Source organism: Pinus tabuliformis, chromosome 7, assembly GCF_031772625.1.
Source record: "Pinus tabuliformis cultivar Carrire ecotype Pingquan chromosome 7, CPIR1, whole genome shotgun sequence".
Taxonomy (NCBI): Eukaryota; Viridiplantae; Streptophyta; class Pinopsida; order Pinales; family Pinaceae; genus Pinus; species Pinus tabuliformis.
Genome location: NC_142293.1, coordinates 1,908,955,927 through 1,909,092,260, shown reverse-complemented (window position 1 = coordinate 1,909,092,260; position 136,334 = coordinate 1,908,955,927). Strand labels below are relative to the sequence as shown.

Sequence of the window (136,334 nt, the reverse complement as noted above, 5' to 3'; positions counted from 1 at the left end):
CGGGTATAATTAACTGAAGTAGCATATATGAATCTGAGTATGAAGTGAAAAAGTTGTATTGATTAGATAATACTGATTCACCCTCCCTCAGTATTATTTCCAACAAAGTTGTCTGACTGACATGTCCTGTCCTTGCTTCCTTCGCATTCACTTTACGCAACATTAACATACTTCAAGGGTTTCCCATAGGGATGATTAACCTGGTGGCATCTACCAAGCACCTTTTCATTTGTTGTTTCTCATTCACTGCCATTATGTCCCAGTGCCTTGAAATCTAGTGCATTTTCTTTGTGCCTAAATATAAACCATCAACATCATACTTTTAATATAACTTCACTCCTAACACTGTTGACCTATGACTGGTGACATGTGTCACCCAAATAAGGGCCATTCAAGTGCCCAAAAATGCTAAATCCACTTACCATATTTCCAAGTTGAAGTCATTCTATCATGTTATCTGGGATGAACAATTTCTTCCACATGTCCTCTCCGAGGAGAGAGAAATGATCCTCTGAGGCCTTGTTTTGGATCCAACCTACATTATAATAAAAAATCACCAGGTTCCAAAATTCGGCTCTGCCACCACTCTTGAGAGGATTGTGCTTTTGGGAGGGGTGGCCTCGAAGTAGCTCTTCTTCACTGATTTTCATAATCCACTATACAGGAAACCACTTTCAGGACCTCGAGGCCTGACAAGACTTCTCTCTATTGGGATTCTAGAATGCCACTACATGTCTCATGCCTATCTCGTGATGATTCCAATGTGTTCCCCTTTGAAATTTTCAAGTTCGCCCTTAGTGGGTTGATTTGTTGAAGTGGGGACCTCCCACTCGAATCCTCATTAGTCTTCACTCTACTATCATGTCCCGACATCAACCACTCAACTTTATCCATTTTTTCTCCCTTTACACTCCTCTGGGAAAGCCTTTGCGAGATTTGTTGTCACTATGGGGACCTCGTAGTGACTTTATCATTGGTTGTCACTACCAGCCTTACTTCCACTATCATCATGCTCTCTTAGACTTGGCACTAAAATAATTTTACCAGGGTGAACCCTCCTAGGTAAGCTCACCCGGCCAACCCGTAATGTGGGATCATGCGACCCAATCAATTACTACTACATCTAACCAATTCTCTCGCTTAGAGAATCTACAAGACTTTCTGCTTAGTTTTGCATTTATGCCAACTTCGAATGCATGCCAAAGGCTGACCAACAAATTTTACCTATACTATGGAGACCTTGGGGTCACCAAATGTTGAGTGGCTCTATCTATTCATACAAGAGGCCATTCACAGACTTCCAGAGACCATTGGAAATATCTTTATGATCACTACCAAAATTTGCAATTTCTAAAGTTATCTAAGTTGATATCTTGAGGAAGAATCACCTCCAAATAATGGGATTCCAAATCATCATATTCATAATATTATGGATTCTCCAATAATCCTACCACTATGATGATTCTATACATGAGACTCCCTGAGCTTGATACATCAAGCACATCAATAGTAGCCCACATACCATCACAACTAGGCTAGCGGACATGAAGGCCAACGTATTCTATCACACAAATCCATTCTAGTATGGTTGACATCAATTCCAACACACTTGCTGCCACTAACCATCTAGACAATGCCAACTATCCAACAATATACCCCTTTCGCATTAATAGGAACATCTTATTACATCTCCACTTTGATGGCTAATCCTCATGCTACTTCCAGACTTATCTGCATGAGCCACCAATGGATTTCTCTTTTCTTCGTTCACCATCACAACTTCTACAATAATTCTATCATCCTTTGACATTAATGGAAAAGGGATACAAGCTATTTTTTATCCCCCATGCAATCACTGACTGTCAATAACTGAGGGTCTAGCTGCCAATGCACATTCTTCTCTACAAAGTTTTGCTCAAGGGTTGATAGTTGTTGCTATTCTAAAAAATGAGCATATGTGATATTCTCCCCCTAAATATATTCTTCCTCCTCCCTGATAATTCTATGGATGCCTTAGGCTACTGGATGAATTCTCTCTCTGCCAATGCATATTTTGTACTAGTTAAAGGAAATAAATACCAATTTAAAATTGTGCATGATATTGTTGCTATAAATACTAATAATTAATGATGCATTTCAATTCACTGTTGTTGTTGCTGCTAAGACTTCACTCACTTCATTGGGAATCTCCTTTAACTAGCTTTTCTAACCATGAGATCATACCCATGCATATAGGGACTACTACATAAATTATACCAATCACACCAAGAAATTGATACAAATTGGATGTTATAGCAGAGAAACCTCAGATAACTATTTCTCAAAAAGAGGTGTCCACTTACACAAAAAAGGGTACTCCATAAAAACCTAAACGCTAATTGACATAGAGATACTAATTTGAAGATAAGGGACATTCAAATCTTATACTCATTATGCTTTATGAACACAAGATTAGTAGAAAAATCAACTTCACAACTTAAATGAAATAGGGTTATTTCACCCACGATGCAAACATTTTATCTACTAAGCAATATTTCTTCCTAAGACTAAAAATGCTAATTTCCTGCTATTTCTACTAAGGAAGCTCCCCCTAAACCAAATATCTTTGATCTCTTCCTGCTTCTTTATTTCTTCTGCATGGGGACTGATCCTATGGACGTAACTTAGCTTTGGGACTCTTTTTCATTCCACACTTTAGTTGCAGCTCATCATCTTCCTTGCAATGCTGATCTATTTAAAATAAAAAAAATTCATTACTTTAATCAGCAAGGGAACACAACCATAGATTCAACAGTCAAATGCACTTCTCTGTCTATTCCTTCTAGCTTCCTGCATTTGACTTAATTTCCCTCCTTTCAGGCCATTATTTTCCTTTAATGAAGAGAAACTAAGGATATACTCCCCCTGAGCAGAGCATCCTTCTTATTCTTCCATACCTTCTTTTTTTGAATCCTTTTAGAAACACTTCTTTCCACCTTCCCATTTACCCATGTTAGGGAATTTTCGTGGTTGTGTATGGCTAGAGGGAACTTCTCATTCAACTCCACTTTCTTCACCCAAACCCACTTGTTGCTTTTTTTCTTTATTTGCAAGTGAATGGTAATTGGGTTATTGTTGCTACCTTTCCTTATCTTAAGCTTTCTCTCATTATGGCTTGCAATTAGAGATGGATTTCTTCCTCCTTTACTCTGAAAGTTTTTTTACTACTGATTGTTGAATACAAACTTATAATGCTTTTCTCTTTTGTTCCTTTTTGTCTTAAAATCCCAAGTTGCAATATTTGCATTCATATGTTGAGAAGAATGATTTTTCTTCTCATCTTTGCAACTTTCTCTCTTGTGCCACATATTTCCACAGATGTATCGTTCAAGAGGTTTTAGGAATGGAGCCAAAATATTGCTATGTGTGGCAACATCCCTATCAAAACATCCTTCATATCGAACATGCTTTCAAATGGAAACTTTGGGTATTCTTAGCTTGATCCCACCCAACACATTTTTTTTCTTTCATGCCATCTATAGTGTATGGATTTATGTCAAAAATTATTGAAAGAAAAGAAATATCCATAAACGAGATTTTGAGGGCTAAAGATGTCTTTTCTTTGAGGGCCTTTTCCTTGAGGAGGAAAGGACCTTCGTTGCTTCTTCATATGAATTCCATGACAGTTGCATTACTACCTTCAATGCTTTCTTGTTGATGCTTGGCTCTCTCTTGCTACTCTCCCCATTGTTGGCTAACATTTTTCTGCTCCTTCTTCTTCTCTTATTTTTGCTCCTTTTATTGTTGTTATTGTCTTCCAACAACATATTTTCCCTTGTTTTTTTTCCAACCACTGTTACTTGGATAGCTAACTATTTATCCTTTCCCTTTTGGGAACTTGATTCTTCTTTGAAACCCAAACCAACCTTGATGAGTGGGGATATATGCTTAAAAAGCATCTAACTCAAATCCTTTCTTATCTCCTCAAGATTTTGGTATTGAGACAACATTTTATTTTAATTTTCTAAGTCATGTCTCAATGAGAATACTTCTACTTTGAATATCTCACAAAGGACTTCCCTTTCATTTAGTTGATTTGTTAACATGCCATTCAACATGCTATCCTCTACTTGTTGATAATTTAAATCTACAATTTTTTTTCTCAACTTCTCATTCATAAACTCATATTCTTGAAAATGATACTTATGCTTGACATTTGGTTTTGGTAACTCTTATGTCTCTTGTAGAGAGGATATCGATTTCTTTCTAACGCATATTCTTTCATTTTGATAATTTTTATTAGAGGTGTTGGTTGAACTACCACAAATATATAAATTTGTGTCTATGTCCATGGAACCTTCCATGGGCCTAAAGAGTATTCCACATTCCTCACTACCATGGATACTCATATTATCTTCTTCTTCATAGGATCCCTCAGTTTCTATTTCTACTAAAGTGGGTATATCTTCATTATTATTATTAGATGCATTACTATCTTTATCTTCAAGTGGTTCACATGAGCATCTAGATAATGAATGACCTATTTCTTTAGATTTATCACAAAGAAATAGCTTACCCTCTAGGTAGCATGGCCTCTCATCCAGGTCTTCTTCTTCACAATCCTTGGAGTGAATATCAACAGGTTGCTCACAGGAATAAATATCTTCAATTTTTTTATCACCTTTCCTTTTAGATTCCTTCTTCTTTTTTCTTCCTTTTCTTCTTATCACCAGTAACTAGATGTTCTAGTTCACTACTCGAGCAACAAGGTTCTTCGACCTTCTCTTGAGCCACATTGAAATATTCTCCAAACAAACATTGCAATCTTATAGCATTTCCTTTGTTGATTCACAATGCCTCACTTTATCAACATCTGGATTTGATAGCCCTTTCATGGTAATCTCCTTGGCTTCTGTATTGAATTCATTCATCTCTCCATATATAACAAAAAACCAAATGTTTTCCTTGATTATCATCAAATAGACTTCCATTGTAATCTTCCAGAGCTCGTAGTCTGATCCATTTAGAAATGTAACTCCTTATGTTGTTAGCGAAAGTTGATTATCCATTATTTCCCTCAGATCTACCTTCTAGTGATTAAGATATTCCAAAAGGAACATGTCTCTTATACTAATTATTGGAAAAAATGTTAATATTGATTCAAGGGGTGAATCAGTTTTAAGGCTAATTTAAAATTTTTATGCGAATTTGTCTTTAACCTTCAAACTTGGAAACCATATATACTATCGTTAACAACATATCATGTGGTAACAACAGAAAATAAACACATGAACACATACACCATGGGTATCATACAGATGAACACCGAGGCTTAACGTGGAAACCCATCCTAGATAAAAACCACCAAAGATTGTTTTGTTATTAATGTAAAAATAAGAGCACCTACTATATTACATCAATTTGTTTGTGAGGCACCACTCATAGGAAGCACCAAATCTCCTTTCACTATTCGCTATCACCCACTAGTAGGAAGATCCAACTCCTTCCTTTTATAGACACTTGATCAATTTACCATAAGTACCTTCTGAAGCGCAAAATTCATGGATTTGTTGCAAGCACCAACTTGTAGCTCCTTTGATTTATGCAAGCACCAACTTGTAGGAGGCACCAACCCCCAAGTCCTCTTAGAAACCCAATAGAGATGGAAGCACCAAATTCTTGTATGTAGGGTCCAACCCACACCCAATAAGGAAACTAATTTTCACTGTATTTCGTATTTTCTTCTTGTTCTCAAATGATTTCTCCTTTTTACCCTTTCTTCTACTGAACCCACACAACACTTTGTCCTTTGCTCACTCTTTAGCAACCCACTACTCCCAGCCCTCTACATGCAACAACATAAAACCATCTCTTGGCCTCTTATTTATAGCACAAGCTCACTTAGCCTTTGTTTCAACACATGAACACTTGGCCTATACTCAACATCAATAATGAACAAATTCCTTCCTCACAACTCCCTCAACTATCCTACATAACCCAAGTTGCTCAATTTTAATCATGATTTTTGTTCCACTATTGCAATTTGGTTGATGTTGTCTATGTTGTCATCCACACTTCTCGAGAGTGTACTCCTAGCACGGATCTCCATTCTTCTATTGCATCTAAAAATTATCCATTTCAACTGAATTAATTCAAGGAATGGGCTTCTGATCAATCTCCCATACTAAGAATTAAATCTCAGTCAAACTACAGATTCAAGGATTTATTCCATTCAAATTGGATTTCATGGATAACATGGCTCTCCATTCCAATTATGCTTCTCATTTTAACACTGGGAATGGGATCATAAGAATTTCTCCATACTAAGAATTATTTTTTAGTCAAACTGCATAGAGATCAAAATGTACTATATCATGGCTTCTCTCAGCTTAGTCACATCTTAATTCAATTTCATGGTGTGTAGGGTATATGAGTCGACTGCCACCTTTGTAAAGCATGGTTATCTTTGTCTTAGTCTCATGCCTTCGATACTGATCATTGAGGCCATTGCAACATTTGTGTAATCATGGTCCTGTTGGAAATAATACTGAGAGGGGGGGTGAATCAATATTAGTCAAGTCAATAATATTTTTTCTTTCCATACTCAAATTTTTATACACTACTTCCATGTGGGTAACCCACGTGTACACGCAACTGTGATTAAGGAAACAAGCGTATATCCAGCAAACTAATGATTCAGTTAATTCATCATGTGTTGATCTTTAATCTGTGCATCAGTACTTTATTAAACATTAAACGGTAACCATATTCAGTTAATAATAGAGTGAACCATCACATATAAGAAACACACATGAACACCAAGATTTAAGGTGGAAACCCAATGTGGGTGAAAACCACCTTCCACTGTCATCTATGTCTTCTTTTAATAATAAGAAAATCTATTTACAACATTGTACTGGCCTAGACTCATACTAGTACACATGATTCTACCTGCAGAATGCTACAACCTTCTCTCATTCTCCAGCTTCTACTGGAAGGGAGCTACAACCCCCTAGCTCTTGTACTAGTCGATATGTTTACTAGTACGTAGGCCCCGACCTACAGAAGGCTACAATGTTATATCTCCCTCCAGGGACCTCATTTAAATTTTCAGACTAGATACTCCTGGAACACAACACCATAATCTGAAGGCCACATTTCATCCAATTTTCATATTGGACCCATCAAAAACATTGAAGCACAAAATCAATCACCACTGCAATACAACCATCAACTATATCTCCATCAACCAATCACTGAAACTCAATCATTACTTTCTGAATCAGCCAAACTCAATCAATCACTGACAACCTCTTAAGCTCTAACACAACTGAATCAACCATTCATTCATACTTTAATCAACTTCAAAAAATCAACTGGAACAGAGATATCATTGTAACCAGTACACTAATTTGTACCCAAAACACCACATCATCATTCAGAACTAGCTGTAACCTCAAAACCATGCATCAGAGTGTATACGCAACTTGGAAGAGCCAAACTAGTGTGTATACGCAACTTCATCAAAGTGAACTAGTGTATAGATCTGCAAATACTTACTTATAACTTTGCTGCACTTCCCGCCTTCAGATATACCTAGATCATCACATATAAAGGATAATACATGTGTTATCAACTTATCAACCAGATATAGCCAATTAGATCACATAATGATAAGTCATTATGATCCTGATCCATTATTATATCTCATACATCATCACTGAAGCAAATCACAATCAATCAATCTGAACATTGTTACCAGAAAGTACTCACCAGAACATAAAGCAATAACTAGAACTCTGTATCAACAACCAAAACCAACTGTAACTTCAAGCATCATAGTTCACAAGGTATATGCTACTTTGATGTATTGAACCTGTGTGTATACACGCTTTTACCAATGTCAACCAGTGTATACATCTGTAAATATTCAGTCATAATTTTGCAGCTATTCCAGACTTCAGTTATACCCACATCATAATATTTACAGAAAAACACATCCATCAGTATATAGATCTAGAATAAGCATGATCAAACCATATAAAGATAATTCATTCCATCAACTGCTAAGATTCCATCAACTGCTAAGATTCCTCCTTGGCTCAGATCAAGCAGAGCATCATAAACCCATAACCTGCATACTGGATCTCACACTTTATCAAATATTCGATGCTTGTCTACCTTGGCCTAATGATCTTCTCCTCCTTATATAGTTTTAGGCCTTTCTCAATACCATGGACCAAAACCACTTAGGACCAATATATTGGATCAAATACCTAGGTTCAATACCTTAGACCAAATACGTCGGACCAAAAACTTAGTTTTCCAAGGTATACACACTTTTCCTTCTGTGAAAGTGTATGTGTACGTATACACGACTTGTATACAGTGAACCTGCATGTATATGTAGCTTGGTTAATGGTGAACCTACATATACCTCTCTTTCTTCATTCTGTGAAGATCGATCTATAATTCTTTGTTTTTTAACTGTTATACTATGATATTTCCTCTGAGTGACTTGCCTTCTGAAATGATTCATTGAAGCTGCCCTACATTTCATCACATCTATCAATACCACTGCCATGCATTCTGTCACATCTGATATCTCTTTTGTAGATTCTTCTAGTTACCATGTACAAGTGAGTTGTTCTGCTAAAACTAGGTTGCCATCAAGTACAACACATGCGTCATAATGCCAACAATGCCCCCCTTTGGACTTGATGGAAACAAAAACACCAAATCACTCTTCACCTTTGACATTAAGGGCAAAGGGTGGACCAATATATTCTTCCCCTTTGATATAACTTAGTATTAATCATGGCCCTCCTATTCACATGATGAATTCTCTAATTAAACTCCCCCTTTGTTCAGGCTGAGATGTACTATATCATCCATGCTCCCCGTGAGCACATGCAAAGTCTATAGATATTTTCAAGAAAAATAACATGACTCTATAACTAAACTATGTGAGTTTTACCTTCCAATACTCATACATACATTCATTCTCCCAACCAAGTGGGGATATACCAAACTTGACTCATCCACCCAACCAAGTGGGGATATACCAATTGTTTATACATGACTGAAGTATTACATCATCCTTCCCATGCACAGTGGGGGTACAAATTACATCATATGACCAAAAGGGACTTATCAAAAGAGTACAACAGACAGAGACAAACTATTACATCATGGGTCTTGATATGACCTTTACAATGAATGATATACATGACATTTATAACAAAGACCAAATATCTAAACAAGACCATGACAGTCATCAACAACAATCATACACCATGTATGATTTGCTCCATAAGCATCCGTCAATAGCATCCATACCAACAACCTGTATATGTCCATGTCAGTGTAAATATCATCAACCTATGACAATCCTCAACCGTATGAGAGCCAAGATCTATATGAATCCTATATCATTACTGCACCATATGAACTTTACGCATCTTTGAAGGCATGATGACAACAACATAGAAGAAATGAGTGGCTCATCATCAATTAATGAAGTTGTGTACTCAATGTTTGTACTTCTCCTTGTTCTTATGAAGATCACCATGTAATCAACAAAAGTCATCCATAATCATCCATAAATCTGAATTGAATAAAAATTATGTAATCCCAATCAATACAAGTATCGCCTGAGATTTCATCATGGGAAACTTATAACCATCAAATAGCAAGATGTATCACTTTAAACACTTTAGCCACATAAGCATCATCATCATTGAAAAGACTTCTAAACATAATGCCAACTCCACAGAACTCAACCACATGAGTTCTAACTGATATCCTACATGCAATAGCTCAACTGACCCACAAAGAAATCGTATTTCCTTCTGGCAACTGCATGCGCCACATCTGTAGCTCAAACTGAAGTGCTCCAAGAGGATATGATAAAGTTTATAGTCTAAATATTATTATGAGACAATAATATTTGACTTTTCTATTTCTGACTAGTAGCCTGAAAATAGATTCTGATCACTCCTGCTGTGATCCAAAAATAGAAGTCCATCTATTTTTTCCAACATGACCAATCATCCATAAACAGCATCCTGCAACTCATAGACCATGATCCATATGTCTAAAAATAGACTTTGCGCCAAAACTTGCCTGCGGGACCACTTAGTGAAGGCGACTCCTTTCCACTAAGCTCCATCATCTTGTTGCATTCTCAATAAGCATTTCTTGTTGCACACTTTTCAACACTCCCTCTCAACAAGAAATGCTTCCTCTCAAACTTGATCCTGTAACTCTGGAATGTTCTACATGCAACACATCTGCCCGATCCACTTTGCTCCAACAACACTTGGAACAAAAACACTCCCAACTAAACACTCTGTTGGGCTAGGAACATACTCTGATGCTGAAGCTCTACCTGGTGCTGAAAAGTGCTCCCTCTTTGACATCTGTGCTACTGAAACATCTCCATGCATCTCGCACCATTGCACACCTCTCTATGCCACCTAGCACTGTGAAAAACACTTGTGCCTCTCGCATTAATGCAGCCTGCATGCTATGCGCTGCCTTGGGATTCCCTACACTATCGTTCTCTCCGCCACTCCATCCTCATCTGTCTCTACCCAATCAGTCAGTTCATGCTACTACAAATTGGGGCTCCTGTAGCAAGGTCTCATCCAAGAGGTTGGGTACCTCAAGGATCATGTCCCTCCTCCTTGGAACGATCACTCTATATTGCCCCACCTCCTACCTGGAGGTATGGCTGCATGTGATCCCTCAACCCACCTGGCTCGAAGTTTCCCCCTACTGGAGGTCTCTGCATGAGTAGATGTCTCTACTTTACCTCCTCTCAACTCCCCCTATTGTGGCTACTCCACAACCTCCTGAAGCTGCTGCACCAATCATGCCTCCTCCACAATTGTTTGAGACTTCTTCTGGCTCTGCATGTTGAGAGGTAATATACACTCCCTCTCAACCACTAAGTCTCCATCAGTTGCCTCGCTACTCAAGGCTTTGCATGCATCTTGAACCTCAAGAGCATACAGGTTATTGACCCATGAACCAATCTGCTTCACCTATCTAGTGATGATGTGTCTAAGGAAAACCTTTCCCTTACTGAAGACTACATCATAGCCTCTGTCTTCCAGCATCGCGATCGACACCAAGTTTCTCTTCAGTCCTGGTACATACTTGACATCGGTCAAGGTAAGGAAAGCTACATGCTCCCTCTGAAAAATAACTGTGCCTACACCTGAGACACTATACTTCTCATCATTACCCATCGCTATGAGTATCTGGAGATCTTTCTCCTCCAAAGTACTGAACAAAATTTTGTCACCAGTCATGTGGAAAGAAGCTCCACTGTCAAGAAACCAACCACTTCCCATCATGGATGAGACCATGCATGCGAAGAGTGTGAAATCCAACTCAAACTATGAAGCAAGTGCCTCACCTTTAGATCCTTCCCCGGATCCCTTCTTGGACTTCTTCTTTGGGCAATGAGTAGCATAATGGTCCAACTCATGATAACGAAAGCATCGCACCTTCGACTTGTCAACCTTCTTCCCATCATTTGAAGAACTGGATTCGGGAAGAGAAACCTTCCCCTTCCCCTGCTTCACCTTACTTTCTAAGGCACATTTCTCCTCATCATGCATAGATGAAGAACTGTCTCTGGTGCGCCGTCTAATCTCCTCTTGCACAAGATCCGACCAAAGTCTCTCCCATCCTGGAAATTTCTCCCTTCCATTCATCGAGTCATGGTAGCTATGCCAACTCTTAGGAAGGCCAAGGAGTTCTAGACTCACCATATCCTCATCCTCAATAGTTACCCCGACACTTCCCAGCTTATCCCGGCATTGGGTGAACTTCGTGAGATACTGGGGCATATTGTCTCCATTCTCACACCTAATGTTTCTGAGTTTATCCTTGAGCACCAACTTGCTCTGGTCTCTCTTGCTTTGGAATAATTCTATCAACATTTTCCACTTCAAATATGGAGAAGCCTTTCCATGGAGGTTAGACATAATGTGATCCCTCACACCCTCCAACAGAATCCTTCAACACTTTTCTGACTTCTTTTGCCAATCCCTGACTTGAGCAGCATCAATAGGTTTTGGGACATCCGAACCTATGAACTCCTTCAACCCATTATCATCTAACACCGCCTCCATCCTGTCCTTCCACGCAATATAGTTCGAGCTGCCCTCAAGGGTATACTACGATCGCAATCTGTTGAAATCCATTTCAACTTTGACACCAAGAAAACACTGCTGCAAATTCGAATTCCACCAGCTCAAAAAACTCAACCGCTTTTGATCTAAAATTCATGAGAACAAAGTATTTCTCGTACAAAGATCGACTGTATGGGAATTCAATGGATATCTCACCTCCCAAAAGAAGGATGAATCTAGAGGCTAGCTGGCCCGATCACAGACTCTGCCTGAAGAAATAAAATGTAAACACTTTCTGAATAATAGATCTGATGATCAGTACAACACTAATATCATGTAGAACTTCTTCTACAAATCAACTCCCTCTGATACCATGTATAAATTTTGAATAATATGACACTTATTCGTAGATATTATCCCGATTATACACTATTGCGGAATACATGCATAATACATAACCTCCTCTATGATGATCATCAATTTAGCAGCATTAAAAACAATGAAACATCAATCACATGCACACATTAACACAGTATGTAACCTGGAGAAAGCTTACAGCTGAAAACCCCACACTATCTATATATTAATGATTGAGAACATGTAACATTACATAGTACAATACTCCTCACAAGTATCCAGCACTATCTCCACCTGTTACACACAATACAGCTCAAATCTGATCTCCAAATCTCCTTCGCTGCTTTCCTGCCTCCATTGCACAATCCTGCAAGAGAATGAATGAATCCAAACTCATTCCAAGTTCTATTTACCTTGGAGAATCACTCACACTAGAAATCACGTGAGCACAGGCTATATCACTGGGCATATGCAATTCTCATGGGCATACTCAATCCTTTGATTGTGCAAAGTCTCATGCACAACTATAGTCACAACTGATAGCAATCTCAACCTCTAACACTTGTCTCCACTGAACTGTACATGCACTGAGCTAACTGATGTATTCTTCAGTTGCATTATGAGTTAATAATTAGTTAATTAATTAATAACTAATTCACACAACTCATCACTTAGTCTATTGGCCAGTTAGACTAAATACAACTAGTTCAACTAAGTCAAACTGAACACAACTCCATTAACTGCTCATCCAACTCCACAGAACTCAACCACATGAGTTCTAACTGATGTCCTGCATGCAATAGCTCAACTGACCCACAAAGAAAGCATATTTCCTTCTGATAACTGCATGTGCCACATCTGTAGCTCAAACTGAAGTGCTCCAAGAGGATAAGATAAAGTTTATAGTCTAAATATTATTATGAGACAATAATATTTGACTTTTCTATTTTTGACTAGGATTCTAAAAATAGACTTTGATCACTCTTGCTGTGATCCAAAAATAGAAGTCCATATTTTTTTTCCAACATGACCAATCATCCATAAACAACATCCTGCAACTCATAGACCATTATCCATATGTCTAAAAATAGACATAGTCTAAAAATAGACTTTGCGCCAAAACTTGCCTGCGGGACCACTTAGTGAAGGCAACTCCTTTCCACTAAGCACCATCATCTTGTTGCATTCTCAACAAGCATTTCTTGTTGCACACTTTTAAACAGTATATACGTGACTTGTCTTCATGAAACTTGCGTATGAGATTTAGAACATTGAATTTTCACACTTTCAGCTCCTCCTGAGTCTGTTATGTCTGTACACTATGCCATGCCACATTTTTCTGGCTGTACTTCCTTCTTCTTCCATATCTTCGAGCGTGATGATGTTTTCTCCTTTTGGTATGGTGCCCAAAATTTTTTCTTGCATTCCTTTGCTATATGTCCAAACTTGTTACATGCATAACATCTTACATGTTTCATATTTCTTCTATAGCAGCCAATGACTTTGTGACCAAACATATTGCAAGAAAAATAATATCCCTTAAAGTACCTGGAAGCTAATGATTTTTTTGTGTGATGGTCTTGAACCATTCTACTTCTGAATCTTGCTACAACATGTCCAAGATTATGACATATAAAACATTTAACATTATTCATTTGAGGAAATAACCGACCATCACTTCCACATCTAGGAGTAAAATATCTTCTTTGAAGAATTTTTATCCTTGGTTGTTGATGGGGTTGACCTCTAATCTCCTTGTTGAGCATTTCAGGTTTTACATTAGAGTTCCTTGCATTAGCTTGTGAGCTAGATTCACCTTCAATAGATATATGGAAACCAGATCTAGCCCATCAGATCACAAAATGATAAGTCATTATGATCCTGATCCATTATTAGATCTCATCCATCATCATTGTAGCAAATCACAATCAATCAATCTGAACACTGTTACTAGAATGCAGTCACAAAAACATAAAGGAAAACCCAGAACTCTACATCAACAACTAGAACCAATTGTAACTTCAAGCATCATAGTTCACAAGGTATACGCTACTTTGATGTATCAAACTTGAGTGTATACACGCTTTTACCAAAGTCAACCAACGTATACATCTGTAAATATTCCTTCATAATTTTGCAGCTATTCCAGACTTCAGTTATACCTAGATCATAATATTTACAGAGTGACACACACATCAGTATACAGATCTAGAATAAACATGATCAAACAATATAAAGATAATTCATTCCAAGCCTTAAGATCCCGATCCATCATTAGATCTTGTCCTCCATCAACCGCTAAGGTTCCTCCTTGGCTCAGATCAAGCAGAGCATCATAAACCCATAACCTACATACTGGATCTCACACTTTATCAAATATTCGATGCTTGTCTACCTTGGCCTAATGATCTTCTCCTCCTTATATAGTTTTAGGCCTTTCTCAATACCATGGACCAAAACCACTTAGGACCAATACCTTGGATCAAATACCTAGGGTCAATACCTCAGACCAGATACCTTGGACCAATACCATGGATCAAAATACCATGGACCAAATTCCTCAGACCAAAAACTTAGTTTTCCAAGGTATATGCACTTTTCCTTCCCTGAAAGTGCGTGTGTACATATATGCGACTTGTATACAGTGAACCTGCATGTATACGCAACTTGGTTAATGGTGAACCTATGTATACCTATATTTCTTCATTCTATGAAGACTGATCTGTAATTCTTTGTTCTTTACCTGCTATATTGTGATCTTTCATCTGAGTGAGTTTCCTTCTAAAATGATTCATTGAAGCTACCCTGCATTTCATCAATCTATAAATACCACTGCCATGCATTCTGTCACATCTGATATCTCTTCTGTAGATTCTTCTAGTTACCATGTACAAGTGAGTTGTTCTGGTACAAGTGGGTTGCCATCAAGTACACCACATGCATCATAATGCCAATAGGTCCTCGTTTCCTTCACTTAGTGCTCTATGTAATTTCCATTACTCAAGATGTTGACTCATCCATTCCTACATAACCATCTATATAGGTCCTCCAAATATGGCACAATTCCAAGCTTCGCCCAAGGAACTAAGGCACTACCAAATATAACTTTGCAGCCCGATTTTTATTAGAGCCCCTATAATTCTTGTGCTTAGCCTTTTTTCCACCAAAGGAACACTTCCTATGATCTCTCACTAATCCTTTAAGCACTAAGCCACTGTACCCCCTGCATGGGATAATTTCATTTGTTAATGGCTCCATGTCGTTGGTCATGCCTCTAAGTGAGGCAACCACCAATTAGCCCAAAGTTCGAAGCTCCTTTTTTTCTACATGAAACAATCAAAAGGGGGTTAGGATTACCTATTTCGAGAGCCTCCACAACTATTTATATCCACTCTGGACTTGGTTTCTACCTATAGCATAGGACCATGTGTGAGTGCTCAACTTGTAGTGTCCTTTCTCTCGACATATTGATTTTGGTCATGTTTTTGAACCTACCAGGTTCATGTCACTGGGTTGACATGTCCTTTGGGGACTGCCTGACCTAATTCTCATTTTCTTCCACTCTGCCACAAGGTTTCCTATCAATCCTCCATGTCCCAATTCTTACTACGCGAAGCATTCAATTTTCACACCATTGACAAACTTTCGGGCTTGTCCTAGTGGGATGATTTTTCATGTTGGGGACCACTCAATGCCTTTTTCATTGGTTTTCACCATGTTTGCTGCCATTGTGTCCTAATGCCCTACAATCTAGTGCATTTTCTTTGTGCCTGTTATTAACTATCAGGGTCATACCTCCGAGATTATTTCACTCCTGACATGTGTTGACCTATTAGTGGTGACATATGTCACCCAGGAAAGGGTCCATTCAGGTGCCCAAAAATGTTGAATCTACTTACCACGTGTCCATGATGACATCATATTCTGACGTCATCCGGGGCAATCAATTTCTTCCACCTGTCCTCTTAGAGGAGAGAGAAAGGGTCCTCTGAGGCCTTGTTTTTCATCCAACCTCCATTATAATAAAAAATAACGAGGTTCCAAAATACGGCTCTGACACTGCTCTTAAGCAGATTATGGCTTTGGGAGAGATTCCCCAAGAGTATCTCTTTTTCGTTCATCTAAACGATCAACTATGTGGGAAGCCACTTCTAGGACCTTGAGGCCTGACAATAATTCCCCTTATCAGGATGTCAGAATTCTGTCACACAAACCAATGCCTATCTCCTGATGCTTCCATTATATTCCCCTTTGCAATTTTTGGGATTGCCCTTAGCGGGCTGAGCTACTGAAGTGGGGACCTCCCGCTCGACTCCTGATTGATTTACGCTCTATTTTTGTATCACGATGTACACCACTAGACGTTATCGCCTTGTGCTCTCAACACACTCCTCTTCGAAAGCCTTTATGGGCTTTTCTATCACTATGGGAACCTCCCAATAAATTTATCATTTTTTGTCACCACCAGCCTTACTACCATTGTTATCTCTCTCGCTTAGACATGGACACTAAAATAGTTCAATTAGAGTGAAACTTCTGGGGTAAGATTATCGGGTGAAATTCTAATTTGGGATCCTTCGACTAATCCGTTACTGCTATGTTTTCCTGGTACTCTCACTTATAGGCTTCACCATACTTTCCACTGACTTTGGCATTTATGCCAAATTTGGCTATGTGCTAATATTCCAACAGTGTTAAAGGAATAAAATGTCTAGTAGTGGAATTTTTCTCTTAATTTTTCAAAGAGACAAAGTTGACATCTGAATTTTGATGGAATAATCAACCAAAAGGGAGCCAAGGCATTTAGTAGGTATATAACTCCTTTTGTATTTGAATACTCTAGAGATATGACACTGAATCATAATATGGGCATTGAAAAATATAATTTCAGATTTAACCACGTTCATTGAGGTTCCATATGCAATAATAAAATCAACCAACACTTTATTAACATCCATGTATTCTTGGATAATAGGTATACCCATAAGAATAGTATCATAAAAAATATTGATGTGACACATGAAGGGCCTACCCAAAGAGGTGAAAGTCCTTAATTTTACACTCAAATAAAATATCATTTGAAGAGTGACCACACCCTGTAGTGGAAAAAAATGGGGGGAGAGGGGGATATCCTTCTCTAATGTTCCTCAAAGGATTAAGACATAGAACCATTTACCAACATAGGGACAAAGGATTATTAGCATAGAGAAACCACAAAATTACACCAGATATCTAAGAAACAAAGAGCCTTTAACACATGATACATATAGACCAACTTAATTTATCAAAACCCTTTGAAATTTATAATTTGATGACTATACTTACATTTCTAGTATTCTTTAGGGACTAAATGGCTTCATGGGTGACCCTGATACCATCGAAATTTGGTTTCATTCCACATAACCTATTTGTTATGTTTAGATGAATGAGGGGAGCATGGGATTGATCTTATGTGAAGGTTTTCTTACATATCACAATACATAAGGGAATAGGTTGAAAGTAATTTTCTTCATTGGCTTGGTAAAAGTTTGGCACTACAATTAAAAAGAGTGACATTAAGAGTAGGTAGCACTGGCGCAAATACCATATACTCATCCAACGCTTCTAGGATATCATCCGCCAAGAATGACAATTAGGCTTGGAAAAAGATCCACTGCAAACCAATTGTGCTTGTTCATTTATTATTTAGCATGCTCATCACATCCTCTTCTACATATAATAAGGATACTTTTCTCATTAGAGCTTCACTTTGTGGACCTTTTTCTAGTTTATGGATGTAGTTGGTTATCTATCCCGTTTTTTCCAATGATCAAGTTGTATCTATGATATTATATTTTCATAATAAAATGTTAGTTCAACCTATAAATACTTGTTATTTGTGATAATTTACCCATTAATATCTATGAGAGAAGAGATATGTTTGCGATTGTGATGCTTTATCATTTCAAACATACATAGAAGCTTGGTATTTTTCTCCCCTGGTTGCACAAAATTAGCCTTGGAGTTTTGTCTCCATAAGATCTCTTCTTGAATTCATATTTCTTCTGATTTAGTAAGTATGTCTACCTCTTCTGAAGTTAGCTCTTCCATCCACCCTTCCATGATTATTCTTTGTTATAATTTCTACATTTGACTTTCAAAATCATACATGCCTTGGAATATATTTCAAAACTCCTATTTGTTCCATTTTCAAATTTCTTCTTTAAGGACCTATAGCTTTTGTTGAAACTTGCATATCATTATGTCGTCCATGAAGTTCTCCTCCCTCCAATAGCTTCTTGCTTTTCCAAGAAAAAGGGATCTTGCAACGAAAAATTTCAAATTGAAATGGTTCATTATTTTAGGTGGCCTTCATATAACTAAGGATATCAACCAATGGCTTAATATTTTATAGAGAAATATGGATGCCTCTAGATATATTTATTTTTCAAGTAAATATTCCAAGATGTGGAAACATTCTAATGGAGTGGCGATTTTTTGATTGTCTCCTTTTTTGTTATTCTAAGTTAAAGTTCCATTCATGGTATCCACATTAGTCACTTTAAAATTTTCCATGTGCTTAAAATGTTTTACTTCTACATCCAAGCATCATATCTCTTATAGGCCATGTTTTCGAATCTAGTCAATAGGCCTACAAACTGGATCAATCAACATCCATGAACACCTTGTCGTCATCCCTACACAAATCGCTAAGTGTGAATCTCTCAAATCCCTACATTTCTGAGCTTGACTGCCTTATTTTAGTACTCTTAAGGCCAAGCACACCCTGACCCTTTAGGGACCTACGTTCAATAGTAGGTTCCTCGCTTCTGCACTTGCTCTGATCAACAATAGGTTGTCCCTTTATTGGGTGCGTTGATTCTATAAATTCAGAAAAAATAAAAATAATATCGAAACTTCCCCTTATAGAAGCTTCTAGGATTTGTTACAACCCTTTACCTTGGATAAGAACTTCAAATCTGATCTTATCTTGGATATTTCGCCTTTTATCCGTTCAGATCATCCTCCCCTTTTAAGTGGACCTCAAGCATAGATTGGTAAATGGATAAGAATTCCTAAACTACCACACTCTCCTATAAATCTATAGCCATCTACAACATTAAGGTTGAATTTTGGAGACTAATCATACCCTCATGTTTCTTCTTTGGTCATAAGAGAGTTATCATTTCCACGCATTAGGGTGAACTTGAGGTGTGCATTGTGACAAGGAAGGATAAGTCAACTTAGGGACATCGCTACAAGATCATCTTCCACTTTTGGTTGTAAACTCTCTCTCTCTTTCATATTAATACAAAAAGTATACCATTTTCCTATATGTGTTATCTTATGTTTACATTCATATATTTCAATGCTATGGTGATTCGTTAAATAGAGTGATTTCATAATGTTGCATAGATGTCATAGATATTTGGCTTTCGCTGATTATTTTTGCATGTTCTAATTATAGCGATTATGGTTGGAGCTTACAAGATGAGAGAAGAGTGAATATTGCGACAGATCCCACGTGAGAATATTTCCATTCTCCAATTTCTCTAAGGGGAAGTTTATCTTCTTTGGTTTCTACTGTTCTAGACCAAATCACTAGGTATAGGGAAGATACTTTTGTCCGTAGTCGTAGTTTCTATATAACAAATTGGCAACTCCACGAGGGATCGATTCATTCCCTTAGTGGTTTCCTTGACTTTATAAATTGTTACACTTCTTGAAAAGACCTCTTGTTGGGACAGGGTCCCCTACGGTCAATTTTTCGGAAAAAGCCCAAGTTTTGGGGCAGAAAGCCCAAGATTTTGTTATGTAAAGCATAAAGTCTCCGCAAGTTGCGGTCGCGGAGCACGTAGATAGTAAGTTTCATAAAGGGGTTTTCCCTTCTTTTATGTAATTTTTTTCTGCATGTATAGACCTACCCATGGTCCGTAGACCATGGGATTGTATAAAAGGGAGAGTCATAGAGAGTCTAAGGGAGTTAATGAGTGAAGAATGAATGTAATGGGTTATTAAGAAGTTAAGAACGAAAAGTATTAGAGTAGAATAGAGGCTCTGCAGCTGTGTGCGCAAAGGCCTAGGCTAGAGTCTGCAACTGAGTACGTAGGCCCCTGCAGCTGAGTGTGCATGGTTGTCTTGAGTCTGTAAGCAAATCTGAAGTATCAGTAAAGAGTCTATTATGGAAATATTTGTGTTTTGTCCATTTACTTCTGTTATGAATGAATACATTTATGTTATGATGAATACTGGGTTTATGACTTAATATTGTATTGATGTGCGATTCTGCATATTTTACATTGTTATAAGAATGCAGGTAATAATATCTATCTACATGAGGAATATCTTAATGCATGGTAAAGTTATCAGACACTTAAGTCAATCTGGGTAAATACATAAGTAAGAGTGATTATAAAGTTGCCTAAGTTGTTTATTCACTTGTTTAGGGTCTGTGAAAGATAGTCATAGACCTTTGCGAAGGTCTAGAGGCTGGTGAGAGGAAGTTATATCGATAAGCCTTAAGGGCTTATCGATCTATGTGAAGGTAGGATTAGGGGTATAAAATGACATCACAATCATCTCTGGGTGTATAAACTTAGTTCCAGCATCCCACAAACTGCTTCGGGTGAGACTTTAGTTTGCGCTCCGCGAGTTGATTGTGAAAGGGCCAATAGTTTAGAGATTTATTTGGAAAACTTAGCTATGAACTTGGGTCAGGACCCACTAAGCCAACAAATGGTTCCGTTTCTGGGACCATGATCTGCATAAAGAGATGTGTGATGTCGCATCACTGGAATCCAACAAAGAAAGAATTTTAAGTCTCGTTGGACAGGAAGATCCACAAATTCGGGATGCAAGAAAACATAAATCCATGATTGATGAAAGAATAGTGGTTGGAAAGGTATTTGTACATAGAGATACACAAATTTTTCTTACGTTCCTTCCGAGTCAAATTATACAAGTGGATCACTAAATTGGCAGATGTCCAGGGAAGGTGGAGGCTTGACTGTCCAATAGTTTGGACCTCGGAGCTAGTGCGAAGACTAGAAGACTCTTAAGGTAAGATCGTGTGAATTCTCGATCACTAGCTTAATCACGTCTTAGGAGGATTTGTGGCAGAGTTTGCAGTCAATACCTCAGTCACCTATAGTGAAGAAAAGTGATGCTTCTTCAAGGGACCGTGAGGTAAGTATTTAAGATCTTTGAATACTTGGATTAAAATGCTCTTGTGTGAAAATAAGGTTATGCAACTACCTTGATGTTTGGAGCTATGAGAAGTGGAAAGTTATTCAAGGATAGAAGGAGAAAAGGTCTTGAATATAGCCCGCTGATTGAGCCTCCTCTGAGTGATGATGAAGAAGCGACATAGGCTTCTCCACAGAGCATTGTCTAGTTAATAAGGCAAGGGTTCCTATGAATACCCCATCCACCCACACCACCTCCATCTTGACCTCTACTGCATACACCTTCACCCACACCACCACCACCTCCACCAGTATTCAATATGGCAAATACAGTGAAGTTTCCCATTTTCAAGGGCTTGGGAAATGAGGACCCAAACTAGTTTTGGTTTGTTGCAAAGGTTGTGTGGCAAGCCCAGAACATTATGGATGATCAGATGAATAAAGAAACATTGGTTACTTCTTTACAGGATCGTGCACTAATGTGGTACATTAAGTATTGTACCGATAAATCAATAGCTACATTAGCAGACATTGACATTGCGCTGAATAAGGAATTCAATAGGCCCAAGTCTATAGCACAATCAATTGTTGGATTCAAGGAAATCATGATGAAGCCGGGCGAGACACCTTGGGAGCTGGATCAGAGACTGAAATGTTAGATCTGTGAAGCTAACATGAATCTTATGGATGGGCAGCACTGCGAATGGTTTGCGTCCTTGCTCTTGGCTCATTTAAGGGTTGATTTATCACAACAAAAGATTGGGACCCAAGCGGAAACCCTGGAGATTGTGATGAGATTGCACGAGACACCAATTCAAGATGTTACTTTGGGAGTTCAATAGATTCACGTGGAGTTCCACAACTTTTCCCTAGAATTCCAAAGTCTGAAGAAGGATAGAGTGGCTCGGCTAGAAGTGTGTGAAGAAGTTTGGTATTTGAAATGTATGAGTCAGGGACATGATAAATATCGTTTCTGTGTCTTCGCGAATTATGCTGCAGGAGGAGGGTCAATGCCTCTGAGGCTGAAAGCTCAAGTAGGGACAAGTACAGGTCCCACATTGTGGTGTGATATCTATTAGGTACCTATAAAACATGTGACTAACAATTGTCACTTGCTCCAGAAATTTGTACAGACACCGCAACAACTCTTCTGCTACTTCTGCAAATTAGTGGGTCACGATGAGCGAACTACTGTAGTCATGAGATGATGATGGATATAACAAACATGTATCGGATGCAAACTGAAACTTGGCCTCCAAACCAAGGCGTTGGGGGAGCATGAGGAGGATATGAGGGGCGCAAACGAGGACAAGGTGGAGGAGGACCTATGAGAGATCGGGGACAAGTTATTTTCTACAATTGTGGAGGGCCAGGACACTATGCACGAGAATGTATGAACCCAACATGCTTTTGTGCTGATATTGTACTCAGTTTGACCACGTGATAGAAGACTGCCCTGTATTAACAGCTAAGATGCGTGAAAAAGGGACGCAACCAACCCAAAACCTACATATGGTGAGGGATGAGCCCCGCGAAGAGGATCCTACTGTGAATATTGTGCTGCGTAGCGAAATGACGACTAGTGAAGATAAGGGAAAGAAACTAGAAGAAAGTGAATGGGCCTGTAAAGGTCTAGAGAAGGAGGTTTCCTTTGATTTAGAGTGTGCAAAAGAAACCTTAATGGAAGTGAAGAAAAGCTTCGCCGAGGCTTCTACCTCAGGAAGCTAGGATAAGTAGTCTAAAGATATGGACCCATCCATGCTTACAACCTTTTTGGAGATCTATATGAAGCTTTTGCACGATAACAAGGCCGTGAAAGGATTACAGGAGTTGATCACTAAACGTGTTGGTGAAGAAAATTCTCCTAAGGGATCACACATGTTTAGGAAAATTGGTAAGCATAAGGAAAGAACAGGGCGTGAGATGAGACTGACTATGCAAATAGGCGAATATGAAATGGACCAAGTTATTTTGGATCCTGGGTCAAATGCAAATGTTTTACCTAAACAAATATGGGATAGAATGGGGAGACCTGCGCTGTAGTGGTCTCCGATTCAATTAAGGATGGTGAATCAACAAACGGTTATCCCCATGGGAAGGTTGCAGGGAGTGATAGTAGATATTGAGGGCGCGAGCGCGTTGGCGGATTCGGAAGTGATAGAGATTGTCGATGAAAACAATGCCTACCCCGCACTCCTTAGGATCGATTGGGCTATTGACATGAATGGGGTGATCAATTTGAAGAAGTGGATGATGTCATTTGAAAGAAAATCACTCCATGTAGTAGTACCTTTGGACCTTGTAGAAGGACAACGCTATACTGAACTAGTTCACGATTATGAAAGCGATCACGATTTGGACCATATTTAGAAGATAAGCACGTGCAATCAAGATTGGGTGAATCTGATAGTTGATGGACGTATTGCATCGAACTGTGGAATCTCCTTCACATCAGATTTTGATGAGGAATTAGAACACTAGCAGAATCAATTGCAAAAAGTATCTACACTATGCTCTAACATGAGGACTAAATCACTACGTTGTGTATCATCAGAGGTAAGAAGTTTGCTTTATTATGATGGTTTAACTGATCTTGATAAATTTTTGGATGCATTTGAAAGGGAAGTGACTAAGAAGCATCGCTTCCAAGCACTAGATTTAGCACTGGGCACTACACCCACAAGATGGTGGGCTACACATAAAGACAATTTTTATGGGTGGCGCAAATACAGAAGAATGATTAGCGTGCGGTTTGGTCACCCAAAGGTCTGATTGACAGAGGAATATGATGGGAGGAGTGGTCCACGTGATCACTTAGCAAAATGGACTGATGCTTATGGATCAGAACCACAACTAGAGTGGGTTCATTTGTTCTATCACTATTTAGATGTAATACCAATGAATTAGTACTTGGAGACAAAACTTTGCCACGATGTAGATGAATGGGATATTTTGATACAAGGATTCTTGATGACATTCAACTTTGAGGACGGATTCGAGTGCATTGATGAAGCACTACAGGAGTTCAACGCAGTGATCTTCTCAATCCTACAAGATCCCTTGGATTTGATTCAACTTGATTGGACCACACCCAGATGCGTCATGCGCTGGAGTGCTACAACGTGACTGCTGAAGAAGAAGAGGAGGATCTAAGGAAAATTAATATCCTAGAGGTGGAAGGTCACCGAAAAGTTGAGGGGCCAGGAATAGACAACCCATATATCACTGTGCCACTGAGAAAGAGAGAAGTGAACATTGGAACAGAGGGAAAGCCGAAGTTTGCGAAGATAGGGGACTACTGGGATGATGCTGTGGTGGATAAGGTCACTGAGTTTCTCTGCGAATGCCAAGATTTTTTACCTACAAAGTTTTCATACCTAAAGGGGATAATAGGAGATTTAGGAGTGAAAAAAATAATGTTGAAACCAGACGCGAAGCCTATGAAGCAGAGGCCATATCGCCTTAATCCAAAGTATAAAGGAAATGTTCGCTTAGAGTTGGATAAAATGTTTGCAGTAGGTATTATTGAACGATGGAGGATTCTGATTGGGTAAACCCCATGGTAGTTCAGGAAAAGAAGTAGAAGGATGAGTTAAGGATCTGCGTAGAACTCAGGAAACTAAATGATGATTGCATTCATGATCCCTTTCCAACTTCATTCATGGATGAGGTATTGGACAATGTTGGTGGACAAGAAGCATATTCGTTTACAAATGGGTTCTCTGGATAGCATCAGATAAAGATCATGCTAGAAGACAGGAGTAAGACTACCTTTGCTATTGAGTGGTGATGTTTTCAGTATACAATAATGCCTTTTGGACTTAAGAATGTGCTGACAATCGTTTTGCGCGTAGTCATAGCAGCACTCAAAGAGTTTATTCACAATTTTTTGGAGCTATACTTTGATGATTGGACGGTGTTTGCATTGGTCAAACTCCATGTAGCTAGTCTGCACTTGATGCTGGATATATGTCGAATGTATCAGATCGAGCTAAACTTGAAAAAGTGTTTATTTTGCGTCCCTTTCGAAATCTTGCTAGGTCATGTAGTTTGTAGACAAGGATTAATAGTGGACCTCACTAAGATCATGGTCATAATTAGTTTGGAGGCACCAAGAAGTGTTAAATAGCTGCGTGCAACACTGGTTCATATTGGTTATTACTGAAAGTTCATCAAGACTTATGCTCAAATTACTGTGCGATGGGAAAGTTGTTGAAGAAAGACATTACATTCTGTTGGAATGAGGAATGTCAGTAGATCCTGGATGTATTAAAAGAGAAAGTGGTCACCGTGTGGATCCTTGTGTTCCCAGATTGGAAGAAGGAGTTTCATGTGCATGTAGGTGCATCATGTATCCCATTGGGAGTAGTACTGACGCAGTTTGGTGAAGGAGAATTTGATCACCCGATCACCTTTGCAAGAAGGAAGTTGTCAAAGGTTGAAAATCACTATTCAAAAACGAAGCATGAAGGGTTGGCTATGGTGTATGTGCTCCTGAAGTTAAGGAATTACTTGCTAGGCGGACACTTTAAGATGTACACAGACCATTCTGCATTAAGGTACCTAGTCAACAAGCCTGTGTTGGGGGGGGGGGGAATATGTAGATGGTTGTCATTGTTCCAGGAGTATGATTTCAAAGTAATTATGAGGCTAGGGAGATTGAATGCTGAACCAGATCATCTGTCACGAATTGAAACAGGAGAGGAGCCTATCAATTTGGAGGAAAGACTGCCTCACGTGCAACTCTTTGCGGTAAGTGCGGAAGACAACCATATTGTAGACATCATGCACTTCCTAACTATGGGAACAGCTCCAGAAGGATACACAAGTCAATAGAAGAAGGAATTGGTGGTGTGCATGATATATTTTACTGTTATTGTAGGTCACTTATACAAAATGGGATCGGACGAAATATTACGACGATATGTGCCTGATTTTGAATGAAGGAGTATCCTAGTTGAAGCTCATGCAAGAGTTACAGGAGGCCACTTTGGAGGAAAAGCGACAGCACAAAAGATTTTAGGCGTTGGGTTGTGGTGGCCGACCTTGCATAAGGATTCCAAATAATACTCTAGAGTGTGTGATGCATGCCAGAGGATAGCCAAACCATCATGGAGGGATGAGCTGCCTTTGAATCTACAAGTGTCATTGTAGCCATTTGATAAATGGGAAATTGATTTTGTAGGATTGATTTAGCCTACAAGGAAGAAGACAAATGCACGATATATCATCACGTGACTGAGTATTTGATCAGGTGGGCAGAGGCAGATCCCATGAAAGATTGTACAGGGCCAAAAACAGTGAAGTTACTCTTTGAATATGTGCTAACCAGGTTTGGTTGGCAGAAGGCTTTGATGAGTGATCATGGTACGCACTTAATGAAATGATCAACGCATTGACAAAAGAGTTCTAAGGGCATCATCAAAAGAGAATGCCATATCATCCTCAGGCCAATGGGATGGTTGAAGCATTTAATAAGATATTGGAGAATGTGCTGAAAAAAGTCTAAAATGCATAGAGGAATGATTTGGAAGTGCGCATACCCACTGTGCTATGGGCTTGTAGAACTACATGTAAGAAGCTAACTGGATAAAGACCTTTCAGGTTAGTCTATGGCATATAGGATGTGATGCCGATGGAATACATTGTGCCTAGTCTATGCATAGCAGCGTTAACAGGAATGGCGGACTGTGGAGCCCTAGAAGATTTTCTCGTGCAACTGATAGTGCTGGAGGAAGATAGATTCTTGGCTAGATTCCATCAACGAGTTCAGAAGGAGCATGAAAAGGCATGGCACGATCAACACATCAAACTGCACATATTTAAGTTAAAAAATTTAGTTTTATTATATGACAAAAAGTTTGATAAGTTTCCAGGAAAATTTTAGATGCATTGGCTGCGGCCATATGTGATCAAGGAGATTACCGATGGTGGAGCAGTTCAACTTGAGAAATTGAATGGAGACCTATTTCCCGGAAAGGTAAATGGTAGCCAGTTGAAGCCATACACTGGGGATCTGGCCAGATCACTATATGACAATATCACAGTATTAACGCTTCAGGTAGCTGTAAGGTAGCGCGAGACTATAAATTACAATGCCCGGTTTGTAGAGCTGCATGACGAAGCGTCTGCGTGGAATATGAGGGTGTCACATTATCAACAGACATGTGAAGGGATCTGCGCTACAAGATGAGAGACCACGCAATGTAGCTAGAAAGTGACCGTTATTGTCACTGTTCATGATTTGATTGCCAGAAGATGGTTAAGAGGAGCGGGCAGCTCATATTTAAGGCATTTAAGGCTGAAATCAAGTGTGAAATATTTGGAAGTCTACTGCCAATCTTGCATTTATGAATGGATTTTGGGGGGAACAGTCGAATTTGAATTCAAATTTTCCCATCAATTATAGATTGTCATCCAACAAGAAACACTTTGTATTTTGAGAATTTATGAGTCTTGCTATATTTTATGTGAGCTCTTTGAGAATTTTCTTCCAGGCCTCATGTATAAGAAGTATCCTGAATCCGATCTGAACCTCATTAATTGTGTAATGTCTGCACAAGCTGAGACTGGTAGTACGGGGGGCATTGTTGCCTCTAAGGGAGCTGCCCCTGAGGTCATAAGTATGGAGGTTCTCGCAACAGTGCCTAAGGCACTGAGGTCACCTAGGCCAAAGCCTACGCTGCTGAGAGAGGCTCCCAAGCTGAAGAAGGATAAACAGAAGAAGACACTGATGGTGCATGTATCACCATGGAAACATGCAGCTAGACAGGCGCAGTGGAAATAAAAGCCAACCACATAGGATAAAGGCAAAGTGGTAGACTTGGAGGCCGAGGAGGGTGCATAGGACATTGATATTGATGGGGTAGACCCTATTTTGAAGTTGCTAGAATATATCCCCCCATTCCAGATCAAGGTGAAGGTCCGAAAGGACCAAGATGAGGGACAATTCCTCTTGAACACACCCTTTCTTCTAGAAAAAATCACTTTTGAAGTCCCATGCTTGGTGCATGTCCCACATATGAAACTTGAAGATTGCGATTTGGGAGATGTTGAGTAGTTTCCCAACCTAGCTATCGATACCGTCATGAGGCGAGTGTTCTACAAGGAGTCTGGTATCACTACGCTAGATCTAATAGAATGGATTTGTGGGGTAAACAAGGCAGGCTTGTTGAACATGCTATGGGTGCCTCACTACCACTGCGCCCCGATAAATTTGACAGTAATTAAGTAGTTATTGTGCCTTGTGCATGACTGGTGCTTGTGGTTGAGTGAGACGACACAAATCACTAACATGTTGATTGATCAGATCACGTTGTTACCTCACTTTGGATTGTATCCGACAAAGGCCTTTGGTGGAAATACGGGCGAGCATGACCTCACTGAGAAGATGAAGGACAAGTTCAAACTTGTCAAGAAAGTGCGTGGTTATTCTATTTCCAGTATTACTGACCCTGAGATGAAGGTGGCCACCCAGATTTTGGCTGGCAAAGTGATGAGGAAGTTTCATGTGGATGAGGTTTCGACACGAGTGGTCTCGTTAGTGGTTCAGTGTGTGGACGGCGTACAGTTTAATTGGGCATGCTACTTGTGTAAAGAGTTCCTCGCGAATTGCTATGAGGCACAGGACCAAAGCAAGACATTCCATTATTCCTAGCTATTACTGTTAATTGTTTTGGTCGCATGGGAGTCACTAGAGGACAACCAGTTTCCTCCAATTCAAACAGATTTAGCAGAAGCAGCGAAGTTTTCTTCGCTATGGGCCACAAATGATGCCGCACAGGTTCGAGAAAGTAATTTTCTTGGGTATTGATCGAGATGAGAATTCATATGGCCATCAACCAAAAGTCACAGTTGTCACCAACCATTTTTGAGCAGTTGTCTAGGTATGCAGAGTTCAAGAAAACTTCCACTGCGTTTACATCTGGGTGCTAAACGATCTATATCAGAAGTGGTATGATCTTCCATACTTGGCTACGAATGATGCCTGGCCAGTAGATTGGCACACACCATCGAATTTGGCCACTGGGAATAACAAGTCGACAGAGAAGAGGACAAAGGAGGTGTCCCAACTAAAGGTGCAGTAGTTGGAAAAAAAGAGAAAGAAGGAGACTGAGGAGAAGGCCCATGCAGAAGTGGACCGTGTCACCAAGGATCAAGTGAAGCAGGAAGAGTGCAGCTCTAAGAGAAGTTAGAAATCTCCTTTGCCCCAAATGGAAGATGAAGAATAGTCAAAACAGGGTAGCGGAGATCTGGAGAGCACTCATTTCCATATAAAGTGACATAGGGAACATGAAAATGATGGGCAAGGAAAGAAGACCAAAGCCTCTGAATCATCGCTAGATCCAATCACCTTGATGGAGGGTGACTTGGACGATATTGGAGGCAAGGTAAGGGACACAATAGCGAAACTGCTGCAAGATTTTGAGAAGAATAAGAAGTAAGCACTGGTTGCCATATAGATGGGTATGCATGAGCTACATATCCAAACAACTAGACTACACATAGGTGTAGGGCAGAGAAGTGCGACATCAGCTAGTTTGGCGTTAGGGGCCACCCAAGTGGCAGAGTTTGTCCAATCCTTCGATCTTCGGGTAGTCATGCTACTTGATGGTGCTCTGTGCATAGAATGAGATGTTGACAAGGCTAATGTCATAACTTTGAGCAATGTTGGCGTCAACTTGGCTATGCTCCCTATTGAATTACATCACACACTGCAAGTAGGCGTGATTACAGAAATTAGGGCCCAAAAGTAGCGTGCACTTAGTATGATTAGTGAGTTAAATGTCAATAATGAACATATGTTTGTTGAGAAGATAGTACTGATAGAGTCATGGAAGAAGGTTCAGGAGAAGAACAGGTGTACCGTAGCTGTGGTAACTGAAGCATGCAAAATTGTTCCGGAACTGCACATACTAGAAGAAGTGTCATTGGAAGCCAAGATTCGAAAGTTGGCTATAGGTGTGCATGATGCAAGGATAGAGATGGCAAAGTTTTAGTTTGAACTAAACCTTAGAATCATAGAGCTTGAGTTGAAGTCGCAACCTTGAACTCCACTAGAGGTTAGAGAATAGTGCGAGGCAGCTGTAAAGGATGCAGTTGCAATAATAGATGTCATGGTGGCAATTGCACAACACTCTTTGAGCAGTCTATGGAGGTCATTACCACTCTATAGGAGGATCCTAACCTATAGAGGTTGAACACAGAGGCTTAGGAATTTCGGCAACAATACGACGAAGCAAGAGTGAAAATGTTCACCATCGCTATATCACAACGACTGGCTAACCTGCATGAGGCAAAGCAGTTGCTCGAACAGGTGGTCCTCAAGGCCATATTAGGGCCTCGACTGGATGAGGCCTATGATATCTCTACCACAATTGAGGAGAATCTAGCGAGCCTATAGAGGACATAGAAGAACGTAAAGGAAGACAAGAGAGGACCAACAACTGAGAAACTAGTTGAGAAGATCAAGCAGGCAGCCACGCAGAGCGCGACTGAAGTAGCAGTGGGACAGGTCAAGCTAGGAGGTCTCCACAGTAAGATCTCCATGCCAGAAAAGTGACTCAGGGGTGAGTCATGATATTTGTGTTGGGGGCCTGTTGGCACAGGGTCCCCTGTGGTCAATTTTGGGGCAAAATCCCAATTTTTGTGGAAGAAAGCCCGAGTTTTTGTTATGTAAAGCGTAAATTCTCTACAAGTTTTGGTCGTAGAGCAAGTAGATAGTAATTGTCATAAAGGGATTGTCCCTTATGTAAGCTTTGTCGGTTGGGATAGACCTACCCATGGTTCGCAGACGATGGGATTGTATAAAAACGAGATTCTTAGAGAGTCTAAGGTAGTTAATGAGTGAAGAATGAATGTAATGGGTCATTAATAAGCGAAGAGAGAAAATTCTTAGAGTTGAATAGAGGCTTTGCAGCTGTGTGCGTAGAGGCCTAGAGTAGAGTCCACGACTGAGTGCGCGTGCCCCTGCAACTGAGTGTGCAAGGTAGTCTTGAGTCTGTAAGCAAATCTGAAGTATCAATAAAGAGACTATTATGGAAATATCTGTGTTTTGTCCATTTACATATGTTATGAATGATTGTGTTTATTCTATGATGAATAATGGGTTTATGTTTTAATATTGTACTAATGCGTGATTATGCATATTTTACATTTCTATAAGAACGCAAGTAAATACAGATGTAGGAGTGATTACAAATGCGTGTAAGTGATTGATTCACATGCCTAGGGCCCACAAAAGATAGTCATAGACCTTCATGAAGGTTTATAGGCCAGTGAGAGGAAGTTATATCAATAATACTTAAGGGCTTATCGACCTATGCGAAGGTAGGATTAGGGGTATAAAAAAACATCACAATCATCTCTGGGTGTGGAAACTTGGTTCCATCATCCCCCCATACTGATTTGGGTGAGACTTCAGTCCACACTATGCGGGTCGATGCTGAAAGGGCTAGTAGTGTAGGGATTTGTTTTGAAAACGTAACTCTGAATCTACGTGAGAACCCATTAAGCCAACACCTCTAGTGAATAAATCGGTTTGAATTGACATTAGGAATACCTTTAATTGAGTTGCATTCGATTTTTTTGTTGAAAATTGGCTTTTCCTTGATCACGCACCCCCTAGTCTGCTAACAGAGCATTGCAGATTACTTTGTCCTTATTTGTACCCGCGTTGTAGACAAATGGTAGCCTATTTGTACCTCTGCTGACCATTACTCCATGCAAAACATTTCCTTTTTAGTCTTTTCTCTCTCACCAAGTTGGTTCTAATTGATCCTCCTTGTCTCCCTGAGTGTGTTTATCTCTCTCAGAAGCCTACATCTTGTGTGATTTTGGTTTTCAGTGCCTTTGATAAGAATATGTTTACATTTTTATTTGTTCTTGTGATTAGGTCACTAGCAAATTGATTTCTTGATAATTGGGTTGCTTCAAAGAATTGGTGTTCTAGTCATCGTTCTCACTAGTTTCTTTTACCATTGATTAGGTGAATATCTTAGTTTTCATCTGAAAATTAATTGATGTTGAGCATGGAATCCCCCCAAGGCATGATTTGGGGCTTAAAGCCCAAGTTTTGAGAAATTATTTTGTAAAAGCTCCACGAATTGTCGGTGCGGAGCGCGAAGTCATAATAGAGTCACAGGGTTGTCCACCCTAGTTTTGTAATGTAATGTCGGCTATATAGACCTACCCATGGTCTGTGGACCATGTGATTGTATAAATAGAGTGAGTGTCTAAGTGTAGAAAAGAAGAAATAGCTAAGAGGGATGAGAGGAGGAGAAGTCTAAGTGATTGATTCAAAGCGTAAAGTGTGTCTGTGGGTTGAAGAGTTGGAGAAGGATTTGCAGCTGTGTGTGAAGAGGCCTAGTAGTCCACAGTTGAGTGCTCAAACCCCTGCAACCGAGTGCACAGGGCAGGTTGAGTCTATAATCATTGGAAAAATCAATAAAGAGAAGTTTTACTATATTTCAGTGTATCTTTTCTAGGGTTAATGCATGATTGAATATAATTTGCAGGTATAATGTCTCTTTATTGTGCAGAACTATATGAATATTTTGTATAACTAATTATTACGTAAAGCATTCAAGTAGTTGAAGATAATTAACTAATATTGGAATATAAGCAAGATTTTAGGTAATAGCATAGAGTTCGGTACACAACCCCTGGGTAGGATTGTGGGTATCAGGCCGCAAGGAATGGGAAAGTGCATGAAGAAACCTGCACTTAGGGACAAATAGTGGACCAGTCAAACTCATCAGTCATCTCGAGGGTGTGGAAACCTAGTGCTAGCACCCTCCCATACTACTTCGGGTGAGACCTCAGTCCACGCTCCATGGAATATTGCCAAAAGGGCCAGCAGTATCGGGATTCTTTTGGCTAATTAACTCTCAACCTAGGTTAGGCCCCAAGAAGCCAACAAATGGTTTCGTTGCCAAGAACGAGATCTACATAGGGATGTCTGATATCGTATCACTGGAATCCGACAAAGAAAGGAATTGAAGATTGGTTGGAAAAAAATAATTCACGAGTTCGTGACGCAGGAAAGTAGGAATCTGTGACTATCAAAGGAAGAGTGGTTAGACTTCTACTTATATACAAATATCCATGAAATTTTCTTTGCATTCTTCCCCACTAAGTTGTACGAGTGGATCGCGAAGCTAGCAGACAGTTAAGGAAGGTGTAACCTCGACATAACTATTGTTTGGACTCTAGAATTGGTGCGCAGACTCGAAGCATTAGAGGATAAGATTGCATGCACTGTTGATCACTGGCTCAATTGAATTATTAGAGGATTCATCACTAAGTTCGCGGTAGATACTTTAGTCAACTATAGAGAGGTAGAACGATGCTTCCTCAAAGGACCGCGAGGTAAGTACGTTAAATCTTTGAACACTTGGATTAAAATGCTACTATGTGAAAACTGGGTTATGTGAATAAATTGATGTTTGGTGCTACGTGGAGTGGGAGAATCTACAGAAACGAAGCTAGCGTAGAACTAGAAACTAGACTCTTGATTTCACCTTTGTGCGGGAGCGAGGAAGAGGTTGCGAAGGTCTCACCAAGAAGTGTGGTCGGTTTGATAGGGTAGAGAATTCCACGCATACCACCCCCGCCCACACCACCACCAGTTTCACCATCTTCAACCCCATATTTTCCCATACCACCTCCGCCACCACCACAATTCAATATCGCTAGCGCGATAAAGTTGTCAGTGTTCAAGGGAGTAGGGAATGAAGATCGAGACCAATTTTGGTTTTTGATCAGGGTTGTATGAGAAGCGCAGGGAGTCACAGATGGAAATATAAAGAAGGTGATGTTGGTCAACGCTCTGCAGGATTGCGCGCTGACTTGGTACATTAAGCATTCCAATGAAAATCCAAAGCAGGTATCATGGATATCCAAGCTGCATTGAATAAAGAATTTAGTAGGCCAAAGTCAGATATGCAGTTGATCATTGGATTCAAGGAAATTGCGATGCTTCCAGGTGAGACCCCTTGAGAGTTGGATCAGAGATTGAAGTGTACAATTTGTGAAGTGAATATGACCTTGACGGATGGGCAACATCATGCATGGTTTGTAGCATCGCTAATGCCTCATCTAAGGAACACATTGTCAAAACAGAGGCTAACCACTCAGGCTGAGGCCTTGGAGATCACGATGAGGCTGCATGAGACCCCGATACAAGATCCTAACCTAGGAGTTTAGCAAATCCACGTGAAATTGAAAAACTTCTGCCTTGAGATGTAGAGTTTGAATCAAGATAGGACAACTCGGCGAGAAGTGTGCAAGGAGGTATGGTGCGTAAAGTGCAAAGGTCAGGGACAAGACAAGGACCATCGCCTAGTGTTCGCGAATTAACTTGCGGGAGGAGGATTAATGCCATTAAGACCAGAGGCACAAGCAGGACCAAGCATTGTGCCTACATTATGGTGTGCGATTTGTCAAATATGAGGAGAAAATGCTACGGATAACTTCCATCTACTACAAAAGTATACGTAGAATTTACAACAGTTGTTCTGTAATTTATGTAGGTCAGTAGGACGTGATGAGTGCACCTATAGAAGTTATGAACTGATTATGGATCAAAATGCAGGAATGGCACACACTGGATTTTAGGGGCGGGGACGAGGCCGAGGTGGAGGGGGACGAGGAAGAGGTCATGGACAACTGATATGTTACAATTGTGGAGGGTTTGAGCATTATTCCTGCGATTGTACAAATCCAACGAGACCATCATGCTTATATTGTACATAGTGTGATCATGAGATGGAGGATTGTCCCACACTGATAGTGAGGTTGCATGATAAAGGAGCACTCCGTCCTCCCCCGACACAGAACCTACAACTGATGAGGTCTGAGATGTGCGAGGAAGACCCTAATGCAAATATCGTGCTTCGGAGTGGTATTACGATAGGGGATGACAAAGGCAAGTAACCTGGAGAAAGTACCTGGGTTTGCAAGGCTCCAACGAAGGAACCAAAATTTGATTTGGAGTGCACTAAGGAGACCTTCATGGAAGCTAAGAGGAGCTTCACAGATGCCTCTACTTCAGGAAGTAAAGACAAACTAGAGCTGGAAATGGACCCATCGATGCTCACGATGTTCTTAGGGACATGCATGAAGCTATGGCACCATAGCAAGGCTATAAAGGAGCTACAAGAAATCATAACTAGATCCGTTAGGACTGTGCTAGGATAACCGCGTGTAGTCTGGAAGCTTGGGAAGCACACGACATGAACAGGAAGGGAGATGAGATTGAACACATAGATCAGGATATATGAGATAGATCAAGTTATTCTAGATCTAGGATCGGACATGAACATCCTGCCAAAATAGACATGGGAGCACATGGGCAGACCTGTGTTGCAATGGTTTCCTATCCAACTACGAATGGAAAACCAACAAAAAATCCTACCTATGACGAGACTGTAGGGAATCATAGTAGATATCGAACGAGAAAGCGCGCTACCAGATTTCAAAGTGATAGAGATTGTTGATGACAACAATCCCTACCCCGTGCTAATGGGAATAGATTGGGCCACTGTCATGAATGGAGTGATAAATCTAAAGAAGCGCAAGATGATTTTTGAGAAAAGATAACTACACGTAGTGGTGCCTTTAGACCCTTCGGAAGTATTGTGCTACACAGAGCCAGTGAGCGACTACGACAGCGGCGACGATCTAGACTACCTCTACAAGATAACTCTGCGTGAGCAAGACTGGGTAAATCTAACCACGGATGGCCGAATCTCATGGGAGCATGAAAGCTCTTGTACATGAGATTCTGATGAAGAGGTAGAACGATGCCAGAATCAGTTACATGAGGTAACCACGTTCAACTATAACATGATGACGAGATCATTGTGTTGTGTAATAATAGAGATAAGATATCTGCCTATATATGATGGGTTAAGTGAAGTGGAGGAGTTCCTGAACAAATTTGAAAGAGAAGTGTTGGAAAAATAGTGTTTCGATGCTTTGAAATGGGTACTGCACGCTATGCCCACAAGATGGTGGGGTATGCATCAAAAGAGTTTTGAGGACTGGCGTGACTGCCAAAGGATGATGCATCTACGATTTGGGAAGCCTTAGATGCGGTTAAAAGACAAGTATGATGGACGAAATGGCCCGCGTGCCCACATTTCTAGGTGGATACAAGCATATGGTGCGAAACTTGCCAAAATGCACACAATACTCATGGTAGGATACATGATCGGTAAGCAGGTGTGGGCAAGACAATGGCACGGATGACCCCTCCGTCTGGGACTATGAAGTATGGAAAGACTGGGTTCGCAGAAGGATATCCACACGGAAGCCTTTAACCAAGTATGCGTAGCGATGAACAAGGTCCAAAATACGAAGCGAACTGACTGGGACTTGTGTGTACCAGTGGTTCTATGGGCTTACAGGACTGCGTGCAAGCACTTGACCCCGTAGACACCCCCAAGGCTCAAGTATCAAGGAGCCACTGTAAATCCTATAATACAAGGAAATGTTGGACCGTGCACACTAGCACCGGTAGATACGAAGGTTCATGGAACCTTGGAAGAAGAAATCCAATTGGAAACTCTAGGCTCCAGGAACATGAAAAAGAAAAGGTACGATTAAGAAAGAAAAGCGCTCTAGTGGACGTGGAAATCAAGAAGCTAGTGGAAGAAATAAGGGAAGATTTCCTCGATAAAAAGACCAGGACGATAAGTTAGGGTGCGCATGATCATGCTCACAAGTTTGAGGACTATTATTGCAGATTGATCAGTGTGATGCCTTGGCTTGGACTGCATATTACTAAGAAAAGTAACCAAGGTGGCGCATTGCAGATGATAAGGTATGCGATGCCGCTAATAATGGAGAAAGTTGGTTATTTCCCAGGGAGAATGATGGATGACCTGAGGAAACCATACTTGGGTGGTGCAGCCACCTGAATAGCTGAGAGAAGTAAAATCTTAGCACTCCAAGCAGTTGAAAGGATGTGCGGGACTATAAACTACTCTGCCTCGGAGTTGCGCGATGTTGGAGATGCGCACAGAAGAAAAAAGTCACAAGGTTTGCGACCGCACACAAGGGGTGGCGCTACCGCGTGGGTTGGCCAAAAAGTGACCGTTTATGTCACTATTCACGATTGGATGCTCGACTTGAGGCTAGATGGAGTGGGTGACAGGCATTTAAGACGCAATTTATGGGCACGATTTGCAAAAATCTGCCGCTAAGGGAGCATTAATGAACTGGATTTGGGGGGAACAATCAAATTCGAATTCAAAAAGTGCTATAAATTACAAAGGGATGCCAAACAAACAACACTTGGTCATTTATGAATTGAGCCATTGAGCAGAGCCTGGATTTTTGTGAGTCAAGCATTGATTGAGCCCTTGAGTTCGAGAGTGATAAATTCCTAGACAAACGTGATGGTAACAACTGCAGACATTATGGACATAATAGAAATGGCCGCCTAAGATGCTGCACAGGCCCTGAACGTGGGGGATGCCCCAAAAGGCACCGGGATTGGGGCATAAATCCCAAAATCACTGTGCACACCAAGACCCAAGAAGGAAAAGCAAGCAATGGTCCCCGTACGTGTGTCCCCACAAAAACCACTACGCACCAAGCTCACAAGGAGGACAAGGGTAAAGTTATCACCATCGAAACCGATGAAGAAGAAGAAAACCTGGAGAACCTACTCATTGGAGAAGATGAGGATGGAGACATGGAGGCAGAATCTGAGCTTGTGCACGCTAACCCCGACAAAGTTGCCCGCCTATGTCCCCCCACGGAAAGGAAAAGCTAGAGTACCCAAGTACTTTGACAAGACCAAGAGCTCATTCCAAACGCTGCTCCTCCCAGACAACATTATCTTTGAGGGAACGCACCTAAGATGGGTGCCAAGCTTAAAATTCGAAGATTGGGATCTCGTTGACCACGCAAAGTTCCATCACCTTGAGACTTCGCACCTCATGAAGCCCAAGTAGAACATCGTGGTGAGGGTGACATAATTAGAGCCACAGAAGTGGTTGTACAGAGTGGAAAAGGCTGGGCTACTGAATCTGCTCTGGGTGCTGCACTTCCACTACGCACCAATAACCATTTTGCATGATGGGTGTTTGTGGCTATAGGAACCCATCCCCATCACGGTAGACTTGATTCACCACATTTCTCAGCTTCCATGTAAAGAAGAAGACCCCATGGTCATATCGGAAGGGAAGATCAGTGACTTGGTCATCGCGAAGGCCATGAAGAAAAAGTAAAAGCTGGAAAAGAAGAAGAGGGGCTATGCCATCTCCAGCATTAAGGGCAAAGAAGTACGCATGGCAACCCAAATCCTAGTAGGAAAGGTTATGCGCAAGTGTCGAGCAGATGAAGTACTCACACCGGTGGTAGCATTGGCTGAGAAATGCGTGGAGGTAGTCCAGTTTAACTGGTCTACCTTCCTGTGTAGGGAATTCTTGGAGAATTTCCATGAAGCCCATGAACAAGAAAAAATGTTCCACTATGCATGGCTTCTCCTGTCCATAGTGCTCGTGGCTAGCGAATTATCGGAGGATAGTCAATTCCCCATTATTGACAGGGATTTACTGGAGACCGCGAAGTATGCTTCGCTCTAGGCCACAAAGGGTGCCACTAGGATCTGCGACAACAAAATATTCTGGGTGTTAATGGAGATGAACCTTAGAATGGGGATAAACTGAAAGCTGTGGTTGTCACTCACTGTCTACAATAGTTTGTATAGTTTTGCAGAATTCAAAGCGAACATGCATAACATATATATGAGAGCACGCAAGGACACGACTAAACAATTGAGGAAGCTACCATTTGTAGCCACAAGCGATGTCACCTTTAATGTCTTTGAGACATGGTCGCCAGAGTGGCATGCCCCAGACATCAGGGACATAGAGAAGTCGATAGCACAGAGGAAGAAAGAAGAGGCCAAGATGCACATCACTTAGTTGGCAGAAAAGAGAAGGGAGGCAGCAACAGTAGCAGAAGTGTAGGTGACACGGGACATTGCACAAAAAGAAGCTGAGTAGGAAAAGCCTGCGGCAGCAGTAGTACCACAGGAGGTAGCCACGAAGGCAGGTGAGGGCCAAATGACACCTTCGGAGGAGTTGGAAGGAGAGCAAGTAGAGACAGAAGAGGGAGGTGCAAACCCACAAACCGCGTCAACAAAGTTGAAGAGCAACACCCAACAGAGCAAGCAGGGTCGTGTAAGAAGGTCAAGGCATCGAACTTGTCTATTGACCTGATCACCCTAACCGAGGGTGATTTACAAGACATTGGCGAGACAGTGCACGATGTCACCTCTGAGGCTCTCCAAGATTTCATGTAGGAGAACCAGATTGTGTTAGGGTCCCTCAGAGTGCAGTTGCAGGAATTACAAGCGCACCCTCCACAGGTTGGTACCCTTTCGACCAACCTCACAATCGGAACAATGCGAGTGGAACAGATGTTGCACACGCAGATGAAAATTAGCATAGTGCTAGGGGTAAGGGGCACTCATGACAACAAATGAGGCCTACAGGCCTACAGTGAGCACGTCGAAGGGTCTCAGTATCTACATGGTTGCACTCCCGCGAGAGACCTTATATGTTTTGTAGGATGGGATAACTGTAGAGTTGCGAGCTAGGGAGAGCCGCACACTGCAAGTTCTGAGCGAGCAGAAAATCAATATGGAACAATTGAGATTGCATTGCGACAAATTGGTGTCGCAGAATCAACAGTTGGTACAGGTAATCGATGAAGCCTGCTTAAGCATCCCAGAGCTACCATCCCAGCAGACATAACAACATAGGCGTGCATCCACAGATTAGTAGTAGGGGTGCTTGAGGCAAAAGAGGAAATGACAATGGTTCAGCTAGAGCTAAACCTTCAAATCATCGAGCTATGGTTAAAGGCATAGCCATCCACCCCTATGGAAATCAGAGAATAAAACGCTAGGGCTATCACAGTGGGATTAGATGAGATTGGCGGTGTAGTGCAAGGCTGCACCAATATGTTGCAAGAATCACTTTAGGTCCTCACAAATCTGCAGGAGGACCCCAACATCCAGCATTTAGAGACAAAGGCGCGAGAACTCCAATAGAAATATGACAACGTCCAAGGAACTATGTAGAAAGTCGTCCTCACTCAAAGGCTCACACAAATGCAACAAGCTAAAGCATTGAAAGAGTAGGTGGATGTGGCATGATACAAGGAAGAAGTCCTGAAGGTGCGCATTCAGCCTTGGATCGACGAGGCCTTCACCATCATAGCAAAAATTGAAGGCAAACTTGCACATAGGTAGGGGATGCATGTATTGATGCAGAGAAGCACTCCTAACATAGAGGTCTCAGAACAACATATGCAGCAAATCGAGCAAGCAACAGCTCAGTGCACTGCTGACCTTGCCGTAGTTGAATTTCAGTTGAAGGGACTCCAGGCAAAGATCTCCGAACCAACAGAGTGACTTCAGGGCGAGTCACGATGTTTGTGTTGGGGGCCTATTAGGCATGGAATCCCCCAAGGCATTTTTTGGGGATTAAAGCCCAATTTTTGAGCAATTCTTTTGTAAAATCTCCGCGAATTGCGGGCATAGAGCGTGAAGTCATAATAGAGTCACAGGGTTGTCCGCCCTAGTTTTGTAATGTAATGTCGACTAGATAGACCTACCCATGGTCTGTGGACCATGGGACTGTATAAATATAGAGAGGCCCTAAGTGTAGAAAAGAATAATAACTAAGAGGGATGAGAGGAGGAGAAGTCTAAGTGATTGAGTCGAAGTGTAAAGTGTGTCTATGGGTCGTAGAGTAGGAAAAGGCTTTGCAGATGTGTGTGCAGAGGCCTACTGGTCCGCAGCTGAATGCGTAGACCCCTACAACTGAGTGTGTAGGGTAGGTCGAGTCTGTAATCATTGGAAAAATCAATAAAGAGAAGTTTTACTACATTTCTAGGTATCTTTTCAGGGGCTAATGCATGATTGAATATAATATGCAAGTATACTGTTTCTTTACTGCACGGACCTGTATGAATATTTTGTATCACTAATTATTACTTAAGGCATTCAAGTAGGTGAAGATAATTAACTAATATTGGAATATAAGCAAGATCTTGGGTAATACCACAGAGCGCGACAGATATCCCCTGTGTAGGGTTGCACGAAGGTAGTGTATCACGCCGTGACGAACGAGAAAGTGTGCGAAGCAACCTGCGCGCAGGGACAAACAGTTGACCAACCAAACTCATCAAACATCTCCAGGGTGTGGAAACCTGGTTCTAGCACCCTTCCATACTACTTCGGGTGAGACCTCAGTTCACGCTCCACGGACTATTTCCGAAAGGGTCAGTAATGCCGTGATTTGTTTGGCTAATTAACTCTAAACCTCTGTCAGGCCCAACAAGCCAACAATTGAAATCAAAAAGTAAAATATTATGCATCATTAACTGCATGTAGGGATTTGATTTTTATTGGAATAGTGAAGTTGAGGAAATTGACTATGTCATGACATGTTTGTTGCATTTTTGTTCGATTTATTTTTCTCCTACTTAGTTAGGCCTTTCGTTATTAAAAATAAAATGAAAAGGGTTATTTTCGTCATATTAGTTGCATGATAGGCGTGTTCAAGTGACATCGCATTTTGAGCCTTGAAAATTGAAACATAATTCAAGACAAACTCTAAAATTCACACAATTAACCTAAGGAGCATTTGAAACTTAACAACGCACATAGAGGTATAAGCTAGAGATATGTTATGATGTCTTTAAATGTAGGAGTTGTTGTTTTTTTCTAGTGTTGCATTTCGAGGGTGATATCTCGTTCCACGTACATAAGTGTATAGACCATTCTCCACATACAGATGGATATATTCTATGACACTCAATGCATGAAAAGTATATGTGAATGCTCTCATCATATGGTTACGCATTAGAAACACTAATACAAATTTCACTTCCATGTATCGTCGAGTATATTTTGGAAGTCCATCATAGGTTGTTATCCTCACCATAGATAACTAAGTCTGCTGCATTATATACTATGATACACCAAACACAACATTCAGGGACATTTCCTTCGTGTGTGTAAATCCTTGGTTCTCCAAGGTGATATATTGGAATTCACAGTTTCTTTTTAGACCCTTTTTCCTAGATACCCCTTTCTTTTTATTTTTTGTCTTTAATTTCTAAAATCAATTAATTGATTTGCGGAACAACAACCTCCCCGTGGTAAAATCCTTAGTACGTATCAGGTTGAGACTAATGGTGATAGTTACCGAGTCTACAAATTAAGGAAACCCCTCTAATGGGAATCCTGGACATTTTCCTTCATTTTTGAAATATTGGTGCTCCTTAAATGGCAATGTTGTTCCTTCCCAAATTTACCATTGGTTTTCTAGTTTGGTTTTTTTCAACCACTATGGTTCTGAATGTCCAAACTGATCCTCAACCAAGTTCTCCTCCACCTAAAACATTTCAACCTCAAATTCATCCTAAAGTTGTCCCTTTTCCTTCTTCGCTTGTTGTTTCTTCATCCCTTTCTTCCTTCTTGCCTGGTGAAATTCTTGATTCTAGTAACTATGAGGCTAAGAAAAATACGAAAACAATGATGAAGAAGAAGCAAAATAACCAAGGAGCCATTACTGCAAAGTATGGAAAAATATTCCAATTAGCCTTGCAAAGTTAAATTTCCTTGCAATTTATGTAAGGGTGATTACCTTCTTAGATATTGTCCTAGTATTCAAAAGGTCTTAGAAGTGTGGTCCACTGATGTAACACCCTCATCCCACATTTACCCAAGATAATCTGTCCACTACAGTAAACATGTGATGAGAGGCTACTATGATGTGATTCAACTCCCCAAGTATAGTTAAGGAAGCGGAAGTGAAAAACATAACCAAACTAGCCTCCCACACATGCTATAGAACCTTCAGGAGCCACCCAACCCTTCTAGGTAACCAACCCCTAAGACTACTTGACATTTTACTATCCTAGATCCTTAGTTGCTCCCGTGACAAGACATGTAGGAAAATGGGACTCTCTATTCACTCCCACAACAATGCATCCATGCAACCAAGAATGTTTTTAGCTAGTTTTGAGCCAACAACTCAAAATTTTGTGCCACTCTTTCAATGGCAAGACTCAAGCCACTACCTGAAAGTTCATGAAAACATAAGAGAATATTAAGAACATTGAGACAAGGTTACTAATGCAAATATTTAATCAATTACTTGATTGTACCCCTACTAGCCATGAAAGGCATTTGGTAAAACATGTCACAAATATGCATTCTACAAGTCATGATAATAGATTTGAGCATAGGGGTCTCATACTTATCTGAGATTTGTAAAGAAGAATTGTTAGTTTATCAAAAGAGATGCATTATCATCTATTAGGTCATATATTCATTGTAATTCATTTCTAAACAAAAACATGATGATGTACATACATCAATTTTTTCACAAAACATACTCATAACCAAAAAATATAACATGGATATAAGAGCCTTCAAATCCACATATAAGCTAGTACATTTAAACATGAAATACCAAAGAGAAGAATCTATTATTAATGAATGCAAGATCCAACGAATTATGGGACTTCCATGAACCACCTGACCAGAGATAGGCTGAAAAAAATATTTCTTTCATCCAATCACCCCCGTGCCATATTCCAAGAATGAATGTGGGACTCAAATCCATCCCCACCGGATCACTATGCCCTAAACAAGTATGGATTCCATTGGATTTCTCCACCAACACCATGAGGAGTTTTACTGTCTCCTAGTCTCTAGGCTTTACCATATATCTTGCCATACAATGGTCGAGGATTCTTAGGCCTAATCAAGGCTCCACCCTCCAGGATTTACCATATATCCTGCAATTTACCTGTCAACGATTCCTAGGACTAATCGAGGGCACATAACTCTAGGATTTACCATACATCTCACCATATAATGGTATATTTTTTCTACGCCCAATGAGACACACAAAAATCTAGCTTCAGCACAACCCCTCTCTGGTTAAGGGATTCCTAGGCCTTGTGTTCTTTCTTTGAGAGACCACCTCACTCAGTTTCAAAACCATCCAAAAATCCAGGTCAACCAAATACAAGAGAACCCATCACACCATGGCTATAAGGAAATGGCAAGGCAAGGCTGAAGAACACTATCAAACCTTGAAAAACCTATGCCAATGACAAAAAGAGAACCAAATACAAACACACATTTACCATGCATGCCCAAAGCTAGCAAGGAAATCAGACAAGCTGTTATAGACATTTTTGTGCCTTACAGCATGAAGCATGAAATGTCAATAATCTAAGGGATCCAAAGTCCCTAAACATGTTGTTCCTACCCCTAGATGAACAAGGTCAAAAAACCACAACACTAAATATCAGTTCTCCACCTGAAAACACTCAAAAACAAGCTAATTCTGATCATGTCAACTGCTCCACTGAGCATCTGCGCTGAATGTCAACTGCTCCACTGTGTACCTGCGTTGAATGTCAACTGCAAAGAAGGCTACCTGCGCTGGGCGAGTTTGGCCAAGTGGCACAGTCATTCCTCAAGGTGTCAATGCCCAGGAAGCTTCCAAAATGACACTTGGATCAGAGAATTCGACTGGTGATGAGTAAGAGGGTCTAGATCTCCAAGTGGAAATAAGAACCTCCAAGTGGACTCAAGAACTGAAGAATAACTGAAGTGGGAGAGGACACTAGTCAGCTTCATGCCAGCTACAAGCTGACTCATCCTTTCTCCAAAACTCCTATATATAGAGCTCTCTCATGAGGTCTAGGGAGGCTGGAATCTTGTGAATGTAAGGAAGTGTTGTTGGTTTGAGTATAGAACTATTGGGTGATTTGCTTGAAGGAGGTGAAGAGGAGATTTCTTTCTGCTAGGAGGTGATGCTGGATTGGGCCTTTTATGGTTGTATCACTTCCTGAACTTTACTTCTTCCATTAATAAAGCATTTGAGGTTCTTCTATATGCATGTGTCTCAATGATGTGTTGTTATACTTGTGTATTTGATTTATTCTAATCCTTGAATCAATTATGAATGTATGCTTCTTGTAGTTTCCCTCTCTTGTTATTTTGCAGGATCTTGGTGTAGCTGGGCGAGTAAAAGAGCAAGGAGCTGGGAGCAAGCAGCAAAGAGAGAGGGTTGGATCAATCATTAGCGGAAGACATCGGTTAGTGGATCTCTTTCTCCCCTCTCTTACATCTCATAAAGAAGTAATCTCGAATAGCTTTGCTTTGATTGTTGCTGAGGTACTATCACCCTTAGAGTGGGATAGGGTCATTCCGTATTGGATACTTTTCCCAACAAAAAATTGGCGACTCCGCTGGGGATCGTATCTTGTTGGTTGTTTGTGTTTTTTCTATTCATTTCATAAACACAGGGAGTACCGAATCGAACTGCATTTGGATCTTTCAAATGCAAAGTAGAGGGCAGCTACTCTAGCTCAGTTGCTGGGCATGTTTATGATTTGAAGAGCTGATCCACAAGGACTCTAAATAGCTCTTAGTGATAGCTTTTCATCCTCCTTTTTCATCCCTTAGTGTGTACTTGATTGATAGCTTCTGATTTGGCCAAAAACTGTGAATTTTTGAGCAATCTGTGACCCGGAAACTGAGAAAAACGAAAGTTTGTCTCTTTAGTGCAGGCACTGTGAAGGCAGTCTGCATTTCAGCACAGTTCCCGAAGGGACTACCTGCACTGAATGTCAAACTGACAGTGTACACCTGCGCTGAACCATTTTTGCCTTGTGCTACTGGAGTTCCCTACTGTTTATTGCCCTGTTTTCATCCTTGTTTTTGCAGCCTGTTATCAGTCAATGTACCTATCTGAAACCAACTTTCCTTGCCACTATTCCGCCTCGGTTGTATAAAGAAAATGTATTTTTTCTTTGTGTATTTCTTATATCATTTGCAGTTTCCCATAACAAAAGTGAACTAGTCTTGCTGTGGCCTCTTAGATCTAGACCTGTGATAAGTGTCGTTTTGATCTTAAGAGTTAGTTTGTTTGCTGTTCATAGCTGATTGAGCTTTTGCTTTCGTCATATGGTTTTAATTTATGTATTTCTAGTGTCGAAACAAGTAAATCTTAAGGTGTCTTTTGATTTTGGACAAGCTTGTTTGCTTTCACTTGAAATTGAATTCAAAATTATACAACAACTTTCTTCTTGTATTACATCAACATTAAGAAAGAGAAAAGAAATACCTGCATTGTGCATTTTGCATTTGATAAGTTTGCATGTTGATTTAGGGAAAAGTGCATTAGTGTATGCTCTTTGATCTGTGTGAAAAGATGATGTCTTTCTTTTCCCTCAGTAGTTAAGATTTTCATAAGTCGAAAAGATTGAAAAAGCTTGCTTATCATCTTAGACTGCATTTAGGAGTGTTACTATACATCTCGTGGTGATCCATAAAGGCAAACTGCTAAACAAGATCAACCTTAAAATAAATTGAATTTACATAACAACGCATTGAAACATAACGCAAACACATAGAGGTCTAAGCTAGAGACGTGTTCCGGCGTCGTTAAACGTGATATCGAAGGAGACTAGAGTCACTTCGGGCTCGTTAAAACATCGAAGGAGACTAGAGTCATCTTTAGCTTTTTCTCGACTCTTAAAAAGTGAAAAAGCAAGTTGTGTCTAAAAGCGTCTAATAAAATTCATTCAATTCGGAAACACAATTTTCCCCTTTTAATATTTTGGTTGATCGAGTAATCCGCAATCATGGAAGAAAGTCAATTGAAACCCCGTCGTTCGCGGAGGCTTACGAGTCAACCGTCTTTGTCTCCGGAATCGAAAACAGTACGGACAAAGCGAACTCGTTTAACCGGTTCAAAATCTCCTATAAAAGTTAGAACAAGTGTTCCAACTGCATCTGAGGTTCCGGTTACTCCTAACATTTCTGGAAACCCTGCCTCTATAGAAGAAGTTCAACAGCCACAGAAGGACGGTAATACTGATCCTAGTCTGGGGGAAAATACTTGTGTAACTGAATCAGTTCCATCTGTAACCGGTCCAGAGAGTTTTGTTCCTCAAACAACTGTCGCTGTCGAAACAACCACTTCTTCGGCACCAGAAATATTTTACGGACCTGACGGTCTTCCTCTTCCACTGGGTTTGATTGCGATAGAGGAAATTGCAGAGGATCCGCAAGCAAGTACTCCAACTCATTTTGGAGTCGGGGTCACTCTATTTCCTTCATCAGAGGTTAATCCACCACAAGTGGAAGTTCCTGTAGAATCGCTAGGCAATCTATTGGAGAGACTTAAGATGTCTGAACAACCGTCATCATCTAGGACTATGTCAAATGACACAGCGACAGCAGAAGCCCCTGCCGTCACTTCGACGATGTTTGCCGGCATACCAACTGTCCCAACTAGCTCTCAACCGCTAGAAGGAATCCACCAAGGGACTATTTCGATAGTATGGTCTGTTCCAGTTTGTTCATCCGGAGTAGTATCCGGTAACTCTTACGTTGAAACTCGACAGATTGATCCTCATGGAGGTCAATTTGGGCCATCCAGTCCTCAAGGACTAACAATCCCTCTGAGTTCCGGATTGCTACCATATGGGGCGCAGTATGCCCTTTCATTACCCCCTCCGGGAGGGTACCCATACGTGAGTTCACAACAGTATTCAGGTTATACTGGAATTGCATCAAGTAGTTGGGTACCTATGCTACCTCAACAACCAAGGGTTGTATATTCTATGCAACAGTGTGTACCTATGACGAACATCCCAACCACACCGGCTATTGTAACAGTGTCACAAGTTCAAGCGATGCCTGTTGCATGTCAACCTCAGTTTTCTCAGGTTGTAATGCAACAGCCCCTTGAACATGGGTCACAACCACAGTCGCCAACTGGTGGGGCGACACAGGTCCAGACGGGTACAATTACCCCACACCTTGGTCCAACGGTTAGCATAGCACAACAGAACATGGCTTCACAACCATGGCTTGTGCAATACCAAAAACCGCAATTCCAGCAGGTATATCAAGGTTCTGAGCAGTAGATCTTTGCGAACAATGGAAAACCGTATATCCAAAACGGCCAAAACCAACCACTTTACAGTGGTCAAGTCCACCAACCGTATCAGTCATACCAACATCAATTACATTATGCTGGTATGCAAAGGCCCACTGCTCAAGCGATTCCATCGTACCCTGGTTATGCTTCGCCTAACCTGAATCAACAGTTACCATTCGTGGCAACTTTAGAGTTACCCGATCTACACCGGTTAACCAACGATCCGATTGCTTATGCCCCTTGGTGGCCAGCGATTCCTCATAAACTTCCATCTGACATTCCTAAATTCAATGGAAATCCAGGTGAAGACCCATCGAATCACGTGATGACTTTTCATCTGTGGTGTTCGTCGAACACCCTAAACGACGATTCGATAAGGCTTCGCCTTTTTCAGAGGACATTGACAGGTCTGGCAACTAAATGGTATATTGAATTACCTAGAGCCTCTTTCGACAATTTTAGTTCCCTGGCCACGACTTTATTAACCCATTTTCAATTACCGATAAGGTATGAAATGAGAACAGAAATATTAACCAACTTCAAACAGACAACTGCCACCCATATATCTGATCATATACATGAGTGGCGTCGTCATCGTAGGATGGTGAAAACGTACATTTCCGATCAGCTATTAGCTGAATGGTTTATAAAGTCGTTACTTCCGGCTATTACGGAAGATGTGGCCAAGGGGGGATTCGTAACAGAGGAGCAAGTTATTGCTCGCGCACAGTATTTGGACTTAGTTTATACTCAGTCCGGCACGCTCTACGACAAAATACCTGACGCCCCTAGACCGGAATTTTCAATTCCTCCCCCTCCTAAATCCAATAGTGACTCTCATGTCGGTGATGGCGTGATTGGCACGGAAAACGCGAAATCGATAAAGGCTTCGTCTAAGAAAGCCCGTAAGAATTCGGATCAAAATGCAAAAGAAGAAATTCTTGCTTCGGAAGTAAATGCCATATCAGCAGATAAAGGCAAAGAAACCAATCAACCAAGAAGCAAGAAAAAGCAAAACAAAGGGAAGAAGAAAGAACAAGGAGAATCATCTCCTAAAAGATCTTCTTCAAACCCTCCTGGGAAAGGAAAACCAAAAAGTCCATGTTTTATATGTGACGAGGATCATTGGACAGCAGACTGTCCATACAAAGCTGAGCTAAAAAAATTCTTAAAGAATTCACAAACCCCAGCTGTGTTAACTGATCCGTTTCCGAATCCAGGTCAAAATCTGGTTGATAGTGGAAATGCTTCCCCGTGCCAGGTGCTAAAGTTGTCGACCTCCAAGAAACAGAATGATGCTTTGATTTCGACAAGGAATAAAGATTACGGGAATCCGCAGTTGTCGAACGGTAAGGAAAAAGATCAACCAAGCAGTTCGACGACAACTTCGACAGAAGTTGTGCCACCGTATATTACGGGAAGCATTCCAATGATCCATGGAAACAATCATTCTCTCCAAAATATCGGAGTAATTTTCCTAAAAGACCCCACTTTAATGGGTACTTTGGCCCTACCGCCACCGAGTAATCTGGCGGAAATGGCCACAGTGGAATATGAAACCTTCTATTTCTAATGGATCTAAAACTTCGAGGATAGTTCTTGTCTCATGTCAACCTCGTTAAAAAATGAAATAAAGAGTCGAGGATAGTTCCTATCTTGTGTCAACCTCATTAAAAAATGAAACAAATCCCCGAGGTAAACCTTCATTCCAACCACCGAGTTGAATGCAATGAAGCTTGGGGGGCGTGCACCTCGATTTGCATTATTATGTTGGGGGCATGCAAACTTATCATCGAGCAGTTTTACCGCGGAATTTATGCTCGTTAAAAAATAGAAAAGCGAGATCCGAACAGTTTTAGCACATAGTTCATGCTCGTTAAAAAAATAAACATAAGATTGACCATTCAAGCTCATTAAAAAATGAACATACCCCGGTAAATAATCTCTGTGATCGTAAATTTATTAGCCATAAAAGCCTTGGTCATGTTTGCACCTGCCACCTCCATTCCATTTGGCCAATCGTTCACCTCCATATGATTGTTTACCCATTTTGAGGAACAACTGCGAAGAGTGATTTCACCTAGCCATCCTTGTGACACTGTCGTGATTGGAAAATTCCAACCTGTACCTGGAATCTGCTGCTATCCCTGTTTATCACTCGTTCCTCAAAAGACGAGTCTTCTTTGAGCTCTTTTCATCTGACTCGTAAAATATGAAAAGTTTGCCGAGTTTTGGCCGTCCAGCTTGTTAAAAAGACCAGAAGAGCTATCCCTCCACTAGATTTTAATCTTTTTGGACCTGAGGGATTATTGCACAAAAAGGTCGAGTGCTTGTTTTATTCGGCTCGTTAAAGTTATCGAAAACTCATCCCTTCTGTATTGTTTTATACTTTTTTGGACTTAAGGGATTAGATGACGAAAAAGGAATTTTGGAGTTAAATTTCTGTACCTTTTCAGACTATCTAAAAATGAAAAGGACCGAGTTTTCCTTGTCGTTAGACTCGTTAAAATGATTAAATAGCGACAAACTTGTCTTTAGACGAGAACGAGTTTCCCTATCGCTAGGCTCGTTCAAACATAGCGATGGGCTTGCCCGAAGGGCAGGTTATAGAACAAGCATATGTTATCCTCCTCAAGCTTGACAAAAATAAAGAGGTACTGGTCAGAAATGACTGGGGAAAAATTGGGAGAACCTCAAAGCTTTAATGGTAGCGAGTCGCTCTTGAACATGACACTTTTCCTCCGTATCACATCGGGTTGGGTTGTTTCATTCACCGGTTTCATCACCATGGTCTCGCCAACCCATCCACATTTGGGGTAATGCTACCGATCCATCACATCAGTGTCGTTATATGTTCAAGAGATGTTGTTCAGAAAGAGTCAACCGTGTCCCATCCACTGCCATACATTATCCTTCATCCACCCATGATCACCACCCTGAATCATATTTCACAGATTGTTTTCACCTCCACTAAAATCATTAGCTCCGTTCCATGTCACTGATGTGGGATTCATTAAGGCCCTCCTTTGACGGATCGCTTCTTGTCGACTTTAGCTCATTATCCAAGAAGTTGATCTAGGAACACCCCCCTCAGTACTTTGAAGCTTGCATGCCTCAATAGCAAGTTTCTCACTTCCGGCGACAGGTATACATCAATGACCTTCGACCAGAAGATTTTGCGTGTGTTCGACGCCAAGTCCTTTATTCACACCACGTGAATTGTACTGCAGTACCTGGAGGGTCATTATCATTATCGGTGATTCCTCTCACGCTTGTTAACGGTTTACATCATTGACCGGTAATCAAGCGATGTCTTTCCATGTTCGACTTCAGCGCAATTCTCACATGGATCGACTTGTACTTAGAGTGAAGATCGAACGAGTTTGAAGACCCCGGATCTAGTTTCATCCATCCAGGCTGCGATATATATTCAGGAAATATAAAGACATTTGACATTTACATCATTGCAACAGATGATCATCCTACTCAAATGATGATAATTTCAGCAGAGAATTATCAGTCTACCATCAGACGATCGTCTGTTCTATGTACCAAAATGAATTTATAAAGCTGAGCATGGGAATGCCCGCCTCAGCTAGATCATGAAAGCAGAATGAAAAATAATGTATTGTATTGTATTTTATTACAGGTCACCTCTCAGCGATTGAATGAACTTCGGATCCTCCTGATAAAGAATTTCACCCGATAAACGACCTCATACTTTAGGGGGCAACTGTTATAGACATTTTTGTGCCTTACAGCATGAAGCATGAAATGTCAATAATCTAAGGGATCCAAAGTCCCTAAACATGTTGTTCCTACCCCTAGAGGAACAAGGTCAGCAAACCACAGCACTAAATATCAGTTCTCCACCTGAAAACACTAAAAAACAAGCTAATTCTGGATCATGTCAACTGCTCCACTGAGCATCTGCGCTGAATGTCAACTGCTCCACTGTGTACCTGCGCTGAATGTCAACTGCAAAGAAGGCTACCTGCGCTGGGCGAGTTTGGCCAAGTGGCACAATCATTCCTCAAGGTGTCAATGCCCAGGAAGCTTCCAAAATGACACTTGGATCAGAGAATTCGACTAGTGATGAGTAAGAGGGTCTAGATCTCCAAGTGGAAACAAGAACCTCCAAGTGGACTCAAGAACTGAAGAATAACTGAAGTGGGAGAGGACACTAGTCAGCTTCATGCCAGCTACAAGCTGACTCATCCTTTCTCCAAAACTCCTATATATAGAGCTCTCTCATGAGGTCTAGGGAGGCTGGAATCTTGTGAATGTAAGGAAGTGCTTTTGGTTTGAGTATAGAACTATTGGGTGATTTGCTTGAAGGAGGTGAAGAGGAGATTTCTTTCTGCTGGGAGGTGATGCTGGATTGGGCCTTTTATGGTTGTATCACTTCCTGAACTTTACTTCTTCCATTAATAAAGCATTTGAGGTTCTTCTATATGCATGTGTCTCAATGATGTGTTGTTATACTTGTGTATTTGATTTATTCTAATCCTTGAATCAATTATGAATGTATGCTTCTTGTAGTTTCCCTCTCTTGTTATTTTGCAGGATCTTGGTGTAGCTGGGCCAGTAAAAGAGCAAGGAGCTGGGAGCAAACAACAAAGAGAGAAGATTTGATCAATCATTAGCGGAAGACATCGGTTAGTGGATCTCTTTCTCCCCTGTCTTACATCTCATAAAGAAGTAATCTCGAATAGCTTTGCTTTGATTGTTGCTGAGGTACTATCACCCTTAGAGTGGGATAGGGTCATTCCGTATTGGATACTTTTCCCAACAACACAAGAAAATTGATTCCTACAAATAATCATGTTCTAGTTGCTAGATCTTGCTCTTCCTTCCTTGATATTTTCAATTTGTTCTCTCTTTTTCTTTCTTTATCCAATGCTAGAGTGCTCCAAGAATTATCTAAGTGTCCAAGAGTGTGAGAGAGAGAAGAGATGGAGAGCTCCAAAACTCAATTGACAAAAGGTACAAACTGATCCTTAGAAGCCTTTTTATTAATGAGGCATTTATTTCTATCAATTTTCAATTATTTTCCTCCATTTTCCTCCTCACATGAAACCTATGACCTTTCACCTTCCTTTTCTCCTAATTTACATTATTTTCATAAATAAAATATCAATTAATGCCTCATGTCTTTCAAAATCCTTTTCCATTGCCTTTTCCGATTTCCTTAGCCATATTAAACCAAATGAAAACCCACTCTGGGATTTTTCCCAACATCTAGATTGGAATACATGTCCCATGACCTTGGTTATTATTTTTTCCTTTATTAACTTTATTACATGGAATTTTTTACTAGGGTTGTTACAGAACCCTCCCCCTTGGGGAACACAGTCCTCGATGTTCAATGACCCCTACAACCAAAAAAACCATTGAGAGAAAAACATACTTCCCATGGAGCTTTATGACCTAGCTCAATACAATATTTATAATGATCGGCCTTCTGAGAAGCAAACCAATATGAAAAACATAACAAGATGATAACCATAACAACATGACACCTATACCACTTATTGGAGATATATAACACAACTCATGGTGGTATTTACATCCATATACATATGTACATACAGAAACATCACACCAAAAAATATACAGAAAACATTCACTCAACTAGTGAATACAAAAGGATACATAGCCTTCATATGGTCCACCATCTCATACGGAGATTCATCGGGCCCAAACTACTTCCACTGCACTTTGACCTACTTGATTGCTTGGTTCTAAATCATGAGAATATTTCTCTACAATATACAATGAGGTTGTAGCTGTAATTATCCATCTAGCTCCACCTACAATAAAGACCAATGAATAACATGACCAACATCTCTAACATACTTCTAAAGTAATGACACAAGGAAAATATCATGGAATTTCACTGTTGGAGGTAGTGCAAGTTGATTGGCTATTGGTCCAATCCTTTAAAGAATCTTGAAAGGTCCAAAAAGTTGAGGTGCCAACTTGTCACATGATCTAATCCTCAATGATGTATTCTTGGTCGTGATGCATAAGTACACTTGTGCCCCAACCTATAAATCCTTAAACAACTTGTTCTAATTTTCATAGAATTTCTGTCTGTCCAGTGCTGCCTTTAAATCCTTTTTTATTACCTGCATTTCCTATTCTATCTCTGCCAACATATCTGCTCCTATCAGCAATATTTTCACTAGATCACTGCAACTAATGGGAGTATTACAACTCCTCCCATATAGTGCCTCAAATAGACTCATCTTGAGTGACCATGATACCCATTGTTGGAAGTAAACTTAGCCAATGGAAGGTACTCCTCCTATCTCCTCTACTAATACATCAAATGCATCCTCAACATGTCCTCCAATATCATATTGACCCTCTCTCTCTATCCATCTATGTGTAGATGATAAGATATGCTGAAGGCCAACTCTGTACCCAAACCAACAAAAAACTCCTTCCAAAACTTGGAAGTGAACTAAGAATCCATGTCTAATGCATTCTTTCTTAGAAAAGAATGCAACCTCACTACATCTTTGATGAATACCTATGCCACACCACTAGCTGAATAAGTAGATTTCACTGGAATGAAGTGCACTAACTTAGTCAACCTATCCACCACATACATGATGGAATCATGTTGTCTAGATGTCCTCAGTAAACCTGTGATGAAATCCATGAAAATGACCTCCCTTTTCTACTCTGGAATCAGAATTGGTTTTAGTAGTTGACCTATATGCTTGCATTATGCTTTGACCTATTGACAATCTAAGCATCTAGCCACAAGCTCTACCACTTCCTTCTTCATATTCGGCCAATGATAAAACTACTTCACTACTGTCAATATCTTCTAGTACGTTGGGTTATCTAAAGACGGCTTCGCATGAAAATCTCATACTATAGTGTTCTGGATCTCACTGCCATTCGACACATAGATCCTGTCCCTAAATCTAACCAAACCATATGTTATAAGACAATAGTCCACATCCCTATCACTTGTACCCTCATATAACTTGTGCGTAAGCTTCATGTACCTATCATCCTGTTGTTTTATCTAGAAGATCCAATCATGTAGATCTATCGCACAAGAGCTCATAGTCACTATGTGATTCACCTATACTCTCCACCTAAGAGCATTTGCAACCCTATTCAACTCACTACTTGTGGCCAACCATCTAGCTTATTTGGCATTGAGATTCGATTGGTCAAATAGATACCTCAATCCCCTGTGATCTCTCATCAATATGAACCTCCTGCGAAGAAGGTAATGCCTACACATATCCAATGCATGGATGATTGCAACTAACTCAAGATCGTGTGTCAAATAATTCTATTCATGCTCATTAGGTTTCCATGACTCATAGCCTGCTACCTATCCTTTTTTATAAGAGCTCCACCATGTCCTCTCTGTAAGAATTTGTAGATACCACAGACTTTTTGTCTGGATCTGCAATATTTAATAGTCGAGCCTTCATCAACAACTTCTTCACTATTTGGAACTGTCTGCACATTCCTCTGTCCATTCAAATTTCTTACCTTGCCTCTGTGGTGACATAGTAGGATATGCAATGCAATATAATTTCCTTATGAACCTCCTATGATAACCCACTAACCCCATGAACAACCTTACCTCATAAACATTTCTAGGATCTTCCCACTCCATGATAGCTCTTATTTTCTTAGGATCCACTGTTATGGCTCCCCTGCAAACAACATGTGCGATGTAATGTACATTTGTTTGAAAGAAACTGCATTTTCTTAACTTGGCACAAAACTAATAGTCTCTCAGTAATCTCAACATTTCTACAAAGTTCTCGACATGTTCTTCCTCATTCTTAGAGTATTGCAATATGTCATCAATGAATATAATAACAAACTTTTCCAACAAATAATGAAACACATTATTCGTCAATCAAATTAACATAGATGGAGCATTAGTCAAACCAGATAGAACTATAAAAAGATCATAATCCTCATACCTGTTTTGGAAAGTTTTCTTGCAAATGTCCTCTTCCTTAATGTGTACCTCATGATATCCAAATCTCAGATCGATATTCGAGAACACTATTGTTTGCTTCAATTGATCAAAAAAATCATCAATCCTTGAAAATAGATTCATGTTCTTGATGATCTCCTCATTCAACTTCTTGTAATAAATGCATAGCCTGAAGTACCATCCTTCTTCTTAAAAATAATATTGGTGCATCGCAAGGGTGATACACTTGGCCTAATGTATCCCTTGTCAAGAATTTCCTTTAATTTTAAATTCAAATCTACTAATTCTAGAGTGCTCATCCTATATGGTGCCTTCGATGCTGGTGTTGCCTCGGGTACAATCTCAATGGAAAATTCCACTTCTCTGTGTGGAGGAAACTATGAAATCTTTGTGGGAAATACACCCTGAAATTGTTGCAAGATCAAGTACTTGTTCAATACCTCCACTTCCTCAACATCCTTACCTTTATCACTAAAATTATGCACTACAAATAACACACACACTTTTCTGCGATTGAGCTTTACCTGCATCATTGTCACCATTCTAACTGATGTTTCTGTCTTCTTACCCTGCAATATTATTTATTCTCCATTGTGATCCAAACACTCAATGGCCTTGTCATAACAATCCACTTTCGTCCTATGAAAATAGAATGAGTTCATATCCAAAATCATACTATATGATCCCAATGACAATACATTCAAATGTTCTGAGCTAGGCATAACATTCAACTAGAATGAACAAGCTCTTACCCAGTGATACACTCTCTTATCTGTACCTGTAGCGAACTTCACTAACTATGATTCTACATGCACTTATTTATTGAAACCACACTTATCCACCAATTCATGACTAACATAACTATAATTAGATCTAGGTTCAATCAAAATGGAAGCAACTTGATCACAAATCTTACCTTCCAACTCGATAACATTTAACTGGTGATCTCCCTACTTATTATCCAACACTGCATAAATCCATGGAATGCTCTGTCCAGCATGCCCAAGTGTCAATGCTACCTATGCGTTGTAAATCTAATGCCAACCACCATGATTCTATGAACAATACTTCTCAATATTATGCTTATCGCATGTCCAACACTCTAACCATCTTGTACCATCACCCTTTTTTTTCCCTCCAATCTTTTCCTTTCCATCCTTGTTGATATTATGTCTTACGCTTTTATTGTTCATAACAATCCTTGAACATACCAATGAATTAATCAAGTCACCAAGTCTCATCATAGATAATCCAACCTCTAAATGCTAATGGAAATCCACTAAAAAATATTTGAAATTTTTCCTTCTCATCCTTAAGATACGTTAAATACCTCAATAACTCCAAGAACTTAGTCGTGTACTCCTCATTTGTCATCGATCCCATATTTATCTCATAGAATTCCTTGGTTGTTATCGTAGTACCTCTCTAGCAATTACTTCTACCTGAAAAGTCTCTTGAATTAATGCCAACTCAACTCCTCTGTGCTGATATCTCTAACCTCATTCACATCTTCCCACAAGATATCTGCTTTTCCTTTGAGGCTAAAGATATCTATTCTAGCCTTCATGTTCTCTGTGTAATCATGCAACTCAAAGAACTTATTCATCTCATGTAACCATGGTTTTGCATCTTACGGATTCCTCAAATCTGCATCAAAGGTAGGTGGCTTAGCTTTCTTAAACTCATCCAGAAAAAATCCCCTATCACTCCTTCTGTAAGGATGATAACAATGATGATGATAGTTCTTGTCAGAACTAGAACAAGGATAGAACTTGTATCCATCACCTCTTCTATCCAGAGTATATAAGGACATGCCATCTCTGATCTCGTCATCTCTATCTAACCTGTGTCCACTATGATATATACTTCCATATGCCCCATTATTCCTGTCCTCCTACTCATGTCCGATCCGAAGTGGCCCCTATCTTTGCAATTTTGACAATATATGAAGGATTACTGTATTGAGTTATGCTTGTTTATTCTATGCATGCCCAATTCTATCATTATCTGCTTTGCAACTTCTTATTTATGCCTTCAATCTCCTCAATGTGTCTACTATGTAAAATATTTTCCCAACACCACGCTGCTCATCTGATCCATAGGGAAAGTCTCATGAACTGTAGTATACGATCTTCCTAGTCATCTTTCATATTCTTCCTGTAATTATACCATGTTAGCTAAACTAGAACATAATATAATCAAGATACCTCAGTATAGTTCTAGTGAGGATAACTTGTCTGCAAGAGAAACCATACTAGCACGATACATGTATAAACATAATCATAACAATACATAAACATGATTCCCACAATTATGAATGCATGACCATACCGACCACATACCATGACCTCATGCACGACAACTATCACCATGTCAATGTGTGCATAATCAACATATGTACATCACACATTCATACCCATTACATACAAACACTGACATGCATAACCAATTCATAAATGACATCTATTCATGATAAACAGATCTAACATGAATACCATCAACTTTCACATGGTGACACAATTGCAACCATGACCAATGCCATGCATACACAACACTGACATAGACCACAAGCATAGAGAAACAATATATGCAACTGACATGAATACATGACCAACACACCGCCCATCTAGTATAAGGGGTGAACCATGATCTGATACCACTTTGTAACACCCTCCTCCCACATTCACCCAATCTAACCAGTCCACTAGGGTAAATATGTGAAGAGATTCTACTATGATGTGATTCAAATGCCCAGGTATAGTTAAGGAAGTGGAACCAACAAATAAAATGAAACTGACCTTTCCACATGCTATAGAACTTTCAAAAGCCACCCAAGCCTTCCAAGTGACCATCCCTTGAGACAACTTGACATTTCATCACCCTAGATTCTTAGTCACTTCCATGACAAGTCATGCATGCGACTGGGACTCTCCATTCGCTCCCATAGAAAGTAATCCATGAGATTGGGGACTTTTTCAGCTAGTTCTGAGCCAATGGCCCCTGATTCTCTACCACTTTTTCAAGGCCAAGACTCAGGACACTTCCCATGACTTCATGAAAACTTCAGAAATGATAAATAACATTGAGACAAGATTACTAATTCAAATATTTAATCAATGAACTGACTGGATCCCTACTAGCCATGACAGACATTTCATCAAGCATGTCACAAAATGCATTCTACAGGTCATAACAACATATCTGACCATAGGGGTCGCATAATTATCTGTGATTGTTAAAGAAGCATTGTTGCCTTATCAAAATAGTTGCATTATCAGCTCTTAGGCTATATATTCATTTTACATTCATTTGAAAATCAAAACATGATGAGACCCATACACCAAGTCTGTCACAAAATATACTCATAACCATCATATAACCAATATAAATAACATGCATATAACAACCATAAAAACCACATATAAGCTAGTACATTTACATGTGAAATATCAAAGAGAAGAAGCTATTATTAATGAATGGAAGAGCCAACCAAGTATGGGACTTCCATGAACCACCTAAACATATAATGGCTGAAACAAATCTTTCTTTTAGCCAATCAGCCCCATGATATAGTCCAAGTAGGAATGCGGAAATCAAAACCAAACCAAGGCAGGTTTGCTCAGGCTTTGTCGCAATCCCCATCAAATCACTAGGCCCTAGAAAATCATGGATGCCACTCGATTTCTCCATCTACACCGTGAGGAATTCTCCTATCCACTAGTATTTATGCTTTATTGTATATCCCACCATACAATAGTCGAGGATTCCTAGGCCTAATCATGACTCCTTCCTCTAAGATTTACCTTATATCATGTCATTCACCAGTCAAGGATTGATAGGCCTGATCAAGAGAAAAAACATATATGATTTATTGTATATCCCATCATACAATGCTCGACGATTCCTAGGCCCACTAAGGCACACAAAAATTTGGCTTCCACAATCACAGTTTGGTTGAGGAATTCATAGGCATTGTTTTCTTTCTTTTAGAGACCACCTCACTCAGTTTTGAGACCATATGGTAATCTAGATCAACCAAATAGAAGACAACCCATCACATCATGGCTATCCAGAAATGGAAAGGTAGGGTTGATGAATACTCTCACACTTGGAAAGACCCATGCCAATGACAAAAAGAGAACAAAATACACACATGAATGCCCAAAAATAGCAAGGAAATCACACATGAAAATCGATACCTGCAAATAATCTTGATGTAGCTACTAGATGTTGCTCTTCCTTGGTTGATCTTTTACTTCTTGGACTTTCCTTTACTTTCTCGGTAAAATGCTAGAGTGCTACAAGAATTTTCTAAGTTTCCAAGAGTGCGAGAGAGAGAAGAGAGAGAGAGCTCCAAAACTAAGCTGACAAAAGGTACCAACTTATCCTTAGAAGAGTTTTTATTAATGAGGCCTCTATTTTTTTCAATTTTCCATTATTTTCCTTCATTTTCCTCCTCACATGAAACTTGTGACATTTCACCTTCATTTTCTCTTAAATTCCATTGCTTTCATAAATAAAATGCAAATCGATGCATCATGCCTTTCCGGCCTTTGCCACTGCCTTTGCCAAATTTCTTAGCCATAATAAACCAAATGAATACCCACACTTGGATATTTTTCCCAACATTCAGCTTGGAATATGTGTCCCATGACCTTGGTTATTATTTTTTCCTTTATTAACTTTGTTACATGGAATTTTTTACTATGTTTGTTGCAACCGACTCACATCAGCATTTGCCATCAACCTCTTGAGATCATGTTGGTGATAAAACTTCAACTACTGATAGTAAGGCCCATGGGAAAAAGGGTAAAGTCAAGTTTTCCTATAGGTTATGTGAAGCCAATCATCCTATTCACCTTTTTCCTTATATGAATCCTCAAAAGTTTCGGAAAACCTTACAACTTATCAGCCTTCACTTCTGGCTAGTTATCAAAAGCTTTCCCCTAATCCTCCACTAGATGATGAAGTGATTGATCATAATCCAAATCCAATCAATTCCACTCTCTCTGAACGTGAATCCCATGAGTTTTATACCGACCAAACATTGGTTTAGGTAATGGTTGACTCGATTCCAACTTTAGTTGATCATACATTTCCCGTAGAGAGTGAAGTGCATACCTCTCAGGTTCTTCCATTTCTTAGTATTCTAATGAGATGGGAGGGAAAGCCTCCCATTTCAATGGAAGAGGGAGACAATCCTTCTATTCCCATAGTACAGGGGGGAATTCTCTCGTTACCACAACATACCGGAAAAATTATCCTAGTCCCATAAAACAAGGGAGCAGTTCTTCAATTCCCATGACATCCCCTCCTAGTAGTATGGTCAGTTCCTTTGATTGGAGTCGATTGGAGAGATATCATCTTCCTGCTTATGTGACCTTACAGATTATACTATGGAATTATAATATGTCTATACCTGGGAGAGTCATAGACGAATGGGTGCATGTTAATATTTTGTCCTCAACTACTTGACAAGCTTTCAGTTCTCACATTTTGTGCCCATTACCCATAATCTTTTGAATTTTAACAGAGGAATGAGTCAAATGTTTGGGATCCTTCCTCATTTTCCTATTATCTTGGGAGGAATATTGTTTATATTAATGGGAAGGTAGTCCAAGTCCCTTTGGATTTTATTTTACTCCTTGGGCATGACTATTTTTATGCCATGGGAGCTCTTCTCTCTTCACTCTTTCATGTGAAGAATTTCCCACATGAAGGAAGGATCATGATCATTGACTAACTTTTTTTTATTAGTCATAATTTGACTCCTAATAGAATAGCATCCCTAAACGTTCCTTATATGCAAGTGGTATCTTCCCCACCACAGATTAATTTTGTGGAAACCTGTTCCATGCCAGCATCTACTGATGATCTAGTAAGTGATGTATTACATCATGTATTGGGAGAATTGGAGCCTCATCTTTCCATTGGATCCTTTGATACCTTATAGGGAATTTTTCTCTCATATGATTAGAACCTCTTGGAAACTATGGGCTTTTGAGGTTCATGATTAGGTCCCTAGAAGAAAGTTTTTTTTCTTGCATCAAGCTCGTTAAAAAATGAAACAACCTCTTGGGGAAAAGTTCCTTTTCTTGTGTTAAGCTCGTTGAAAAATGAGACAATGTTTCATGAACATAGTTATTTTCCGATTTCAAGCTTGTTAAAAAATGAAACAAATCCCCTTCTAATCATAGCCTTTGATTAGAGATTGTAAATTCTCAATCGAGTCTCTCACTTGATCTCGTAAATGAACCTTAATTCCATCCACCTATTAGTAAATGATAGTCTGCTTAGGTGAATTAAATGAAGCTTCAGGGGAATGTGCCTAGAATTTAGTCATTATATTGGGGGCATGTGAACTTATTTCAAGCATAGTTTTTCTCCGTTTCAGAATTGTGTAAAAAATGAAACCACTCTCAAACTTAATTTTTCTCATGTTTCAAGCTTGTCAAAAAATAAACCAATTTCAACTATAGGTCCCCATGTTTCAAGCTTGTGTAAAAAATGAAACCATTCTTATCCTATTCTTGTGATTGCCATTTTTATCACCCTATTTCTACCATACAAGTCTTGGTTTCCTCTTTCCATTGTCACAATATCCTTGGCCAATCATACACCTTCACTTGTTTTTCTTACCCTTTCGTAAGGAATCGCTACGATGAGTGGTATTATTAGCCAACCACTTGACCTCTACATGTTTTACGAAGTTCCATCATGACCAGATCCAATATTTACCCTTTTATACCACTCATTACTACAAATGGATTTCTCTTTCACCTCTTTTCAGAATCCCTAAACATGAAAATATTGTCGAGCACTTGTATTTTCTAACTCATTAAAGTAAATGAAAATACATCTACTCATTATAAGTTTAACCCTTTTCTGGATTGACATAAACTATTGTTGTGGGGAAAAGTATCCGATGCGGATGACACTAACCCTTTCTAAAGGTGACAGTCTTTAGCAACAACTGCATGATAAAGTTTTCATGTTCCTCTTTATGAAAGCACAGAGAGAATAGAAAGAGGGTCAACCAACCTGGTGTCTTGCGCTTAGTCGATCCTAGTCCTTCTCTCTTTGTATCCTGCTCCCAGCTCTTTTGCTCTCCAAGCCGATCCAGCTACACACAGAACCTGCACAACAAAAGAGAGCAAACTACAAGATACAAGCAATCATAACTGAAGCATGGATTAGGTTGCATCAAATATACATGTAAACACAAAGCATCTATGTAAAACAAGTATATAGGAGAACATGCAAACTTTATTGATAGAAAGTAACAGGGTTCCAGAGGAAGTTACAACCAATGATGTTGGCTCCAATCCAGCAGCAACTCCTCGGCAGCATGAACTCTCTTCTTCACCTCTAGTAAAACAATCACCCAATAATCCTGGCGGTATACCAACAGCACCTCCTTGCTTATACAAAATTCCAGCCTCCCTAGACCTCATAGAAGAGCTCTATATATAGGGTAGAAGAGGAAAGGATGAGTCAGCTTGAGACTGACATGAAGCTGCCTTGTGTCCTCTCCATCTTCAGTTAATCTTCAGTTCCTGTGTCCACTTGGAGATCCTTGCTTACACATGGTGATCAAGTACCTCTTACTCATCACAAGGCGAATCTCATGACCCAAGTGTCAGTTTGGAAGCTTCCTGGGCAATTGACACCTTGCAGGATGACTGTGCCACTTGGCCAATCTCGCCCAGCGCAGGTAGCCTTCATTGTTTTTGACTTCCAGCGTAGGTACAGAGTGGGACAGTTGCAATACAGCGCAGAAGCTCAGTTAAGCAGCTGACATGATCCAAAATAAGCCTGTTCTGAAGTGTTTTCAGGTGGAGAACTGATTGGAAGTGCTGTTGATTGATGACCTTGTTCTTTTAGGGGTAAGAACAACATGTTTAGGGACTGAGGATCCCTGTAATTATCGACATTCCTTGCTCCTTGACGCGAGGCACAAAAATGTCTATAACAGTTGCCCCCTAAAGTATGAGGCCGTTAGTCGGGTGAAATGCTTTAGCTAGAGGGTCCGAAGTTCGTTCCAGTGCCTGAGGAGAGTGCCCTGTAATACAATACAATACAATACATTATCTTTCATTCAATTTCATGGTCTAGCTGAGGCGGGCATTCCCATGCTCAGTTTTTATAAATACATTTTGATACATATGACAGACGATCGTCTGATGACAGACTGATAATCTTCCGCTGAAATTACCATCCTTTGATAGGATGATCATCTGCTGCAATGATGTACATGGAAAATGTTTTTATATTTCCTGAATATATATCGCAGCCCGGATGGATGAAACTAGATCCGGGGTCTTCAAACTCGTTCGATCTTCACTCTAAGTACAAGTCGATCCATGTGAGAATTGCGTCGAAGTCGAACATGGAAAGACATCGCTTGATTACCGGTCAATAATGAAAACCGTTAACAAGCGCGAGAGGAATCACCAATAATGACAATGACCCTCAAGGTACTGCAGTACAATTCACGTGGCGTGAATAAAGGACTTGGCGTCGAACGCCACGCAAAATCTTCTGGTCGAAGGTCATTGAGGTATACCTGTCGCCGGAAGTGAGAAACTTGCCATTGAGGCATGCAAGCTTCAAAGTACTGATGGGGGTGTTCCTAGATCAACTTCTTGGATAATGAGCTGATGTCGACAAGAAGCGATCCGTCAAAGGAGGGCCTTAATGAATCCCACATCAATGACACGGAACGGAGCTAATGATTTAGTGGAGGTGGAAACAAACTGTGACATATGATTCAGGGTGGCGATCATGAAATGGATGAAGGATAATGTATGGCAGTGGATGGGACACGGTTGACACTTTCTGAATGACCCCTCTTGAACATATAACGACATTGATGCGATGGATCGGTAGCATTACCCCAAATGGATGGTGTGGCGAGGACCATGGTGATGAGACCGGTGAATGAGACAACCCAACCCGATGTGATACGGAGAAAAAGTGTCATGTTCAAGAGTGACTTGCTACCTCTAAACTTTGATGTTCTCCCAATTTTTCCCCAGTCATTTCTGACCAGTACCTCTTTATTTTTGTCAAGCTTGAGGAGGATAACATATGCTTGTTCTATAACCTGCCCTTCGGGCAAGCCCATCGCTAAGATTTAACGAGCCTAGCGATAGGGAAACTCGTTCTCGTCTAAAGACAAGTTTGTCGCTATTTAAACATTTTAACGAGTCTAACGACAAAGAAAACTCAGTCCTTTTCATTTTTAGAGAGTCTGAAAAGGTACAGAAAGTCAACTCCATAGTTCCTTTTTCGTCATCTAATCCCTTAAGTCCGAAAAAGTATAAAACAATACAGAAGGGATGGTTGTTCGATACTTTTAACGAGCCGAACCAGACAAGCGCTCGATCCTTTTGTGCAATAATCCCTCAGGTCCAAAAAGATTAAAATTTAGAGGAGGGATAGCGTTCCGGTCATTTAACGAGCTGGAAGGCCAAAACTCGGCAAACTTTTCATATTTTACGAGTCAGTGAAAAGAGCTGAAAGAAGACTCGTCTTTTGAGGAACGAGTGATAAACAGGGATAGCTACAGATTCCAGGTACAAATTGGAATTTTTCCAATCACGGTAATGTCACGAGGGTGGATAGGTGAAATCACTCTTTGCAGATGTTCCTCAAAAGGGGTAAACACACATATGGGGTTGAACGATCGGCCAAATGACAGTGGAGGTGATGGATGAAAAACACGACCAGGGTTTTTAAAGGCTAATAGCTTTACGATCGCAATGGTTGTTTACCGGGATAGGTTCATTTTTTAATGAGCTTGGACCCTGCTAGAAACTCTGCTCACACTTTTCTATTTTTTAACGAGCATAAATTCCGTGGTAAAACTGCTCGATTCATGGTCAAATTTAATTTTTTACCTTCATTAGCTTTTTCTCTTTTCAAATGTAGTACTTCATTATCAATTGCTGCAACAAATTTTGTTAGAAATGGGTAATAATTGCATGAAAATGAGAAAATAACCCTAATATTTAACTTTAAACGATGTAAAAAGTCATAAAAAGGGGTTTTTACCTCTCATTTACCATTTCATTTGCATTTTTCTTGTTGGAGCTCTGGAGGTGCCTCTTCTTCCTTGATTTTTACCAGCTGATTTCGGGAGATTCTGTGGACGATTTTCGGTGCCATTTGGACCAGGTAGGAGCTAAACCTTAGCCCTTCACTTTCATGGTTTCCTTTTTCAGTTTCATGCTTGTTTTTCAGTGTTTCTGGGCCCCAGGGGTTCCATTAGGGCGCCCTGGCATCAGCGCAGGTTCCCCTTTCGAAACCTACGTTGTATCCCAGTCAGCCTTGAGGCAGACTGCGTTACAGAGCAGGGGGAACACTCTCTGCCTGCGCTGGGCCTATAAAGACTGAGTTTGCATGAGTTTTTTGATGTTTTTTCGCCAGATTTTCATCAAATTCAGGAACTTACTCATCCTCTTGTTTGTTTGCAGGGAAATTCTACCAAAATGTCCCTTACATGGCGAGAACGAGAACATGAAGGAGAGGACATGGTTGCGCTCCATGACCCAGTCACGGTGAACGCACTTCGGAACTGTGGACTGCTGAAGTTCTTCCGCATCTCTAGCATGAGAGCACAAATATCTTTACTGCAGTACATGCTTGATGCTTGGGATCCTGTTAACCAAGTATTCCAGATTAGGGGGAAAGCCATCCCCTTGACCATAGAGGACATGTACTTCTTGACTGGATTGTCAAGACGGGGTGCCCCCATTTCTTTGTCAGGTACGGTCCGAGGGACCAATTCCACCAGGGATTACATTCGCCAGTGTTGCAGGGAGGGTTCACAGCCGAGTAAAGACGGCAAGATCAACATCCGAGATATCACTGACAGGTCTTTCAGGTCCATTCTGTTCACCATTGGTAGGATGGCAGGCAGTGCGGCTTTGCATGTTGCCAACAGGTCTTATATGCAGTACGCTTTGGAGTGTCTCCAACCGAAAGTGTTTAACTGGTGTGATGCAGTACTGGTACAGATGAAAAGTCAATTGACCAAGGTAAAGGACGGAGGGCTGAAGAACTTTGGATTTGGTTCTATCTTGACTGCCTTTATCTTGGAGAAAGTCCCATTGATGCAGCCTCAGTATATCATGCTTGATTTGCCTTCTCCGACCGAGCCACGTATGCAGAGGTGGGTTGATCATATGTCCCGGCATGCTGGTCAACCTCATATTACTTTTACTGAGTCCTTCTTTAGGTGGTTCGAGCGTCAGGAGATGGCATTCTCTGAGTATCCATATGTGGGTATGGACTACCGAGGTGATCCGGACTTGGTGCTTCCGGATGGCGAGCAATGGGGCGCTATAGGTAAAATCTCTGACCATGTCACTGTTTATTGTTTTTTATCATGATGTTACTGTTCAAAACTGATCGAACTCCTGGGTGCATGCAGATGTTGGTCTTGTTCGTCCAGTAGCTCGTCCACGGTCGCCAGTTGCTGCCCCAGCAGCAGAGCCTGCTAGGAGAGTTGTCATCCGCGACCTTGGTGATTCTGAGATACTTGCAGCTGTGCAGGAGCAGGTGGAGAGCCTTACTCGGGGTCTTTCGGATGTACAGATTGACGAGTTACCCTTACAGTTGCAGCGACACACCATCGGTGTGCCTAGACGATGGACTCGTCTCTTGCGCATGATTGCACAGACCGTGACGTACTTTCATGAGCACCACTAGGCTAGGGTGCCCCCTAGCATCTTTTGAGTTCTAGGTCATATGACCATTTTTGTTTTGACTTCAGCACATTAGGTATGAACTATAAACAGCTTTATATATATATTTTGATTTTCGGAGTTTATTCTGGTTTATTTGTGATCCACTTGCATAGCACCGACGCATCTCTTTTTATATATGTCGTAGATGTCTGTCTAATACATAGTTTGCTAATGAATCTGTTAATGTGTTCAAGTTTCTGGAAATATGTTGGTATTGGATTGAATCAAACTCTCTTTCCAAAATCTTAACCCTTAGAAACATTCGATAAATAGCTGGATTGCGGACTGAATATATTCCACTAAGTTGTAGTACCACAAGCTGTGAGTCTAGCCTAACAATTAGTTGGCGTATACCATGGGCAATGGTATCAGAGAGGAGTTCAATCAACGCACTATACTCAGCGATATTGTTTGTTGATCGACCAATACACACACCTCTGAAACTCACTAACTCGCCGCTTGGATCAAAAATGGCCCAGGCTGCAGAGGACAAACCCCACGTACTACGACTCGCACCGTCGGCATATCCCACATATGTTTCAGAATAATTCGACATCTGCAACAAACGAGAAGGGTGGATTACTTAACCGAAACAAACATTTTAGCGAAAACAAAATACAACAAAAGCACTCAGGTTACTATTTAAGCATAGTAACGCTTGAGGTACAACCCATTACGGGGTTGTGCCAGTGGTATTCCGTCATAATCCATTAACTCGTAGGCTCCTTTTGCTAACACCCTTTTAACAATATAAGGACCCATCCATAAGGACTGAAATTTCCCTGCTCCTAATTTATCGGATTCTTGGTCGTAAAGCAAAACCAAGTCACCTTCAGAGAAGATGCGCGGTTTGACATTCTTGTCGAACTGTGCTTTGACTTGTTTCTTATGAGCCTCGTTTGCCAAAGCGGCGTCACGACGGTTTTCATCCAATTGGATCAATTCCAAGAAACGATCCTCTTCTTCTGAGGTTCCGGGGAGGAGGTCAATTGCGAGTTTAAGAGACGAAATTTCGCACTGGATCGGTAAAAATGCCTCCAGGCCATACACCAATTGGAATGGTGTGAACCCAGTGGCGTTTTTTACCGAGGTTCGGTAAGCCCATAATGCTGAGTACAGGATTAAGTGCCATCTTCTCTTGTGAACCCCAATCATCCTTTGCAACATACGCTTCAGGACCTTGTTGATTGCTTCAACTTGCCCGTTGGTTTGTGGATAATATGGGGTAGAGCTGTCGTGAGATAGCCCTAGTTTGGCAGTTAATTCAACCATCATGTGATTGCGAAAATGCGATCCATGATCTGTCACTATAGCTTGCGGAACACCGAACCTGGCGACTACATGATTGAAAAAGAAAAGGGCAGCTGTTTCACCAGTGTTATCCAATGTAGGCATCGCCTCGGCCCATTTGGTAAAATAGTCAACAGCGACTATAATATACCCATGCCCCCCGGTCGAGGTGGGGTTACATTGCATGAAATCGATGCCCCACTTGGCGAAGGGCCCAACAGCAACTATCGGCTGCAAAGGTGCGGGTGGTCTTCTGGTTTTGCTATCAAAGATCTGACATGCATGGCAACTTCTGACAGCTATTATGCAATCTTTAAACATAGTTGGCCAGAAATATCCTGCTCGTAAGATTCTCTGTGCTGTTGCATATCCAGATTGATGCCCCCCGCACGCGCCTGAATGACAATCATTCAGGGCTTTTTCGGCCTCCTCATGGGTAAGGCACCTCCTCAGAACTGTATCGACACCACGACGGTAAAGTGTATCACCGACTATCATGTAGTCTTTCGATTGGTATCGTATACGCTTCCGTTCCGAGTGTGAGGTATTAGACCTGAATTTTTGGGTTTGGAGATAAACAATGATATCTCCATACCACTCATCGCTTACTGATATCAGAAACAAATTTTCATCCACGATTGACTCTTCTGATGTATCATCGTTGGACGACGATGGGAGATCGCACAATAATTCCGCGAAGACTAGGGCTTTCTTTGATTTAGATTTCACAAAATCTAAGTCAAACTCCTCGAGGATTGCTATCCATTTTGAATATTTGCCCCCAAGCAACTGTCGCGACAGTATATATGTCATGGGATTGCAATCTGACAAAACAGTAGTCTTCCTAAAGAGGACATAATGTCGAAACCTTTGAATCACTTGAACAGCAGCAAGCGCTAGTTTTTCAACATAGGAATATTTACTTTCCGTATCATTTAAGTTTTTACTTAAATAATAAATAGGATGTTCAATTCCATCGACTTCTTGCACTAAAACCATCGCAATGGTCGTATCTGCTACAGCTAGATACAGGTTAAAATCTCTTTGATAGTCCGAGGCGTACATTAATGATGCTCTTACTAGACTATCTTTCAGAGCGTCAAAGGAAGCTTGCGCAACCTGGTCCCAGACAAAAGGTACATCCTTTTTCAAAAGACGAGTATAACCTTTGGCAAGTTCTGCGTAATTCGGAATGAACCTCCTCAGAAAGTTTGCTTTCTCTTGGAGTTTCTGAATCTGAAGCAAATTTGAAGGTGGAGGCAAATTAATGATTGCCTGAACCTTACAGGGGTCGAGACAAATCCCGTCCTTAGAAACCACGAATCCAAGTAAGCGACCAGAACTGACACAAAACACACACTTATGTGGATTGAGTCTTATCTTGTAATGTCGGCAACGTAGAAATATTGCTCTCAAATGCCGCGGATGATCAGTCCGCTTCCGCGAATGAGGCGGAAGATCGTCGAGGTAAGGTTGAACGATGTTCTTGATGTCATGGAAGGCATAATTCATTGCCCTCTGAAACGTCGCCCCTGCGTTCTTTAAACCAAAGGGTAATTTTCGATAAGCGAATGTGCCCCACGGACAGATGAATGTAGTCTTAGACTGGTCCTGTGGGCGGATATTAATTTGATTATACCCGGAAAATCCATCCATAAAGGAAAAGATTTCACATCCGGCGCATTCATCAATTATCTGGTCGATGAAGGGTGTAGGGTAGTTGTCCTTTGGACAAGCTTTGTTTACATCCCTATAGTCGACGCACACTCTTATCGTCCCTTGTTTTTTCATAACAGGGACAATATTCGATACCCAATCGGTTAGAGGAACCGGGTAGATGAATCCAGCATGGAGAAGTTTTTCAACTTCTGCCTTAATGGCAGCGGCTTTCTTCGGATGTACCTGCCGAAGTCGTTGTCTTACTGGTTTGACATCAGGATACATTTTAATTTCATGTTCAACTATGCTCGAGTCAATGCCTGGCATTTCATCATATGACCATGCAAAGACATCTCTAAATTCGCGAAAGAGAGTACTATATATTTCAAGTTCTGAAGGGGAACAACTTTTGCCGACATGAATATTCTCAACAACATCAGATTTTGTCGAGATATTTATGGCTATGGTCTCTTCAATATTGGATAGGTTTCTTTCTGAATCCACCGTATTTACAGTATTTGTTAGGAATTCAAACACTGAAGGGTGGTATAGGTCGTGATGAGTTTCTTCTTCACATTCTGGAAGAAGGGAACGATGGTGGTTATCATTCCATGGTGCCTCCTCAATCATCATTGATTGTAAGATTCCTTCGTCAGTCCCATGAACTTTTGACCATGGATCTAATGGGGTACCATATTCTTCGGACCTATCTACCCAAACGCTTGACGAGCGTTCATTTGGGCTCGCCTCCCATGCCTGAAACATTGATTGCTACAATATTTCAATAGGGCTAGGTGGCAACACCACTTGACGATCCATGACGACTTTGTCTTTTGCGACCTTTGACGAAGATACCATGTTGCATGTTGCTACAAACGGGATATTCCCTTCATGGAACGGAGGTGGCAGCGCGAAAGTTCCCATCATTGTGGGATCTTTTAGCAAGCCTACTCCTATATCTTGTATTGAATGGTCGCTCCCATGGATCAGAGGAATGCTTCCAGTAACTTGTGAACCATTAGGGAGGAAACTCTGTTGGTCGACGATCGTAATCCCTCCTTCAAATGGGAATGCGATCTTCCTAAAATATGTCGACACTACAGCTGCCATGGCATATATCCATGGTCTTCCCAGTAGAATGTTATAGTCAAGATTGCCATCAATGACTTCAACATCAATTTCCACTATTTTTCCTCCTAGTTCAACCTTAAAGTTATTTAGGATACCGTACGGAGTGTACGACCTACCGTCAAATGCTTTCAATGTCGTCGAAGATCGCGACAATGTAGGAGATCCAAGAGTTTTCCAGCAACTCATCGACATGATACATGTCGATGCTCCCTCATCAATAATTGTTCTATGAACAGTTTTGTTGAGTGCTTTCACTTGTATAAGGAAAGCTAATTGCGCTGGTAACTGAGGATCATATCCTTTGTGATCAAAGGATACAAGATTGGAATCTTTAGGATCCACTCCACCAATTGCTGATAACAATGCCTGCCTTTGGGATGGGCAATTTTGTAGTACCTCAAGAGTTGACATAGCAGATGGCGATTGGGCCAAATCCTCCACTATATTATAGTGTTGCGCCGCTCTGGCGCGAGGGTTGAATGTCGACTTGTGGACTACTCCCTTAGGCGGCTTTATTGTTAATTCATGCGTGAGGGGGGGTACAACTTCTGCCGAATTTGTTGTCGAACTACTGGGTTGATCTTTCCCTTTGTCGTTCGACACCGGCGGATTCCCATAATCTTTATTCCTAGTCGATATCAAAGCATCACTTTGCTTAGAAACCGACAGCATAAGTACTTGAGACGGGGAAGCATTTCCATTATCAACCATATTTTGACCTGGGTTAGGAAACGAATCAGTCAACACTGCTGAAGTTTGGGAACTTTTAAAGAACCTCTTTAACTCAGCTTTGAACGGACAATTCCTTGTTGAGTGATTTTCGTCACATATTTGACATGGAGGAAATTGTTTCTTTTGCCCAGGAGGGTTTGAAGAAGTTTTTTGAGGGGATGAACCACCTTGTTTCTTCTTCTTCCCTTTGTTTTGTTTCTTCTTGCTTCCTGGTTGATTGGAGTTTTTGTCTTTATCCGTAGATACAGCATTAACCTCCGAAGCAAGAATCTCTTGATTTGCCTTTTGATTCGAAGTCTTACGGGGTTTCTTATTCGAATCCCTTGTCGACTTAGCGTTTGCAGTTCCAATCACGCCATCACCGGCATGAGAGTCACTATTCGATCCGGGAGGAGGAGGGATTGAAAATTCCGGTCTGGGGGCGTCAGGTATTTTATCATAGAGCGTGCCCGACTGAGTATATACTAAGTCCAAATATTGAGCACGAGCAATAACCTGCTCCTCTGTTACGACACCTCCCTTGGCCACATCTTCTGTAATTGCCGGCAGAAGCGACTTTATAAACCACTCAGCTAACAGCTGATCTGGAACATAGGTTTTCACCATTCTGCGACGACGACGCCACTCATGTATATGATCAGATATATGTGTGGCCGTTGTCTGCTTGAAATTGGTCAAGATCTCTGTTCCAGTTTCGTACCTTATAGGTAACTGAAAGTGTGTTAAGAAAGTCATGGCTAGGGAGCTAAAATTGTCGAAAGAGGCTCTAGGTAATTCAATATACCATTTGGCCGCCGGACCAGTCAATGTCCTCTGGAAAAGACGAAGCCTTATTGAATCATCATTCAAGGTATTCGACGAACACCACAGATGGAATGTCATCACATGATTCGACGGGTCTTCGCCCGGATTTCCATTGAATTTAGGAATGTCCGAAGGAAGTTTGTGAGGAATCGCTGGCCACCAATCGGCATAGGCGATTGGATCGTTCGTCAATCGATGTAAATCTGGTAATTCTAAGGTTGCCACGAATGGCAACTGCTGATTCAGGTTTGGTGAGGCGTACCCGGGATACGACGGAATCGCTTGAGTAGTAGGTCTTTGCACACCAGTATAATGCAACTGATGTTGATATGACTGATATGGTTGGTGGGCTTGGCCACTGTAAAGTGGTTGGTTTAACCCATTCTGAATATAGGGTTGCCCACTATTTTCAAAGATCTGTTGCTCAGACCCCTGGTACACCTGTTGAAACTGAGGTTGTTGGTATTGCACCATCCATGGTTGTGAAGCCATGTTTTGTTGTGCAATACTAACCGACGGCCCAAGATGCGGGGTTATGGTCCCCGTTTGTATCTGTGTCATCCCGGCAGTTGGCGATTGTGGTTGTGTTGCAGGGTCAATTGGCTGTTGTATTACAACTTGTGGTTGACATACAACAGGCATCGATTGAACTTGCGACACGGTTACAATTGCTGGCGTCGTCGGGATGCTAGACATAGGTACACATTGTTGCATAGAGTATACAACTCTTGGTTGTTGAGGTAACATAGGTACCCAACTACTCGTCGTTACTTCAGCTAAACTTGAATTTGGTTGAAAACTGCCGTATGGGTATCCTCCCTGAAGAGGAAGTGAAAGGGCATATTGCCCCCCATACGGTAACAATCCGGAACTCACGGGCATAGATTGCCTTTGAGGACTAGATGGTCTAAACTGATTCCCAAAGGGATCAATTTGTCTAGTTTCAACATAAGAATTACCGGGTATTATACCGGTAGAACAAACTGGAACAGACCAAGTTGTCATAATAGTCCCTGGGTGGACTCCTTCTAGTTGATGAGAACTAGTTGGGACGGATGGTATGCCGGCAAACATCATTGGAATGGCAGCAGGAGCTTCTGCTATCGCTGTGTCATTTGGCACAGTCCTAGATGTCGACGGTTGTTCAGACATTTTAAGTGTATCCAATAAACTTCCTAACGATTCTTCAGGAACTTCCGGTGGTGATAGACAAACTTCTTATGCAGAAGGAAAAAGAGGGGTACCAACTCCAAAATGAATTGGAGTATTTGCTTGCTGGTCCTATACGATTTCTTCTATTGCAATCAGACCAGGAGGAAGAGGTAGACCGTCAGGTCCGTAAAATATTTCTGGTGCCGAAGAAGGGGTTACTTCGACAGCGACAGTTGTTTGAACAACAAGACTCTGTGGACCGGTTTCAGATGGAACTGGTTCAGTTAAACAAGTACTTGTTTTCAGACTAGGATCAATACGATTGTCCTTCTGTTGCCGTTGAACTTCTTCAATGGAGGCAGGGATTCCAGAAATATCGGGAGTGACCAGAATCTCAGATGTTGTTGGAACTTCTGTTTTAACTTTAAGAGGAGATTTTGATCTGGTCCAGCGAGATCGCTTTGCTCGTACTACTTTCGGTTCCGGAGACAAAGATGGTCGACCCGCAAGTCTCCCTGAACGACGGGGTTTTAATTGACTTTCCTCCACGGTTGCGGATTACTTGATCAACTAAAATACAAAAAGGGGAATTATGTTTCCGTATTGAATGAATTTTATTAGACGCTTTTAGACACAACTTTGCTTTTTCATGTTTTAAGAGTCGAGAAAAAGCTAAAGATGACTCTAGTCGCCTTCGATGTATTAACGAGCCCGAAGTGACAAATGCTCGGTTGGACCTTTTCAGTTATAGAGTTTGAAAAGGGCCAAAAGAAACTGCTCTGGAGATCTAGGCAGAGGGTGTGCCAAACCTTTCGCGAAACCACAGAATACGTTTTACGGTACGGGTGGTCGATCTTCGTGAATGTTGTGTTCACTGCATCGCGATCAGTAGGGCGGCCGACACGGCTTCCTAAGGATAAAGGATAATTTCCTATAGGGGTCTCCCAATATACGCGACGGTACGTGAGAGCTCAAATCCGTATTAGTGCTATCGTCCCTCAGGAGGAATCACCCACCTTCGTAGAGATCGACAGTCACTACGTTTAACGACGCCGGAACACGTCTCTACCTAGACCTCTATTGTGAGCGTTATGTTACAATGCGTTGTTAGATTCATTCAATATATTTTAAGTTGATGTTGTTTATCAGTTTGTCTTTCAGGATCACCACGAGATGTATTGGTACAAATTCCTAAATGCAGCTAAAATGATAAGCAAGCTTTCACTATCTTTTAACTTTGAAAATCCTAGCTACTGAAGGGAGAGAAAAACGATATCTTTCCACACAGAGCACAAAGCACAAACTAATGCACTTTCTCCTAGATCAGACACCCAAACTTATCAAAAATGCAAATGCAAGATGCATGTATTTCTTTTCTTTTCCTTTAATGTTGATGCTAACAAAAGGAAACTGTTGTGTAATTTTTCGAATTCAATTTTAAGCGTAAACAAACAAGTTTCGTCTATAATAAAAAGACACCTTACAGGTACTTGTTTCAATACTTAAAATATGTGAATTCAAACCACAATATGAACAGCAAACAAATTCAAACAGCCATGAACAGTAATAAAACTAACTCATAAGATCACAAAGACACTTTTACAGTTCAGGATCTAAGAGGTCATAGCTACTGGTTCGCTTTTCACAATGGAAACTGGAACTGAAACAAGAAATACTGAAAGAACACTCACAGTTTCATCACACAACTGAGGCGGAATAATGACAAGGAGAAGTGGTCTACAGCAAATACAATAACCAGCAAGTAATCAGCAAGCAAAACAGTGAAAACAGGGCCAAGACACTGAGGAAGAGCTGAGCTAGACTAAGGTTGACTGGACCAGCGTAGGTGCTAGTTCACCAGTTTCACTCTCAGCGCAGTTCCCGAAGGGACTACCTGCGCTGTAATGCAGACTGGCTGTGGACAGCCTGCACTGACTTACGAGAGTTACGTCTGCTAAGAATTCCGGGTCATAAAAAGCTCAAAAATGCACTGTTTTTGCTGAAATAAAAAGCTACAGGTCAAGTACAGGCTAAGGGATGATCAAGAGGATAAAGATCTATCACAAAGAGTAAAGATTCATCTGTAGATTAGCTCTTTAAATCTTGAATTTTCTCAGCAAAGGAGCAAGAGTAACAAGCCCTCTACTTCGCTTTTGATATAGTCAAAAGCTTTTCGATTTGGTACTCTGTTCTTCAAGAGATGAATAGCAAAATACTAGAAACAACAACAAGATACTAGCCTCCCCAGTGGAGTCGCCAGTTTGTTGTGGGGAAAAGTATCCGATGCGGATGACACTAACCCTTTCTAAAGGTGACAGTCTTTAGCAACAACTGCATGATAAAGTTTTCATGTTCCTCTTTATGAAAGCACAAAGAGAATAGAAAGAGGGTCAACCAACCTGGTGTCTTGCGCTTAGTCGATCCTAGTCCTTCTCTCTTTGTATCCTGCTCCCAGCTCTTTTGCTCTCCAAGCCGATCCAGCTACACACAGAACCTGCACAACAAAAGAGAGCAAACTACAAGATACAAGCAATCATAACTGAAGCATGGATTAGGTTGCATCAAATATACATGTAAACACAAAGCATCTATGTAAAACAAGTATATAGGAGAACATGCAAACTTTATTGATAGAAAGTAACAGGGTTCCAGAGGAAGTTACAACCAATGATGTTGGCTCCAATCCAGCAGCACCTCCTCGGCAGCATGAACTCTCTTCTTCACCTCTAGTAAAACAATCACCCAATAATCCTGGCGGTATACCAACAACACCTCCTTGCTTATACAAAATTCCAGCCTCCCTAGACCTCATAGAAGAGCTCTATATATAGGGTAGAAGAGGAAAGGATGAGTCAGCTTGAGACTGACATGAAGCTGCCTTGTGTCCTCTCCATCTTCAGTTAATCTTCAGTTCCTGTGTCCACTTGGAGATCCTTGCTTACACATGGTGATCAAGTACCTCTTACTCATCACAAGGCGAATCTCATGACCCAAGTGTCAGTTTGGAAGCTTCCTGGGAAATTGACACCTTGCAGGATGACTGTGCCACTTGGCCAATCTCGCCCAGCGCAGGTAGCCTTCATTGTTTTTGACTTCCAGCGCAGGTACAGAGTGGGACAGTTGCAATACAGCGCAGAAGCTCAGTTAAGCAGCTGACATGATCCAAAATAAGCCTGTTCTGAAGTGTTTTCAGGTGGAGAACTGATTGGAAGTGTTGTTGATTGATGACCTTGTTCTTTTAGGGGTAAGAACAACATGTTTAGGGACTGAGGATCCCTGTAATTATCGACATTCCTTGCTCCTTGACGCGAGGCACAAAAATGTCTATAACAACTATTTACCAAAAACGAATACCTTAGTCGAACATGGCTAATAGGTCATCTTGATTATTGTCTGCTATCTTTTTGGACTCAAGATACTATTTAGGAAAATGACCCTTCGGATTTTTCTTTTTCAAACTCTCTAAAAATGAAAAGGAGTCGAGTTAGAACTTCATTGGACTCATCCTCGTTCATTGGTGATGGTTATATTTGAAGGAGACTCCTCCTTTTGTTTAGTTGTGGTGTCCTCAATGATAATTGGCTCCTTTGACTGTGGTTGGGGTCTGCCCACTTTAATCCATGTGCTCCTCCTTGCTTTAAAGTACATGGAGGTTTGCCTCTTTCGCTTCCTTTTTTGTTTTGGAGGTGTGCTTAAGGCAGCAAGTGTAGCTGTTGCCTCCTTGACCAATATCTCAGGTGATTTCTCCTCTTGTTGTTCTGTTTCCATGCTTCGTGTAGAAATCCCTGTGTCAACTATTTCTGCCTGTTTTGCTGGATGTGTCTTTTCCTTTTATTTATGTGTGTCTGCTTTGGCTGTAAAATCCTTCAGGTGGACTTTTTTAGCCCTCTCTACCCAGAATTTGACTGTCAATTTATGAAAGGAAGAACTATGTTTCTGCGGACAGAGTAGAGAGCTCAATTTCTCTTCTCAGCACAAATACAGACATGCAAGTTCAAAATTTTCCATACATAGGTTGGCCCCCACAGTTGCATATCTTCTCTACAGGAGAATTTTAAAGACAAGAAATGTGGAGGAGAATCTTGATGCAAACACAACTAAGAAATTCAGTGCAACACACAGGAAAACGTTTTATTTCCAATTCACAGGCATATTTTTCATTGATTTTCCAATCTCATGCCATGTTCAATTCACCACTTTGCAGAAACAAATCATGCACAAAGAAGCTTCCCTGAGTCTACCTCATTTTGAGCTTGAAATTCGATGAAAATCCTAGGTTTTCTTTCTACACAGCTATTTCTTGCGTTTCTTGTAGAAGGCTCTCATTTCCTGTAGAACGAAACTGCACTTCCTGTAGAGCCTGATAGGCGGGACATTTCAAAAAAAAGGCAGAAATATCGAAAAATCAGGTAGGAATCTTGCAGAGGACCACTGGTTAGCTGATCTGGAAGTGGTGGACGCGTGCTTCAGTTGTGAATGTCGTGAAGGCGCAGTGAACAAAGAGTGGTGAGAGTTTCAACCGAGTACCATTTAATTGCAGCATGATTCGTGTGAGAAGATGAGGTGGCTGAATGTGCATTGGCCCCATGCATACTGTAGTTTTGTTATGAACTATATGTTCTCTTCTTATTAATCACTTTTCATCTGTTGCACTGGAGTTCAAACAACCAACACTACCTATTTTTTTAAATTTCACGTGAGTTGACTATACACGTATGCTGCATGATTTCTGGCCGAGCGCTAGAGAACTAGACAAGGCACTATCCGAACTGGACGAGGGTCGCCAGTTAGCTGGGAATCGATCTTGTTTAATCCCAACCATATCATTTTTCACGCAATTCTTAAATTACATTCATGCAATAAAGGAATGGGTTTAGTCACGTACCTGGAAGTCGAATTTCCTGGTCTGTTTTGCTGCTGCATGCTCATATTCTGTGGATGCATGCTGGTCTATTCGCTGGTACATGGCTTATTTCCTGGTGCAGGTATCCTCTGGTTGGACCTATGCTAAAGGAGCCTGCTTCAACGTTCACATTTGCACCCTCATGTTGTTGACGTTGAATTTTTATAGGACAATAACTTGTTTTCTCCATAGCTCCCAAACGATAGATCAGATTGACTTGAAACTTACTGAGCATGCATCTATCATCGTTATGCACCCCCCATAGCAAAATTGTGGTCAATGGATGTACAAATTTCGAGAAAAACGGAAAATCGTTGAAGATTACAGAGGTCAATTTCTCGGAAACCATGCATCGTAATTGGCTGAAACTGCTTGAGTAAATTACTATCACCTATATGCATCTCCCCATGAAACAGGTTTTGAAATGGATGCATGGATATGGAGAAAATGCAAAAATGGCTGAAGGTGATGGAGGCTAATTTCTTGGAAACTGTGCATTGGAATTGGCTAAAATTGTTCAGGCATGTTGCCATCATCCCTATACAATTACCCGTAAATTGGTTTTGTAAATGGATGCATGGTTTTCATGTGAGGGGAAAAACAAATTTGTGTTCTATGTATTTTTGCTTCAAAGCATTCTGTAGGCGGTTTGCATAATAAGAAAAAATGAGCTTGGGCTATAATGCAGACATGGAATTGATGGGAGAGAGGTTTGAGGATTGTAGGAGGACTTATGAACCCTTTAGAAAGCTATCATGTTCGCCAAACTGCCTTTTAAAATCCATTTCTAGCTTCCTATAATTTCTACAGGAACTTCCTGTAGAACACACAGTTTTTAGGAAAGAAGCACAGTGAGATGGAAAAAATAATGGAGAAGGTTGAGGGATGGAAAAATGGATGTGTGCAGGCCTCATGGACATATTCCCAGCCTTCGGGTCCTCTTTGGAGTTCAATTTTGGCTTGTTTGTAGGCTTCTTGTAGAAGACACAGAACTTCCTGTAGAAGACACAAAACTTCCTGTAGAAGACACATAACTTCTTTTGTCTTTGTTTTGAGCGATCCTCCTAACCTGCAATGTCCTTGCTGCAACCTACAATTATTCAATGGAAATTAGGTTATTTTTTCTTTTTCTCTTTTCTTCTTTTTTTTTCTCTTTTTTTTTGAAAACAACTAGGGCGCCTCATGGAGGTTTTCACCCTAATTGTCTGCCCTGGGCACCTCCAAGGGAGGTTTTCACCGAGGGATCTTTTTCACTTTTTATTTCTCTTCTTTCCAACCCATTGACCGCCTCATGGAGGTTTTCAATCAATGAGCCAATTTAAGGCACCTCCGAGGAGGTTTTTACCTTGGATTTTTATTTTCCTCTTATTTTCATTTTTTATTTTTCTTTTTTTCTTTTTTCCTACCCTACCCTACTTGAAAAAAAAAAAATCATTTTCAAGTATAAGAATACTTCCAATGGAGCCATGTGCACATTGAGATTAGAGACAAAATGATGTGGAGGCTTGAAATGCATGCTTTGACAGGGATCTCGATTTCAGAGACCAAATGATTTGACTTTGAAGGGATCAAACATAGCTAAGGAAGAGAGTACTGCTGCAACTTAGTGACCGTCTGGAACCATATCTCAGTATAGCTCTGATATCCTTGGTCCTTTTGCTTATCTGGATCATTCTTCATGTCACCTTCTATCATGACCTTCACATCTTCCTCCTTTTGCTGATTTTTCTCTTGACTACATGGAGGATTTGATGGTAACCATGAGGGATCTCTCTCGATCTCTAATTCTGATGTCTTCTCTTCATCAAGTGCAGCCCATGGTTCTTTGATCTCCTCTTTTGAATCTTCTTTTGCTGGATGTGGTCCCTCAATGCTATCAAGATAATATCTTTCCTGCAATACTCTTCCTGAGCTATGGTGAACATTATTGAGCTCAAAAGGAGTTGTTTGGAAAGGTTGTTCCTCAGCATTGTAATTGGGTTGAGCTACTCCAATGTGTGTGTTTGGAAATGGTGGTACGGGTAGTTGAGTGGGGGGGTATATTTGAGATGAATGTGGATGGAGTTGTGGTTGGGTAGGTGGTGGAGGCAAAGGAGTGGGAGGAGAGTTGTAATGGGGCCTCCACCCTTAATGAGGTGCACTCCACTGAGGTTGTGGTTGAGCATAAGAGTGAAATGAATGAGCAGCTGGTTAGGCATAATATTGAGGAGGATGACCAAGGAGGAGGTGTAGACCAGGAAGGATGAGTAGGGGGACCCCAAGAAGGCATGGAAGAGGCTTGATAGGGGTCATAATCGGACTGGGATGTCCCTTGCATTCCTTTCTAGTAAGGTATGGGTCCATGTGGCCTCCTTTTGTTCATGAAATAGAGTGGTTCTGTGGCTCCTTTGGCCTTCTGATATGCAGCTTTAAGTCCGGGCAAGGAAGGACACTGATTCGTAGGATGGTCTCCTTCACAAAAAAAACACACTTATATGGAGTGCAATGAACATTTGTTCCTAGGATGCTTTCTAGTGCACCTAGGACAAAATATGGCCAAAGCCCTCTCTTCTTCCTCATGTCTTCTTTTGATATGAAATGCAACCATCTGCCTTATCTCGCTCTTGCAATCTTCCCACATGTTTTCAATTTCACCTTCAAAGGATGAGTTGGAAGAAAAGGCACTCCTCCCAACATTTCTATTTGTAGCTAACATTTCTGGGGGGGTGTTGTGCAAAAATTTTTCTGACTTATCTCTACTCCTACAAGGCATGAAAGGAAATCTTTTTCGTTGATTTTTGTTTTTTTGTTTTTTTGCTTGTACCTACAAAAATAAAAAAGATTGAACTGCAACTAACTAAAATCTATCTTGCTGAAATGAAAATGCGGAATTGAAATGAAAGAAGAAATAACTAATCTATTTTGTTGAAACGAAAATGTAGGAATGAAATGCTAAGCTACGCTTGCAGAATTGAAATTGCAAAATTGAAATGCTAATCCACGCTTGTAGAAATGAAATTGCGGGATTGAAATGCTAATCTATGAAAGCAGGAAATGTCTAATCTACTTTTGTGGAAATGAAATTCCTGAATGGAAATGAAACAATCTACTCTACTCTTGCTGAAATAAACTACTTAGCAGAAGGTTGTAGTAGAAAATAGAAGACTAGCAGAAATCACTAATACTCTAACACTTCCCCGACAACGGTGCCAAAAAGATAGTGGGCTCCAGTATTGCAGCAATAATGTTGCAACTCCTATGGCTCCCTTCTTTACTTTTATCAACCCGGTAGTTCGTAACAAACTTGGAAGCAACGGTGCTATATGCACAAGTACTAGCTCTTGCCGCAGCTGTCACTTGATCAACTGGCACAAGTCTGCTAGGAGCTTAAGCCAACTTCTATGAGCTCTTAGAAGAAGCTTCTAAATATGATGGATGAAAGCTAACTCAAAGGAGGCTAATCTACTTGCAAAAAGAAGTGGAAAGATGAAAGGAAATGCAAACCCTAACAAACCCTAGTTTTACCCACTAACAATGCTCGTGCAAGTAAAAGGATGAAAGCTACAGAAATGAATGCCATTGAATTCTAGAAAGGTAAAATGCATCTGACTAAGCTACTTCTGAAAAGAAATATGAAGAAAACATATTTTTTCATTTTTGAGTAATTTCGCAGAGTTATTATGGATGTGCTTTGACTATTTTTTCTGTGCAGAGGTTGATTGGTGAAAGGAAATGCTTGCAGGAGGTTGGGAAGGTGAGAAACGGGACTAAGAGGTCCCTATTACCCTTCCAAAGAGTTTCACAGTGATCAGATCTCAAGAAACCACTTTCGTGAGCTTCTACAGGAAGTATGCACGGGTTCTATAGGATGTACTATAGCTTCTACACGATGTTTCTACAGGATGTTTCCAAAGGGAATTTTGAAGGGCTGATGGTGGAAAAAAGGTGAAAAAGTGGGTATGGAGGTGAGATAAGGGTGTGAGGAGGTCTAGGACTAAGTGAATGAGGATGAGGAGTGGTTAAGGCAATCAGATTTGGTTCAAGGATGAGGGAGCAAGGTTGCACAAAGATATGGAAATTAGGTCAAACTCGCAAAGTGTGGTGACTTAAGGGAAGGAATCCGAAATCTGGGGTTGGAGTAGGTGGTGTGAGGAAGGAAAGATAGATAGGGAGGTATTACAGATGCTCTACACACTATTTCTCAAAAGTGATCGAAGAAAGACTAAAAAAACCAAAGATCTAGCTATTTTGACCTACTTTGACCTACAAACCAAAAATATGATGAATAGAAGTTTATTGGAAGAAAATCATGAAATATAACTATGGAAACTAAGCAAGAATAGATTCTAAACATGCAATTACAACTGGTATCAACTTTTCCAACTAAAAAAATCGAACACTAGCAATTGCATTGAAAGGAAAACAGTGTTTTTGTGGCAACAAGTATGCCTTGGTCTGAGCTCATGGTCCTAAGGAGGGAGAGGTGAGATCAAGGGTTGCTTGATGGCCTTTTCTGAAGATATTTTCTATACTCAAACTGTCAAATCAACTTGAAGCATGAAAATTTATTTTAATCATCAAAAGAAACCTAAGTAACAAAACAAGATTTTCATGTAAATAAGAGATTTTATTATAAGAATGCAGAAAATACACATAAAAGTATGCAAAGGAGGTACTCAGCACTTGGGTTGGGCCCAACCCCAAGAGCTATAGCCTCCTAAGAAAGATTAGAGCTAGTGCAAAGCTGGATTCATCTTTATTGATCAAAAGAATAGTTACATTCCAAAAATTGTCTACAAGAAAAATCTTGAAAATGTGTTGAAATGCAGGGCTAACCTATTGACTAAAATCTAACTAACATCTCACTAAAATCGAACTAACAAAATGGCTAACTTCTGACCAACCCAAATGATGCCTTAAGCCCTCTTATTTATACAAAGTTAGGACCCTAACAGTTCTCCTAAACTTTAGGGACTCGATTGCAAAAACTTGCAGTTAAGAGCAACTTTACTAGCCCTTGCTCGGCTACCCTTGTGATAATCGATGTGGTGGCCCTTGAACTCCGAGTTGCTGGTGGAGAATTTGAGGTAAGGGCTCATAAATAAAGGGGACGCCTTCCTACAAATCCTCTCCACGAATTTGGCTGCCAAGTGCTCATTTAAACCTTTCATTTTGTCTCCAAATTGACCAAAAAGACTACATAAAGCACACATTAGACTTGTTGGCATAATGACTAACCCAATGCACTCTATTAGCATAAATATAATAAAAAACAAGCAATAAATTAATGAGAATGGTGGATTAAGTCGAATTATGAGGTTGAATGAGCCCATATAATTACCCATTTCTCGGGCTCATCAGCTTACAAGGATCTTTAAATGTGTGATGGTAAATGGTTAGATAAGGATTCAAAGACTTGGATTCATGTTGAGTATTAACTTTTCGTTTGTTTTCCTTGAGATAATCTTTGTGAAGCATATGAATATGATGATATAGAATAGTTTACTGATACTTCCCAATTTCAATATTCTGCTAGTTCTAATAGGATTTATTCACATAGATCCATGTTCTTTGTAGTGACTTGTGTCTTATCTTCTTCAATTATTATTTTTGCCATCTATTTTGGAAAGTGTTCTACTAATTTTCTTGTTGAGTCTTCAACTTTTCCTTTTTTAAAATTAATAATGAATTTGGATTACTTCCTTCCCCATTTTGGAGGATTCATGATCATCATGTTTTGTTGAGATACCCTCTTGGGAGGTTAGAAACTCAAACTTATTTCTATATACAAGTTTTGGTCATGAATTCACTGCCCCGTAGGACCACATATACAGTTTCCTTTATGTGGTTTTTTCAAAGGGTTCCTGGTTTATATTAGTGGACTAATCCGCATGAATCCTTTAAGATAAGAGGTAAATCCTTGAACATGTGGCCAAATGCATGGCACCATTGACATCAAAATAGGACATGCCCACCGTTTAATGATGACTCTAGATATTTTCTTGATAGTAAATGTATATTAAAGGTAATATATGCTATGATATAATGATATAGATACATATCCTGAAATAGGATGTGGTATCATCCTCTTTTTGTAGACGTAAAAAAGTTAACTAAGTTGGCAATGGAATTACCGATTCCATGGAGAGTTTCTTATTCCTAGTATTACTTTAGGAGAGAGATAATTTAGAGATGAACCAAAATAACTAAAAAAAGGTTCCTTCTTTGGGTTGTATTTCTCCTTCTATAATCTCATGAAAATCTTGGCATTATTGAAGAAGTAAAGATCTTGCTAGAAAATTTATGTTCTACTCTCCATACTAGAATTTTTTTTCGTACATAAGCGTTTGTCTCCTAACTCCAAGTTTACTTTTCCTTTAGGCTTCCATGTATTTTCGATCCACTAGATCAATTCTTTTCCAAAAAGCCACATCCCTATAAACCTGTAGATCAAAGCATGATCTTGCATATATTAATTGTATTCTACTATCTTGCTATATTGAAGTTCATATTCTGAATCTTGCATTTCACTAGATTTTGATTCTGCCAATATGCACCCAATAATAGCTTCTTTAAGTGGCCTCTCTCTTCTTTTATCCATAAATTGTCATGGATATTCCACTTGATAGTTCATCACAACAGTTCTGATAAATTATACTTAAAATCCGAAATCTACACTATGAAGGTTTATTTCTCTTTTCATTTATGGATTTGTAAATTACTATTTAGTTATGTATGCATGCACATTATAATTATGTAGAAAATAGAGAACAATTAAATAAGAAATCACAATACATTATTTGACACAAGATATAACCTCAGTAACCCTTTCGAGAGAAAACCCAACTAGAAGGTGAGGTTACTCTACTCTTTTTATTTGAATAGAGAATGTTTCCAAGCATAACGAAGTAAGATATGTGTCTCATGGGCTCCTATATTGAAAAAATCCTCTCTATGTGCTTGTGTCTTTCTGTATCCCTCATAACTGCTTAGTTTGCTTGTGAAACAAAATGCATTAAAAAAATGGAACAACTTTTTTTGCTAGTGGCGCGTTACAGCACAACGTGATAATTTACGAGTGGTTAGGTCAGACTCCCTATAATCTTACAATGGGTTAAAATACAAACTCTTCTAGAGCCCTAATCGTCATGATCGTGTGGGTAACCCCTTTTCCATGAATAATTCGAATGATGTGGCATCCTCTCGAATTATGGTGGTGAAAACACGAAGGTCAACTTTTAAGTGGCATAACGTTTTCATGCGAACTATGATTGAGGCAATGACTACACCATTCAAAGGTTCTCAATGTGCATAATATGAAAGAGAAGTGTCCCTAAAGCTAAAAATCTTGACCCATAATAACTACTATTTTATGCCTCAAAATGGTTTTGAAAGGTTTTAGATCTTAATTTGCCAAATTGGGTCCTCCTCATAGAAATGGTCATGTGAGTTGATTCCCACTTTTTCCATTTTGAAAGCATCGATATAGATGTCAAACAATACAAAGATCTAATGTGGATCACTTTCCCTATCGAGTTGGATTTGCATTCAAATGGAAGCAATGTGATGATTGGAACAATTATCAACTCATCCAACAACATGACCACAACATTAGTGAAGAAGGGGTGGGTACCCCTCGTGTAGTAGCAAGCATGCATGTCTTCGCAATAGAAAACACTTGGTAATTAAGTGAAAATCATTAAACTAACAAACTAATCTAAAAGGAATTAAGGTCATCCTCAAGATTCTTTTATATATTGAACTCATTACATTTTTATTATTATAACTATATTTTTTTTTGTTATCTTTTCTTATGATCATCAAGTTATCTATAATAAGTATTTAAAAAAATGCATAACTTCTATAAATGTATTATAACTATACTATAGTAATTTTCAAATTTAATTCTATCACCTTAACTTTAACACTTTAATTATATAAATTTAAAATGTTTGCTTTATTTCATTAAGGAAATTATAATTAAATTGCTTAACTTAAAATGTGCTAGAAACTTAATAACATTAATAAAATATTTATTAATAATGGCATAATGCTTAAGAGTATTGTTTCCTCTTAAGTGGTCATAGGTTCAAAACAAGAAGGGGTAGAGTATGTATGCCTTAATAGACTTATCTGTCAAATAAATACGAGAAAATAAGCCCTTAAAATTCTCATACACCAATTTAGTGTTTAGACCTTAAAAATTAAATAATAATAATACTTAATTATCATTAAATTATAAGTTATTAATATATTAAATAAATAATTTTGAAAATATTATTTAACTCATTACCAAATTAATATAAAATTTAAAATTTAATATAAAATATAAAATATGAATCGTATATATAAACCTTTAAAAACGTTTTACAACCAACACTCTTACACGTATACATATTTTGTACTTTATTTGGTCGGCCATACCATTTGCAAATATTAATATATATCAACAGCAACCTGAAGTTGATGGCAAGAAGTAGCACATGCAAATTAGCCGTAAGGAAGCTTTGATTGGCCACAGTTTCTATTACTCGGAGCGAACTCGGAGCGAATTCAATCTTCTTCAGTGAACTCCAACAAGCTGCCATACCCAAGGTTCCTGATGTAGAGGAGATTGGGACTGCCTTTGTGAACCACTATTACAATGTTCTCGTTCGGTCACCTGAATCGCTGTACAAATTTTATCAGAATTGCAGCATACTTGGTCGCAAGGACCCCAGTGGACAAATGATATCGGTAACTACTGTGGGGGGTATCAATCAGCTGGTAACCGATTCACAGTTGTACTTTAAAAACAGTGGAAGACTAACATTCACTCAACCCCTTTTCCTCGCTCCTGGGTACTTTGTATTGAATCACGTTGTAAGGTATTTAGGTGAAGCACCACAACGACAAGAGCAAAATGTTTCAGAAGATGCTGCCAAAGCATATGTTGTCTCAGGCCCAGTTGTCAAGCCTGAAGAAGTAGGTCAAAATGATGTGAGTGAGCCGTGCACAACAGCGCTGGAGGAACCTGCTAATGTTGCTGAGGAGGTACATAAAAATGACGTGCAGCAGAAGGAAGTCACAGAAGACTCAGGTGGCCAAAAGGGATCAGAAATTGAACAAGCTCACAATGGACAACCGCCTCGTCCTCCTCAAGAAACTCCAACAGAGGTCCAAGCAAGTCAAAAGACCTATGCTTCAATTCTTAAACAAAATGCAGCACCACCCGCCGTTGCAGTTAAGAAATCGTCTCTCGTTACGGGATGGGCTGTACCAAATTCAGCTCAACGTCCAGCAACTACTTCCATTTCCTCTGTACCAAGTTCCAATCATGTCAATAGGACTGTTAAAAGCACTGCAGAAGAAAGTGGGTTCTCTATTTTTATCAACAACTTACCAGTTGTCAACTTGGGGAGGAGTTAAAGAAGTTTGGGGCAAATAAGCCTTCTGGGGTTAAGAGTAGCAAATGGAGTCGATACTGTTTTGGTTTTGTTGATTTTGAAGAAACAACTTCAGTCCAACGTGCAATTGATGCATCCCCTCGTGGCCGTTAAGTATTTATCAGGGAGAAACGCCCTCCTGGGATGGGTTTAACAAACGATGGAGAAAGAGAACGTGGTGGCTATTCCTATGGCGTTCAAGGAAATGGACGAAATTTTTTCGTAAACAACAGAGCTGGAGGAGGTTCCTTTCCTGGACGTGTTAATGGTGGCTTTTCTGCTGCAAACCAAGATGGATACCAAATAGATAACATTCAAATCAGAAATGGTGGAAGAGGCAGTCAGCGAGGTTCTACCATGAACAACAACGTCAGGAATCCCAGAATTTGATAGGTTACCGAATGATGTCCACCCCCAACACTTGATGATGACTTCAACTTGTATCTGAAGTGTTATTGCAATGCCTCTATAGAATTCACCAGGTTAAAATTGCTAGTTTGATAGAAATGTCATTTCAATCTTTTCAAGTTTGACTTCAAATAACTTATATATTTCTAAAGAGGAACACATGAAGTATTAAAATTATTTTGATATGATTTTTAATTTTAATAGATGGATCAATTTGAAATAAGTAAAGTATACAGGGTAGTAATACATTATAGATTTGTGACTGTAATTGAATAATTGAAGTATGCAATGTAGCATATCCGATATGTGTGTGACTCCAATTATACATGATATTTATACTGATGTGAGATTTTGCATCCATTACTATACATTCAGTCAGTTTGAATTTGAATTACAGCATTTACTATATATCTAGCACAATAGATTGGAAATCTATAATTGGGACACTGATATTCAACCTATGAACTAATTCCCTAGTTTGTTAGCACATCATCAACAAAATTCATCTCAATATTTTTTCACTGCTACACAATCTTGTGTCATATTCTCATATTCTCATTGCAGTAAGTAGGTCATACAATAGTTTCTCCACCTCATTCTATGACCATTTTATAGTGATTTAGTTGCCATTATTTGCTATAAAATTAATGGTGTTTTGTAATCAAAATCATTTAAGTTAATAGTTAGTGTTTCAATGGATCCTTGTTTGTGAACCCTTGGGAATAAAGCCACAAGAGCATGGGTTACTCTAGAGAGCACTTATGAGATAGTAGATTAATTGATTGGTTTAGTGAGGACAAAAGGCATTCATTATAAATCTCATTTCAGCTAAGAAAATTAAATAGAAGTAGGCTAGGAGTATGAGGATTAGGTTATAAGCTTGTAATGATTACTTTTGGGGGCATCCAAATCATAGTCAATCCCTTTGTGAGAGACTATTGACATCCATTGTTGTTGATTCACAACCTTTACAACATTAGGATGCCATTTCTGAATTAGTCACCATTTAACCTACTTGTTTGATCAAGTCCTTATTGTAGTTATGCTTGTCCTTTTTTCCAATCAAGTGACCACCATAATTATTTGTTATAAATCCAATTTCAGCTATGCCAATTAGTATCTTGGATAGTATTATCATAGGCATTTGTCAATATAAATGTTCTTAATGAAGCATTTGTTTCCTTGTATAATTGGGGTCTCTAAGGTTTCAATATACCATCTTCATTGATTTTTGGTTTGGAGGGAAATGAGTTTGCCATAAGCATGGCCTTTTTTGAATTATGTTACATTTCTTTTTTGATCAAGTCCTTATTGCAGTTATGCTTGCCTTTTCTTCACCTTTACTAGCTTACAAATCTCTTTAAATGTGTGATGGTAAATTTAGATAAGTATCCAAAGAGATAGGTTTATGTTGAGTATTAACTTTTCACTAATTTTCATTGAGACAATCGTTTTCAAACATCTAAACATGATGATCTAGAATAGTTTCTGAATATTTTCATTTCCAAAATTTTAGAAGTGATAATAGGATTTATTCATAGAGATTGATGTTCCCTATAGTATCATTGCCCTATCTTCTTCAGCTTTGTTGAAATATATTTTGAGTTGGGGTTACCTCCTTCTCCATTGTAGAGGATTCATAATCATTATCTTGTGTTGAGGTATCCTCCTGGGAAGTTAGATACTCCAACTTATTTCTAGATATAAGGTTTGGTCCACTTGCTTCCTCTTACAACCCCAGATACCTTTTCCTTTGTGTGTTTTTTTGGGAAGTCTCCCTTGTTTATTTGAGTGGACTAATTTGTAGAAATTCATTTAAAGTATCTCCTGGGTTTTCACCCCTTTGTGTGTTTTTTCAGAAGTCTCCCTTGTTTGTTTATTTGAGTGGACTAATTTGTAGAAATTTATTTAAAGTATCTCCAAGGTTTTCACCCCCATATGTGTGAGAATGTGATGTTATTCAAGCCCAAATCATTGGACTAGGATTTTTTATATGGACAGTACCTAGAGAACATAAGCCTCAAGAGAGCACAATCAAGTGGATCAAAGCAGAAAGAGAAACATAATGTTTGTAAAACTCTCTGATATAAAGCAGGTGAATTAGCCTAGCGAAACAAACTCTCTGATATAAAGATATAAAGATACAGGTTAAGAAGACAAAGATTGATGCTCCATTTGACTTAGGATAACAGGAAAATATCATTGCAACTGAGTTGGTCAAGAAGTTGGGGTTGGAAGTTCATGATCATCTAAATTCATATACATTGGGATGGATAAATAATTATTAGGATTTGAAGGTAACAAAATAGTGCAAAATTATATTTTCTATCAATGTAGATTCTATTGATGAAGCATATTTAAATGTGGTTCCCCATGATGTATATAGAGTCATGCTTGGGAGTCCATACATTTACATGCATGATGAAATATTCATGAGGAGATATAATGAGTACATGGTTGTCAAGGATGGAAAATTGTTGGTCATCAAAACCCACAAAGGAAAATAGAATTTTTCACTAATAAGTGCCAACCAAGCCAAGAAATTGATCAGTTCTATCAAGAAGTATGTCTTATTGTTTTTAAGAGAAATTATGTAGACTTGTTAATAAGAGGTAAGTTATCCCTTTAGGGGTGTACTAAGAAACAAAAACAATAATTGGAGGAGTTGTTGTAGGAATACAAGGATGTTTTAGAGAGGTTAAAGAGTTACCACCTAAGAGAAAAGTGGAGCATGATATCCAACTATGGCTAGACCCCCCATTACCAAATATTATGTTATTATGTTGTTTGTCAGTTCCTTATAGAAACATGTGAAGTGAATAAATAGTTGCATAGTTCGTAGAATAGGGTGTCATTTGACGGAGTGCATCACCATGTGGTTCACCCATGAACATTGTGCGAAAGATGATGGGACTTGTGATATGTGTATAGATTATAGGAAGTAAAAAAAAATCGCACTCAAGAATAGATAACCTCTCCACGGGATAACAAGAAAATACTTCACCAAGCTGGACTTAAAGTCTAGATATCATCAAGTTCTAGTTAAATAAGAAGATATATGGAAGACCCCCTTCAAAACTAAGAAAGATTTGCATGAGTGGTTAGTATCCCCATTTGGCCTATGCAAGGCACTTGCTACTTTATGAAATTAATGAATGATATACTGAGCCCTTTTATATACTGGTATATAGTTACACCTAGGAGGAGCATATTTCACATTTCACTAATGTGATGGAAAGATTGAAGAAGCACCAACTGATAGAAAATCTCAAGAAGTTCCAGTTTGAGCGTATCTAGTGTATGTGATAGGTGGATGAGCACTAAAGATAGACCCTTCCAAGATGGACACCATCATGAAATGTTGTGCCTACTAATGTTTCTTAGGTGAGGAGTTTTATTTGGGTTGCATAGTACTTGAGGAAATTCATTGCCTCATTTTCACTGGTAGGAGTAGTGCTCCACTCCATACCAAGTGGGAAGAGTTTCCAATCCAATCCATAACATATTTTAAAATTAAATTTAAGACTTATTTCAATTAAATTTGGGTTTTTTAGTCACCATGATATATTTTAGTTTATTTTAAGTATCAAAGTGACTTCCATCATAGTCTAAGATTGTACTTATTTTCTTAGTTTATGAAGCGAGAAGTCCTCATTACATGATTGACCCTATGTGATTTATTTTCACTAATTTCAATCCCACTTCTTCACCCTATGAGCATCACCTAATGCAATGTGTGGTAAGTGGACTATTCAAAATCATGAGAAATTAGTGAGTTACTGCTCCATCTGTCATAGATGAATGACTTACTTAATGCACCCTAATCCCAAAATATGATATCTAAACTATTAATGTTATCTCATATCAAATACAAACTATGCCTAGTAGGTGAACTAGCAAATATTTTATGGAGCTCTCATGCTATATATGTCTACTGGGCCCTAACATCCTCAATTATGATACTAGCTATAACATTTTTCCATGGAGGGATCAATGCCTAGACTAGAAACTCAATTTTTCACATTCAAGAAACGAGGAGAGAGAAAAAACATTAAAATTTCTTTAAGAACACATTTATTGAAATACCAAGTATTCCAAACCCATCCTTCTTCCTAGCAATTATATTATGTTAACAAAAATTCAACAATAAACTATTGGCTTTAGCATGCAACAAAACAAAACAAAACACCAACAACAAATTAACAATTTAATGAAAGTAACTAAATACCTAGAAATGTCATCCTCCCTTTTAGGTATATGTTGAGTGGGGATTGCTCTCTATTGGGAACCATAGATTTGTGTATATAGGTGAACAGATGGGGAAAGAACTTTGATCATCTTGTACAGAGGATTGCTGGTTATAATAAGAAGTAAAAATCCTGGTTATAGAATGACCATCTCATTCATTCCATAAAATTGTTGGGGGTTAAATTCTTAGTCTTCTTGTATTCAGAGACATACCTATTGGACCGTCAACGATTTTATTCAATAATTATCTAACAAATTTAATAGTGCTCAACTAAGATTTTGTCATTATTAATTAGCGCCCAACTAAGATTTTGTCATTAGATAGACATTACAGATGTCACAGATTTGCAGGTTTCACAGTTGATCTAGAGAGAGCGAAACTAAAGATATTAAACTTTTGACATTAAAAATAAAAACAAAATCATTACTTCCATCATTGAAAAATTATTCATCTTAAATTGTTCCTCTAACCTGTGCAACTCGAAAATGAAACTAGTTGTCTTTTTGCATGCTGTGCATTTTGTGGAATGTTTTTTTGGGACTAGAGTTGATCGGAATTTCTGAGATGTAACCTAGGACAAATCCGTGATGACTAAACCTCATTGCATAACACTGTTGTAAGAAAAATTGATCCATTTCAGAACGAACGTTGGGAATGGCGTTGGGAATGGCGTTTTCGGTACCATCTCCTTTCTAATGCGTTTTTCTAGATACGATGGTGGTCGTACGGTTTCTGGTAACATAGATCAACACTACATTATGATACTCAACCTCACCCTGCTCAATATCTACAAATTATAAACATAATTTAACATATATAAGAAACTAGAAGAATAATAACATATATATTAAACTCAAAAACATGAGTTGAATATGATTTAAAAATTAAAGACAATTTCAAGATATAAACACAAAGTTTAAATAGGATTTAAAATGCAAGAGGTGACAGCCAACAGGTGAACAAGGTCCACTATATGTAAGAAGATCATTAATAGAGATAAAAATTCTAGCTTTGACACTCTTAGTGGTGTCACATGGAGGATCTATGAGTGGAAGACACACTCTAGTTAGGCTATGTGATATATCATGAGATGGACCATGTACAATGAATCCCCCAACAATCTAACAGACTATAGTTGGGGGGCATATGATAGATGACTCTACAAATTATATATATAATACATATAAAATAATCTAACAAAAAAAAGTTGACATAGAAGAAATGGTGACAAGAAAACCATTTATAAACTCATGTAGAATACTATAGGTTGAAGTCCTAATTTTTAGAGTCTCATTTTGATAAATTATCAACCATAGTATTGAGTTCCATGTAAACACAATCAATAGAAGTGATCAAATCTAACTTACATTTTTTCTCATTTCTAAATAATGAATTTTATTCATAGAGAAAAAATATTTAAACAATTGACATAAAACTATTTGCAAAGCTAATAGAATTTCATGCTAGCCAAATAAATATAAGTTCTTATAATGTTCCATTTTGACACATCATATGTATTAGGTGCCAGCACATGAAGAATGTTTCTGGTACAACATGCTACATAATGAAATAATATGGTACAAATTAGAGAAGAGTCAAAATGCTAATATTCACTTTAAATGAACATTTCATCATGGATTAAATGTATGTGCCAATGATGCATTGTTTGAACTTGAACATAGGCACACACACACACATATGATGTTATAGTTATGCTATTTTACATTATATAGTTAAATATAAATATAGAATGTGTAAGTTAAATATAGTTGAATAATTAACGAATAAAATCTATTTTTAAAATAGGAAGTCTAAGTTGCAAATCATTACTCAACTAATAAAATTTAATAAGGGTGAGAACTAAGAGATATATCTAGTTGTCATATTATTAAATTAAAATAATTATACAATATGAGTAATGGACATTTTAAGGAAATTATTGGTTTTAGATAAACTTTACTCCTAAGAAGTTGTTGAGAATCACCCATCTTATGTGATTATGAAGAGCACATTATGTTAAAAAATTATAATTTTTTTTGAAGGTTGTATGTGTGTGTGTGTATATGTGGTTATATATATATATATATAATAAATTTTAATTTTATAGCAAAGACTTTTGGTTTTCAGCTTTTAATTTAGTTAAAATTTTATTTAAGTAAAAAAGAATTTCAAAACAAACTAACATATTTATTGTTAGATCTAAGACTTTTGTGAACCATAATGTTGATATTAGTCTTTCGTATTAATCAAATCATTAGGATTTGGTTGACATTTCGAACGAGCTAATGTGGTTCATCCTGAGGACCATGTTAGCTAGTTCGAAAAGTGAACAAAATCCTAAGAATGAACCACATTCGTTGGTTCGAAAATCCTAACGATGTGATTAATCAGAAAGACTCATATCAACATATTTATTTTTAAAAATTATCTAAAATATAAATTAATTTAAATTTAAAATAAAAGTTCAAACAAAATTTACTGTTTGATTTAATAGAGGTTCACATGTGTAACCATATTCATCACATCAATCTAAGGCTCCTAAGTTATAATTGGTTATAGTTTAGTTGTTTTCTATTTTGGAATTGTTTTAGCATATTTTTGGTTAAATTTGTTAGAAATTTAAAATGAATTTTAAATAACGAAAAAATAATCTCTTTTTTTTAAATTCCATTCACTAAATTACTAAGAAAAAGCTTTAACTTTAACTTTAACATAAAATAATTAAAATTTAAAGCTTTTAGCATAGAAAATATTCATAATAAACATGCTACTGTACATATAACAAAAACATCACACCAAAAAATATACAAAAAATGTTTACTCAATTAGTGAATGCGGAAGGATACATAGCCTTCATATGGTTTGCCATCTCTTATAGAGATTCATCGGGCCCAAACTACTTCCATTGCACTTTGACCTGCTCGATTGCTCGGTTTTAAATCAGGAGCATATTTCTCTACAATATACAATGAGGTTCCAAATGCAATTATCCATCTAGCTCCACCCGCAATAAAGACCAATAAATAACATGATCAACATCTCTAACATACTTCTTAAGTAATGACACATGGAAAACATCATGGACTTTCACTGTTGCGGGCAGTGCAATTCGATAGGCTATTTGTCCAATCCTTTAAAGAATCTTGAAAGGTCCAAAAGGTTGAGGTGCCCACTTGTCGTGATGCGTAAGTACACTTGTGCCCCAACCTATAAATCCTTAAATAACTTCTTCTAATGTGCATAGCATTTTTGTCTGTCCTGTGCTGCCTTCAGATTCCTTTTTATTACATGCATTTCCTATTCTATCTCTACCAACATATCTTCTCCTATCAACAATATTTTGACTGGATCACTACAACTAATGGGAGTATTACAACTCCTCCCATATAGTGCCTGAAATAGACTCATCTTGAGTGACTATTGATACCCATTGTTGTAAGTAAACTGAACCAATGGAAGGTACTCCTCCTATCTCCTTTGCTAATACATCAAATGCATCCTCAACATGTCCTCCAATATCATATTGACCCTCTCTCTCTATCCATCTATCTGCAGATGATAACCTATGTTGAAGGCCAACTCTGTACCCAAACCAACAAAAAGGTCGTTCCAAAACTTCGAAGTGAACTACGAATCCATGTCTAACGCAATCTTCCTTAGAAAAGAATTCTATCTGCAGATGATAACCTATGCGGAAGGCCAACTCTGTACCCAAACCAACAAAAAGGTCGTTCCAAAACTTCGAAGTGAACTACGAATCCATGTCTAACGCAACCTCACTACATCTTTGATGAATACCTATGCCTCATCACTAGCTGAACAACTAGACTTCACTGGAATCAAGTACACTAACTTAGTCAACCTATCGACCACATACATGATGGAATCATCTTGTCTAGATGTCCTCACTAAACGTGTGATGAAATCTAGGAAAATGACCTCCCTTTTCTACTCACGAATGAGAATTGGTTTTAGTAGTTGACCTATATGCTTGCATTATGCTTTGACCTATTGAGAGTCTAAGCATCTAGCCACGAGCTCTACCATTTCCTTCTCCAGATTCGGCTAAAATTTCTTCACTACTGTCAATGTCTTATAGTAGGTTGGGTTATCTAAAGATGGCTTCGCATGAAAATATCATAATATAGTCTTCTGGACCTCACTGCCATTGCACACATAGATCTTGTCCCTAAATCTGACCAAACTATATGCTGTAAGACAATAGTCCACATCCCTATGACTTGTACCCTCATATAAATTGTGTGTAAGCTCCATGTACCTATCATCTTGTTGTCTTACCTATAATATCCAATCATGTAGATTGATCACAGAAGAGCTCATAGTCACTATGTGATTCCCCTGTACTCTCCTCCGAAGAGCATCTGCAACCCTATTCAATTCACTACTTGTGGCCAACCATCTAGCTTATTTCTCATCTACATCTTGAGGCCTTGTTCTCTTCAGCTTCCATTTAACTTTACATTTGTCTTTTCCTTTCCATCCTTGCTGAGATTATGTCTTACGCTTTTATTGTTCATAACAATGCTTGAACTTACCAACGACTTACTCAAGTCACCAAGGCTCATCATAGATAATCCAATCTCTAAATGCTAATGGAAATCCACTAAAAAATATCTGATCTTTATCCTTCTCATCCTTAAGATATGTTAAATACCTCAATAACTCAAAGAACTTAGTCATCGACTCCGCATCTGTCATCAATCTGATATTTATCTCATAGAATTCCTTTGAGGCTAAAGATATCTATTCTAGCCTTCATGTTCTCTGTGTAATCATACAACTCAAAGAACTTATTCATCCAAGTAACCATGGTTTTTCATCTTACGGATTCCTCAAATCTACATCAAAGGTAGGTGGCTTAGCTTTCTTAAACTCATGTGGAAAATATTTCTTATCACTCCTTCTCTATGGATAATAACAATGAAGATCATAGTGCTTGTGAATACCAGAACAAGAACAGAACTTGTGTCTGTCATCTCTTCTATCTGGATTATATCAGGACATGCCATCTCTGATCTTGTCATCTCTATCTAACCTATGTGCACTATGAGATATACTGCCATATGCCCTATTATTCCTATCCTCCTACTCATGTGTGATCCGAAGTGGCCCCTATCTTTGCAATTCTAACAATATATGAAGGATTATTGTATTGGGTTATGCTTGTTTATTCTATGCCTACCCGATTCTATCATTATCTACTTTGCAAATTCTTATTTATGCCTTCAATCTCCTCAATGTGTCTACTATGTAAAATGAGTTCCCAACACCATGCTGCTCATCTCATCCATAGGGAAAGTCTCATGAACTATAGCATACGATCTTCCTAGTGACCTTTTATAATCTTCCTATAATTATACCATGTTAGCTAAACTAGAACATAATATAATCAAGATACCCAATATAGTTCTAGTGAGGATAACTTGTGTGCAAGAGAAACCATATTAGCACGATAAACGTATAAACATAATCATAACAATACATAAACATGATTTCCACAATTACCAATGGATGACCATACCGACCACATACCATGACGTCATGCACGACAAATATCACCATGTAAATGTGTGCATAATCAACATATGTAAGACACACATTCATACCCATCACATACAAACACTCACATGCATAACCAATTCATAAATGACATATACTCATGATAAAAACATCGAACATCAAGACCATCAACTTTGACATCTTGACACAATTTCAACCATGACCAATGCCATCCATACACAACATTGACATAGACCACAAGCATAGAGAAACAATATATGCAACCAACATGAATACATCACCAACACATCACCCATCTAGTATAAGGGGTGAACCATGATCTGATACCACTTTGTAACACCCTCCTCCCACATTCACCCAATATAATGAGTCCACTAGGGTTCTGACCATTTTAAGAATCTGTACAGTGAGGGAATGGAGGTTAGACATAGTTCTAAACTCCTAGATGTAGTTCCCCACCTGATCACTGCTAGGATGAACCATATGTTAGAAGTTAAAGTCAACAAAAATGAAGTAAAGGATGTCCTCTTTGATATGGACCCCGACAAAGCCTCGGGACCGGCTGGATTCACAACCAGATTCCTTCAGTCCTATTGGCAGATTGTGGAGAAGGAATTCCTCAAAATGATCCTAAAATCCCAAGATTGCCAAAAAATTGGAGGCTGCACAAATTCAGTATTCCTCGCCCTTATCCCCAAGGAAGAAGGAGCAAACTCCTTCAATAGATTTCACCTGATCTCCTTGTGCAATATTGGATACAAAGTAATAACCAAAGTAATAGTGAACAGATTGGGGAACATCCTCCCGAAAATCATCCCGGAGAACTAAGGAGGATTCATTCATGGTAGACAGATCATTGATAATTTTATTTTGGTTCAAGAGGTGATCCAATATAGCATCCATCGAAAAGAAAAAGGTATGGTGGTCAAGCTCGACCTAGCAAATTCTTTTTATCGAGTTAGACATAGTTTTTTGCTGGATGTTCTGCACAAGATGGGATTTGGATTAAGCTTTATAAACTAGATTTTGGCTTGTATATCAGAGCCCTGGATTACTCCCCTGGTAAATGGTAGGGCTATAGATTTCTTCAAAGCCTCTAGAGGGCTGAGGCAGGGGTGCCCCCTCTCACCCCTCTTCTTTGTGCTGCAGGCTTCTATCCTCACCTTTTATCTAGACAAGAAGTAACAATACCAAGAGAGAGCTGGGCTAAGCATAACAAGAGGAGTAAAAAACATCAATCATGCCCTCTTTCCTGATGACACATTGTTGCTAGGGGTTGCAACTCCGCTATCAGCTGTCAGATTTAAAGAAGTGTTGGATGAATTCTGTGAAGTATCAAGCAACAAATTAAACAATGGGAAATGTCATATTTATTGCTAGAATATTTCTCCATCTTCCCTAAATTCCATTTCTAGATGCCTAGGCTTTGCAGCCTCTTCGAATTGGACCTCTTTCAAATATCTTGGCCTTCCTATCTTCCTCAAGAGGGCCTTGACGAAAGATTGGAACCCTCAGCTAGAGAAATTCAAAGCTAAAGTGTAGGCCTGGGGCTCCTCCTAGCTCAATATTGCAAGAAAAGTAGTGCTCATCAAAGCAGTTCTCAACAGTCTTCCGTTGTTCCAATTTTCTGTTCTCTTAGCACCTGTGGGTATTCTCAAGAAGATGGAGGACCTTATTAGGAAGTTTTTATGGAAGGGAGGCAAGCGAAATGAAAAGAAAATCCCACTTGTCAACTCGGAAATTGCTTCCAAGCCTCTACAAGAGGGAGGACTGCATTTTAAAAACCTTTGCAATCAAAATTTAGCCATGGGAACGAAATTGACTTGGAGAATTATAGCTCCCAATCTAGGCTGGGCGCATTTAGAATTATGGAAAAAATACTTCGGCGGAAGGCATATTCACTGCTTGGATAAGCCCAAATCCCAATTCAGATCTCCCTTCAGCATTCTAAATATCAAAGCATCTCCTCTGGTGAATTCGTAAGCTTATTGGATCCCTGCGAATGGTCAATCCATTAATCTATGGGAAGACCAAATTATGAGCAGGCCCCCGCTGGCTGAAACTCACACCTTGTATTCCCTATGGATGTGGATGATGGATGCACACATAAAATCGATGTGGGATATGTCATGTTGGATCGAACATCACTGGGTAGGCTGGAATCAGCTCCGGGTCCCTGCTGCTCTCCAAATTGACTGCGCAGAGCTCTACAATCTTCTGCACGGGTTGGCTCCCATTCACATTCAGAGAAAAGATGCCCATGGATGGGGTCTGTAGTGCGAAGGCTACTCGGTGGCACAGGGGTATGTTAAATGCTTATAAAGGCCATACATATAGCCAGATCCTTTTCCCTGGAATGGGATATAGAAGTTCCCCTCCATCCCGAAAATTGATCATTTCTGTTGGTTGCTTTGCCATAATTTTTTTTTAACGGATGATAGGTTGCATAAGAGGGAATTGTTTGGCCCTTCTAGATGCATGCTATGTATAGATAAGCCAGAATCCACCCTTCACCTCATGCTGGAGTGTAGATATGCCGTCCAAATCTGGAAAGAGCTCTTAGGAGCATGGAAATATAGCTTCACTCTCCCTTGCATTATCTCAGACCTGTTTGCTAGTTGGTTGTCCAGATACCCAAGTCCAATCCCAAAAAATAAATTAATCATAGCAGCTTGGATTGCTCTTCCCAAAATTATCAGTTGGAAGATTTGGTTAGAGAGGAATAGAAGGATATTTAGAAACAAAGAGAAGGATTTCAGTCTCGTTGCAATCACAGTCAAATGTCAGCTAAATGAATTCCTGAGAGATAGAATGAATGATTCAAGCCTATGCCAACAAGACATCGAGTTGGGTGCTGCACTCAATCTCCAATTACAAAAATCGATTATCGTCCCCATTCCTCCCAAACAGTGGCAAATCAAAGAAAATGAAGAAGACTTTTAGTCTTGGATTTCCAAGAAAACAATCCCCTCTCTCTTCTTTGACGGGGCATCCAAGGGAAATCTAGGGAATCACTGGTGCGGGAGGGTTCATAATGAATATAGAAGGAACTGCTATCCATAGATTTTCTTGGGGACCGGGTCACTCCTCTAGCATGCAAGCTGAAGCGTTGGCTCCTTTCCAAGGGATCAAGCTTCTCAAAGAATTGGGATTCAGGGAGGTTAATGTCTTTAGTGATTCGCAGGTCATCATAAAAACAATGGTGACAAACTCTATTCCAAAAGATTTGCATCTTGCAAGGATGATTACAAGAGTAAAAGCAATGTCAAAGTCCTTAAAATTGGAATTTTTCCATGTGCTTAGAATAAACAACACAGAAGTGGACATTGAAGAAAACAAGGTAGCCCAATTACCTGCTGGGGCTATTCTCAGAGACAAAGAAACATCGTGGGATCCAATTCCTTAATCCCCTATCTTCCATGTTTTACTGCATTTTATTGAAGCAATTTGTATGCATTCACAAGCTCAGGAAAATAACAGAAATAGAGTTCATTGTAAAATGTAAGAAGAGATGAATCATAAGTGTATGCACCTTGATCCTCTTGTTGGTAAGGTGCTTAGCAATCACCTCCAATATTTGTAATCTGTGTTGTGGCTTTATGCCAAGTATCCAACCCCAAATTCTTGACCAACTCAGTTGCAATGATATTTTCCTATGATCCTAAGTAAAAAAAAACATCAATCTTTGTCTCCTTAACCTGTATCTTTACATCAGAGAGTTTGGTCATTTCTCTAGGCTAGTTCACCTCCTTCTGCACCAATATAGAAATGATTTTTGTTTAAGATACCTTCAACATGGTTGCTAGAATTTGTGGCCATGAGATTCTTCTTCTTATTATCTTTCTTCTTATTCTTTAGGATTAGATCTAGATGAAACTTCCAACACTTCTCCTATGTATGACCATCAATATTGTAGTGGTTGCTAGGATCTTTGTGGTGTGTTGCGGCTCCTATAATTTTACCTTTTACCTTTTTTTTTTCTTCTTTCCCTCCTTAGAAACATCATGTTTCTCTTTCTCCTTTGATCCACTTGATTGTGCTCTAGGTACTATCCATATAAACAAGCCTAGTCCAGTGATTTGGGCTTGAATAACATCACATTCTCACACATATGGCGGTGAAAACCCAGGAGATACTTTAAAAGAATTTCTACAAATTAGTCCACTCAAATAAACAAATAATACTTGGAAAAAACACACAAAGAAAAATCTATCTGGGGTTGTAAGAGGAAGCAAGTGGAGGACAAAACCTTATATATAGAAATAAGTTGGAGTATCTAACTTCCCAAGAGGATACCTCAACACAAGATAATGATTATGAATCATCTAGAATGCGGAAGGAGGTAACCCCAACTAAAAATCTATTTCAACAAAGGACAAGTTGAAGAAGATAGGACAATGATACTATAGGGAACATCAATCTCTGTGAGGATATCCTATTAACACTTCTAAAAAGAGTGTCTTAATGAAAAGTAGTGAAAAGGTAATACTCAACATAAACCTATCTCTTTGGATACTTATCTAAATTTTCAATCAGACATTTAAAGAGATTTGTAAGCAAGTAAAGGTGAAAAAAAAGGCAAGCATAACTGCAATAAGGACTTGATCAAAGAAGAAATGTTGCCTAATTCAAGAAAGGCCATGCTTATGATAAAGGCATTTACCTCCAAACCAAAAATCAATGAAGATAGTATATTGAAACCTTAGAGACCCCAACTATACAAGGAAACAAATGCTTCATTAGGAACATATATATTGAGAAAGGCCTATGATAATACTACTCCAAGACACTAGATATTATAGAGAAATAATAAGTGAAATTGCATTGGAGTGTTGGAAAGGTTGACAATCAATTGAAATTAATGCCAGTAGTCACATAAGGGGATTAACTATGATTTGGAAGCCACCAAAAGTAATAATTACAAACCTATTATCTACTCCTCATACTTTTGGCCTAGTTCTGTTTAATTGGCATAGTTGAAATTGGATTTATAACAAATAATTATTGTTGTCACTTGATTGGAAAAAAGGACAAGCATAACTGCAATAAGGACTTGATCAAAGAAATAGGAGAAATGTTGACTAATTCAGAAATGGCATCCTAATGTTGTAAAGTTTGTGAATCAACAACAATGGATGTCAATAGTCTCTCACAAGGGGATTGGCTATGATTTGGATGCCCCCAAAAGTAATCATTACAAGCTTATAACCTAATCTTCATACTCTCGGCCTACTTCTATTTAATTTTCTTAGCTGAAATGAGATTTATAATGAATGCCTATTGTCCTCACTAAACCAATCAATTAATCTACTACTTCATCAACACTCTTTAGAATAACCCATGCTCTTGTGGCTTTATTCCCAAGGGTTCACAACCAAGGATCGATTGAAACACTAAGTATTAACTTAAGTGTTTTTGTTTAAAAAACACAATTAATTTTATAGCAAATAATAGCAACAAAATCACTATAAAATCTTCATAGAATGAGGTAGAGAAAATATTGTGTTATGAAACCAGCTCACAAAAGATAGAAAATATAGATCAACGCCTTAGAATTCAGCCTATTTGAGGGGGAAACCTCCTTTACATTACATAAATGAACAATTCTTGGATGATTCAAATGACAAAACCTCCTTTCTATATATAGGAGTCTAAGGGGTCACAATATAACCAAGCCAACCTAACAATAATAATATAAAGGCACAAAAATAACAATAGAGGGATTCTATGGGGCATAGTAATAACAATATGGGAACAATAGGGGCACAAAAATGTTAATAAGGGATACAACTACAATAGTAATGGGGGAATCATTAGTATTATAGGGACCTAACATGCCCCTCTCCTTCAAAAAAGTGTTGTCCTCAACGCTTGAGTAGTTCTGGATGCTTCTATATAAAACTCTCATCCTCCCATGTGGAATCTTCAACGGATATGTTCTTCCACTTGATGAGAAACTCCGAAATGGATCTATTTCATAGTTGTCAAGTTCTTGTTTCTATGACTGCTTCTGGTTCCAATATAATTTTTCCTTCCTCATCAAGTTCTAGCAATATTGTTTGAACTGGGAGCTTGTCACCTATAACCTTCTTTAAACATGAAACATGGAAAACTGAGTGCACTCGAGAAGCTGCAGTAAGCTCGAATTTGTATGCCATAGTACCAATCTTTTGCAACATCTTGTACAGACCATAATACTTTGGTGATAATTTATTATCCTTCTTAGCTCGCTTGAGGGACATTTGTTTATATGGTTGTAGCCGAAGGAATACTAAGTCACCTACATCAAAACTTCTTTCGCTGCGATGTTGATTTTCTTGTTGTTTCATTCTATTCTGTGCCAACACGAGGTTATCCTTTAAGAGTTGCAGAACTACTTGTTGATGCTCGATGTGTTGTTCCACTACTTGAACCTTAGAATTTTCTCTTAAATATGATGTGATGGATGGTGGTTGATATCAATAAAGTTCAGGCATTGTTTGTCCCAAGATCAAAAATGACATTCAATCCTTTTAGGGCAAGATCAACTTTGTGAGGAGGTTTATTCCCAATTTTTTAGAACTAGTGAAACATATCACCTCCATGCTGAAAAAGGGATGAGAGATTAAATAGATTGATGCAGCAAGAAGATATTTTGAAGCCATAAAAAGAGCTATTATGGAAATTCCCATAATAATCAGCCCGAACTATAGCAAGGAGTTTCGTATCTTCTCTTTTGCTTCTTGTGACACCCTTGTAGCAATCTTGTTGCAGAAAGATGATGAAGGTACATGAGCACCTAGTGGCTTTTTTTAGCAAAAATTTAAGGGATGTTGAATTAGGGTATGACATTATTGAAAAGGAGGTCTATGCTCTTATTAAGTTCTTAATGGAATTCTGAATCTACATTCTGCACTCCAAGTTGATTGCCTATGTACCCTCTACATCAGTAAAGGATGTCCTAACATAGCTAGATGTTGATGGAAGAAGGGATAAATGGATTGCAAAGCTCATTTAGTTCAACATCGAATTGAAGCCCACCAAGCTTGTCAAAGGCCAAGGCCTTTCTCAGCTGATGGCTAAATAAAATTAGAAAATGTTGGACATAAATTGCATGGGTACAAATTCAGAGGTTGGGAAGACAGGGGAAGCAATAGTGGAACAAGGGCAGAACTAGTCTTTGGTTGAAAATCTGGCTTCTTTCGAGTGGTATTCTAGAATAGCTCACTTCTTGTTGAAGCTAGAAGTTCCTCCAGGCCCTAGTTCAAGCCAGGCCAGGACCCTTAAGCTCAAGGCAACCGAATTTTCTATCTATAACAACTTTCTTTATTGGAGGGACCCATCTGGAATCCTCTTAAGATGCCTAGACAAAGAGAAATTTGTGGAAGTCATGCATCAGTTCCATTCTAGCATCTTTGGAGGACATCACTATTGGAAAACCATAGCCCACAAGATCGTGAGAGCCAGGTATTATTGGCCCGCTCTGTTTTCTAATGTATTTTCATTTGTAAGATCTTGTGACAAGTGCTAGAGGTTTGCAGGAAGGCAGCAGCTGAAATCTTTGCCCCTGAAGCCAATACATACTAGTGGACCTTTCCAACTATGGGGTTTGGATTTCATAAGGGATATTAATCCACATTCCACTAACCAGCATAGATGGATTTTAGTAGCCACTAATTATTTTACTAAATGGATCAAGGCCATCCCCACTAAGAAATTTGATCACCAAGTTGTCATGAAGTTATTGACAGAGAACATTTTCACCAGGTTTGGCTACCCAAGTAAATTGGTTACAAACAATGTAGCAGCTTTCAGGGCAAAAGAATTGGTGGACATGTGTGACTCAATGGGAATTAAGTTAGTGTTTTCCACCTCATATTATCCTCAAGGTAATGGCCTAGCAGAGTCTTCCAATAAAATCCTCGTAAGGATAATCAAAAAGCTGCTCGAAGACAACAAAAGGAGCTAGGATTCCGAACTGAAGTTTGCGTTGTGGGTTGACAACGTTACCACCAAGAAGTCCACAGGGAATTCTCCATTCAATTTGGTATATGGCACTGAGGTTGTTTTCCCAATCCAATTGATCCTCCGTGTGGCAAAATTCTTGCAGGAAGAGTATAACGAAGAAAGTGACATGGCAAGGAGGATGAGTGACTTGGCTGAAGTTCATCAGATCAGAGATAAATTGATTGAGAATTTTACAATACATCAAAGGAAAATCAAGGAAGCATTTGACAGAAAGGCAAAGATGGACAATTTTCAGGTTGGGGACTGGGTTTTAAATTGGATGCACTGAAAGAAAAGAAAGGCAATCTTGGCAAATTTGATGCTCTATGGACAGGACCGTTTGTCATCTCTCAGGTCCAGGGGAACAATACTTTCATACTGCAAAGTTTCGATGGACAAATAGTTTTTGATGGCCCAATCAATGGGTGGTTTTTGAAAGTGTATTTTGTTTAAGGCTTTCAGGCCTCAGTATTGTAAATATGTTATATTTAGAGTTTTAGTGTAAGCTTATATAGACTCCATGCCCAATGGAATACTAGGTAATATTTCTAATCTGGTTTCTTATGTAAAAGGTAGTAGTCTACGGTTCTTGAAACCTCACAGGGAGGCTTTCATCCCCAGAAGGAGCTAGTGTTAGCCCTGAGATGCAGTGCTGACTTTTTGAAGGTTGAAAGAAAGGCTTGGTCCGTTTTGTTGTTCTTAAAGGGGCCCCACGTGGGCCATTTTCTCCTTCTTCTCTTATGCCGCTCACACTCTACCCTTCCTATTTCCTTTATTGACCTTCCAATCCTGAGAAAACCTGCTTTGACCTTAACCCCAACTGTGAAAGCCCAAAAAGCACCCACAAAACCTTACCCATATGTCTTATGCGCTTGTGGCACATTCCCCGAAGGCAGTTCATACCTTCGCCGTCGATCTTTTCCCACCGATCCTATGGCCCACATTCCTTCCGATCAATGTGACATGCATGATCATTCTACACCATTAGATCAAGCCCGCTACGTGTCATCCACTGAATTGCATCGTGCGAGTTCTGACACTACCACTTACCACATGATGCCCATGTGATAAAAACCATTACCACTCAAATCAAACCACCTCGCGCGTTATCGCCAGCACGTCTTCGTCGCCCCATAACTGCCTAATTTGCTCACCTAAAGATCTAATAGCCTGAACATGTCCCGCTCCCACCACGACTGCTAGCCTCCAAAAAGCAATCTCCACCACATATCTCCCTTGATCCGACAGCCACCATTCATTATCACTCACAACTGTTCATCTTGCCATGCACTCCATACCCCACGTCCTGTCTGTTACCCGAAGGAGAAGATGGCTGACTCTGCTAGACTGGTGACAGTCTGACCATTAAACTGAATTAAAAGAAGAGCATCACTGAAGGAGAAAGGGACACAACACAACTCACCAACCGAATTAAAAATTCATGGAACCCCACTTCCAGGATCAATCCAACAACCTGAAGGACAACACAATACTAGAATTGATCAGGTTTGCGTAGTGGAGAAAGCAACTACATTCAAAGACACTATCAGATAGTTAATGGTAGTTGGTGGTCGATTAAGACCCCTCCATCCCTAAATGGCCAAGGGCCATTGTAATGATAGATTATAGATAGCTGGAAGAAAGAGGGAACCAGGGTTGGCAATTGTGTTTCGGTTCAACTTTTGGAGACTATAGATATTCTGTAACTTGCAGCATCTCATCTTCATTTTTAGAAATGAAAGCTTCTTTCTTGCAGCATCTCATCTCCATTTCTCCTCTTCTCTAGGCTTGTTCCTGAGGCGTTGTATTCATGATTTCATCTATGTTTAATACTAGATAACTGTCATCTTATCTCTAGATTAGAAAATTGAATGTATCAGTGGGTAGGTCACTGAGGTTTCTTATGTATCAAATGCAAGGTAACTGTCATCTTATCTCTCTATCGATAGATTAGATTTGCAAGTTTCTCTACTCGTTGCAGCTGGCCATCATACATCTTGTATGCATCTGCTGGTGTGGTTAGTATTCTTCGTCTATTCACGTAATTCCCAAATTGTTGAGCATTGGTGGTCTAAAGCCTTGTAGTCTGAGGGTGTTCAGGCATGTCTGGAGTGAAAATAGAGTAGAAGTGGTTATCTGGCTTGAACCAAACCATCACCCATCCCAATAAGTTCCTAGAAGCATATTGAAAGTTATACGTTACCATGGATTTCCGAGCTACAACCTAGGAGAGTTTCCTAGAGCTCTAATAGGTCATTTTCCTAAATAGTCTCCTAGGTCCAAAAAGATAGCAAACAATAATCACGAGGACCTATTAGCCATGTTCGACTAAGGTATTCATTTTTGGTAAATAGTTTATGTCAATCTAGAAAAGGGTTAAACTTATAGTTAGTAGATGTATTTTCATTTACTTTAATGAGTTCGAAAATACAAGTGCTTGACAATATTTTCATGTTTAGGGATTCTGAAAGGAGGTGAAAGAGAAATCCATTCGTAGTAATGAGTGGTATAAAAGGGTAAATATTGGTTCTCGTCATGATCAAAATTCTTAAAACATGTAGAGGTCAAGTGGTTGGCTAATAAGATCACTCATCGTAGTGGTTCCTTAGGAAAGGGTAAGAAAAACAAGTGAAATTGTATGATTGGCCATGGAGATTGTGATAATAGAAAGAGAAAACCAAGACTCGTCTGGTAGAAGTAGGCTGATAAAAATGGCAATCACAAGAATAGGATGAGAATGGTTTCATTTTCTACACAAGCTTGAAACATGGGGAACTATGGTTGAAATTGGTTTCAATTTTCGACAAGCTTGAAACATGAGAAAAATTATGTTTGAGAGCGGTTTCATTTTTTACACAAGTTTGAAACAGAGAAAAACTATGCTTCAAATAAGTTCACATGCCCCTAATATAATGACGAAATTCTAGGCACATTCCCCTGAAGCTTCATTTAATTCACCTAAGAAGACTATCATTTACTAATAAGTGGATGGAATTAAGGTTCATTTACGAGATCAAGTGAGAGACTCAACTGAAAATTTACAATTTGTAATCGAAGGCTTGAATCAGAAGGGTATTTGTTTCATTTTTTAACAAGCTTGAAATCGGAAAATAACTATGCTCATGAAACATTGTCTCATTTTTCGATGAGCTTGACACAAGAAAAGGAACTTTTCCCCAAGAGGTTGTTTCATTTTTTAATGAGCTTGACACAAGAAAAAAAACTTTGTTCCGGGGACCTAATCATGAACCTAAAAATCCCATAGTTTCCAAGAGGTTCTAATCATATAAGAGAACAATGCTCTGGAAGGTATCAAAGGATCCAATGGAAATATGAGGCTCCAATTCTCCCAATACATGATGCACTACATCACTTACTAGATCATCAGTAGATGTTGGCATGGAATAGGTTGCCACAAAATTAATTTGTGGTGGGGAAGATACCACTTGCATATAAGGAACATTTATGGATCTTATTTTATTGGGAGTTAAATTAGGACTCAAAAACAAAAGTTAGTTAATGATCTTGATCCTTCCTTCATGTGGGAAATTCTTCACATGAAATAGTGAAGAAAGAAGAACTTTCATGCCATAAAAAAAGTCATGCCCAAGGAGTAAAATAAAATCCAAACGGACCTGGACTACCTTCCCATTAATATAGACAATATTTCCTCCCAAGTTAATAGGAAAATCAAGAAGAATCCCAAACATTTAACTGGTTCCTCTGTTAAAATTCAAAATATTATGGGTAACCCAAAGCTTTCCAAGTAGATGAGGGAAAAAGATTAACACACACCCATTCATCTATGACTCTCCTAGGTACAGACATATTACAATTCTATACTATAATCTAGAAGGCCACATAAGGAGGAAGATGATGTCTTGCCAATTGACTCCAATCAAAGGAACCCACCATACTACTAGGAGGGGGTTTCATGGGAATTGGAGAACTACCACCTTGTGTTATGGGACTAGGATAATTTTTCCGATATGTTGTGGTAACGGGAGAATTTCCCCCCTGTACAGTGGAAACAGAACAATTGTCTCCCTCTTCCATTGAAATAGGAAGCTTTCCCCCCCATCTCATTAGAATATGAATAAATGGAAGAACCTGAGAGGTATGCACTTCACTCTCTACAAGAAAGGTACGATCAGCTAAAGTTGGAATCGACTCAACGATTATCTTGACCAATGGTTGTTTGGTAACAAACTCATGGGATTCACGTTCAAAGAGAGTGGAATTGATTTCATTTGGATTATGATCAATCACTTCATCATCTAGTGGAGGATTAGGGGAAACTTTTGATAACTAGCCAGAAGTGAAGGCTGAGAAGCTGTGACGTTTTCTGAAACTTTTGAGGATTCATCCATATAAGGAAAAAGGTGAATAGGATTATTGGATTCACATAAGCTATAGGGAAACTTGACTTTGCCCTTTTTCCCATGGGCCTTACTATCAGTAGTTGAAGTTTCATCACCAACATGATCTTCAGAGGTTGATGGAAAACGCCGATGTGAGTCGGTTGCAACAAACATAGTAAAATATTCCATGTAATAAAGTTAATAAAGGAGTGAAAAATAATAATCAAGGTCATGGGACACATATTCCAAGCTGAATGTTGGGAAAAACATCTAAGTGCGGGTATTCATTTTGTTTATTATGGCTAAGAAAATTGGCAAAGGCTGGAAAGGCATGAGGCATTAATTGGCATTTTATTTATGAAAACAATGGAATTTAGGAGAAAATGAAGGTGAACTATCACCTATTTCATGTGAGGAGGAAAATGAAGCAAAATAATGGAAAATTGAAAAAACTAGAGGCCTCATTAATAAAAACCCTTCTAAGGATGAGTTGGTACCTTTTGTGAGCTTAGTTTTGGAGCTCTCTCTCTCTTCTCTCTCTTGCACTCTTGGAAACATAGAAAATTCTTGTAGCACTCTAGCGTTGGACCGAGAAAGAAAAGGAAGGTCCAAGAAGTGAAAGATCAAGCAAGGAAGAGCAACATCTGGTAGCTACATCGATATTATTTGCAGGTATCGATTTCCATGTGTGATTTCCTTGTTATTTTTTGGCATGCATGTGTGTATTTTGTTCTCTTTCTGTCATTGGTGTGGGTTTTTGAGGTGTGAGAGTATTCGTTAACCCTACCTTTCGATTTCCAGATAACCATGATGTGATGGGTTGTCGTCTATTTGGTTGATCTAGATTACCATATGGTCTCAGAACTGAGTGAGGTGCTCTCTGAAAGAAAGAACAAAATGCCTATGAAACTGATGGCGGGGTTGCAGGCGTTAGAGACAATCTCCCTAATCTGTCAGCAAATTCTTCTATGTCTTTATGAACTTCCCTTTTTGCCCCTTCTTTAGTATCAGTCATTAACTGATAGTCTCATTATCCCTTCGAATTTCAAATTGGCAAAACAGTGGCTTTATATCGGCAGTAATTCTCAGAGAATTATGCCAACACAATATCGGAGGTCTTATAAGAAGGTTTATACCCCCAAAACTATCGGCGATCACTTTGCAAATGGAGGACTTACACAATATAATATATTGGGCAGTAATTCTAAAGAATTACTTTAACACACACACAGTCACGTTTTATATTTCCCCTTTTTCGTTATATCGGCGCTCGCTATCCCTTTGGTATATCGACGGATTATATGGAGCAATGCTCGATATGCCATAGACCCGATGTCCTTATTCTACTATCTCTATATTGAATTCGGGTCCGATATGTATCGCGATCGCTAAAGCAAAGCTTGTGGACCTGATATTTTATATGCAGTATTTATTAACTTCGCTGGGTCCAGTTATCGGTGATCGCCGCAATTGACAGCCCTTCCACCTTCGAATTGACGGACCTGACGACCCCTTTCTGAGCCGTTCTATAGGAATTTCGGGTCCAGCCTTTTCGGCGATTTCCGTCGGCGGTTGTTAACACAATGGACCTTACGGACACGCCGAAACCAATTAACTGTGATATATTATATTTCGGCTCCGATTTCGGAGCTATCCAACTTAACTGTGCCGAGGGTTCCTTTCGGACCAGAAAAGATTATAAACCAAACTCTATAACAAATTGGCTCCGGGATTGTTGTTGGGAAAAGTATCCAATACGGAATGACCCTATCCCACTCTAAGGGTGATAGTACCTCAGCAACAATCAAAGCAAAGCTATTTGAGATTACTTCTTTATGAGATGTAAGAGAGAGGAGGAAGAGATCCACTAACCGATGTCTTCCGCTAATGATTGATCCAATCTTCTCTCCTTGCTGCTTGCTCCCAGCTCCTTGCTCTTTCGCTGGCCCAGCTACACCAAGATCCTGCAAAATAACAAGAGAGGGAAACTACAAGAAGCATACATTCATAATTGATTCAAGGATTAGAATAAATCAAATACACAAGTATAACAACACATCATTGAGACACATGCATATAGAAGAACCTCAAATGCTTTATTAATGGAAGAAGTAAAGTTTAGGAAGTGATACAACCATAAGAGGCCCAATCCAGCATCACCTCCCAGCAGAAAGAAATCTCCTCTTCACCTCCTTCAAAGCAAATCACCCAATAGTTCTATACTCAAACCAACAGCACTTCCTTACATTCACCAGATTCCAGCCTCCCTAGACCTCATGAGAGAGCTCTATATATAGGAGTTTTGGAGAAAGGATGAGTCAGCTTGAGGCTGGCATGAAGCTGACTAGTGTCCTCTCTCACTTTAGTTATTCTTCAGTTCTTGAGTCCACTTGGAGGTTCTTGCTTCCACTTGGAGATTTAGAGCCTCTTACTCATCACCAGTCGAATTCTCTGATCCAAGTGTCATTTTGGAAGCTTCCTGGGCATTGACACCTTGAGGAATGACTGTGCCACTTGGCCAAACTCGCCCAGCGCAGGTAGCCTTATTTGCAGTTGACATTCAGCGCAGGTACACAGTGGAGCAGTTGACATTCAGCGCAGATGCTCAGTGGAGCAGTTGACATGATCCAGAATTAGCTTGTTTTTGAGTGTTTTCAGGTGGAGAACTGATATTCAGTGCTGTGGTTTGCTGACCTTGTTCCTCTAGGGGTAGGAACAACATGTTTAGGGACTTTGGATCCCTTAGATTATTGACATTTCATGCTTCATGCTGTAAGGCACAAAAATGTCTATAACAGTTGCCCCCTAAAGTATGAGGTCGTTTATCGGGTGAAATGCTTTATCAGGAGGATCCGAAGTTAATTCAATTGCTGAGAGGTGACCTGTAATAAAATACAATACAATACATTATTTTTCATTCTGCTTTCACGATCTAGCTGAGGCGGGCATTCCCATGCTCAGCTTTATAAATTCATTTTGGTACATAGAACAGACGATCGTCTGATGGTAGACTGATAATTCTCTGCTGAAATTATCATCCTTTGAGTAGGATGATCATCTGCTGCAATGATGTACATGTCAAATGTCTTTATATTTCCTGAATATATATCGCAGCCCGGATGGATGAAACTAGATCCGGGGTCTTCAAACTCGTTCGATCTTCACTCTAAGTACATGTCGATCCATGTGAGAATTGCGCTGAAGTCGAACATGGAAAGACATCGCTTGATTACCGGTCAATGATGTAAACCGTTAACAAGCGCGAGAGGAATCACTGATAATGATAATGACCCTCAAGGTACTGCAGTACAATTCACGTGGTGTGAATATAGGACTTGGCGTCGAACACCACGCAAAATCTTCTGGTCGAAGGTCATTGATGTATACCTGTCGCCGGAAGTGAGAAACTTGCCATTGAGGCATGCAAGCTTCAAAGTACTGAGGGGGGTGTTCCTAGATCAACTTCTTGGATAATGAGCTGAAGTCGACAAGAAGCGATCCGTCAAAGGAGGGCCTTAATGAATCCCACATCAGTGACACGGAATGGAGCTAATGATTTTAGTGGAGGTGAAAACAATCTGTGACATATGATTCAGGGTGGCGATCATGGATGGATGAAGGATAATGTATGGCAGTGGATGGGACACGGTTGACTCTTTCTGAACAACATCTCTTGAACACATAACGACACTGATGCGATGGATCGGTAGCATTACCCCAAATGTGGATGGTTTGGCGAGACCATGGTGATGAGACCGGTGAATGAAACAACCCAACCCGATGTGATACGGAGGAAAAGTGTCATGTTCAAGAGCGACTTGCTACCATTAAAGCTTTGAGGTTCTCCCAATTTTTCCCCAGTCATTTCTGACCAGAACCTCTTTATTTTTGTCAAGCTTGAGGAGGATAACATATGCTTGTTCTATAACCTGCCCTTCGGGCAAGCCCATCGCTATGTTTTAACGAGCCTAGAGATAGGGAAACTCGTTCTCGTCTAAAGACAAGTTTGTCGCTATTTAATCATTTTAACGAGTCTAACGACAAGGAAAACTTGGTCCTTTTCATTTTTAGAGAGTCTGAAAAGGTACATAAAGTTAACTCCAAAATTCCTTTTTCGTCATCTAATCCCTTAAGTCCGAAAAAGTATAAAACAATACAAAAGGGATGAATTTTCGATAACTTTAACGAGCCGAATAAAACAAGCGCTCGACCTTTTTGTGCAATAATCCCTCAGGTCCAAAAAGATTAAAATCTAGAGGAGGGATAGCTCTTCCGGTCACTTTAACGAGCTGGAAGGCCAAAACTCGGCAAACTTTTCATATTTTACGAGTCAGATGAAAAGAGCTCAAAGAAGACTCGTCTTTTGAGGAACGAGTGATTAACAGGGATAGCAACTGATTCCAGGTACAAGTTGGAATTTTCCAATCACGGCAGTGTCACAAGGATGGCTAGGTGAAATCACTCTTCGCAGCTGTTCCTCAAAATGGGTAAACAATCATATGGAGGTGAACGATCGGCCAAATGACAGTGGAGGTGGCAGGTGAAAAACACGACCAAGGCTTTTTATGGTTGATAAATTTACGATCACAGTGGTTATTTACCGGGATAGGTTCATTTTTTAATGAGCTTGAACTCTTGCTCACAACCGCTTTTCTATTTTTTAACGAGCATAAATTCCGCGTTAAAACTACTCGATCTCTTGTTTATTTTTTAACGAGCATGAACTATGTGCTAAAACTGCTCGGATCTCGCTTTTCTATTTTTTAACGAGCATAAATTCCGCGGTAAAACTGCTCGATATACCAGTCATAAGATAAGAAATGTCCCCTGTAAGATCCCATTTTTTATAGAGCTGGCGCCTTACCAAAGCTATGCTCCCTCTCATCCTTTCTTTATGCAAGTTCAGAAACGGCTAATCCCAAAAAATAGATAAATACCCACTCTTAGCTTGCACTCCAAAAGGTTTGCATGCCCCCAAGTATAAAGTACAACTTCAAGTCTACCCCTACTTATCCGTTAAAACATTTGTTTTAAAGGGTGAGGCTTGCCTCTTTCTGGTTACCCAAAGATTGTTTTGTTAACTTCTTCAAACGAAAACATTTCCTCGGCACTGTCTACCGAAGTAGACAATGGTGAATGACCTTTGTCAAACAAGTAACCTTGATAAAAGAATCCTATTCTAGAACAACCCCTCTTCCATCCACGGACGGGGTACGGACTAGTCATATTCTCTCGCGGAAATTCTACCTTATACCCAGGGTTTCCTCTGCCTGAAGCAGACCAGGATGCATGCCCCCTGGGTTCCAGTCCCATCTTTCCGAATCACTCGCACTCATCGGGAAGGAGGACTGGGGGTGGAGACATTTCTTGATTGAATAGACCATTCAGGGTTGGTATGTGACTATTTGCGATGCGTGATCCCGGAAATGAAAGTTGGTCTACGAGCTTGACCATTCTTCCTTCGTGTGGAAAACACATTACTCTAAAGAGTGAGGAGACTATAGCTCCCATGCAATATATATAGTATCGTCAAAGGAGTAGGTTATAATCCAAGGGTCCTTGAACGACCATCACGTTCATTGAACGGTCTTCCCTTTCAATGTAACAGGTACATTGGGGAGGATCCCTAATGGTTGACTGGTTCCTTTATCAAAACCCGAGAGATTTCTTATCTCAGGCAAAAGCGTCGGGGAACCCAGTGCTTTCCAAGCAATAGAGGAAAGGATACTCACAGATGCCCCTTCATCAATGATAGTGCCGGCCATTACCATTCTATAAATTTGGACTATGATTCTGAATGGTATACTGGCTGGCAACCGGGGTCTGCCTAGTTGGTTCCAATCAAAGGACACAACCAGGTTGCTTGGTGGTGGGACCGAATACACGGCTGGATATGACCCTGACGATGTTCCTTCCTGCGATAAAGGAATGGGCGCATTGCCCTGACGCTCATCAGAGTCTGTGTTGATGAAAAGAATCTGGATGGTGTCATCCTTATTCTCTTGAGTGAGGGTGTCATTTGAAGATGAATCTTCAGTGACGGTGTCATTTGAGGATGAAACCTCTGAAGGGAGAACCGGGTCAACTGTTGTTTCGACCTTTGGACTTTCGTCCGGTCTGGATTCAGTAGGTTCATTTTCAATGACTGACGCTTCAGCTGACCACTTGAGCGGGCCAGCTGTATTCTCAACCAACGAAGGACTTGTCACGAGTTTTTTGTATCCAGGAGGAAGTCTCAACGGTGAAACCGGGCGATCTTCCAAAACTCTCTTCGCTTCGTCTAAGAAGGGACAACGGTGGATGGCATGATTGCCTTCACACAGTCTGCAGGGGGATCTTGCTCCCCCTCTTTGTCTTGAACCTTCACTTTCGCTGGTTGACGGTAAGCATTCAACATGGCTATCAGAGGTTGATGCTCCCGAACTGTGCAAACGAGGGGACCAGTCCCTTAGTATCCGGGGAATACAGGGACAATCTCTATGGAAGTGGTCTCCTCTACATATGACACATGGCGATTTAGGCCCGGTCTGTGCTGTGTGTGGATTTTTGTCAGATGTCTTTTGCTTGCCCCCAGTCGCCTTAGGCTCCTTCTTCTTCTTCTCTTTCTTCTTCTTCTCCTTCTTCTCCATGGGAGCTTGGCTTTTGCCGGCTCTACCTTGCGAAGATGAAGGATTGGAGGAAGAGTTATAGGAAGTAGAAGGCTGGTGGGCAGCTCTAGACTAATCTAACTGTTGACTCGACTGTTCAGGAACCATGGTGTTCTGAACTACATTGGTTGAGAATAGCCAAATAGGCAGGCCAATTGTCAGTCCTGGAAGCGACAATGTGGCCATGTGGGGCGTACCAACTTCTCCCCAAGAGGAGAAAGGACTAGGATTTCCATCATGTGGAATTCCTTGGTTGGGGCGTTCCATGTTCTCAACCTACAGATCAACGCAGGAATAGAAGGTGATTATGTTCCGTTTAAAATAAATTTTATAACGACGCTTTAGACACAACTTGCTTTTTCACTTTTTAAGAGTCGAGAAAAAGCTAAAGATGACTCTAGTCTCCTTCGATGTTTTAACGAGCCCGAAGTGACAAATGCTCGGATGGACTTTTTCAGTTATAGAGTTTGAAAAAGGCCAAAAGAAACTACTCTGGAGTTCTAGGCAGAGGGTGTGCCAAACTTTTCGCAAAACCACAGAATACGTTTTACGGTACGAGTGGTCGATCTTCGTGAATGCTGTGTTCACTGCATTGCGATCAGTAGGGCGACCGACACGGTTTCCTATGGATAAAGGCTTTGTTCCTATAGGGGTCTCCCAATATATACGCGACGGTACGTGGGAGCACAAGTCTGTATTGATACTTATCGCTTCACCGTGGAGGAATCACCCAACCACTCAACGCTAAGATATCACGTTTAACGACGCCGGAACACGTCTCTAGCTTAGACCTCTATGTGTTTGCGTTATGTTTCAATGCGTTGTTATGTAAATTCAATTTATTTTAAGGTTGATCTTGTTTAGCAGTTTGCCTTTATGGATCACCACGAGATGTATAGTAACACTCCTAAATGCAGTCTAAGATGATAAGCAAGCTTTTCAATCTTTCAACTTTGAAAATCTTAACTACTGAGGGAAAAGAAAGACATCATCTTTTCACACAGATCATAGAGCACACACTAATGCACTTTTCCTAAATCAACATGCAAACTGTCAAAATGCACATGCACAATGCAGGTATTTCTTTTCTCTTTCTTAATGTTGATGTAATACAAAAAGAAAGCTGTTGTATGACTTTGAATTCAATTTCAAGTGAAAGCAAACAAGCTTGTCCAAAATCAAAAGACAACTTAAGATTTACTTGTTTCGACACTAGAAATATATAAATTCAAACCATATGACGAAATCAAAAGCTCAATCAGCTATGAACAACAAATAAACTAACTCTTAAGATCAAAATGACACTTATCACAGGTCTAGATCTAAGAGGCCACAGCAAGACTAGTTCACTTTCGTTACGGGAAACTGTAAATGATATAAGAAATACACAAAGAACAAATACAGTTTCTTTATACAACCGAGGCAGAATAGTGGCAAGGAAAGTTGGTTTCAGATAGGCACATTGACTGATAACAGGTTGCAAAAACAAGGATGAAAACAGGGCAATGAACAGCAAGGAACCCCAGTAGCACAAGGCAAAACTGGTTCAGCGCAGGTGGTACACTGTCAGTTTGACATTCAGCGCAGGTAGCCCCTTCGGGATCTGCACTGAAATGCAGACTGCCTTCACAGTGTCTGCAATGAAGAGATAAACTTTCGTTTTTCTCAGTTTCCGGGTCACAGATTGCTCAAAAAATCACAGTTTTTGGCCAAATTAGAAGCTATCAATCAAGTACACACTAAGGGATGAAAAGGAGGATGAAAAGCTATCACTAAGAGCTATTCAGAGTCCTTGTGGATCAGCTCTTCAAATCATAAACATGCCCAGAAACTGAGCTAGAGTAGATGCCCTCTACTTTGCATTTGAAAGCTCCAAATGCAGTTCGATTCGGTACTCCCTGTGTTTATGAAATGAATAGCAAAAACACAAACAACCAACAAGATACGACCCCAGCGAAGTCGCCAATTTTTTTTTGGGAAAAGTATCCAATACGGAATGACCCTATCCCACTCTAAGGGTGATAGTACCTCAGCAACAATCAAAGCAAAGCTATTTTAGATTACTTCTTTATGAGATGTAAGAGAGAGGAGGAAGAGATCCACTAACCGATGTCTTCCGCTAATGATTGATCCAATCTTCTCTCCTTGCTGCTTGCTCCCAGCTCCTTGCTCTTTCGCTGGCCCAGCTACACCAAGATCCTGCAAAATAACAAGAGAGGGAAACTACAAGAAGCATACATTCATAATTGATTCAAGGATTAGAATAAATCAAATACACAAGTATAACAACACATCATTGAGACACATGCATATAGAAGAACCTCAAATGCTTTATTAATGGAAGAAGTAAAGTTCAGGAAGTGATACAACCATAAGAGGCCCAATCCAGCATCACCTCCCAGCAGAAAGAAATCTCCTCTTCACCTCCTTCAAAGCAAATCACCCAATAGTTCTATACTCAAACCAACAGCACTTCCTTACATTCACCAGATTCCAGCCTCCCTAGACCTCATGAGAGAGCTCTATATATAGGAGTTTTGGAGAAAGGATGAGTCAGCTTGAGGCTGGCATGAAGCTGACTAGTGTCCTCTCTCACTTTAGTTATTCTTCAGTTCTTGAGTCCACTTGGAGGTTCTTGCTTCCACTTGGAGATTTAGAGCCTCTTACTCATCACCAGTCGAATTCTCTGATCCAAGTGTCATTTTGGAAGCTTCCTAGGCATTGACACCTTGAGGAATGACTGTGCCACTTGGCCAAACTCGCCCAGCGCAGGTAGCCTTCTTTGCAGTTGACATTCAGCGCAGGTACACAGTGGAGCAGTTGACATTCAGCGCAGATGCTCAGTGGAGCAGTTGACATGATCCAGAATTAGCTTGTTTTTGAGTGTTTTCAGGTGGAGAACTGATATTCAGTGCTGTGGTTTGCTGACCTTGTTCCTCTAGGGGTAGGAACAACATGTTTAGGGACTTTGGATCCCTTAGATTATTGACATTTCATGCTTCATGCTGTAAGGCACAAAAATGTCTTTAACAGGGATATCGGGGCTTTCGCAATGTTAAGGCCTCTCTCCCTTATGACGCGATATTTGGTTCGGACGCAATGGGTTATGAACCAATATAAATAGTTTTTGATGTCCACTACAGTGGCGCTTAATATATGAATCTTTAAAGTAAACTGAAATATTTGTGAAACTTATAAAATGTAATTAAGGGCCTACGGGCACATAAATGAAAAGGAAAACGACCAAATTCCAGTTTACACAGCAGGTGTATTAAGCGGAAACAGTAAAACAATTTCACACTATCAATACACAAAGTGATAAATTATGCATACATATTACCAGAACCCATTGGATTAAGAACGCCGAGAGAAAAGTTTCAATAATAATGCTTGGCACTCACTCCTCTCTTGTCTCCCTCTTGAGAGCTTCGCTGCCTCTTTATTTATAACTAAGGATAGGCCTTCTCGGTCCTTATCTGATACAAAGAAAAGCATGCTTTATAGAATGATTTAAAGCTTGAAAATCTTTGTTACAGCTGAGGATAAATAGCATGTTTTATTGCTAGATTCTATTCTATCTTTTAACTAAAAAAAACATACAAATTGCAAGCTAAAGGACCCCACTCCCTTGCCTGTAGATTTTTTTTTGTTTTTTTGAATAATTTGGAAGATTTTCCCCTTTGAGTCACATGCTCCTGCATCAGACTCCTGAGGACAAAATTCTTCATGGGCTCCTGTCCATGAGCTCATCTATAGATTTGCCCAATTTCTGTAGAATGTCTTCTGTAACCCAAGTAGCTTCAGCGATCAGCTGTCCCTTCCATTTCACCAGATATTGGAAATACTCTCGTTCGCTTGTCTTCTTATACACTTTCTTATCCATAATTATTTCTGGCTGTAAATTCTTGGCTGTGGGTAACTGTTTTACCCAGTCAATCTCCAGAGTCTTTTGATCTTATGTTGTATCATCTGCAGCTTCATTCTCATATTTGTACAAGTCTGCAACATTAAAAATTGGTGATATTCCCACACCAGGTGGTACTTCAATTTCATAAGCATTTGTAGAGAACTTCCTCAGTATTCTACATGGTCCAATTTTCTTGGATTTTAACTTATTATACTCTCCCTTTGGAAATCTCTCCTTTCTGAGGTGTGATAAAACCAAGTCTCCAACTTCAAAGTTCACTTCTCTTCTCCTCGTGTCTGCTCTAGTTTTATATTGAATGTTGCTATCTTGTAGCTGTTGTTTCACCTGTTCATGTATCGTCTGCATTCTTGAAGCAAAGTCTTCACCTTCTGCACTTCTCATTTCTTCTTTTCCCAAATTCCTTAATTCAGATATTCCCTTGGGTGTATTCCATAAACAATATGGAATGGGCTCTGTCTTGTGATCCTGTTGGGTGAATCATTATATGCATATTCAACTTGTGGTAACACTTGATCCCATTTCTTTGGATGTTCCGCAGTAAAGCTCCTTAAAAGATTGCCTAAACTTCTATTTACAACTTCAGTCTGTCCATCAGTTTGTGGATGATAGGCAGAACTGAAATTTAATTTAGTTCCCAGCTTCTTCCATAGTGTTCTCCAGAAATGTCCAACGAACTTTGAATCCCTGTCTGAAACAATGCTTTTGGGCAATCCTTGTAATCTTACAATTTCTTTAAAAAAAAAGTTAGCATTGTGAGAAGCATCACTACTTTTATAACATGGAATAAAGTGTGCCATTTTTGAAAATCTATCCACTACCACAAAAATTGAATCATTGTCTCTTTGAGTCTTTGGCAATCCTAGCACAAAATCTATACTTACCATATCCCAAGGCCTATTTGGAATTGGCAATGGAATATACAACCCAGTGTTCTGGATCCTTCCTTTTGCATACTAGCAGACTTTACAATTTCTTACATACCTCTCTACTTCAGATTTCATTTTTGGCCAGAAGTAAAATTTGTTGAGCTGTTCAAAGGTTTTCTCTCTACCAAAATGTCCTGCAAGTCCTCCACTATGCCTCTCTTTGATTAAATTCTCTCTCATTGAACAGTTGGGTATGCACAACTGATTTTTTTTAAATAACAGTTCCTCTTGTATAAAATAATCCAGCCACTTTCTCCTGTCTACCAAAACAGGATTCTTACAAGCCTCAAATGCCTCTTTAAAATCTGAATCGGTCTCATATAATTCTTTAAGAAAATCAAAACCCAACACTTGGATTTGACTTTATTGCATCAATACACTTCTCCTACTTAAGGCATCCGCGACTTTGTTTGATTGTCCAGTTATATGCTTCAACACAAAATGAAAGCCTTGAAGATACTCTATCCATTTAGCATGTCTCTAGCTGAGTTTTGGCTGCTGCATTATAAACTGCAATGTACGTTTATCTAGATAAAGGATAAATTCCTTCGACATTAAATAATGCCTCCACTTCTTTAGTGCCTGCACAACTGCATAAAACTCCTTATCATAAGAAGAATACTTCCTTCTACCATCATTTAGCTTTTCACTGAAATAAGATATTGGTCTATCTTCTTGGCTTAAAACTCCTTCAATTTCTTCTGCGCTGGCATCACACTTAACTTGAAAAGTTTTGTTAAAATCAGGAAGAACCAAAACAAGCTTTTCAGTTATTTTCCTCTTTAACAGCTGAAAATTTCTCTCTGCTTCAGCAGTCCACTTAAATGGTTGTTTATCCTTCTTTATGGTCTCAATAATAGGTGCATTAATCTTACTAAAATTCTTAATAAATTTTCTGTAAAAACTAGCAAGATGATGAAAACTCCTTACCTCAAAAATACTCTTGGGCAAAGGCCACTCCACAATTGCTTTGATCTTTTCTGGATCCATCTTTAATCCTTCAGCTGAGATAACAAATCCCAAGTACACCAGCTCTTCTTTCATGAATAAACATTTCTTCAGATTCAACAATAATTTTTCTTGTTGTATCTTCTGTAAGACATAATCTAAATGCCTCAAGTTCTCCTCCTTGGACCTGCTATAGACTAATATATCGTCGAGATATACTATTACAAATTTACCAATGAATTCTTTAAGAACTTCATTCATAAGCCTCATGAATGTACTTGGTGCATTGGACAACCCAAAAGGCATCACTCTCCACTCATATAATCCTTCATTGGTCTTAAAAGCGATTTTCCATTCATCCCCTTCTTTTATCCTTATCTGATGATAGCAACTTTTAAGATCTAACATTGAAAAATATTTTGCGCTAGACAAGCAATCCATTAAATCTTCAATTCTGTGTAATGGAAATCTATACCTCATTGTAATCTTATTGATGGCTCTTGAATCTGTACACATTCTCCAACCTCCATCTTTCTTCAGGCTCAGCATTGTTGGCACTGCACAAGGACTCAGGCTTTCTTTGATCAACCCCTTGTCAAGCAATTCTTGCACCTGTTTCTTAACTTCTTCATTTTCTGCAGGAGTCATTCTATATGCTGCTTTGTTAGGTAAGCTTGCTCCAGGAATCAAATCTATATGATGACTGATTTTTTGAATTGGCGGTAATTCGTTAGGAAAATCATCAACATTAATATCACAATAGTTCTCTAGCATTTCTTGAATTTCAATGGGTAATTCAGAAATTTTAGTAGAAGTCAATATTACCTTGGGCTTGCAAATTACAGCAAAGTTTACCTCATTTTCTTCAATTTGCTTCAAGTATTCCTTCCCTCCAAGCAACAGATTTTTTGGACTAGTCTTCTGCCCCGGCGCCTCTTCTTCTTGCAAAGGCCACAATGTATGATTAACACCATCCTTTCCAAACTTGTAGGTGTTTCTCTTCCCATCATGTATGGCTCCTCTGTCATATTGCCAAGGTCTTCCAAGCAATATGTGACACACGTCCATTGGCATCACATCACAAATAATTTTATCTTTGTACTTGGCCACTTGAAATTCCACTTCAAACTGTTCACTTACCAACAGTTGATGTCCCTTTTGTAACCATGACACCTTATAAGGTGTTGGATGCTTTATTGTCTTCAGCTTCAGTTTCTCCACTACTTCTGTAGAGACCAAATTATTAGTGCTGCCACTATCAATGATCATCTGGCAACATTTCCCTTGGAATTTGCACACTGTCCTGAATAAAGTTTTCCTTTGTGGCGGTTCAGCAGCCACCTCCTTCATTAGCTTAAGTAAGACTTTATTAACCACCAGAGATTCTCCTCTTTCTCGTGTATTTTCTTCTTCTGCTACCACTTTCATTGGTGCTTATTCTTCAGTTGGAGCAACAATTGCATTCCTCTGCTTTATGTCTGCATTCTCTAGGCGCTCAAAAGCTCTGTGTCCCAACTTGTTACATCTGTAACATCTTAATTCTCTGCCTCTTCCTCTGCCTCCTCTTCCTCTGGAAAAACTCCCTCTGCCTCTTGCATCACCTTCTCTGGGTGCATGATGGGTTGAGCTACTGCTAGCTCCATCTCTATGTGTTGTAGATCTTCCTCTACCACCTTGACTTCCTTTTCCTCTGAAAGTCCCTCTCCCTTTGGCAGATTGCTTCCTCATGAGTTTTTCCTCGGCTTTTAGCGCTATTTGATAAGCTTCCTCTACTGTTTTAGGAGACAACAAACTTATCTCATCCTAAATGTCCATCCTGAGGCCATTCATATATCTAGCCACCTTCTCATCTCTGTCTTGGGCTTCTCTAGCTCTTATGCTTACTTTATAAAACTCTTCTGTATATTCTTTTACTGTTAAAGCTCTCTGTCTAAGATTTTGCATTTGTCTAAACAATGTTTGCTGATAATTACTTGGCAAGAACTTACCTCTTAACTTTGCTACCATTCGGCTCCAGTTCTTGATTGGTTGCTTACCAAGTCTCTTCCTTTCCGCTTGTACACCATCCCACCAAAGTGCTGCATGACCTTTTAACTTGGTGACAACAAAATTTACTTTCTTCTCGTCTTTTGTTTCCTCGTAATCGAAAAATTTCTCCATGTTGTTAATCCAGTCGATCAATTCTTCTAGATTCAATCCTCCTTGATATATCGGTACTAATTGATTCCATGGCCTGGTTGTGGATTTCAATACTGACTAAAAGAACCTCATCTCAGGAGTAACCTGTACAACTTCCTCCTCTTCAGTAGCTTCAATTTCGGGCTCATTGACATCTCCATCATTTATAATTCTATCTGAAGTTAATGCATCCACTCTAGCTCGTAGCTCTTCTACTGTTTCCATTAGTTCATCATTTGCAAGAGGCCGTCCTCTTCCACCATGTCCTCGTCCTCTTCCAACTCTGAAAGCCATCCTTCTTCCGCTACTGAGATTCAATTCAACGTTAGTTGATGGCTCTGATACCACTAATGATGGCGGGGTTGCAGGCGTTAGAGACAATCTCCCTAATCTGTCAGCAAATTCTTCTATGTCTTGATCAACTTCCCTTTCTGCCCCTTCTTTAGTATCAGTCATTAACTGATAGTCTCATTATTCCTCCGAATTTCAAATTGGCAAAAAAGTGGCTTTATATCGGCAGTAATTCTCAAAGAATTATGCCAACACAATATCGGAGGTCTTATAAGAAGGTTTATACCCCCAACACTATCGCCGATCGCTTTGCAAATGGAGGACTTACACAATATAATCTATCGGGCAGTAATTCTAAAGAATTACTTTAACACACACACAGTCGCGCTTTTATATTTCCCCTTTTTCCTTATATCGGCGATCGCTATCCCTTTGGTATATCGGCGGATTATATGGAGCAATGCTCGATATGCCACTGACCCGATGTCCTTATTCTACCATCTATACATTGAATTCGGGTCCGATATGTATCGCGATCGCTAAAGTAAAGCTTGCAGACCCAATATTTTATATGCAGTCTTTAGTAACTTCGCTGGGTCCAGCTATCGGCGATCGCCACAATTGACAGCCCTTCCACCTCCGAATTGACGGACCCGACGACCCCTTTCTGAGCCGTTCTATAGGAATTTCGGGTCCGACCTTTTTGGCGATTTCCATCAGCGGTTGTTAACACAATGGACCTTACGGACCCACCAAAACCAATTAACTATGATATATTATATTTCGGCTCCGTATTTCAGAGCTCTCCAACTTAACTGTGCCGAGGGTTCCTTGCGGACCCGAAAAGATTATAAACCAAACTCTATAACAAATCGGCTCCGGGATATCGGGGCTTTCGCAATGTTAAGGCCTCTCTCCCTTCCGACGCGATATTTGGTTCGGACCCGATGGGTTATGAACCAATATAAATAGTTTTTGACGTCCGCTACAGTGCCGCTTAATGTATGAATCTTTAAAGTAAACTGAAACATTTGCGAAACTTATAAAATGTAATTAAGGGCCTACGGGCACATAAATGAAAAGGAAAACGACCAAATGCCAGTTTACATAGGAGGTGTATTAAGCAGAAACAGTAAAACAATTTCACACTGTCAATAAACAAAGTGATAAATTATGCATACATATTACCAGAACCCATTGGATTAAGAACACTGAGAGAAAAGTTTCAATAATAATGCTTGGCACTCACTCCTCTCTTCTCTCCCCCTTGAGAGCTTCGCTGCGTCTTTATTTATAACTAAGGATAGGCCTTCTCGGTCCTTATCCGATACAAAGAAAACCATGCTTTACAGAATGATTTAAAGCTTGAAAAGCTTTGTTACAGCTGAGCATAAATAGCATGTTTTATTGCTAGATTCTATTCTATCTTTTAACTGAAAAATCCATAGAAATTGCAGGCTAAAGGACCCCACTCCCTTGCCTGTAGATTTTTTTTGATTTTTTGAATAATTTGGAAGATTTTCCCCTCTACGTCACATGCTCCTGCATCAGAAACCCTCAACCAAACTGTCATTGTGGAAGCCAAATTTTTGTGTGCCTTGGTGGGCCTAGGAATCATCGAGCGTTGTATGATGGGATATACAATAAAGCATATATGTTTGTTCTGTTGATCAGGCCTACCAATCCTTGAATGGTGAATGACGGGATATAAGGTAAATCCTAGAGGATGGAGTCATGACTAGGCCTAGGAATCCTCGACTATTGTATGGTGGGATATACAGTAAATCCTAAATACTAGTGGATAGGAGAATTCCTCACGATGTAGGTGGAGAAATCGAGTGGCATCCATGCTTGTCTAGGGCCTAGTGATTTGATGGGGATTGCAACAAAGCCTGAGCAAACCTGGCTTGGTTTGGTTTTGGTTCCCACATTCCTACGTGGAATATGGTATGGGGGTGATTGGCTAAAAGAAGGATTTGTTTCAGCCATTATATGTTTAGGTGGTTCATGGAAGTCCTATACCTGGTTGGCTCTTCCATTCATTAATAATAGCTTATTCTCTTCGATATTTCACATGTAAATGTACTAGCTTATATGTGGTTTTTATGGTTTTTATATGCATGTTATTTATATTAGTTATATGATGGTTTTGAGTATATTTTGTGACAGACTTGGTGTATGGATCTCATCATGTTTTTATTTTCAAATGAATGCACAATGAATATATGACCTAATAGATGAGAATGCAACTATTTTGATAAGGCAACAATGCTTCTTTAAGAATCACAGATAAGTATGTGACCCCTATGCCCAAATATGTTGTTATGACCTGTAGAATGCATTTTTGTGACATGTTTGACGAAATGTTTGTTATGGTTAGTAGGGATCAAGTCAAGTCATTGGTTAAATATTTGCATTAGTAATCTTGTCTCAATGTTATTTATCATTTCTGAAGCTTTCATGAAGTCATGGGAAGTGTCCTGAGTCTTGGCCTTGAAAAAGTGGTAGAGAATTAGGGGTCACTCGCTTAGAACTAAGAATCTAGGGTAATGAAATGGTCACCTGGAAGGCTTGGGTGGCTTTTGAAATTTCTATAGCATGTGTGAAAGGTAAATTTCATTTTATTTGTTGGTTCCACTTCCTTAACTGTACTTGGGGATTTGAATGACATCATAGTAGAATCGCGTCACATATTTACCCTAGTGGAGTGGTTAGATTGGGTGAATGTGGGAGGAGGGTGTTACAAAGTGGTATCAGATCATGGTTCACCCGTTATACTAGATGGGTGGGTGTTGGTCATTTATTCATGTGGGTTGCATATATTGTTTCTCTATGCTTGTGGTCTATGTCAATGTTGTGTATGCATGGCGTTGGTCATGGTTGCAATTGTGTCACCTGATGTTGGATGTGTTTATCATGAGTATATGCCATTTATGAATTGGTAATGCATGTGAGTGTTTGTATGTAATGGGTATGAATGTGTGTTGTGCATATGTTGATTATGCACACATTGACATGGTGATAGTTGTCGTGCATGAGGTCATGGTATGTGGTCAGTATGGTCACGCATTGGTAATTGTGGAAATGATGTTTATGTATTGTTATGATTATGTTTATACATCTATTGTGCTAATATGGTTTCTCTTGCAGACAAGTTATCCTCACGAGAACTATACTGAGGTATCTTGATTATATTATGTTCTAGTTTGGCTAACATGGTATAATTACAGAAAGAATATAAAAGATGACTAGGAATATCGTATACTATAGTTCATGAGACTTTCCCAATGCATCACATGAGCAGCATGGTGTTGGGAACTCATTTTACATTGTAGACACATTGAGGAGATTGAAGGCATAAATAAGAAGTTGCAAAGGAGATAATGATAGAATCGGGCAGGCATAGAATAAACAAGCATAACTCAATATAGTAATCCTTCATATATTGTCAGAATTGCAAAGACAGGGGCCACTTCGGATCAGACATGAGTAGGAGGATAGGAATAATGGGGCATATAAAAGTATATCTCATTGTGGACATAGGTTAGATAGAGATGACAAGATCAGAGATGACATGTCCTTATATAATACAGATAGAAGAGGTGATGGACACAAGTTCTATTCTTGTTTTGGTTCTAACAAGCACTATGATCGTCATTGTTATCATCCTTACAGAAGGAGTGATAGGGGATATTTTATGGATGAGTTTAAGAAAGCTAAGCGACCTACCTTTGATGCAGATTTGAGGAATCCAGAAGATGCAAAACCATGGTTACTTGGGATGAATAAGTTCTTTGAGCTGCGTGATTACATAGAGAACATGAAGGCTATAATAGATATCCTTAGCCTCAAAGGAAAAGCAGATATAAAGTTGGAAGATGTGAATGAGGTTAGAGATATCAGGACAAATGAGTTGAGTTGGCATTAATTCAAGAGACTTTTGAGGTAGAAGTAATTTTTAGAGAGGTACTATGATAACAACTAAGGAATTCTATGAGATAAATGTGGGATCAATTACAGATGAGGAGTACATGACTAAGTTCTTGGAGTTATTGAGGTATTTAACGTATCTTAAGGATGAGATGGAAAAATTTTAGATATTTTTTAGTGGATTTCCATTAGCATTTAGAGATTGGATTATATATGATGAACCTCATTGACTTGAGTAAGTCATTGGTAAGTTCAAGCATTGTTATGAATAATAAAAGCGTAGGACATAATATTAGCAAGGATGGAAAGGAAAAGACAAATGTAAAGGTAAATGGAAGCTGAAGAGAACAAGGAATCCAGATGGAGATGAGAAAGAAAATGTTGCACCAAATAAGAATTTCAACGTGGTTAGATAGGGACATGGTGAGATATTGGAGGGAAACTAAATAAGGGTGATGGTACAAGTGAGTTAGAGTGTTGGACATGCGGTAAGGAGAATCTCGAGAAATATTTTTCATAGAATTAGGGTGGTTGGCATTAGATTGATAGTGCATAGGAAGCGTCGACAATTGGGTATGTTGGACAAAGCATTCCATGGATTTATGCACTGTTGGATAATAAGTAGGGAGATCACGAATTAAATGTTATCGAGATGGAAGGTAAGATTTGTGATCAAGTGTCTTCCATTTTGATTGAACCTAGATCTAATTATAGTTATGTTAGTCTTGAATTGGTGGGTAAGTGTGGTTTGAATAAATAAGTGCATGTAGAATCATAGTTAGTCAAACTGGCTACAGGTACAGATAAGAGAGTGTATCACTCGGTAAGAGCTTCTTCATTCTAGTTGAATGTTATGCCTAGCTAAGAACATTTGAATGTATTGTCGTTGGGATCATATAGTATGACTATGGATATGAACTGGTTCTATTTTCATAGGAGGAAAGTGGATTGTTACAACAAGGCCATTGAGTATTTGGATGACAATGGAGAATAAATAATATTGCATGGTAAGAAGAGAGCAACATCAGTTAGAATGGTGACAGTGATGTAGGTAAAGCGTAGTTGTAGAAAAGTGTGTGTGTTATTTGCACTGCATATTTCTAGCGATAAAGGTAAGGATGTTGAGGAAGTGAAGGTATTGAACAAGCACTTGATCTTGCAACAATTTTAGGATGTATTTCCCGCAAATATTTCATAGTTTCCTCCACACAAAGAAGTGGAATTTTCCATTTAGTTTTTACCTGGGGTAGCACCAGCATCGAAGGCACCATAAAGGATGAACACTAAAGAATTAGTAGATTTGAAGTTACAATTATAGGAAATTCTTGACAAGGGATACATTAGGCCAGTGTATCCCCTTGTGGTGCAACAATATTATTTTTGAAGAAGAAGGATGGTACTTCAGGATATGCATTTATTACAAGAAGTTGAATGAGGTGACCATCAAGAACATGAATCTATTTTCGAGGATTGATGATTTTTTTTATCAATTGAAGCAAACAATAGTGTTCTTGAAGATCAGTCTAAGATTCAGATACCATGAGTTACACATTAAGGAAGAGGACATTTATAAAACAACTTTCCAAAACAGGTATGAGCATTATGATTTTTTTGTAGTTCCATCCAGTTTGACTAATGCTCCATCTATGTTAATTTAATTGACGAATAATGTGTTTCATTCTTTGTTGGACAAGTTTGTTATTATATTCATTGATGACATATTGTATTACTCTAAGAATGAGGAAGAATATGTCGAGAACTTATTACAAATGTTGAGATTACTGAGAGAATATTTTTTTTATGCCAATTTAAGAAAATGTAGTTTGTTTCAAACAAACTTACATTACATTGGACATGTCGTTTCCAAGGGAGCCATAGTAGTGGATCGTGAGAAAGTGTTGTGGTAAAAACACAACCCCCCCATTTTTGACTTGTTCACTTCAAATAATGGGGACCCTTTCTATAAACATTTTGGCTAAACACCTTTTTGGATTTTTATAGTTGATTGCCCTACGCTTTTGTTAATTTTATATTTTATTTGGATTCTTGTTTTGATTGCTTTGTTAGAATCGATTTTTTACAAGCTTCCCATTGATGCTTGTTTCGCCTCATTTGGTCAACTAATTTGAAAATGGCACTCCTCTGAAAGTCTTAATCTCGGTTAAAAATGCATAAAATGTACAATATTGTATTTTCTAAATAAATTAATTCAATAATGCATTCATTTTAACTATTAACTCATAGCAAGTTTTACTAACATTTTTCCATTTTTAGTTATGCAGCCAAATCATTAATTATCTGGATTTTAAGAAATTCACTCCAATTTTCAAATCAAATCTTAATCTCGAAAACCCAAACATTCAAGTGGTTGTAGTTTATTTTTATTATTTTTAATTATTTTTTCAAGTGGGTGTAGTTTAGATAATTTCACAACTTAACTAAAACTCATTAAAATAAAATCAAAACAAAAAAAGAAAAATAATATTAAATCTTAATTTAATTAAATTTAGTTAATATAATTAATTTAATTAAATTAAAATTTAATATAAAAAATAAATAAATAATATATAATCGCATCGGAGGTTTTATTCGAAACATATTTTAAAAAACCCCGACATTACACGATGCCCCGATGGGATATCGGATCGGGAAATTTAACTTCGCACATTTTAAAAACTCCTATGAACTCATACCCTCCCAACGCTGATTGCCGATTTGGTTTATATCGGGGACTTTGACATTGTAACACATTTGAGAAGGCCGATACCCTCACTTCCCACCATCGGCGATAAAGCATAAAGCATAGGGCATTAAAACAAAGACATGTTTTAGGTTTTGTATTCGTTTAAGTTTTCTAAATCGCTCATAAGCATGAGTGGAGTGAATAAAAAATAGTGTAGGTTATTATATATTTTTAATATTAGTTTGTATATTAATATGTTATATATTAATTAAATTAATTAATAATATGTAATATAATGTATTAATTAAATTAATTAATAATATGTACTATATTATATTATTTAAATTAATATGTAATATTTAATTAATTTAATTAAAATTTAAATATCATTTATATTAATATTGATTAGTTTTTAATTAGATTAAATTTTCTTATAAATCACTAATTAGATATGAGTTACTTAAATTAATAAATAGGTTATTAATAATTAGTTTAGTTTATAATTAATTAAAATTCTAATTTAGGATTTAATTTTTAATAAGAATTTTGATCTTTAGAAGAGCAATAGAATTTTGAGATTCATATCAGATTTGATCCATCAACTTTGGAGGCTCATAGATTGAGTTATACTTGGCCAAATGAGGGCTCATTGGAAAGATAAAATCAAGGAGAATATTTATGAGGAGATTTCATTGACAAATTTGGTCATTTATTGGGTCAAAAATCAGGCAGAAGATCAAGCTCCGAATTTTGAAAACAAAAGCATTTTTTTGAGTTTTATTTTCATTGGTCCACGTCTCTTCTAATTGCATATTCACTCGTCAATAATATTCTTGGCCAATAAAATCATCCCAGGCATCAATAGAGAATTTATATTTTATAGAATTTGATTGGATTTGATTTAAATGCCATGTTGATTTTATTGTTGCATTTTAATTTATTTTAAACAGTGGAAGAAATATGGAGAAAAGAATCTCAATCAATGAGAATGCTCCAGCAATTGGATTTGGAAGATTTCTCTTCACCAAAATTTCCTCTCAAGAATTCCTTCACAAATAGTATAAGTAATAGATTGAAGAATGGAATGAGGGCTTCTCTCCTCTGCAATGCTAGACTTCTAAAAAGCACTATTGTAATAGAAATTTAGAGTTGTAGGAGAGAGGAGAGAAAATCTCAGATCTGGGGATTATTGAGGATTTTTCCTTTGTATCTTGAATTATGTATGAGGGGCATAGTTTTCACTATTGTGGCTTTAGCTTTGAAGGAAGAAGTTCAAGCAATGTAAAGTACCGTTGGAGACCAATATGAGATTAATGGATGCAATAAATTGGTATTTTTAATACTACTGTTTCAAATATCAGTTTCATTTTTATGGTAAGAGGGATGTCTCATTTTATTCATGTTTGTGCACTATTGTCAATATGGGTAATTTGTCTCAATCTTGTTATTAGGTATTTGTGTTCTTATGAATTAAAATCTGATTTATGAGTAACTATTTACTCAGAAATCTGTCTTATAAAACTGATTTATTGAATGGTAATGTGTTGTGAACTATTTCCACATATCATTCATTATTCAATTATTGGATTTACTGATTTGATAATTAATATCATTTTTATGAACTACTTCTTGAATGTTTTTGGTTTATTATTTCAGTTAAGAGGTCTCAATGGGATGTGTTTTGGTGACTATAATATCAGTTAATTGAATTACTTCATTAACTTGATATTCATTATAAACAAGACATATTTAAATCTCAATAATTTAATTATCTTGCTCTTAGTTGGGATAGACCTATATCTGCATAATTAAGATAGGATTTAGATTAGTTCCTTTTGCTTGCATCATAGAATAAGCTTGCATTTAGAGTAAATTCTACATTCTTTTAAGTCCTCTCCTCAAAGAGGCAAAACTTTAGTTGTGGCTTGGCTGAACCCAAATCAGCTTAAGGGTCATTCTCTTGCCTGATCAGCAAGAAGAAGAAGTGATCTGATATCCCTGTCTATTGGTATGTAAAGGTACATCATAAACCAATACCAATAGGGAGAAGGTAATTGGACCTAGTTAAACCAGTCGGAGCCACCACACCTGACAGAAAAGGAGCTGCTTTAAGGTACGGACCGGGTGGTTATCCCCCAATGTTGTTGCAGTGATTTTCGAGGCATCAACATTCTTGGCACTAGAAGGAGGGCCTGAGAAATTTGTCTATTGGAGTCTTTTCAATTTTAACATTTTGTTTATGGTTCCTCTTAAACTTCCAATTTGGAGTTGTATCCATGGACGTGCATCTTCTAATACCCCACCCGAAGTGGTAAGACTTCTGTCTCAGGTAAAATTCAATGGTAAGAGAAATTCCTCTGCTTTTAACCATGTCTTTCAATTTATTCAAAACATTTCAAATTATGATTTTCAAGGAATTGATGAAGGCATCTTATGCATAATTTTTACTCTTACATTTGCGGCAAAAGCCAGAAGCTGGTGTAGAACTCTTCCAGTTGCTTCAATCCACAGCTGGGATCAATTTGTTACAATTTTCATGTGTAAATTCGATGGCTATGATTATGAACAGGTATGTGAAGAAATTGAATATCTACGTAGGTTTGAAAATGAGTCTGTTAATGATTTTAATATTGGATTTCATTTGAATTGCTTAAGATTTAAAGATGAAGATAATCCTACGGAAGAAGAATCATTAGATTGGTTTAAATATATTTGTTCTCTTCCAACCATTCCCAATCCATATGAAATAGATTCAAGCTTTGTTCCATCCCCTTCCAATACAAATGAGAATC

The 136,334-nt window shown here is 39.3% G+C and overlaps 1 protein-coding gene across 1 annotated transcript; it reads left to right on the top strand.

Annotated features, from left to right (window-relative positions):
• The first annotated feature begins 23,392 nt into the window (after positions 1 to 23,392).
• On the top strand, positions 23,393 to 89,449 carry LOC149256129 (nuclear transport factor 2-like). Its single transcript, XM_089455242.1, has 2 exons — positions 23,393 to 23,540; positions 88,563 to 89,449. Exons 1-2 carry the CDS (start codon positions 23,393 to 23,395, stop codon positions 89,447 to 89,449), a joined length of 1,035 nt encoding a protein of 344 aa, XP_089311368.1.
• The last annotated feature ends 46,885 nt before the right edge of the window (positions 89,450 to 136,334 follow it).

Coding starts and splice junctions, on each gene's coding strand:
- LOC149256129 (XM_089455242.1), top strand. CDS start 23,393: ATGGACCCATCCATGCTTACAACCTTTTTGGAGATCTATATGAAGCTT. Junction 23,541..88,562: donor ACACATGTTTAGGAAAATTG/GTAAGCATAAGG, acceptor GATTGGCCACAG/TTTCTATTACTCGGAGCGAA.